Genomic DNA, 138,865 nt, shown 5'->3' on the forward strand with positions numbered 1-138,865 from the left:
ACTAGGCTCACTAAGTGCACCAACAACTTAGCATAAACAAGATGAGACTAACCAGGATATGAGCAAGCACAAGTAAGTCACACAAACTTACTCAATGCATATCACGAGATATGGAAATGAATAATACACACAACCACCAGTAAGCAATACAAGCTTATACAAATTGTAGCACAATATATGGAATTGAATGATACAAGCAAACTCAAGTAAGTTACACAAATTTACTTGAGCAATATCACAATATATGGAAGTGTATGACACAAGTTAGTAATTCACACTAATCACAAAGTATATCAATAGTAGCAAGTATGAATTTCGGAATATGAAGTGTAGGCCTAAATAATCTCTACAAGGAAATGGCCAACACAATATAATGAACCACCACAATATAACGAGGACAACAAGATATAGTGAACGCACGGTCAAATGACCAAAGTAAACCACAAGTAAGGAGTTAGGGTTAGGGATAACCAAAGTCACGGAGACGAGGATGTATCCCGATGTTTACTTCCTTGGAGGGAAGCTAGTCACCGTTAGAGAGGTGGATGTTAGCACGAAGGCACACCAACGCCACGAAGGCTCACCCTATTCTCCTTGAGATATCACCACGAAGGTGATTCCCAACCACTAGTGGTAGACCTTGAGGCGGCCTCCAAACCTTCACAAACTTTCCAGGGAACAAATCACAAGTTTATTCCTCACCGGAGCACTCCTACCGCCTAGGAGTCTCCAACCTCCAAGAGTAACAAGATAAAGGGGGAAATGCTCAAGACTTGCTCAAATCACAAATTGCTTTGGTCAAAAGAGAGAGGAGGAGTTGGTGTATGCTTGGATGAAATCTCTCTCAAGAACTCTCACAAATCTCTTCGAGGTCTAGCACGAGAAGGCTCAAATCCTTCTCTCTCAAATCCCACCAAAAGCAACTAATGATATGGAGGAATGGGAGAGGAGAGGAACAATGGAGGAGGTCAACAAATGAACCCTAGATCCATGGGATAGTTTTCCCCCAAATGGATTGGAGTTTTGAGGCTTGGTGGAGGAGGATAGAGTTCAAAAGAATAGGGAAATCTCAGATCCAAAAAGCTCTCGCTCGATGGGGAAGAAGGGTGCCTTATATAGTGCCCCACCAAATCTGCCCGTTACGCATAGAAAAACGCAGCCCGGAACTTCTGGGCAGGCCCGAAACTTCCGGGCCAGCTATTGGACACATATGTGCAAACTTTCTGATTAGCCCGGAACTTGGCCCGGAATCTGCCCGGAACTTCTGGCCCCCGGAACTTCCGGGCTCCCTTTGGACCAGATATGTGCAAACTCTCTGGTTAACCCGAAACTTTCCCCGGAACTTCCTACCCCCGGAACTTCCGGGCTGCCCGGAACTTCCGTCCCCGCAGAAAACAGCCAGCATACCGAAAGTAAAATATGCATACCTTTTTCATACAAACTCTGATTTCGATGATCTTGGGCTCATTTTGAAGCTATGGAAAAACCCCAGGTCCTCACATAGAGAACCAAACAAGATCAACCAAAATGGAGGATGCCAAATATGCAAAGGTTTTATCCTAGATTTGGGAAACCTATTTGGCTTTGATTTTCTTTGGTATATAGGATAGGAGTGGCATTGTGTAGAGAAGATGTTGACTTGAGCAAATCCATCACGAACCCCTTTGATCCCCTATTAATAGTGCGGGATCCCTATAACTCAAGAATCACAAAATAGCTATACTACATAGCTATCAAGAATCCATTCTCGAGTGTATGTGTTTCTTCGGTGGTCATCATTCCACAACACTAACATCAAAGGAACTAATACTTTTGACTCGAGCCTTTCACTTGAGCTTGATGTTGATGTTTCTTCTTGGCTCAAGCTGAAGGCAAGACATTGGTGAAGTCTTCAAGTAGCTCCCCCATACAGAATGTGGGAAGCTTTGCTTTGCATTTATCTTCACGTGTCCATCACATGATCATCTGCAAGCTTCAAGCATGTAAGTCTCCAGACTGCCTATCTTGAACTTTGCCCTTGTAAATCATGATCATCATCACTTGATGTCACCCTCTCATGGGCACTTGAAATCTTTATCTTTATGTAAGTCCATGAGAATCACCTAGCCCACACATACATAGAAAACACATAGAATGGGTTAGTACACAAAGCGCAATTGACAAATTCTAACCGTACCACAAGACCTCATGTGGCACATGATTGGCGCTTGTGTGTTGACAATCTTCGATCTTCATCTTGGTCAACATTTATCTTCGCTCCATTATTAATCTTGATGCACAACTATATGTATATGTCATTCATTTTGAATCCATTCAATCTCCTTCTTGCATCACCCATGGAATAAACCTTCCTATATAACTTGATGCCATAGTTTCTTCATAGGAATTGTCATTCATTATCAAGTCTCAATGCATATATTTATGTTGATGGATTACATCCATCAATTCATTCAATATTCTTCGTGCATTGCAAATGGAACTTTCCTTCAAATGTATATCTCAATGCAAACATTAGTCCATTAGGATTGTCGTTTAATTACCAAAACCATGCATGGGGACTATATGTACTTTCAATCTCCCCCATTTTTGTAATTGATGACAATCTCAACAAGAGGGTTTGTATAATGAATTTTAGATGTTAATAGACCACAATATATAGAGCAAGCTCCCCCACAAAATATGCATGTGTGAATGAACTTCGAATTTGATATGCATATATTGGTTGATATAAACTTGGTGAAGCCTTTCTCTATATACTCATTCATGCAAAAAGCACATATAACTAGGGTAGATATGCATGAATATATGAACACAATCACTACAAAATTACTTATCTTAAACCCTATAAACTTCTCCCCCATTGGCAACAAATGCCAAAATGGACGAAAAAATCTAGAAGATCAATATAGTATGAGTTCCTCCTTAGTGTGTGCATATCACAAAAATGTGAGCGAAATCAAATGCACATATTCAATGATGAAAAATTTGAGGAGCTCACACCATATTTAGGATCTAGAATGCAACAAGATACTATGATATGAAATTAAGATTAGACATGGGAGGAAAACATTCAAAAGATCCAAAGAACATAATTTGGACAAGATATAATAGGAATATCCAATGTGATCATCATGTCAAGTATGGGTCTAAAATACATCCAGAACACATGAGTGCGAAGGGATATATGCAATGCATACAAGCACTCACTTTCAAGCTCTTACCTAAACCACCAAAGAGTCAAAATGAACCAAACCAAGTGGCCGACAAGGAATAGAAGATACCAATAAGAACTTTCTTGTGTATGAAAGGTTCTAAGTGGCCAATAGTCAGCATGATATGCATCCACAAAGAAACTCGCATACACAAAAATGTTGTAATTGATAAGAACATGATATCCACAAGTGAATCCACCATTATACAACTTGAGCCTAGCCATAATAGCAAGGCACATGGCACAGAGCACATGGCACAAATTTATCTTATTTGCATAGCACAAAGTGAAGCAAGCAATCAAAAGATCCAACGAGCCAAAAGGATAAAAGACTAGTATGATTTGGGCAAAGGAGTGTTCTAAGGAAAATAGAGAAGCTCCCCATGATTTGTGCACTATTTAGAATTTTTCTTTGTATTTGGATACAAGTGCACAAATTAGGATCATCATTCCCCCAAAATCAATCGGAACACAAAACAATTGCAAGCAAGCATAGATAAGAAAAGAAGCCTCGCATTTGCAACAAACATATGGTTGAGCAACATGTAAATGAGGCCACCTAATAATAGGCACAACCAAAACGATGTGTGTGAGTCACGTCAATGCACTTGAGAAGACTAATATAAGGATGAGAATTAAGCATCAACATAGTCTTGAGTAAATGAGATACAAGGTGCAAGACATGTCCTTCCCATACACACGAAGTTAAGCAGGACACACACATCAAGCAAATGAGTTCACAAGCTCACTAATATGCAAATTTAAAAAACAAAGCTTGTGACAACCCATGATGAAGATAGGAAGTAATAGGCTTGTCAAGACAAGCACGAGGACAATGGTCTTCACCAAACATGAGTGCACTAAGATGCAAAGAGGGAAGACACACACTCATACAACAGATGCTTCCATGGAGCCACCAAAGATATAAAAAGAGAATGAAACGGTGGACATGAAAGAATAGGGATATCAACTAGAGATGTAACTTCTCTCATGTGTATAAGATTATAGGTAGAGGATTTCCACAAAGAAGGATGTACACATGAAATAGTTACTAAAGGAAAGAATAAGATATCCAAATGGGAGTCATAAAATATACCAATGAGATCTTTGCTTGAAGGCATAGCACATGGCTTAATATAACCTTATTGTATATTAATGAACTCCAAACACACAACCATCAAAGACATCACAACAAGCAACAAGAGATCATTGTTGGATGCTTTGAGAAAGGAAACAAGTATCATAGGAACGAGTCAAGAATTTCATGCCATGATGCAACCTACACAAGGTTGACCCCCATTTCTATATATATGCATGAAGTAAATACTTGTTACCGAGATAGCATTGGTATGAAGTCATAGATCAATAAAATGTCTAAGCTTGGCTCTAATTTCCTCGTAGTGCCACCACCTTCATGAATAAGCCAAGCACCCAATGCTTCTCAAATGTACCTAAAGCATTTTAAGTACAATATGGTCCCCAAACTTATTGGGTCCAAAGTAGTTAGCATAACTACAACACATGGGGTAAAACCACTTAAGTATGTGCATATCGATATGAATTTGAATTTCATGCACATCTTAGCTATTAAGAATTTGATGGAATTACTATATATATATATATATATTGGATCAAATAAAGCAAACAAGGCATGCAAATTTACACATAGTAAATACGCATGCACAAGCCTACCAAAATCCAGGGAGATACAATTGGACAAATGAACACATAACCGTTAATACTTCGAATAACATCCTCGTCATTCATGTTGTCCAAAATGAATCAAAGTGACAAATCAACATATGATAGCACACAAAGCTCAACATATGAACCAAGGAAAACCAACGAGCATATAAGATATGCATTGCATACATACTCATAGCAATATCTCACTCAAGTAGATATAGCACGCTATAAACAATGAGATGACAAACTCCCATAACTCCATACAAATCATTTAGATGAACTCGAACAAAATTGTATTTCGAGTTATCATTCAGTGTAGAAATCAAATAAGTACATGATCATCTATACTAACACAAGCATAACATGAGAGTTTTAGAAATAAACACAATGCTTGGATAGCAACTTATTAACATTCCAATTAGAAAGATCATCATGCAAAGCAACAACTGGAATAGCTTTAATCAAACGATTTTCCAAATATGATTTTTAAGATAACCATGGGCAAAACCGCACAAGAATGCCATATGTAAACAAGGCATTGCATGCCACGGAGATATAAGATAATCTCAAATATAAATTCTAAGTGGCTTCCCTCAATTGTTCATATTAACAAGGATTGTGATATGCACAAAGCATGTCACTCCCCCATAATGTGATGATCCATGTATTATACATAAGAGGCATATGAAATCCAGCTAAAGATAATCAATGGATGAGAATTTGAGTTTCGAATGAACTTGACATACCACATAGTGACTAGATAATTAATCTTGCACTATAAATACTAGGTGGTATCCCATATACATACACATTTTAGGTTTGTGATGTGCGTAGAGCATAACACTCCCCCATAATGTGATAATCCATTAATATCTAAAAAAGCCAAGGAAGATTCAACTAATGAAGCAATAAAGGCTCGAGACTACACACACAAATATATGACATGCATTGCAACCTACACATGCTAGAAAACACAAATCAAGCATATTAGGAGACACAACATATACAAACACATGCTAGGTACAAAACCTAAACATGCATGGGGCTAGTAACTTTCAATGTAGATAATACAATTATACAAATACAAGTTACCGCCACGAGGAGCATTGAATGACAAATATGATGATAATTCACTTGACTTGGTTTGAACCATAATGAATGGTGAGAATAATTTTTCTTCATGAACAAGCCATGTCTCCAATGCCCTCCACAAACCTATTGATCAAGTTTGAGCTCGATGGTCCCCAACCACGTTGGGTCTTAAGAAGTTAGTAACAATAGGCTTGGCAACCCAAATGGTCTTATCCACTTTCAAACCACTTTGGGCACCAACATACTTGGAAAACATATTACCATCAACATCCTTCCTAAGTGAATAATGATCATTGATAATTGGAGGCTTAGACACATTACCGTTGGGACATGATGAAGATACGTGTCCCTTATCACTACAAATATAGCAACATGTGCTCCCCTTTCTCTTCTTCTTTACTTTCTCAACTTGGAGAACATTATCTTGGTTAAGCATGGGGAGAGGCCTTTCATTATCTTGAGAGAACTTGAGGCCACTTCCCTTGATGCTTCACACTTGAAGCCTTCTTCTTCAATGGACAAGATCTCACATGGTGTCCAACATTCTTGCACTTGAAGCAAATAATGTTGTCCGGATTCTTGACTTGATCTTGTCCCTTCTTCTTGTTCTTGGACTTCATCTTGTTGGAGATGAAATCAAGTCCTATTTTGTCTTGAGGGTCCTTTTGCACACTCAAGATATTATCACAACATTTTTCCAAGTCTTTCTTCAAACTAGTGACTTGGGCCTTGAGCTCTTTATTTTCCTTTACAAGGTTAGTATTAACAAAAGAACTAGAGGAAATAGAAGCTTCATTGTTAGAGCAACAAGGCATGGTGAGCAATTCATCACAAGATGTATCAATATCATGTAGAGAGGAATTGCAAGGAGTAGCACATGGCAATAAGGTATTTCGAGTAGAAGGTGTGATAATATCCACATGAGACTCACACGATTTTACCTTGGTGACCATAGCCTCATGAGCTAACTTTAGCCCATCATGAGAGATTAGAAGATCCTCGTGAGTGCCCAAGAGCTTTTCATGACTTTCTTCCAATTTCCCATAATTGCTAGTTAGCAAATCAAGTTGAGTCCTAAGCTCAACATTTTATTTTAATATCGATGCTTCACACAAGATAGAGTTAGTAGCACAAGCATCATTATCAATATGAGATGAGCATGTAGAAACTAGAGACTCCGCATGAGTAGCTTGAAGTTCCCCATGAGACTTAGAAAGTTTGGTGAGCTCTCCTTTGACATTCTTGTAGCCAAGGTCAAGGTGCTCAAAATACTCTTTAAGTTTACAATGAGTAACTTCAATCTCTTCTTTTAAAGACATTGATGAGCCTTAGCAAGTTCATGTTCAAGTTGTTCACTTTTTGCTTGCTCGTTAAGAAATAAGTCATTACGTTTTTGAAAGCAAGCAAGAACATCTTGGAACCTTTTATAAGTGTTATTTTTAGCTATATGAAGAGTTTTCCCAATCTCATAGAGGATTTGAGTAAAGTCATCATCATCCTCATTACAACTATCATCATTATCACTAAGAGAAGATGATACCTCGTCATTACCTCTTGCCATTAGGCACATGTGAACAAAGGGGGTTGATGATGATTCTTTTGGAGAAGAGGGTTCTTCATCAATCAAGCATGCCTCATCTTTCTTGATTTCCTCTACATGGTTAGTCACAGGACAACTAGAGGAAACCAAAGCATTTCTATCATGGCAACATGGGAGATCAAGCATATCATCACACGATATTTCTTCACTCACCATGTCATTACCTTGTGGCATGACACATTGTGACGCCCCCGATTTAATCGTACACTAATCATGCATGCAAATGTGTACGATCAAGATCAGGGACTCACGGGAAGATATCACAACACAACTCTAAAACATAAATAAGTCATACAAGCATCATAATACAAGCCAGGGGCCTCGAGGGCTCGAATACAAGTGCTCGATCATAGACGAGTCAGCGGAAGCAACAATATCTGAGTACAGACATAAGTTAACAAGATTTCCTTAAGAAGGCTAGCACAAACTGGGATACAGATCGAAAGAGGCGCAGGCCTCCTGCCTGGGATCCTCCTAAACTACTCCAGGTCGTCGTCAGCGGGCAGCACGTAGTAGTAGGCACCTCCGGTGTAGTAGGGGTCGTCGTCGACGGTGGCGTCTGGCTCCTGGACTCCAGCATCTGGTTGCGACAACCAGAAGGAAAGGAAAGGGGAAAAGGGGGGAGAAAGCAACCGTGAGTACTCATCCGAAGTACTCGCAAGCAAGGAACTACACTACATATGCATGGGTATAAGTGTAAGGAGGCCATATCAGTGGACTGAACTGCAGAATGCCAGAATAAGAGGGGGGATAGCTAGTCTTATCGAAGACTACGCTTCTGCTCACCTTCGTCTTGCAACGGGCAGAAGAGGGTAGGTCGAAGTCCTCCAAGTAGCATCGCATAGCATATCCTACCCGGCGATCCTCCCCTCGTATCCCTGAGGGAGAGCGACTACCGGTTGTATCTGGCACTTGGAAGGGTGTGTTTTATTAAGTATCCGGTTCTAGTTGTCATAAGGTCAAGGTACAACTCCAAGTCGTCCTGTTACCGAAGATCACGGCTATTCGAATAGATTAACTTCCCTGCAGGGGTGCACCAACTTACCCAACACGCTTGATCCCATTTGGCCGGACACACCTTCCTGGGTCATGCCCGGCCGCGGAAGATCAACACGTCGCAGCCCCACCTAGGCAAAACAGAGAGGCCAGCACGCCGGTCTAAACCTAAGCGCACAGGGGTCTGGGCCCATCGCCCATAGCACACCTGAACGTTGCGAGGGCGGCCGGAAGCAGAACTAGCCCCCTTAATACAAGAGCAGGCTTACGTTCCAATCCGGCGCGCGCCGCTCCGTCGCTGACGTCTGAAGTGCTTCGGCTGATACCAGGACGTCGGGATACCCATAACTACTCCCGCGTAGATGGTTAGTGCGTATAGGCTCGTAGCCAACTCAGATCAAATACCAAGATCTCGTTAAGTGTGTTAAGTATCCGCGAACGCCGAACAGGGCCAGGCCCACCTCTCTCCTAGGCGGTCTCAACCTGCCCTGCCGCTCCACCTCAAAGATCCACTCGCGGGTGCTCCACCAGCCGACCCGACTTTAGTCTCCACATGTATCATGTACATAGTATATAGTATATACCCGTGATCACCTCCCGAGTGACCACGGCCCAATAGTATAGCAAGGCAGACTGACAAGAATGTAGGGCCAATGATGATAAACTAGCATCCTATACTAAGCATTAAGGATTGCAGGTAAGGTATCAACAGATGTAGCAACAATGTCAGGCTATGCAACAGAATAGGATTAATCGAAATAGTAACATGCTCCACTACTTTAATGCAAGCAGTAGAGGGTAGAATAGGCGATATCTGGTGATCAAAGGGGGGGCTTGCCTGGTTGCTCTGGCAAGAGAGAGGGGTCGTCAACTCCGTAGTCGAACTGGGCAGCAGCAGCGTCGGTCTCGTAGTCTACCGGAGAGAAGAGGGGGAAGAAACAATGAATACAATGCAAACAAATGCATATCGATGCATGACATGACAAGTAACGATGCTAGGTGTGCCCAATCGCGGTAGTAGGTGATACCGACGAAGGGGGGAAACATCCGGGAAAGTATTCCCGGTGTTTCGCGTTTTCGGACAGATGAACCGGAGGGGGAAAGTTGCATGTTTGGTATGTTAGAGGTGTGTGGTGGACGAACGGGCTGCGTATCCGGGTTCGTCTCGTCGTTCTGAGCAACTTTCATGTAGAAAGTATTTTCATCCGAGTTACGGATTAAAAGATAAGATTTTCTAAAGATTTAAATCATTTTCTGATTTTATTTATTCATTTAAATCCAACCTTATCCAAAACAGTGTTTGCTGACGTCGTCATGACGTCAGCATGACATCAGCAGTCAACAGGGGCGTTGACTGGTCAAACTGACGTGTGGGTCCAGCGGGGCCCACCTGTCATACCCTGTTTAGGCTAATCAGGTTTTAGCTAAACTAATCACAGTTTAATTAGACTAATTAGTTAATTTGATTAATCTAATTATGATTAATTAACTTAATTAATTCCTTAATTAATTAATTAATTAATTAATTAATTAATTATTTTATTATTATTATTAATTTTAATTCCTTTTTTTAATAAAACGTTCTGGGGGATGGGGCCCCCTTGTCATAGGCCCCGGGGGGCCTTAGCGGGTTAGCGGGCAGGAGGGCGACGGGCGCCGGGGCGAGCGCTCACCCGCACGGAGTGTGGCGAGGCGAGGCCAGTGGCCAAGGCGACCGCGGTGGCCGGCCGGCGTGGGAAGACGAAGTGCGGGGCCGGCGACGAGCGAGCTCGCGGGCGGCAGAGGAGGCGCCGCCGGAGTGGGGCCGCGCGGACGGGCTGGCGTGAGGGGCGAGGCCACGGCAGCTGCAGCAATGGGAGGCGCGGGCGCGCGGGCCGGCGAGGCCGCATCGCTGGTGAGGTGAGGGAAGCGGCGTGCGGAGGCACGGTGAGGAGGGGGGTGACGGGCTTGTCCGGAGCAGGTCCGGGCTCGGCAGCGTCGAGGCACAGGCGGGCGACGGCGATGCGAATCAGAGGAGAAGGGAGGGGACGAACGGCGAAGCTCACAGGGGGGGTTCGTAGGGTCTCGGGAGCGAGCTCGGGGGAGGTTGGGGAGGCCGTCGGGGACGAGCGGGCGACGGGGAGCAGGCCGGCGGGGTAGGAGCTCCGGGCGGCGGCGTCGTTCCACGACGAGGAGGACGGGGGCAGGCCGGGGCGCGGCGCCGTTATCCTCCCGATCCAATCGGGAGGGAGGGGGGAGAGTGGATGCGAGTGGGGGGGTGGCTAGGGTTTCGGGGTCTCACCCGGGGGAATAAGGAGAGAGGGGGTGGGTTTGCCAGGCGGCCCGGTGGCCTGCTGGGCCGAAGCCCAGTGGGGGGGGGGAGGGGGTGTTCTCTTTTTTTTCCTTTTGATTTTCTGTTTTTCTTTCCTTTTGTATTTTCTTTTATTATTTCTTTTCTATTTAAATCATTTAATCCATTTAGCCATTTTATAAAAATATGTCTATTGCACTATAATTACCTTTGTAATATTCGTCAACCACCGAACAATTTTATTTTAAATTTTGAAAACTTTTATTGTTTTCATCAATTTGAATTTTGAATTTGAACGGTTTCGAATTATTGCGAGGATAGCAACAATAATCGGGATGACGTGCCATGATTAGCGTGGGATTACTGTAGCAAGATTATTCGGGCGTTACAAATCTCCTCCACTACAAGAAATCTCGTCCCGAGATTTTAGGAGGTAGAAGGAAACAGTGCGGGGTATTCATCACGCAGGCGATCCTCGCGTTCCCAGGTGGCTTCGTCTTCAGAGTGATTCGACCACTGGACCTTGAGGAACTTGATCGCCTTCTGGCGTGTGCGGCGTTCAGCTTGGTCGAGAATGCGGACCGGATGCTCTTTATAGGAGAGGTCCGGTTGCAATTCGAGCACTTCATGATCCACAGCTCGAATTGGGTCCTTGAAGCAACGGCGGAGTTGTGACACATGGAACACATCGTGAACCTGAGAAAGGTTCGGCGGAAGCTCCAATTGATATGCCACTTTTCCACGCCTCTCGAGAATAGTGAATGGGCCAATATAGCGAGGAGCTAGCTTGCCCTTGATCCCGAAGCGGTGAGCACCCTTCATTGGTGTAACTCGAAGATAGGCCTTTTCGCCAGGTTGATAGACCATGTCTTTATGATGACGGTCATAATTACTCTTTTGGCGTGACTGAGCAGTCTTGAGATTCTCGCGAATAATGCGGACTTGCTCTTCGGCATGTTGGATAATATCCGGACCAAAGAGTGGACGTTCCACCATTTTTGACCAGTTCAGAGGGGTTCGGCACTTTCGTCCATATAACACTTCGAAGGGGGCCATCTTCAGACTAGCTTGATAGCTATTATTATAAGAGAACTCAGCATACGGGAGAGATTCCTCCCATTTCTTGCCGAAGGAAATAACACAAGCTCGAAGCATGTCTTCGAGAACTTGGTTGACACGTTCAACTTGCCCTTGTGACTGCGGATGAAACGCAGTGCTGAAGGACAGATGAGTGCCCATAGCTTCTTGGAAACTTGCCCAGAATCTTGAAGTGAATAAACTGCCACGGTCTGAACTGATAACCAGTGGAATGCCGTGAAGCGAAACAATTCTGGACATGTAGAGAGTTGCAAGCTGACTAGCAGTGATCGTTTCTTTGACCGCCAGAAAATGTGCAACCTTAGAAAGTCGGTCAATGACGACAAGAATAGCATCATTACCCTTTTGCGATTTGGGAAATCCAGTAACGAAGTCCATCTCGACATGGTCCCATTTCCATTCAGGAACAGAGATAGGTTGCAGAGTCCCAGCAGGCCTTTGATGTTCTGCTTTGATACGACGGCAAACGTCACACTCAGCAACATAGCGAGCAATGTCTTGCTTCATATTAGACCACCAGAATCTCTGACGAATGTCTTGATACATCTTCGTACTACCAGGATGGATACATAGAGGCGTATCATGAGCTTCTTTCATAACTTTCTGAGTCATATTCAGGTTTTCCTTCTTACACGGCACCACTAGGCGGCCTTTGAAGTACAAGGCGCCATCATCAGCAATAGTGAAGGATGAGGGACTTCCTTCTTTGAGGTCTTGCTTAATCTTGTAGACTTCAGAGTCAAATCCCTGCATTGTCTTTATGGTGCCCACGAGATCGGGTTCAACAGCCAGGGTATAGAGGGAACCCTGGGAAACAACACGGAGATTCATCTTGCGGAACTCCGGAGGAGGGGGAGCGAGTGTACCCGGAGGAACAATATGGAGGTTTAGCTTTCTGAATTCTTCAACAAGTGAGGGCTGAACTTTGTGAACCTGGAGGTGGTTGCAGTAAGACTTGCGGCTCAAGGCATCAGCCATTACATTAGCCTTGCCTGGTGTATAGGAAATACCCAAATCAAAGTCTGCAACAGTCTCCATCCATCTCTGCTGACGGAGGTTCAGGTCTGGCTGAGTAAACAGATACTTCAGACTTTGGTGGTCAGTGAAGATCTCGCAACGATTACCGAGTAGGTAATGTCGCCATTGTTTTAGCGCATGAATGACAGCAGCAAGTTCGAGGTCGTGAACTGGGTAGTTCTCTTCGTGAGGGCGCAATTGACGAGAGGCATAAGCAACCACTTTGCGCTCTTGCATTAGGACACAGCCTAATCCTTGATGGGAAGCGTCGCAGTAAATGATGAAGTCCTTCTTAGTATCAGGAGGAGCTAGTACTGGGGCAGAAGTCAACTTGTCCTTGAGTGCCTGGAAACTTTCCTGACATTTATCTGTCCATTGGAACTTGACGCCCTTATGCAATAGGTTAGTCAGAGGCCTGGCAATCTTGGAGAAGTTCTCGACGAATCGACAGCAGTAGCTGGCGAGACCGAGAAAACTTCTGACTTGCTTAACGTTCTTCGGAGGAGTCCAATCGAGAATAGCCTGAACTCGTTCAGGGTTGACGGCAATACCATCCTTAGAGATGACATGCCCGAGATAGGTTACTTCGAGAAGCCAGAATTCACACTTGGAGAACTTGGCATATAGTTGATGCTCTCGTAGCTTTTCCAGCACGAGGCGAAGATGTTCAGCATGTTCTCTTCGTTCTTGGAAAATATCAGGATATCATCCAGATAAACCACGACGAACTTGTCGAGGTAATCCATGAATATATAGTTCATCAGGCGAGAGAAGGTGGCTGGAGCATTGGTTAAGCCGAAAGACATGACGGTGTACTCGTATGAACCATAACGAGTCACAAAGGCGGTCTTGGGGATATCTTCCTCACGAACACGGATCTGGTGGTAACCCAACCTCAAGTCGAGTTTAGAGAACACTGATGAACCAGCCAATTGATCATATAGATCATTGATCTGAGGAAGAGGATACTTATTCTGAATGGTAGCTTGGTTTATAGGACGGTAGTCTTGGACCAATCGGTTTGTCCCATCTTTCTTCTTGACAAAGAGAGAAGGTGCTCCCCAAGGAGAGCAACTTGGGTGAATGAAACCACTTCGAAGAGATTTATCGATTTCCTCCTTAAGCTCAAGGAGTTCATGCGGCGGCATCTTGTAGGGTCGCTTGGCTATAGGAGTGGTGCCTGGTTTCAAGTCGATGACGAATTCGACAACTCTAGCAGGGGGAATCCCTGGGAGTTCTTCAGGAAAGACATCTAAGAATTCACGCACGACGGGAATGTTTTCAATGCCCTCGAGTGGTGCGGCGTTCAATGCATTCAATGCATAGAGCCTTACCTCGGCATTCTTAACCAGATGGGCATTGTAGCTTATTATCTCATCAGAAGGGTGTAGCAGATGGACGGTCTTGGTGGCGCAAACGATAGAAGCAGTATGCGCCTTTAACCAATTCATTCCCAGAATGAGGTCAATGCTACAAGACTTTAGTACGATGGGTGAGACAAGGAATTCCAGTCCTTCGATTTCAACGGGGACATCGTTGCAAATCATGGAGGTTCGACATTGGCCCGCAGGGGTGTGTACTAATAGTGAAGCATTCATGTCTTCACTTTTAATGCCATGCATGAATGCGAAATCTTCAGACATGAATGAATGCGATGCACCAGTATCAAATAAAACGGATGCTGGTACTGAATTTACGAGGAGTGTACCCATCACAGTAGCAGGCTGGTCTTGAGCTTCATTCAGATCAACGTGGTTGGCATGAACACGGCCATAAGACTTGGCATTGTTATTGCGGGTCTGGTAGTTTCCACGGCCAGCGGCTGGAAGGGCCAGTTGATTCTGATTCTGAATGCAATCCCTAGCACGGTGACCTGGTTGACCACACTTGTAGCACATGCCATTATTGGGAGTGGGAACAGGAGCTTGGGGTGGCGGAGCTGGAAGCCTTGGCAGCCTAGTTGGAGCAGTAGGCAGATGAGGTGCAGCGTAAGACTGCCTTGGGGCTGGTGCATTTGGACGGTACATGCTGTTCGGGATCCATATCTTACGCTTCTGCGAGGGCGGGCCCGAAGATGAGCCCGTGTCACGGTTGCGCCTTTGAGAGCTCTGGTGTTCTTGCAGACCCGTCTCGACATTGATGGCCTTGTTCACCAAGGTGGCGAAATCGGCAAAGTCATGCACTAGAAGTGCGAGCTTGATGTCAGCTTGAAGGCCTTCACGGAACTTCTCCTGTCTGCGAGCATCAGTTGCAATGTCTTCTTCAGCATAGCGGGATAAGTGCAGAAACTCCCGCTGATAAGCTTCAACAGTCTTGTTGCCTTGGGTGAGGTTGCGAAACTCACGCTTTTTCCGGTCCATGACTCCCTGAGGAATGAAGCGGGCACGGAAGGCAGCCTGAAAGTCTGGCCAGGAGATGATTGTCCCAACTGGCAGAGTACGCCTGTGGCTGTCCCACCATTGCGCTGCGGGTCCCTTTAGAAAGAATGAAGCAAAAGTGACATAGCTGGCAGGGGCTACACCAGCAGACTCCATCTCATAGGTGATGTCACGGAGCCAGTCATCAGCATCCAGCGGCTGGGTTGAGCTGCGGTACACACTTGGGTTGAGGCGTATGAAATCCTGCAGAGTTGTTGTGTTTGGATGCTGGTTCATATTGGGGCGAGGAAACTGAGCCATCACGTTTTCCATGAACTGGCGATTCATCTCAAGCTGTTGGATCATACCAGCCATGTACTCAGGCGGTGGTGGGAAGTTGCCACCACGACCACGACCAGCTGGTCTAACCATCCTGCTAATATATAACAGGGGTAGTTCAGTATTGAGAAATTTGCATAGACAAGAGTCATTCATGATGAAACATGCATAATGAAAGGAGCACGACAGATACCACATAGATAGTCGGCATAACTTACAAAAGGGGTCGGACATAGAGTTCAGTACACAGAGTTCAGTACATAGATTAAGTCATCATAGGCGGCACGCAGGCTCGCGAGTGCATCTAAGACTAATGAGCAAGACTACATCAGTCCCAGGAGGTACTGTGAAGGTAGCTGTAACCTGACAGCTGGTAGTGAGGCAACGGATAGTCCTCCACGTCAGTGGCCTGGGGGCCGCGGATACTCTGGTGTGGAACCCGACGCTCAGGTGGCAGAAGAGGACCAAGTGCGGGAGAGTAGCCTCCCACCTCTGGCCATCCGACACCGTGGGGCATCACGGTCCTGGCTGGGTAGATCGCAGAACGCGGCAGCTATCCAGACCGGACAAAGGGGTGCAACAGCGTCAGAGCCCTGTAAAGGTGCTGACGAGTGGTGTACAACTCGTGGTGAAGAGCTCTGTTAGCTCGGTCCAGCCTATCAGCATGCAGAACCAGGCGCTGATGGTGGAAGGGCTCTCGGGTGACGGTGGAGTAGGCGGCAGTGTAGTATCCCTCCGCACCAACGTCAGATGTGATAGGAATGTGTCTGAAAGGGAAAGTGTCCAACGCCTGATACTCTCCACGAAGACGTGTCAGAGCAGCATGAGCAGCATCGTGGACTGCCATCTCGATGGTCACTCCAACACCATGAGCGGTGTGCAGCACGGTAGTGGACTCATACTCCCGAGAGTAGAGGTGGACGATGGCATGGTACTGCTCCTGGTTAAAGTCCTGGTACTCCTCGTAGACGGTGTACTCAGGGTGCCAGCGATAACCCAGATAGGTCATCATATCAGCTAGCACAGCAGGTGATCCTAAGGCACCAATGGCCGCAGTGTGGCGCACGACCTGCCTCGTGGGTTCCATCTGAAAACAAAAATGTTTCAATGGAGTCAAATGACAACATGGGCACTATTCAAAATGCTATCCTGCAGAATAACTATGGCTTATCCAACTTTGGGGTGAACGTGGTAACGGGATCCTAATATCAGAGTTAGTAAATTCGTTTAACCCGAGTAGAAAAGAGTTCAGAGTCCCAGAGTAAAGGTCGAGGAGTAAAAGATCCTAGTACCACCCGATGGCGACGTGGGCCCGTAAGGCTCACAGCCAAGTTAGTAAAAGTTTTTGTAATGTCTAGACTCGACTTCGGCCAAGGAGTGTGGAAGGGGGATTCCTACAGGCAGTCGGCTCTGATACCAACTTGTGACGCCCCCGATTTAATCGTACACTAATCATGCACGCAAATGTGTACGATCAAGATCAGGGACTCACGGGAAGATATCACAACACAACTCTAAAACATAAATAAGTCATACAAGCATCATAATACAAGCCAGGGGCCTCGAGGGCTCGAATACAAGTGCTCGATCATAGACGAGTCAGCGGAAGCAACAATATCTGAGTACAGACATAAGTTAACAAGATTGCCTTAAGAAGGCTAGCACAAACTGGGATACAGATCGAAAGAGGCGCAGGCCTCCTGCCTGGGATCCTCCTAAACTACTCCAGGTCGTCGTCAGCGGGCAGCACGTAGTAGTAGGCACCTCCGGTGTAGTAGGGGTCGTCGTCGACGGTGGCGTCTGGCTCCTGGACTCCAGCATCTGGTTGCGACAACCACAAGGAAAGGAAAGGGGAAAAGGGGGGAGAAAGCAACCGTGAGTACTCATCCGAAGTACTCGCAAGCAAGGAACTACACTACATATGCATGGGTATAAGTGTAAGGAGGCCATATCAGTGGACTGAACTGCAGAATGCCAGAATAAGAGGGGGGGGATAGCTAGTCTTATCGAAGACTACGCTTCTGCTCACCTTCGTCTTGCAACGGGCAGAAGAGGGTAGGTCGAAGTCCTCCAAGTAGCATCGCATAGCATATCCTACCCGGCGATCCTCCCCTCGTATCCCTGAGGGAGAGCGACTACCGGTTGTATCTGGCACTTGGAAGGGTGTGTTTTATTAAGTATCCGGTTCTAGTTGTCATAAGGTCAAGGTACAACTCCAAGTCGTCCTGTTACCGAAGATCACGGCTATTCGAATAGATTAACTTCCCTGCAGGGGTGCACCAACTTACCCAACACGCTTGATCCCATTTGGCCGGACACACTTTCCTGGGTCATGCCCGGCCGCGGAAGATCAACACGTCGCAGCCCCACCTAGGCAAAACAGAGAGGCCAGCACGCCGGTCTAAACCTAAGCGCACAGGGGTCTGGGCCCATCGCCCATAGCACACCTGCACGTTGCGAGGGCGGCCGGAAGCAGAACTATCCCCCTTAATACAAGAGCAGGCTTACGTTCCAATCCGGCGCGCGCCGCTCCGTCGCTGACGTCTGAAGTGCTTCGGCTGATACCACGACGTTGGGATACCCATAACTACTCCCGCGTAGATGGTTAGTGCGTATAGGCTCGTAGCCAACTCAGATCAAATACCAAGATCTCGTTAAGCGTGTTAAGTATCCGCGAATGCCGAACAAGGTCAGGCCCACCTCTCTCCTAGGCGGTCTCAACCTGCCCTGCCGCTCCACCTCAAAGATCCACTCGCGGGTGCTCCACCAGCCGACCCGACTTTAGTCTCCACATGTATCATGTACATAGTATATAGTATATACCCGTGATCACCTCCCGAGTGACCACGGCCCAATAGTATAGCAAGGCAGACTGACAAGAATGTAGGGCCAATGATGATAAACTAGCATCCTATACTAAGCATTAAGGATTGCAGGTAAGGTATCAACAGATGTAGCAACAATGTCAGGCTATGCAACAGAATAGGATTAATCGAAACAGTAACATGCTGCACTACTTTAATGCAAGCAGTAGAGGGTAGAATAGGCGATATCTGGTGATCAAAGGGGGGGCTTGCCTGGTTGCTCTGGCAAGAGAGAGGGGTCGTCAACTCCGTAGTCGAACTGGGCAGCAGCAGCGTCGGTCTCGTAGTCTACCGGAGAGAAGAGGGGGAAGAAACAATGAATACAATGCAAACAAATGCATATCGATGCATGACATGACAAGTAACGATGCTAGGTGTGCCCAATCGCGGTAGTAGGTGATACCGACGAAGGGGGGAAACATCCGGGAAAGTATTCCCGGTGTTTCGCGTTTTCGGACAGATGAACCGGAGGGGGAAAGTTGCATGTTTGGTATGTTAGAGGTGTGTGGTGGACGAACGGGCTGCGTATCCGGGTCCGTCTCGTCGTTCTGAGCAACTTTCATGTAGAAAGTATTTTCATCCGAGTTACGGATTAAAAGATAAGATTTTCTAAAGATTTAAATCATTTTCTGATTTTATTTATTCATTTAAATCCAACCTTATCCAAAACAGTGTTTGCTGACGTCATCATGACGTCAGCATGACGTCAGCAGTCAACAGGGGCGTTGACTGGTCAAACTGACGTGTGGGTCCAGCGGGGCCCACCTGTCATACCCTGTTTAGGCTAATCAGGTTTTAGCTAAACTAATCACAGTTTAATTAGACTAATTAGTTAATTTGATTAATCTAATTATGATTAATTAACTTAATTAATTCCTTAATTAATTAATTAATTAATTAATTATTTTTTTATTATTATTAATTTTAAGTCCTTTTTTTTAATAAAACGTTCTGGGGGATGGGGCCCCCTTGTCATAGGCCCCGGGGGGCCTTAGCGGGTTAGCGGGCAGGAGGGCGACGGGCGCCGGGGCGAGCGCTCACCCGCACGGAGTGTGGCGAGGCGAGGCCAGTGGCCAAGGCGACCGCGGTGGCCGGCCGGCGTGGGGAGACGAAGTGCGGGGCCGGCGACGAGCGAGCTCGCGGGCGGCAGAGGAGGCGCCACCGGAGTGGGGCCGCGCGGACGGGCTGGCGTGAGGGGCGAGGCCACGGCAGCTGCAGCAATGGGAGGCGCGGGCGCGCGGGCCGGCGAGGCCGCATCGCTGGTGAGGTGAGGGAAGCGGCGTGCGGAGGCACGATGAGGAAGGGGGGTGACGGGCTTGTCCGGAGCAGGTCCGGGCTCGGCAGCGTCGAGGCACAGGTGGGCGACGGTGATGCGAATCAGAGGAGAAGGGAGGGGACGAACGGCGAAGCTCACAGGAGGGTTCGTAGGGTCTCGGGAGCGAGCTCGGGGGAGGTTGGGGAGGCCGTCGGGGACGAGCGGGCGACGGGGAGCAGGCCGGCGGGGTAGGAGCTCCGGGCGGCGGCGTCGTTCCACGGCGAGGAGGACGGGGGCAGGCCGGGGCACGGCGCCGTTATCCTCCCGATCCAATCGGGAGGGAGGGGGGAGAGTGGATGCGAGTGGGGGGGTGGCTAGGGTTTCAGGGTTTCACCCGGGGGAATAAGGAGAGAGGGGGTGGGTTTGCCAGGCGGCCCGGTGGCCTGCTGGGCCGAAGCCCAGTGGGGGGGGAGGGGGTGTTCTCTTTTTTTTTTCTTTTTGATTTTATGTTTTTCTTTCCTTTTGTATTTTCTTTTATTATTTCTTTTCTGTTTAAATCATTTAATCCATTTAGCCATTTTATAAAAATATGTCTGTTGCACTGTAATTACCTTTGTAATATTCGTCAACCACCGAACAATTTTATTTTAAATTTTGAAAACTTTTATTGTTTTCATCAATTTGAATTTTGAATTTGAACGGTTTCGAATTATTGCGAGGATAGCAACAGTAATCGGGATGACGTGCCATGATTAGCGTGGGATTACTGTAGCAAGATTATCCGGGCGTTACACACATGTTGGTGAAGTGGAAGATATTGAAGTGTCCAAGTAATTGGAGGTGGAAGCAATCGAGAGTTTTTCATGATTTAAAAATGTGGAGAACTCCTCCATTAACTCCCCGAAAAGAATATTGTCTTCATCAAGATTGGACCCACCATATATATCTTTAAGTTTGGTCCAAGCCTCATGAGCCGACTTGCAAGTTGAGATTTCCTTAAACACTTCGAAGGATATAGCTTGGTCAATGGCACTCAAAACTTGACTATCAAGATGCATATCCTCAAGTGATGGAGATTGTCCATACTTTAGATTTGAATCCCCTATAACAACAATCCGCAAAGCATTTGGACCCATGGCCTGAAAGTGACAAAGCATGTGTAATCTCCACATAATGTAATTTCTGCCATTAAAACAAAATGTGCCATCGTGCACTAGTTCACTAGTCGACATCGTTACTCTCTAAGTGGTGAAGCCTAATAAGGAGAGACCGGGCTTTGATACCAATTGAAAGTACCACGATGTCACCTAGAGGGGGGTGAATAGGCGTTTTTAAATCTTCTATGGATTTGGCTATATCCTAATGCGGAAATAAACTAAGCGGATACTTTTCAAGCACAAATCCTAAATATACTAGGCTCACTAAGTGCACCAACAACTTAGCATAAACAAGATGAGACTAACGAGCATATGAGTAAGCACAAGTAAGTCACACAAACTTACTCAATGTATATCACGAGATATGGAAATGACTAATACACACAACCACCAGTAAGCAATACAAGCTTACACAAATTGTATCACAATATATGGAATTGAATGATACAAGCAAACTCAAGTAAGTTACACAAATTTACTTGAGCAATATCACAATATATGGAAGTGTATGACACAAGTTAGTAATTCACACTAATCACAAAGTATATCAATGGTAGCAAGTATGAATTTCGGAATATGAAGTGTAGGCCTAAATAATCTCTACAAGGAAATGGCCAACACAATATAATGAACCACCACAATATAATGAGGACAACAAGATATAGTGAATGCACGGTCAAATGACCAAAGTAAACCACAAGTAAGGAGTTAGGGTTGGGGATAACCAAAGTCACGGAGACGAGGATGTATCCCGATGTTCACTTCCTTGGAGGGAAGCTAGTCACCGTTAGAGAGGTGGATGTTACCACGAAGGCACACCAACGCCACGAAGGCTCACCCTATTCTCCTTGAGATATCACCACGAGGGTGATTCCCAACCACTAGTGGTAGACCTTGAGGCGGCCTCCAAACCTTCACAAACTTTCCGGGGGACAAATCACAAGTTGATTCCTCACCGGAGCACTCCTACCGCCTAGGAGTCTCCAACCTCCAAGAGTAACAAGATAAAGGGGGAAATGCTCAAGACTTGCTCAAATCACAAATTGCTTTGTTCAAAAGAGAGAGGAGGAGTTGGTGTATGCTTGGATGAAATATCTCTCAAGAACTCTCACAAATCTCTTCGGGGTCTAGCACGAGAAGGCTCAAATCCTTCTCTCTCAAATCCCACCAAAAGCAACTAATGATATGGAGGAATGGGAGAGGAGAGGAACAATGGAGGAGGTCAACAAATGAACCCTAGATCCATGGGATAGTTTTCCCCCAAATGGGTTGGAGTTTTGAGGCTTGGTGGAGGAGGATAGAGCTCAAAAGAATAGGGAAATCTCAGATCCAAAAAGCTCTCACTCGATGGGGAAGAAGGGTGCCTAATATAGTGCCCCACCAAATCTTCCCGTTACGCACAGAAAAACGCAGCCCGGAACTTCTGGGCAGGCCCGGAACTTCCGGGCCAGCTATTGGACACATATGTGCAAACTTTTTGATTAGCCCGAAACTTGGCCCGGAATCTGCCCGGAACTTCTGGCCCCCGGAACTTCCGGGTTCCCTTTGGACCAGATATGTGCAAACTCTCTGGTTAACCCGGAACTTTCCCCGGAACTTCCTGCCCCCAGAACTTCCGGGCTGCCCGGAACTTCCGTCCCCGCAGAAAACAGCCAGCATACCGAAAGTAAAACATGCATAACTTTTTCATACGAACTCTGATTTCGATGATCTTGGGCTCGTTTTGAAGCTATGGAAAAACCCCAGGTCCTCACATAGAGAACCATCCAAGATCAACCAAAATGGAGGATGCCAAATATGCAAAGGTGTTATCCTAGATTTGGGAAACCTATTTGGCTTTGATTTTCTTTGGTATATAGGATAGGAGTGGAATTGTGTAGAGAAGATGTTCACTTGAGCAAATCAATCACGAACCCCTTTGATCCCCTATTAATAGTGCGGGATCCCTATAACTCAAGAATCATAAAAGAGCTATACAACATAGCTATCGAGAATCCATTTTAGAGTGTATGTGTTTCTTCAGTGGTCATCATTCCGCAACACTAACATCAAAGGAACTAATACCTTTGACTCGAGCCTTTCACTTTCACTTGATGTTGATGTTTCTTCTTGGCTCAAGCTAAAGGCAAGACATTGGTGAAGTCTTCAAGTAGCTCCCCCATACACAATGTGGGAAGCTTTGCTTTGCATTCTTCTTCACGTGTCCATCACATGATCATCTGCAAGCTTCAAGCATGTAATTCTCCAGACTGCCTATCTTGAACTTTGCCCTTGTAAATCATGATCATTATCACTTGATGTCATCCTCTCATGGGCATTTGAAATCTTTCTCTTTATGTAAGTCCATGAGAATCGCCTAGCCCACACAACCATAGAAAACACATAGAATGGGTTAGTACACAAAGCGCAATTGAAAAATTCTAACCGTACCACAAGACCTCATGTGGCACATGATTGGCGCTTATGTGTTGACAATCTTCGATCATTATCTTGGTCAACATTTATCTTTGCTCCATGATTAATCTTTATGCACAACTATATGTATATGGCATTCATTCCGAATCCATTCAATCTCCTTCTTGCATCACCCATGGAACAAACCTTCCTATATAACTTGATGCCATAGTTTCTTCATAGGAATTGTCATTCATTATCAAGTCTCAATGCATATGTTTATGTTGATGGATTACATCCATCAATTCGTTCAATATTCTTCATGCATTGCAAATGGAACTTTCCTTCAAGTGTATATCTCAATGCAAACATTAGTCCATTAGGATTGTCGTTTAATTACCAAAACTATGCATGGGGACTATATGTACTTTCAGTGGTCCTGTAGAGAAATCAACAATATACAAATCTCCTCTCCTAAAGCCTTCGAAGACTTTGGAATTGTCAGCTTCCATGATCACAACACAACGATACTTGCCAAAGACAACAACCATATCATGATCACAAAGCATTGAGACAGACATGAGGTTGAACCCTAAGGACTCGACAAGCATGACTTTATCCATGCGTCAATTCTTTGAGATTGCAACCTTACCTAGACCCAATACCTTGCTTTTGTCTTTGTCAGCGTAGGTGATATGCTTCAGATGTGATGGAGATAAAGCAGTGTCCATCAATAAGCTCCTGTCACCAGTCATGTGATTTATACATCCACTATCGAGGACCCACTCAGTGGCTTTGGGTTGATCATCCTGCAGATGAATTAGTGCAGCTTACGAACTCATATACTTCATCAGTGAAGAATATGGTATTAAACTCATCAGATCAATTTCACCAAGCAATAAAACAGATAAACCAGTATGAGGACGTGAGAAATAAAAATTCATTTCTTCATGATTAGCGTGCGTCCTTTCAAGCACATTCAGGTCTCCAGCAAATTCTTCAGACGATATAAGTTCGTCTGGAGACCTGATCCTGTATAAGAGTGTTGGAAATATGCCCTAGAGGCAATAATAAAATTGTTATTATTATATTTCCTTGTTCATGATAATTGTCTATTGTTCATGCTATAATTGTGTTATCCGGAAATCATCATACATGTGTGAATACATAGACCACAACATGTCCCTAGTGAGCCTCTAGTTGACTAGCTCATTGATCAATAGATGGTTACGGTTTCCTGACCATGGACATTGGATGTCATTGATAACAGGATCACATCATTAGGAGAATGATGTGATGGACAAGACCCAATCCTAAGCATAGCGCAAGATCATGTAGTTCGTTTGCTAAAGCTTTTCTAATGTCAAGCATCTTTTCCTTAGACCATGAGATTGTGCAACTCCCGGATACTGTAGGAATACTTTGGGTGTGCCAAACGTCACAACGTAACTGGGTGACTATAAAGGTGCACTACGGGTATCTCCGAAAGTGTCTGTTGGGTTGGCACGAATCGAGACTGGGATTTGTCACTCCGTATGACGGAGAGGTATCTCTGGGCCCACTCAGTAAGACATCATTGTAATGAGCTCAATGTGACTAAGGGTTGGTCACGGGATGATGTGTTATGGAACGAGTAAAGTGACTTGCCGGTAACGAGATTGAACGAGGTATTGGGATACCGACGATCGAATCTCGGGCAAGTAACATACCGATTGACAAAGCGAATTGTATACGGGATTGCTTGAATCCTCGACATCGTGGTTCATCCGGATCATCGTGGAACATGTGGGAGCCAACATGGGTGTCCAAATCCTGCTGTTGGTTATTGGCCGGAGAGTTGTCTCGGGCATGTCTGCATGGTTCCCGAACCCATAGGGTCTACACACTTAAGGTTCGATGACGCTAGGGTTATTAGGAAGACTAGTATGTGACTACTGAATGTTGTTCGGAGTCCTTGATGAGATCCCGGACGTCACGAGGAGTTCCGGAATGGTCCGGAGGTGAAGATTTATATATAGGAAGTTGTCATACGGTCACCGGAAAGGTTCGGGGGCATATCTGTATTGTACCGGGGCCACCGGAGGGGTTCCGGGGGTCCACCGGGAGGAGCCACCTCTCTCGGAGGGCCTCATGGGCCGTAGAGGAAAGGGAACCAGCCCCAAGTGGGCTGGGCACACCCCCCCTTGGGCCCATGCGTCTAGGGTTGGGGGGAAACCCTAGAGGGGGCGCCCCCCTTGCTTGGGGGGCAAGCCACCCCCTTGGCCGCCCCCCCCCCCTTTAGATCTCATCTAGAGGGGGCAGGCCCCCTTCCTCCTTCCCCTATAAATAGAGGGGCAAGGGGAGGGCTGCACACCACATCAAAGGCGCAGCCCCTCCCCTGCCCGTCACCTCTCCTCCTCCGTTAAGAGCTTGGCGAAGCCCTGCCGGAGTACTGCCGCTCCACCACCACCACGCCGTCGTGTTGCTGTTGGAGCTCTCTTCCTCAACCTCTTCGTCCTCCTTGCTGGATCAAGGCGCAGGAGACGTCTCCGATTCGTACGTGTGTTGAACGCGGAGGTGCCATCCGTTTGGCGCTAAGATCATCGGTGATTTGGATCACGTCGAGTATGACTCCATCAACCCCGTTCTCTTGAACGCTTCCGCTCGCGATCTACAAGGGTATGTAGATGCACTCCTCTCCCTCTCGTTGCTAGATGACTCCATAGATTGATCTTGGTGATGCATAGAAATTTTTAAATTTCTACTACGATCTCCAACGGTGGTATCAGAGCTAGGTCTATGCGTAGTTTCTATGCACGAGTAGAACACAAGTTGTTATGGGCGTCGATTTTGTCAATTTACTTGCCGTTGCTAGTCTTATCTTGATTCGGCGGCATCATGGAATGAAGCGGCTCGGACCGACCTTACACGTATGCTTACATGAGACTGGTTCCACCAACTGACATGCACTAGTTGCATAAGGTGGCTAGCGGGTGTCTGTCTCTCCCACTTTAGTCAGATTGGATTCGATGAAAAGGGTCCTTATGAAGGGTAAATAGAAATTGACATATCACGTTGTGGTTTTGGCGTAGGTAAGAAACGTTCCTGCTAGAAACCTATAGCAGCCACGTAAAACTTGCAACAACAATTAGAGGACGTCTAACTTGTTTTTGCAGCATATGCCATGTGATGTGATATGGCCAAAAGGATGTGGTGAATGATATATGTGATGTATGAGATTGATCATGTTCTCGTAATAGAAATCACGACTTGCATGTCGATGAGTATGACAACCGGCAGGAGCCATAGGAGTTGTCTTAATTTATTTATGACATGCATGTCAACATAAACGTCATGTAATTACTTTACTTTATCGCTAACCGTTAGCCGTAGTAGTAGAAGTAATAGTTGGCGAGACAACTTCATGAAGACACGATGATGGAGATCATGATGATGGAGGTCATGGTGTCATGCCGGTGACGATGATGATCATGGCGCCCCGAAGATGGAGATCAAAAGGAGCAAAATGATATTGGCCATATCATGTCACTATTTGATTGCATTTGATGTTTATCATGTTTTACATCTTATTTGCTTAGAACGACGGTAGCATAAATAAGATGATCCCTCGCAATAATTTCAAGAAAGTGTTCCCCCTAACCGTGCACCGTTGCTAAGGTCCATTGTTTCGAAGCACCACGTGATGATCGGGTGTGATAGGTTCTAACGTTCGCATACAACGGGTGTAAGCCAGATTTACACACGCAAAACACTTAGGTTGACTTGACGAGCCTAGCATGTACAGACATGGCCTCGGAACACGGAAGACCGAAAGGTCGAACATGAGTCGTATAGAAGATACGATCAACATGAAAATGTTCACCGATGATGACTAGTCCGTCTCACGTGATGATCGGACACGACCTGGTTGACTCGGATCATGTATCACTTAGATGACTAGAGGGATGTCTATCTGAGTGGGAGTTCATTAAATAATTTGATGAGATGAACTTAATTATCATGAACATAGTCTAAAAATCTTTGAAATATGTCTTGTAGATCAAATGGCCCACACTAATGTTGCCCTCAACTTCAACACGTTCCTAGAGAAAACCAAGATGAAAGACGATAGCGGCAACTACACGGACTGGGTCCGTAACCTGAGGATTATCCTCATAGCTGCCAGGAAAGCATATGTCCTTGATGCACCGCTAGGTGAAGCACCTGCTTTCCCCGCAGAACAAGACGTTATGAATGCTTGGCAGACGCGTAGTGATGATTACTCCCTGGTTCAGTGCGGCATGCTTTACAGCTTAGAACCGGGGCTCCAAAAGCGTTTTGAGCAACACGGAGCATATGAGATGTTCCATGAGCTGAAAATGCTTTTCCAAGCCCATGCCCGGGTCGAGAGATATGACGTCTCCGACAAATTCTACAGTTGTAAGATGGAGGATAATAGTTCCGTCAGCGAGCACATACTCAAAATGTCTGGGTTGCACAACCGCTTGTCTCAGCTGGGAGTTAATCTCCCGGATGATGCGGCCGTTGACTGAATCCTTCAGTCGCTCCCACCTAGCTACAAGAGCTTTGTGATGAACTTCAATATGCAGGGGACGGAAAAGACCATTCCCGAGGTATATTCAATGCTGAAATCAGCGGAGGTGGAAATCAAAAAGGAACATCAAGTGCTGATGGTGAATAAAACCACTAAGTTCAAGAAAGGCAAGGGCAAAAAGAACTTCAAGAAGGACGACAAGGGAGTTCCACGCCCGGTAAGCAAGCTGCCGGGAAGAAGCCAAAGAATGGACCCAAGCCTGAGACTGAGTGCTTTTATTGCAAGGGAAACGGTCAATGGAAGCGGAACTGCCCCAAGTACTTAGCGGATAAGAAGGCCGGCAATGCCAAAGGTATGTGATATACATGGTATTGATGTGTACCTAACCAGCGCTCGTAGTAGCTCCTGGGTATTTGATACCGGTGCAGTTGCTCATATTGGTAACTCAAAACAGGAACTGCGGAATAAACGGAGACTGGCGAAGGACGAGGTGATGATGCGCATCGGGAATGGTTCCAAGGTCGATGTGATCGCCGTCGACACGCTACCTCTACATTTACCTACGGGATTAGTTTTAAACCTCAATAATTGTTATTTAGTGCTAGCTTTGAGCATGAACATTGTATCTAGATCTCGTTTAATGCGAGATGGATACTCATTTAAATCTGAGAGACATGTTTATGGTCATGCCCCGCTGGTCAATGGTTTATTCTTATTTAATCTCGAACGTGATGTTACACATATTCATAGTGTGAATGCCAAAAGGTGTAAGGTGGATAATGATAGTCCCACATACTTGTGGCACTGCCGCCTTGGTCACATTAGTGTTAAACGCATGAAGAAACTCCATGCAGATGGACTTTTGGAGTCTCTTGATTATGAATCATTTGACAGGTGCGAACCATGCCTCATGGGCAAAATGACCAAGACTCCGTTCTCCGGAACAATGGAGTGAGCAAGCAACTTATTGGAAATCATACATACTGATGTGTGCGGTCCAATGAGTGTTGAGGCTCGCGGTGGCTATCGTTATGTTCTCACCCTCACTGATGACTTGACTAGATATGGGTATGTCTACTTAATGAAACACAAGTCTGAGACCTTTGAAAAGTTCAAGGAATTTCAGAGTGAGGTTGAGAATCAACGTGACAGGAAAATCAAGTTCTTATGATCAGATCGTGGGGGAGAATATTTGAGTCACGAATTTGGCACGCACTTAAGGAAATGTGGAATAGTTTAACAACTCACGCCGCCTGGAACACCACAGCGTAATGGTGTGTCCGAACATCGTAATCACACCCTATTGGATATGGTGCAATGTATGATGTCTCTTACCGATCTACCGCTATCATTTTGGGGTTATGCTATAGAGACTGCCGCATTCACTTTAAATAGGGCTCCATCAAAATCCGTTGAGACGACACCGTATGAATTGTGGTTTGGTAAGAAACCTAAGCTGTCATTTCTGAAAGTTTGGGGATGCGATGCTTATGTCAAGAAACTTCAACTTGAAAAGCTCGAACCCAAATCGGAAAAATGTGTCTTCATAGGATACCCTAAAGAAAATATTGGGTATACCTTCTACCTCAGATCCGTAGGCAAGATCTTTGTTGCCAAGAATGGATCCTTTCTAGAGAAAGAGTTTCTCTCGAAAGAAGTAAGTGGGAGGAAAGTAGAACTTGATGAAGTATTGCCTCTTGAACCGGAGAGTGGCGCAGCTCAAGAAAATGTTTCTGAGGTGCCTGCACCAACTAGAGAGGAAGTTAATGATGATGATCATGAAACTTCAGATCAAGTTGCTACTGAACTTTGTAGGTCCACAAGGACACGTTCCGCACCAGAGTGGTACGGCAACCCTGTCCTGGAAATCATGTTGTTAGACAATGGTGAACCTTCGAACTATGAAGAAGCAATGGCGGGCCCAGATTCCGACAAATGGCTAGAAGCCATGAAATCCGAGATAGGATCCATGTATGAAAACGAAGTATGGACTTTGACTGACTTGCCCGTTGATCGGCGAGCCATAGAAAATAAATGGATCTTTAAGAAGAAGACAGACGCGGATGGTAATGTGACCATCTATAAGGCTCGGCTTGTCGCTAGGGGTTATCGACAAGTTCAAGGGGTTGACTACGATGAGACTTTCTCACCCGTAGCGAAGCTGAAGTCCGTCCGAATCATGTTAGCAATTGCCGCATTCTATGATTATGAGATATGGCAAATGGACGTCAAAACGGAATTCCTTAATGGTTTCCTTAAGGAAGAATTGTATATGATGCAGCCGGAAGGTTTTGTCGATCCTAAGAATGCTGACAAGGTGTGCAAGCTCCAACGCTCAATCTATGGGCTGGTGCAAGCATCTCGGAGTTGGAACATTCGATTTGATGAGATGATCAAAGCGTTTGGGTTTACGCAGACTTATGGAGAAGCCTGTTTTTACAAGAAAGTGAGTGGGAGCTCTGTAGCATTTCTCATACTATATGTGGATGACATACTATTGATGGGAAATGATATAGAATTCTTGGAAAGCATAAAGGCCTACTTGAACAAGTGTTTTTCACTGAAGGAACTTGGAGAAGCTGCTTATATATTAGGCATCAAGATCTATAGAGATAGATCGAGACGCCACATTGGTCTTTCACAAAGTGCGTACCTTGACAAGATATTGAAGAAGTTCAATATGGATCAGTCCAAGAAGGGGTTCTTGCCTGTATTGCAAGGTATGAGATTGAGCACGGCTCAATGCCCGACCACGGCAGAAGATAGAGAAAAGATGAGTGTCGTCCCCTATGCCTCGACCATAGGGTCTATCATGTATGCCATGCTGTGTACCAGACCTGATGTAAACCTTGCCATAAGTTTGGTAGGAAGGTACCAAAGTAATCCCAGCATGGAACACTGGACAACGGTCAAGAATATCCTGAAGTACCTGAAGAGGATTAAGGATATGTTTCTCGTTTATGAAGATGACGAAGAGCTCGTCGTAAAGGGTTACATCGATGCTAGCTTCGACACAGATCTAGATGACTCTAAGTCACAAACCGGATACGTGTATATTTTGAATGGTGGGGCAGTCAGCTGGTGCAGTTGCAAGCAAAGCGTCGTGGCAGGATCTACATGTGAAGTGAAGTACATGGCAGCCTCAGAGGTAGCACAAGAAGCAATCTGGATAAAGGAGTTCATTACTGACCTGGGAGTTATTCCCAATGCGTCGGGCCCGATGACTCTCTTTTGTGACAACACTGGAGCAATTGCCCTTGCCAAGGAGCCCAGATTTCACAGGAAGACCAGGCATATCAAGTGTCGCTTCAACTACATTCGTGAAAATGTTCAAAATGGACACATAGATATTTGTAAAAAGTGCATACGGACCTGAATGTCGTAGATCCGTTGACTAAACCTCTTCCTCGAGCAAAACATGATCAACACCAGAACTCTATGGGTGTTCGATTCATCACAATGTAACTAGATTATTGACTCTAGTGCAAGTGGGAGACCGTTGTAAATATCCCCTAGAGGCAATAATAAAATGGTTATTATTATATTTCCTTGTTCATGATAATTGTCTATTGTTCATGCTACAATTGTGTTATCCAGAAATCGTAATACATGTGTGAATACATAGACCACAACATGTCCCTAGTGAGCCTCTAGTTGACTAGCTCGTTGATCAATAGATGGTTACGGTTTCCTGACCATGGACATTGGATGTCATTGATAACGAGATCACATCATTAGGAGAATGATGTGATGGACAAGACCCAATCCTAAGCATAGCGCAAGATCGTGTAGTTTGTCTGCTAAAGCTTTTCTAATGTCAAGTATCTTTTCCTTGGACCATGAGATTCTGCAACTCCCGGATACTGTAGGAATACTTTGGGTGTGACAAATGTCACAATGTAACTGGGTGACTATAAATATGCACTACGGGTATCTTCGAAAGTGTCTGTTGGGTTGGCACGAATCGAGACTGGGATTTGTCAGTCCGTATGACGGAGAGGTATCTCTGGGCCTGCTCGGTAAGACATCATCGTAATGAGCTCAATGTGACTAAGGGTTGGTAACGGGATGATGTGTTACGGAATGAGTAAAGTGACTTGCCGGTAACGAGATTGAACGAGGTATTGGGATACCGACGATCGAATCTCGGGCAAGTAATGTACCGATTGACAAAGGGAATTGTATACGGGGTTGCTTGAATCCTCGACATCGTGGTTCATTCAATGAGATAATCGTGGAACATGTGGGAGCCAACATGGGTATCCAGATTCCGCTGTTGGTTATTGGCCGGAGAGTTGTCTCGGTCATGTCTGCATGGTTCCCGAACCCGTAGGGTCTACACACTTAAGGTTCGATGACGCTAGGGTTATTAGGAAGACTTGTATGTGATTACCGAATGTTGTTCAGAGTCCCAGATGAGATCCCGGACGTCATGAGGAGTTCTGAAATTGTCCGGAGGTGAAGATTTATATATAGGAAGTTGTCATACGGTCACCGGAAAGGTTCGGGGGCATATCTGTATTATACCGGGGCCACCGGAGGGGTTCCGGGGGGCCACCGGGAGGGGCCACCTCTCCCGGAGGGCCTCATGGGCCGTAGAGGAAAGGGAACCAGCCCCAAATGGCTGGGCGCACCCCCCCTTGGGCCCATGCGCCTAGGGTTGGCGGGGAAACCCTAGAGGGGACGCCCCCCTTGCTTGGGGGGCAAGCCACCCCCTTGGCCCCCCCTCTAGATCTCATCTAGAGGGGGCCTGACGGTGTCCTGGACTAGGGGGTACTCATCACATCGTCTCCCGATCAGTTGGATTGGTCCGAGGACCCCCATGGCCGCATACTCATGGGCCAGTTCGGACAGCTGCCGCATACAAGGAAGATTCCACAAGACTTGGCGATCAAGACAAGGACTCCACCCCACCGACGTATTCGGCTAGGACTCTTGTTATCCTAGGCCTCTGGTGTATTATATAAATCGAGGCTAGGCTAGTCGGTAGAGGATATATACAACAATCATATCATAGTCTAGCTTTTAGGGTTTAGCCTCCTTGATCTCGTGGTAGATCTACTCTTGTACTACCCATATCATCAATATTAATCAAGCAGGACGTAGGGTTTTACCTCCATCAAGAGGGTCCGATCCTGGGTAAAACATCGTGTCCCCTGCCTCATGTTACCATCCATCTTAGACGCACAGTTCGGGCCCCCCTACCCGAGATCCGCCGGTTTTGACACCGACATTGGTGCTTTCATTGAGAGTTCCGCTGTGTGATCGACAAAAGGATCGATGGCTCGCCTGCAGATCAACTGCGACTTCGGCATCTTCGTCACCAGCTCGACTGGTCACCTTGGTTCGACCAAGAATTGCGCCCCGTGTTCGGATCACCATGTTCATACGAGGGCCTTCATCAAAAATCAACTTCGATCTCTATCAAGATCATGGAGGAATCATCTATGGAGCTCGGGGGCTCAACGTCAACATTGCCCTCAAGCGACCGTGCTGTTTTTTTGGACAGCGAACTCGTATCTGCCGCCACCACCTCCTCGAGTATCGCTTTGATGATCGCTTTGGTGGAATTGTGCGGAATTGAGTCTATAACAACCCTGGAAAATTTTGTCGAGTTCCGATGGACGAATCTCTGGCAATCCACGATATACCGGAGCCCTGTCAAATCTAGACGGGAATTTGGATGAGTTTAGGGCGTGGTATCCAGCTTCTAGCTCAGACGTCCTTTGGAAGATCCAACCGTTGATCGGCTGCGGAATTCCTATATCTACCACCTCTCAAAATTTCAGCTCGATCCGACCGTCCAAACTCTGGGAACCTTCCGATTAGTGCATCACTTTTCGGATCTGTTTTCTACGCGAAAACGAATCCGACCCGAGTTCATCTTTTTTATGAATGGGATTTCAGACATCCCTTTTGAAGGAAGTTTTGTATGGGGTATTGTGTTTTGTTCCCGAACACATTCCACTAACTTTAAGATCTTTTGAACATGATCTTCAACATCATGCTGGTGTCAAACCAGTCTGGCAATATTACTCCATGGCTGCCGACCTGCGCTAGACACGTCGTCACTTTAGCCGAGCTCAACTTCTTCGGATCATCATCTCGGCAAGCCGAACAAGAGTCCGGCATCGCGAAGGATAAATCATCATCAACATCGCCGCCCCACGGATTACACGGAGCGGGCATACCGGCATCGCCGCACGGTTGCTTCATCAAGCCGGCATCGACCACGTCACGACCTGCATCGACAGGGCCGCACTATTGCTTCTTCAAGCTGGTGTCCATCACGCCGACCTACTTCGACTCATTGGCTGACGTCGAGGCTTCGACATCTCGGCTGGACCGGGGGCTTCGCCATCTCTTCATCAACCTACTCCAGACACTTCGGCGTCACTAGCCGACCAGCTCCGTCACGTTAGCTGGGCCGAGGGCTTTGCCTCGGCGAGTCAACCTTTACCAGCATTGCCATGCCGTCGTTTTATCGCCCATCAGGCAATGGGTGTGCGGAGCGAGTCCCAATTTTGGGAATCACCTTCCTTCGGATTGCTACAACAAATAAACCAGGTGCTATTAATCCCAGTATTTTTTGCTTGTTTGGGTTCATTTTTCCCAAGGAATTATTACTCTGGTTTGTCCATGATATGTACACAGGTCTATCAAATGGTGACCGCATTAACGACGGTCGCGTGGTGGTTCAATCAGTTTCCGTACATAGTCCGGCGAACGCCGCATCCGGAGCTCGGACCGACCTGTGAATTCAGGCTTTGCCACGCCTTTACTACATCACGCCGACGCCCTGCATCGACATTGACTTCGGCGCCAGGCCATATTTCTTCTATTCCTCACTTTGCATAAATTATTTATTATGCAACATTTTTTTAATTATCATTATTACTATTATCTCCGGTTTGCACTATTTTTTGTGCACAGGAAAATGATCCGGGGACTTCGGCGTCACTCTGCCGGTCTGCATTGACCGTGCTATGTCACCACTTCGGCGTGTCGAGCTCTCCGCTCCGCCACCTCGGGACCAGCTTGGGGGATGGAACCTTGCCCCGCATCAAGCTCGGACCGCGTCATCAATACCGAACACATTAACCAGCTAAGTCGCTTTCATGCTCAAAGCTTTAATTTCTAACTTGTGTTCGGTTCGACCAAGCATTATACTTTTTTGGAAAAAAGTTGCTTGTAAAAAATTTCCTTGTCCAAACTTTGTTTGTGACGCATAAATTCAAATACCCAATTCATTTGGGGGCTTCCTTCATGAAGCTTTTCCACTTGCATATGATTATACTTGTACGGCTTCGTTCCTTGTTCGTGTATTACGCCACAATATGCACCATATTGACTTAAGCGATTTGCAAGCTGGGTTGCCTCGCTCCTGTGTTTACCCCTACGTTCCCGATTGTTCGGCTAGGGAGTAAAGGGAGCACCTCTGCGATTGTCACGATCGGGTCGCCCGAGCCGGACCTCAGACTGGGTGAAGCCGAAAGCTAGCGCTCTTATAGTTTTCAATGATGGTCGGCACACAACGGAACTCATGAGTACAAAAAATCTATTGCACAAGTCTCATAATAACAATGAGCACCGAAGAAAGGTATCGGTGGGGGTACTATTTTCTTCGAAGATGCTTCTTACACTTCACGGTAATATAGCATAAGTTCCCTGAGCGCGCTTTGTCTGTTACAGCCTTATGGCCTGATTGCCTGGTTATTGGAAACACCGTCGATATTCTCGACCGATGGAGTACATAACACTTTTCGGTCCTTGACCGAAGAGGGAGAAGCTGACGGTCGGTTAAGACGCGTTTAAAGTTCGGTTGAACATAGATATGATATAAGTACTTCGGTACATGCAATCATTCTTCTACCCAAGTCACTTGGGGGCTCTTAAGTTTATTTGAGCCGTTTTATAATAAGTGTTCTTCTTCTTAGTCGTTGCAAAGTTTTATTATTATTATTTATCACTCCTTTTTTCGACACGAGTGTGCGGTCACTAGCCGGGGAGCCTAATTTCTCTCTCAAAGCCGCTAGAGTTTAGTTTGCTAAACTGGCCTGATGAGAAGTACTCCGCCCTCGGGATAGGAGGTTGAAGCCGTAGGCTGACCCGCTCGAAGTCTTGAGATAGGATGTATCATGTTAAAGCACGACAGAAGCACTTCTTTTTCTAAGACCAACTTTCGGATTGGCACCGAACACTTGATATTGTTCGGACGTCATGTTTTTACTGACGTTTCTTGGTTTTCCAAGCTTTTTGGCACTTTTAAACTATTTGTGCTTTTCCAGCATTAGTCTCGCAGTGCAACGCCGGACACCTTTAGGGATTCGGCAAAAACATTCTCAGATATTGCTATATATGCATCGGTTTCGAATTGTGTCTTCGGTCAATAGTTGGGTTGCCCGGCTCCTGCACTTGCTTCCTACGTTCCGTTTTGTTCGGCTAGGCGTGCAAAGGGAGAACCACTGCGATTGTGCTTCCAGCTCACATGGTTAAGCACCTCAGTGGAGAAAGCCGAAAACTGACTTTCACAATAAGCGTAAACTGGTCAGCGATCCGATGACTATGTTAAATGATGGGCCGTTCATAACATTGGCCGAAGTGTTTACGGCTTGACCCCGACTGTCGCCGAACACTACCGGGGGCTATTAACTGGCCTCCCAAACTAAATCCTCAATATTTTGCTCTTACATTAGAGCTGAGGTTTAATGATCATGCTTAGCATGACAACCCAAAGAAAGGAACCGATAGCGGGACTATTTTCTTTGGAAGACATTTCTTCTGTTAAACAGTAATATAACTCTCTGCGTACCTTTGTTTATAAAACCGTATGGCCAGATTGCCTTGTTTGTTGTAAATCTTTGCCCTCATAAAGGCTTTATAAAGTAGGACAAACACTCCTCGGCTACTGGCCGAGGAGGTGGAAGCCGATGGTCGGTCAACAAAGTTTTGTACAATGCGGATCCGAGCATTAATGACGTAAAGTACTTGGATACATAGAGTCATTACACATAATTTGTGATTTTACTATGGATATTGATCCTTAATTCGGCCACCCGTGCCCGCATTAAGGCTCGGGGGCTACTGGGCTTCGGGCTTATTATTCACAAATATTAAAGGGGCACATTGATCCCCTGATCTGGTGTTACCACCCGACCAGTGTCTCGGGGGCTACTGCATTGCTTGTCCAATGCAGAAAATTTTATGTGCAATATAGTTTCCACGGAGATTTTGATCCTCAGGTTGGTCGGCCGCACCCAACCTGAGTCTCGAGGACTGAGCACGCCGCTTTTAGTGTCCCGAAGTATTCTGCCAAGCTTGGACTTGATCCTCAGGCCGATTTTGCAAATCAACCTGAGTCTTAGTGGCTACTGGGATCAGCGGTCTTATGTCATCCTTCAGGTGCATCTCGGGTTTTAGACCGGTACACACCTTGAGGGCTACTGGCTATATATCTCGGCAGAGAATAAATTGCACCAATAAAAATATTCACAAAAATCGGCCCACATTCGGGGTGGTGCACCACCTCGGAAGCAGCCCGGCATAAAGCTCGGGCGCTAGTGGCTGGCTCCATAGAGGGCATTTCCAGCATTAAGCTCGGCTAAACTCCTTCAAACTTCTTTGAACCAAGGTGATTTACGACACCTCGGATACAGTCTGGCGTTGGAGCTTGGATATACAGTACGGCGTTGGAGCTCGAATACATAGTCCGGCGTTGGAGCTCGGGTACATTCCAGCGTTAGAGCTGGGAAGCGGTCCAGTGTTGGTGCTTGGTCGCAAAAGATACCTCGAATACAGTCCGGCGTTGGAGCTCGGACGCAAGAGGACGCTGCCTCCCGGGAACAACTTCAAACCCGAGGTGTGGCATAAAAATAACAAGGCATTGGTAAAGGCCGGAAACTTAAAGGGGCTCCTCGGATACCCGATGTCTAAACTCGTCGAATGCATTTCGGCGATCCTCAAGATCAAAGATGAGAAGATTTGTTGAACCAGTTTTCAAGACCGTCAACCGAAGATGAAGAACAGTTCGGAAGAATCGAGAAGCGTCCCTAACTTGAAGACCGGTTCAGGGGGCTACTGACGGTGTCCTGGACTAGGGGGTACTCATCACATCATCTCCCGATCAGTTGGATTGGGCCGAGGACCCCCATGGCCGCATACTCATGGGCCAGTTCGGACAGTTGTCGCATACAAGGAAGATTCCACAAGACTTGGCGATCAAGACAAGGACTCCACCCCACCGGCGTATTCGGCTAGGACTCTTGTTATCCTAGGCCTCTGGTGCATTATATAAACCGAGGCCAGGCTAGTCGATAGAGGATATATACAACAATCATACCATGGGCTAGCTTTTAGGGTTTAGCCTCCTTGATCTTGTGGTAGATCTACTCTTGTACTACCCATATCATCAATATTAATCAAGCAGGACATAGGGTTTTACCTCCATCAAGAGGTCCCGAACCTGGGTAAAACATCGTGTCCCCTGCCTCCTGTTACCATCCACCTTAGACGCACAGTTCGGGACCCCCTACCCGAGATCCGCCGGTTTTGACACCGACAGGGCCGGCCTCCCTTCCTCCTTCCCCTATAAATAGAGGGGCAAGGGGATGGCGGCACACCACATCAAAGGCGCAGCCCCTCCCCTCCCCAACACCTCTCCTCCTCCGTTAAGAGCTTGGCGAAGCCCTGCTGGAGTACTGCCGCTCCACCACCACCACGCCGTCGTGCTGCTGTTGGAGCTCTATTCCTCAACCTCTCCCTCCTCCTTGCTGGATCAAGGCGCGGGAGACGTCTCCGCTCCGTACGTGTGTTGAACGCGGAGGTGCCGTCCATTCGGTGCTAGGATCATCGGTGATTTGGATCACGTCGAGTACGACTCCATCAACCCGGTTCTCTTGAACGCTTCCGCTCGTGATCTACAAGGGTATGTAGATGCACTCCTCTCCCTCTCATTGCTAGTTGACTCCGTAGATTGATCTTGGTGATGCGTAGAAAATTTTAAATTTCTGCTACGATCCCCAACAAATAGATTAGTTCTTTTTCTTCACCACCCACATGTGAAGGGGTGGCAAAGAGTTCATCATTCTGCGAGCTCCATAAGAGAAAGGTGGCATAGATGCCAATCCACTTCGTTTCACATACGAGGGGTTAGGGTAAGCATAAGAGTAAGCAGAGAAATTCTTCGAGGACTTATGAACATAATGATTTGAAGAATACTGCATATATCCATAATCCTTAGATCTTCCCTGTGAAACACACGGGTTAGCACGATGATGTTCATATGAGGACTTTGATCCATGTGAGGAGTTTGGTCCGTATGAGGACTTGGATCCATATGAAGAATTTGGTCCATATGAAGAATTTGATCTGGGGTTCCTATTCTTCACAGGTGGTGTCATGATGACATTCACCTGAATATTTTTAAGGCACCTTTTGGGAACCCAGATTTTCTTCATAGGAGGACCGTTCCTGTAGTTAGTGCCAACATATCTAGCAAATACTTCACCATTCTGATTTTTGAACAGTTTATAGTTGGAGTCAATTGACTCATTAGAATAATATGAAGATTCACATGTAAAGCCAGATAAAGTAGATGGATCCACTGAAGGTCCCTTTGCAGCAACCCATGAGGTTTTGGGATACTGCTCAGGTTTCCAGTAGGTCCCATCAGCATTGATTTTCCTCTCAAAGGCAATACCCTCTTTCCTAGGGTTCCTGTTGAGGATCTGCTTTTTAAGCACGTCACGAAGAGCCTGATGCCCTTTGAGGCTTTTGTACATGCCTGTCATATACAATTCCTTCAGCCCTACATCATCAGTGATACTAGCAATGTCCTCAGATGAGGAATTAGTGATAGCAGAGGCAGTTGAAGACTTTGCAGCAATGGAAGTATTTGAGCATTCAGGTGAAGAATTAGTTGTTTCACGTTCAATGCACTTCTAACATGGAGGAACAAATTCATCCTGAGTAGCGCTGATCTGTTGAGCAAGTAATGAATCACGCTCCTTCTGAAGATCTTCATAACTCACTCTTAACTGCTCAAGATCTTACTTTCTTTGAAGAAATTCATAAGAAAGCTTCTCATGATCAGATAGGAGAGTGTTATGATGACCTTGAAAATTGTCAAACTTGGACTGAAGTCTCTGAAGATTTCCAGTCAAATTTTTAGTGCGATCCATTTCCTCGCCCAACATATCATCGCTTTTATCTAGCATGTTTTGAACCTTTTCAAGAGCCTTTTATAGTTTCACAGCAATCTTAGCAAGTTTAGAATAGCTTGGTTTGAGGTTTTCATCAGATTCATCCTCACTAGATTCAGAGGAGGGATATTTGAGCACCTTTGAGCCTTTTGCCATGAAGCAATAGGTGGGAGCGTAGTCCTCATCGCCGTCATCAGTAGTGTTGGGGAGGTCCTTTTCTTCAGAGTTGAAGATGGACTTGCTGACGAACACAATAGCGAGGGCTAGGCTCGCCACACCAGAGTCTGACTCCTCAGATTCCTCCTCTTCCTCATTTTCCTCAGATTCAGCCTCAGAGTCCATTTCCTTGCCAACGAACGCCCGAGCCTTCTTGGAGCTGCTCTTCTTGTGAGATGAGGACCTTGAAGGTTTTGATGACGAGGACTTTGAAGATTTCTTCTTCTTCTTTGAATCATCAGAATTGTAATCCTTGTACTTCTTCTTCTTTGATCCCTTTTCCCACTGAGGACAATCTTGAATGTAGTGTCCAGGCTTCTTGCATTTGTGGCAGAGTCTCTTCTTGTAATCATGGGATGAGGAATCTGTTCTCAAGTCACCACCTCTTGAGGATTTACCAAAGCGACCACGTCTTGAGAACTTTTGGAACTTCCTCACGAGCATAGCTAGCTCCTGGCTCAATTCTTCGGGGTCACCAAGGCTGCTATCAGAATCTTCACCTTCAGATTTAGACACTGCCTTGGCCTTCATAGCCCTTGATCTACCATAGCTTGGTCCATAGAGATCTCTCTTCTTAGCAAGCTGGAACTCATGAGTGTTTAGTCTCTCGAGGATATCGGCGGGATCAAGTGACTTATAGTCTCCACGTTCTTGTATCATCAATGCCAAGGTATCAAATGAGGAATCAAGTGATCTCACCAATTTCTTCACCACCTCATGGTCGGTGATATCAGTGGCACCAAGTGCTTGAAGCTCATTTGAGATGTCAGTGAGGCGATCGAAGGTTTGCTGAACATTTTCATTGTCGATTATTTTGAAGTGGTTGAAGAGATTTCGAAGAACGTCAACTCGAGAGTCACGCTGTGTTGAGACTCCCTCATTGACCTTGGACAGCTTGTCCTAGATAAGCTTAGCTGTCTCCAAAGCACTCACTCTGCCATACTGCCCTTCGCTCAGATGGCCACATATGATATTCTTCGCTTGAGAGTCGAGTTGCTTGAATCTCTTCACATCAGCAGCGTTGATGGTGGGAGTGACAGAGGGAACACCATTCTCCACAACGTACCAGATATCGTTATCAATTGCCTCAAGATGCATGCGCATCTTATTCTTCCAGTAGGGGTAGTCCATCCCATCGAAGGTAGGACACCAGCAGAAACCTTGATCATACTTGCGGTCGACATAACTAAAACTCCAGGCGGTTAAACCAAAATCACACAGTACAAGGGACTACCTTGCTCTGATACCAATTGAAAGTGCGTTATAATGACTAGAGGGGGTGAATAGGCGGTTTTTATGAATTCTTCACTGAGGAATTTCAGGGTGAGGAAAGTCCTGAGTGAAGAACTACTTGCAGCGGAATAAGTACTCAGAAGTAAACATAACAGAGCATGAGCATGGTCTTCATGAAGAAATGAAAACAAGCACAGAGTACAGAAAGCATAAACACAAGATAACACAGGATAAGACAAATAGACTGAAGAAATTGAACTGAGGAAATAGAGAAAGTCTTTAGTTAAAGTCTTCAAACAGATATGAACAAGCACAAAACGCAGAAATGAGGAAATGGAAGGGTTGAGGAAATGGAACCAGGTAGCTTGGTGAAGACAATGATTTGGTAGACCAGTTCCAACTGCTGTGACAGTTGTACGTCTGGTTAGGGCGGCTAGGTATTTAAACCTAAGGACACACAGTCCCGGACACCCAGTCCTGAACACGTAGCTCAGGACACCCAGTCCTCGCCGTATTCCCCTTGAGCTAAGGTCACACAGACCTCGCCCAATCACTCGTGGTAAGTCTTCAGGTGACTTCCAAACCTTGACAGACTCGGTCACTCGGCGATCCACAATTTCCTCTTGGATGCTCTAGACCATGACGCCTAACCGTCTGGAAGATGCACAATCTTCAAAGGTAACAAGCGTCGGATCCAGGCAGGATCAATCTCTTCAGTGATGCTCAATCACTTGGGGTTTGTAGGTGTTTGGATTTGGGTTTTCCTCACTTGATGATTTTCACTCAAAGTCCTCGGAGGATGGGATGCTCTCAAATGACAAGTGTCAGTTTCTCTTGGGGCAGCCAACCAACTAGTGGTTGTAGGGGGCGGCTATTTATAGCCTAGGGAGCAGCCCGACATGATAAGACATAAATGCCCTTCAATGATATGACTGTTAGGTGGGTAGATATTTTGGGACAGCTGGCGCATAGCACAACAACGGTCGGAATTTTGAGTAGCAAATTCCTCAGGGCTATCATGTTCCTCACTGTGTAGGCAATCCGCACTGGCGAATTCCTAACTCCTCAGTCAGAACAAATTCCTCAGAGACCAAAAGAACTTCGTCTCTGTCACTGAAGAAATTGACTAAACTGTATGAGATTTCCAATGGCTTCACTCGAAGGGATTGATAGGTATAGGATTTTGAGTTGAGCATCACTTGGAAATTTTTCCTTAGTATTTCCTCGACCCCCTTTAACAGTACGGTGTTTCCTATGACTCAAGAAGGAGAAAAATAAACTACGAAAACAAAAGTCTTCATGCTTCATGTTCCTTGAATGAATACCAAGTCTTCAGGATTACACCAATTTCTTCACTTTCAAAGTCTTCAGAAAGTCTTCAGAAATCCACAGTCTTCAGTCGAAGAACTTCATTTTTAGGGGTCGACTTTCTCTGTAAATATCAAACTCCTCATATATTTATAGACTTGTGTACACTCACAAACGCATCAGTCCCTTAACCTATAAGTCTTCAATACACCAAAATCACCAAGGGGCACTAGATGCACTTACATGCTTCAAAGTAGCACCATGTTCTTCATATAGAGAGACTCTTGAGTTATCACTTTCATATACTAGTCGGAATTTTTCATTATAGAACTTGGCTTGTATATTCCAATGATGGGCTTCCTCAAAATTCCCTAGGTCTTCATGAGAAAGCAAGTTGGATGCACACCCACTTAGTTTCTTTTGTTGAGCTTTCATATACTTATAGCTCTAGTGCATCCGTTGCATGGCAATCCCTACTCACTCACATCGATATTTATTGATGGGCATCTCCATAGCCCGTTGATACGCCTAGTTGATGTGAGACTATCTTCTCCTTTTTTGTCTTCTCCACAACCACCATTCTATTCCACATATAGTGCTATATCCATGGCTCACGCTCATATATTACGTGAAGATTAAAAAAGTTTGAGAACATCAAAAGTATGAAGCAATCGCTTGGCTTGTCATCGGGGTTGTGCATGATTTAAATATTTTGTGTGGTGAAGATAGAGCATAGCCAGACTATACGATTTTGTAGGGATAACTTTCTTTGGCCATGTTATTTTGAGAAGACATGATTGCTTAGTTAGTATGCTTGAAGTATTATTATTTTTATGTCAATATTAAAATTTTATCTTGAATCTTTCGGATCTGAACATTCATGCCACAATAAAGAAAAAATTACATTGAGAAATATGTTAGAAAACATTCCACATCAAAAATTCTTCTTTTATCATTTACCTACTCAAGGACGAGCAGGAATTAAGCTTGGGGATGCTTGATACGTCTCCAATGTATCTATAATTTTTGATTGCTCCATGCTATTATATTATCTATTTTGGATGTTAATGGGCTTTATTTTACACTTTTATATCATTTTTGGGACTAACCTACTAACTGGAGGCCCAGCCCAAATTGCTGTTTTTTTTGCCTATTTTAGGGTTTCGTAGAAAAGAATATCAAACAGAGTCCAAACGGAATGAAACCTTTGGGAACGTGATTTTCTCAACGAACATGATCCAGGAGACTTGGAGTGGGCGTCAAGAAACAATCAAGAAAGCCACGAGGCAGGGGGAGCGCGCCTACCCCCCTGGGCGCACCCTCCACCCTCGTGGGGCCCTCGTTGCGCCACCGACCTACTTCTTCCTCCTATATATATCCACGTACCCCAAACATCCAGGAGCACCACGAAACCTAATTCCACCCCTGCAACCTTCTATATCCGAGAGATCCCATCTCGGGGCCTTTTCCGGAGCTCCGCCGGAGGGGGCATTGATCACGGAGGGCCTCTATATCAACTCCATGGCCTCTCCGGTGATGTGTGAGTAGTTTACTTCAGACCTTCGGGTCCATAGTTATTAGCTAGATGGCCTCTTCTCTCTCTTTGGATCTCAACACAAAGTTTTCCTCGATCTTCTTGGAGATCTATTCAATGTAATCTTCTTTTGCGATGTGTTTGTCGAGATCTGATGAATTGCGGGTTTATGATCAAGTTTATCTATGAACAATATTTGGTTCTTCTCTGAATTATTTTATGTATGATTGGTTTATCTTTGCAAGTCTCTTCGAATTATCAGTTTGGTTTGGCCTACTAGATTAATCTTTCTTGCAACGGGAGAAGTGCTTAGCTTTGGGTTCAATCTTGCGGTGCTCGATCCTAGTGACAGAAAGGGAAACAACACATATTGTATTGTTGCCATCGAGGATAAAAAGATGGGGTTTATATCATATTGCATGAGTTTATCCCTCTACATCATGTCATCTTACTTAAAGCATTACTCTGTTCTTATGAACTTAATACTCTAGATGCATGCTGGGTAGCGGTCGATGTGTGGAGTAATAGTAGTAGATGCATAATCGTTTTGGCCTACTTGTCGCGGACGTGATGCCTATATACATGATCATACCTAGATATTCTCATAACTATGCTCAATTCTATCAATTGCTTGACAGTAATTCGTTTACCCACTGTAATACTTATGCTCTTGAGAGAAGCCACTAGTGAAACCTATGGCCCTCGGGTCTATCTTCCATCATATTAATCTTCCAACACTTAGTTATTTCTATTGCCGTTTATTTTAGTTTGCATCTTTATTTCTCTTTATCATAAAAATACCAAAAATATTATCTTATCATATCTATCAGAGCTCACTCTCGTAAGTGACCGTGAAGGGATTGACAACCCCTTTATCGCGTTGGTTGCGAGGTTCTTATTTGTTTGTGTAGGTGCGTGGGACTCAAGCGTGATCTCCTACTGGATTGATACCTTGGTTCTCAAAAACTGAGGGAAATACTTATGCTACTTTACTGCATCACCCTTTCCTTTTCAAGGGAAAACCAACGCAGTGCTCAAGAGGTAGCAATCTGGTGGTGGGGGTTGGCCGGCGGCGCATGGCGGCGATGGTGCGTGCCCGGCGGCTCCGATGCTATGAGCTCGTCGGGCGACGCGGGTAGGGCAACGGCCAGGCGTGGCCGTTGCTCCGGCCATGGGCGGCGACGTGTGGAGGTCCGGCGGTGGTAGACTTCCGGTGTCGTGGCGGCTTCATGGTGGCTTGGCGGATCTGCTTGCGGCAGCGGCCGGCGTCTTTGGCGTCGGCTTGTCTGCGATCGGACCGTTTTGGCCTTCACTCCATCTCCTCGGTGCTCGGTCGCTACTCCCTTCGAAGGGCTGGCCCTTTCCCAGCTGCGGTCCATCGCTCGTCTCGTGCCCGGTGCAGAAGGACCAAGCTCGTCTCGCGCACGGTGCAGCAGGACTGACCTCGTCCCCGCCCCACGGTGCTGCAAGACCGATCTCGTCTCGCACTCTGGGCTACAGGTTGGGTCGATGGATGCCAATGTTGGCCGACCTATTGGGTCCCGACGCTGGGGGTGGGCCAGGGGTGCAAAGGCAGATCCTTTTCTGCTCGTCTCTTTGGTTGGGGTAGCGGCGGGTCTCGGGTGCAGTGGTGTCAAGGTCTTGGATGTCGGGACGGCGGTGTTGGGGATCGTAGCAGAATTTAAAATTTTCTAAGCATCACCAAGATCAATTTATGGAGTCATCTAGCAACAAGAGGGAGAGGAGTGCATCTACATACCCTTGTAGATCGCGAGCGGAAGCGTTCAAGAGAACGGGGTTGATGGAGTCGTACTCGACGTGATCCAAATCACCAATGATCCTAGCGCTGAATGGACGGCACCTCCGCGTTCAACATACGTACGGAGCAGAGACGTCTCCTGCGCCTTGATCCAGCAAGGAGGAGGGAGAGGTTGAGGAAGAGAGCTCCAACAGCAGCACGACAGCGTGGTGGTGGTGGAGCGGCAGTACTCTGGCAGGGCTTCGCCAAGCTCTTAACGAAGGAGGAGAGGTGGTGGGGAGGGGAGGGGCTGCGCCTATGATGTGTTGTGCAGCCCTCCCCTTGCCCCTCTATTTATAGGGGAAGGAGGAAGGGAGCCGGCCCCCTCTAGATGAGATCTAGAGGGGGGCGGTGGCCAAGGGGGTGGCTTGCCCCCTTTAGGGTTTTCCCCCAACCCTAGGCGCATGGGCCCAAGGGGGGGTGCGCCCAGCCCACTTGCGGCTGGTTCCCTTTCCTCTACGGCCCATGAGGCCCTCCGAGAGAGGTGGCCCCTCCAGGTGGACCCCCGGAACCCCTCTGGTGGCCCCGATACAATATTGATATGCCCCCGAACCTTTCCGGTGATCGTATGGCAACTTCCTATATATAAATCTTCACCTCCGGACCATTCCAGAACTCCTCGTGATGTCCGGGATCTCATCTGGGACTCCGAAAAACATTCGGTAATCACATACAAGTCTTCCTAATAACCCTAGTGTCATCGAACCTTAAGTGTGTAGACCCTACGGGTTCGGGAACCATGCAGACATGACCGAGACAACTCTCCGGCCAATAACCAACAGCGGGATATGGATACCCACGTTGGCTCCCACATGTTCCACGATGATCTCATCGGATGAACCACGATGTCGAGGATTCAAGCAATCCCGTATACAATTCCCTTTGTCAATCGGTACGTTACTTGCCCGAGATTCGATCGTCGGTATCCCAATACCTCGTTCAATCTCGTTACCGGAAAGTCACTTTACTCGTTCCATAACACATCATCTCGTGACCAACCCTTAGTCACATTGAGCTCATTACGATGATGTCTTACCGAGTGGGCCCAGAGATACCTCTCCGTCATACGGAGTGACAAATCCCAGTCTCGATTTGTGCCAACCCAACAGACACTTTCGGAGATACCCGTAGTGCACCTTTATAGTCACCCAGTTACGTTGTGACGTTTGGCACACCCAAAGTATTCCTATAGTATCCGGGAGTTGCACAATCTCATGGTCTAAGGAAAAGATACTTGACATTAGAAAAGCTTTAGCAGACGAACTACACGATCTTGCGCTATGCTTAGGATTGGGTCTTGTCCATCACATCATTCTCCTAATGATGTGATCCCGTTATCAATGACATCCAATGTCCATGGTCAGGAAACCGTAACCATCTATTGATCAATGAGCTAGTCAACTAGAGGCTCACTAGGGACATGTTGTGGTCTATGTATTCACACATGTATTACGATTTCCGGATAACACAATTATAGCATGAACAATAGACAATTATCATGAACAAGGAAATATAATAATAACCATTTTATTATTGCCTCTAGGGCATATTTCCAACAGTCTCCCACTTGCACTAGAGTTAATAATCTAGTTACATTGTGATGAATCGAACACCCATAAAGTTCTGGTGTTGATCATGTTTCGCTCGAGGAAGAGGTTTAGTCAACGGATCTGCGACATTCAAGTCCATACGCACTTTACAAATATCTATGTCTCCATTTTGAACATTTTCACAAATGGAGTTGAAGCGACGCTTGATATGCCTGGTCTTCCTGTGAAACCTGGGCTCCTTGGCAAGGGCAATAGCTCCAGTGTTGTCACAGAAGAGAGTCATCGGGCCCGACGCATTGGGAATAACTCCTAGGTCAGTAATGAACTCCTTTATCCAGATTGCTTCTTGTGCTGCCTCCGAGGCTGCCATGTACTCCGCTTCACATGTAGATCCCGCCACGACGCTTTGCTTGCAACTGCACCAGCTGACTGCCCCACCATTCAAAATATACACGTATCCGGTTTGTGACTTAGAGTCATCCAGATCTGTGTCAAAGCTAGCATCGACGTAACCCTTTACGACGAGCTCTTCGTCATCTCCATAAACGAGAAACATATCCTTAGTCCTCTTGAGGTACTTCAGGATATTCTTGACCGCTGTCCAGTGTTCCATGCTGGGATTACTTTGGTACCTTCCTACCAAACTTACGGCAAGGTTTACATCAGGTCTGGTACACAGCATGGCATACATGATAGACCCTATGGCCGAGGCATAGGGGACGACACTCATCTTTTCTCTATCTTCTGCCGTGGTCGGGCATTGAGCCGTGCTCAATCTCATACCTTGCAATACAGGCAAGAACCCCTTCTTGGACTGATCCATATTGAACTTCTTCAATATCTTGTCAAGGTACGTACTTTGTGAAAGACCAATGTGGCGTCTCGATCTATCTCTATAGATCTTGATGCCTAATATATAAGCAGCTTCTCCAAGGTCCTTCATTGAAAAACACTTGTTCAAGTAGGCCTTTATGCTTTCCAAGAATTCTATATCATTTCCCATCAATAGTATGTCATCCACATATAATATGAGAAATGCTACAGAGCTCCCACTCACTTTCTTGTAAACACATGCTTCTCCATAAGTCTGCGTAAACCCAAACGCTTTGATCATCTCATCAAATCGAATGTTCCAACTCCGAGATGCTTGCACCAGCCCATAGATTGAGCGTTGGAGCTTGCACACCTTGTCAGCATTCTTAGGATCGACAAAACCTTCCGGCTGCATCATATACAATTCTTCCTTAAGGAAACCATTAAGGAATGCCGTGACGTCCATTTGCCATATCTCATAATCATAGAATGCGGCAATTGCTAACATGATTCGGACGGACTTCAGCTTCGCTACGGGTGAGAAAGTCTCATCGTAGTCAACCCCTTGAACTTGTCGATAACCCTTAGCGACAAGCTGAGCCTTATAGATGGTCACATTACCATCCGCGTCTGTCTTCTTCTTAAAGATCCATTTATTTTCTATGGCTCGCCGATCAACTAGCAAGTCAGTCAAAGTCCATACTTCGTTTTCATACATGGATCCTATCTCGGATTTCATGGCTTCCAGCCATTTGTCGGAATCTGGGCCCGCCATTGCTTCTTCATAGTTCAAAGGTTCACCATTGTCTAACAATATGATTTCCAGGACAGGGTTGCCGTACCACTCTGGTGCGGAACGTGTCCTTGTGGACCTACGAAGTTCAGTAGCAACTTGATCTGAAGTTTCATGATCATCATCATTAACTTCCTCTCTAGTTGGTGCAGGCACCTCAGGAACATTTTCTTGAGCTGCGCCACTCTTCGGTTCAAGAGGCAATACTTCATCAAGTTCTACTTTCCTCCCACTTACTTCTTTCGAGAGAAAGTCTTTCTTTAGAAAGGATCCATTCTTGGCAACAAAGATCTTGCCTTCGGATCTGAGGTAGAAGGTATACCCAATAGTTTCTTTAGGGTATCCTATGAAGACGCATTTTTCCGATTTGGGTTCGAGCTTTTCAGGTTGAAGTTTCTTGACATAAGCATCGCATCCCCAAACTTTCAGAAATGACAACTTAGGTTTCTTACCAAACCACAATTCATACGGTGTCGTCTCAACGGATTTCGATGGAGCCCTATTTAAAGTGAATGCAACAGTCTCTATAGCATAACCCCAAAATGATAGCGGTAGATCGGTAAGAGACATCATAGATCGCACCATATCCAATAGGGTGCGATTACGACGTTCGGACACACCATTACGCTGTGGTGTTCCAGGCGGCGTGAGTTGTCAAACTATTCCACATTTCCTGAAGTGCATGCCAAATTCGTGACTCAAATATTCTCCCTCACGATCTGATCGTAAGAACTTGATTTTCCTATCACGTTGATTCTCAACCTCACTCTGAAATTCCTTGAACTTTTCAAAGGTCTCAGACTTGTGTTTCATTAAGTAGACATACCCATATCTACTCAAGTCATCAGTGAGGGTGAAAACATAACGATAGCCACCGCGAGCCTCTACACTCATTGGACCACACACATCAGTATGTATGATTTCCAATAAGTTGGTTGCTCGCTCCATTGTTCCGGAGAACGGAGTCTTTGTCATTTTGCCCATGAGGCATGGTTCGCACGTGTCAAATGATTCATAATCAAGAGACTCCAAAAGTCCATCTGCATGGAGTTTCTTCATGCATTTGACACCAATGTGAACAAGGCGGCAGTGCCACAAGTATGTGGGACTATCATTATCAACCTTACACCTTTTGGCATTCACACTATGAATATGTGTAACATCACATTCGATATTAAATAAGAATAAACCATTGACCAGCGGGGCATGACCATAAAACATGTCTCTCATATAAATAGAACAACCATTATTTTCAGATTTAAATGAGTAGTCATCTCGCATTAAACGAGATCCAGATACAATGTTCATGCTCAAAGCTGGTACTAAATAACAATTATTGAGGTTTAAAACTAATCCCGTAGGTAAATGTAGAGGTAGCGTGCTGACGGCGATCACATCGACCTTGGAACCATTCCCGATGCGCATCGTCACCTCGTCCTTCGCCAGTCTCCGTTTATTCCGCAGTTCCTGTTTTGAGTTACAAATATAAGCAACTGCACCGGTATCAAATACCCAGGAGCTACTACGAGCGCTGGTTAGGTACACATCAATACCATGTATATCACATATACCTTTGGCATTGTCGGCCTTCTTATCCGCTAAGTACTTGGGGCAGTTTCGCTTCCATTAACCGTTTCCCTTGCAATAAAAGCACTCAGTCTCAGGCTTGGGTCCATTCTTTGGCTTCTTCCCGGCAGCTTGCTTACCGGGCGTGGAACTCCCTTGTCGTCCTTCTTGAAGTTCTTTTTGCCCTTGCCTTTCTTGAACTTAGTGGTTTTATTCACCATCAGCACTTGATGTTCCTTTTTGATTTCCACCTCCACTGATTTCAGCATTGAATATACCTCGGGAATGGTCTTTTCCATCCCCTAGATATTGAAGTTCATCACAAAGCTCTTGTAGCTAGGTGGGAGCGACTGAAGGATTCTATCAACGACCACATCATCCGGGAGATTAACTCCCAGCTGAGACAAGCGGTTGTGCAACCCAGACATTTTGAGTATGTGCTCGCTGACGGAACTATTATCCTCCATCTTACAACTGTAGAATTTGTCGGAGACGTCATATCTCTCGACCCGGGCATGAGCTTGGAAAAGCATTTTCAGCTCATGGAACATCTCATATGCTCCGTGTTGCTCAAAACGCTTTTGGAGCCCCGGTTCTAAGCTGTAAAGCATGCCGCACTGAACCAGGGAGTAATCATCACTACGCGTCTGCCAAGCGTTCATAACGTCTTGTTCTGTAGGGAAAGCAGGTGCTTCACCTAGCGGTGCATCAAAAACATATGCTTTCCTGGCGGCTATGAGGATAATCCTCAGGTTACGGACCCAGTCCGTGTAGTTGCTGCCATCGTCTTTCAGCTTGGTTTTCTTTAGGAACGCGTTGAAGTTGAGGGCAAGATTAGCGTGGGCCATTTGATCTACAAGACATATTGCAAAGATTTTTAGACTATGTTCATGATAATTAAGTTCATCTAATCAAATTATTTAATGAACTCCCACTCAGATAGACATCCCTCTAGTCATCTGAGTGATACATGATCCGAGTCAACTAGGTCGTGTCCGATCATCACCTGAGACGGACTAGTCATCTTCGATGAACATTTTCATGTTGATCGTATCTTCTATACGACTCATGTTCGACCTTTCTGTCTTCCGTGTTCCGAGGCCATGTCTGTACATGCTAAGCTCGTCAAGTCAACCTAAGTGTATTGCGTGTGTAAATCTGGCTTACACCCGTTGTATGCGAACGTTAGAACCTATCACACCCGATCATCACGTGATGCTTCGGAACAATGGACCTTAGCAACGGTGCACAGTTAGAGGGAACTCTTTCTTGAAATTATTGTGAGGGATCATCTTATTTATGCTACCGTCATTCTAAGCAAATAAGATGTAAAACATGATAAACATCACATGTAATCAAATAGTGACATGATATGGCCAATATAATTTTGCTCCTTTTGATCTACATCTTCGGGGCACCATGATCATCATTGTCACCGGCATGACACCATGACCTCCATCATCATGATCTCCATCATCGTGTCTTCATGAAGTTGTCTCACCAACTATTGCTTCTACTACTATGGCTAACGGTTAGCGATAAAGTAAAGTAATTACATGGCGTTTAGGTTGACACGCAGGTCATAAATAAATTAAGACAACTCCTATGGCTCCTGCCGGTTGTCATACTCATCGACATGCAAGTCATGATTCCTATTACAAGAACATGATCTATCTCATACATCACATATATCATTCATCACATCCTTTTGATCATATCACATCACACGGCATATGCTGCAAAAACAAGTTAGACGTCCTCTAATTGTTGTTGCAAGTTTTACGTGGCTGCTATAGGTTTGTAGCAAGAACGTTTCTTACCCACGCCAAAACCACAACGTGATATGCCAATTTTTATTTACCCTTCATAAGGACCCTTTTCATCGAATCCGACCCGACTAAAGTGGGAGAGACAGACACCCGCTAGCCACCTTATGCAACTAGTGCATGTCAGTCGGTGGAACCAGTCTCACGTAAGCGTACGTGTAAGGTCGGTCCGGGCCGCTTCATCCCACGATGCCGCCGAATCAAGATAAGACTAGTAATGGCAAGTAAATTGACAAAATCGACGCCCACAACAACTTATGTTCTACTCGTGCATAGAAACTACGCATAGACCTAGCTCATGATGCCACTGTTGGGGATCGTAGCAGAATTTTAAATTTTCTACGCATCACCAAGATCAATCTATGGAGTCATCTAGCAACGAGAGGGAGAGGAGTGCATCTACATACCCTTGTAGATCGTGAGCGGAAGCGTTCAAGAGAATGGGGTTGATGGAGTCGTACTCGACGTGATCCAAATCACCGATGATCCTTGCGCCGAACGGACGGCACCTCCACGTTCAACACACGTACGGAGCGGAGACGTCTCCTGCGCCTTGATCCATCAACGAGGAGGGAGAGGTTGAGGAAGAGAGCTCCAATAGCAGCACGATGGCGTGGTGGTGGTGGAGCGGCAGTATTCCGGCAGGGCTTCGCCAAGCTCTTAACGGAGGAGGAGAGGTGTTAGGAAGGGGAGGGGCTGCGCCTATGATGTGTTGTGCAGCCCTCCCCTTGCCCCTCTATTTATAGGGGAAGGAGGAAGGGGGCCGGCCCCCTCTAGATGAGATCTAGAGGGGGGCGGCGGCCAAGGGGGTGGCTGGCCCCGGTACAATACCGATATGCCCCTGAACCTTTTCGGTGACCGTATGACAACTTCCTATATATAAATCTTCACCTCCGGACCATTCCGGAACTCCTCGTGACGTCCGGGATCTCATCCGGGACCCCGAACAACATTCGGTAATCACATACAAGTCTTCCTAATAACCCTAGCGTCATCGAACCTTAAGTGTGTAGACCCTACGGGTTCGGGAACCATACAGACATGACCGAGACAACTCTCCGGCCAATAACCAACAGCGGGATCTGAATACCCATGTTGGCTCCCACATGTTCCACGATGATCTCATCGGATGAACCACGATATCGAGGATTCAAGCAATCCCGTATACAATTCCCTGTGTCAATCGGTACGTTACTTGCCCGAAATTCGATCGTCGGTATCCCAATACCTCGTTCAATCTCGTTACCGGCAAGTCACTTTACTCATTCCGTAACACATCATCCCATGACCAACCCTTAGTCACATTGAGCTCTTTACGATGATGTCTTACCGAGTGGGCCCAGAGATACCTCTCCGTCATACGGAGTGACAAATCCCAGTCTCAATTCGTGCCAACCCAACAGACACTTTCGGAGATACCCGTAGTGCACCTTTATAGTCACCCAGTTAAATTGTGACGTTTGGCACACCCAAAGTATTCCTACAGTATCCGAGAGTTGCACAATCTCATGGTTTAAGGAAAAGATACTTGACATTAGAAAAGTTTTAGCAGACGAACTACACGATCTTGCGCTATGCTTAGGATTGTGTCTTGTCCGTCACATCATTCTCCTAATGATGTGATCCCGTTATCAATGACATCCAATGTTCATGGTCAGGAAACCGTAACCATCTATTGATTAACGAGCTAGTCAACTAGAGGCTCACTAGGACATGTTGTGGTCTATGTATTCACACATGTATTACGATTTTCAGATAACACAATTATAACATGAACAATAGACAATTATCATGAACAAGGAAATATAATAATAATCATTTTATTATTGTCTCTATGGCATATTTCTAACAGGCGGTCCTGGTGGCGATGCACGGTGCTCTTGGGCAGAGCCCGTGTCTTGGCGCTGCTCGGTGACCATGGCCGTGTTGGCGGCGTGGTTGCCGGGGTGTAGTGTTCAATGGCGGTGAGTGTTGGCCGGGGTAAAAACCTGCTCTATCTTCGAACGGACCGGCAACGGCGAAGCTCGTTCCCTTTTTGAAGGCGTCGTCGCGGCTCTCACCGCCCATCGTGCGGCTTCGAAGAAAACTCTGATCCTCAGATCTGGCGGTGGCAGCGTTCCGGTGTCGTATCCTTCCTATAAAACGTAACTTTAAACATACGCAGATGTCTTCCCTGCCTATTTAAGTCTCCTGCAGGCGAGCGCCGTTGCCTCTCCCTCCTAGCGCCACCCATCCCGTTCCCACACCCCGCCGGCGGCAACGAATTCCAGCGAAAAGCGAGGCGAGGCCGGACCGATGGCGGCGGCGCGGTGGCAGCAGCAGGGGGAGGCGCAGAAGCTGCGGTGCACCAAGGAGCCGTACGTGGATGACGACGGCACTCACAGGATGTACGTATGCGCTCAAACCAAAAGCATCGATGCTTCCGCTGCTTGATTGCTCGCTTCAATTTCGCTCCCGCCGCCCAAGTCTATTTCACTGACGGATTTTTTTGTCTTCGCTTCTGCCGCTGTTTGCTCGGATGATTTGCGTCTCTTCAGAAAGAGCATGCGGTTCAGCACCTTGTCCGGCGGCGAGGTCCGCAAGTCCGCGGAGGCGCAGGTCTATAACGGCTGGATCTACGACGAGAACCGCAAGCCCGCTCCCGGCGGTTTGCTCGACACGCGGATGGTATGCTGCTGCTCTTTCCGCTACTTGAGGCTGTCTGTGTGCGTGTGTGTGTGTATTTATGTTGCTTCGCACGATGAAGGGCATGCCACCTTTTGTGTCCGTGTACAATGTAGTAGATGCTTTACTAATTGATCAATCCGTGGCATATATGGTATAGCTGTAATCCGAGGACCAGCTCTTGTTGGGACATTTCACGCAATATTTTGCAATAAAAGGTCGTCATTTTTCGAAATAAATTAAACGAAATGCTCGCGAGATTCACCCTGAGAAATTTCAGGGAGCTGCAAACAGAGTATATATATGGGGAGTGCCACTGTGAGGGGTTTATGAACAATTCAGTATTATATATACTGCTTCCTGTAAAAGGAATGCCACTGTCTTGTGTGTGTGTGTGTGTGTGTGTGTGTGTGTGTGTGTGTGTGTCTGTGTGTGTGTGTGTGTGTGTGTGTGTGTGTGTGTGTGTGTGTGTGTGTGTGTGTGCAATGCATTGTCTTACTGAACAATACTTGTGTGGCATATAGTTGTAATTAGAGGGCTGGGCTCTTGTTATGACATTTCAACAAATTTTTGCCAGCCGATGAATAAAAGTCTTCCTTGTGAAATAAATGAGCCAATGGAAGATTTCTGTGATATATCGTGACAAATTTCAGGGAGCTGCAAACAAGTTTGGGGAGTGCACAACTTGCCACGGTTCATACACCGAGTGCCCGGGCCATTTCGGTTACATCAAGCTCGCGCTTCCGGTTTTCAATGTCGGATTCTTCAACAGTACCGTCAATGTGTTGAAGTGCATCTGCAAGGCAATGTTTTTTTCCTTATATGTCTGATCATGTTTTAGTTTTTCCTTTCCTTAACCACTCCTCACGATGCGATGCCTTTGCAGCGCTGCAGCAGGGTTCTTCTTTCGGAGAAAGACCGCCAAGAGTTTTTGAAGAGGATGAGGAATCTGAGAGCAGAAGTACTGCACAAAAGCGTCATCCTGAGTAAAGTTAGGGACAAATGCAGGCCATGCCGTTGCCACTGGTGTGGATACATGAATGGCAAGCTTACTTCTAATGCTTCTTTTATCTTTCTTATGTTGCTCATCACTTGAAAAATACTAGTACATAGTAATAAACACCTGACCTGGCAGCTTTTAGAACTTAACCTTCTATTTTGGGTTGCATGTACAGGTGTAACTAAGAAGGGGCCAAAGGACAGAGGAGGCTTGGCAATTGTTCATGACTGTAGCAAAACTTTGGACAGAACTACAGAAGAACTTCGGTCTGCTTTATCACACAAGAAAGAAAAACTATCCTTTCCTTCTGTTCACCTGTTAGACCCTCAAACCGTCCTCGCTCTTTTCACAAGAATGACTGATGAGGTAGATGTCGTTTGTCATGTTACAGGAGTACTTGTTACTTTCGGTAGAGTACCACAATTTATCAAACATAGGTTCTCTTGCTTGATTGGTTTTGTCATACTTCAGGACTGTGAACTGCTGAACCTTGGTGACAGACCCGAGAAACTTATCATTACAGAGATTGCAGTGCCACCTGTGCCCATCCGTCCTTCTGTTTTTGTTGGTGGTAATAAAATGAGGTTTGTTCTCTGTAATGGTGTTTCAGCATAGCCACGTGCCATTGAAATGCCACTAATGTCTTTGCTTCTTGCAGCAATGAACATAGTATTACTTGCATATTGAAGAATATTGTTACTGCAAATCACATAATTAAAGAGGCCCTTAAAAAAGGCGAATCACCCGTGAATTGCTTTGTAAGATAACTCAGAGCACTTCATTTGTTTTTCCAACATTCTCTTATATTTAGTACCATTTCTCTTTCACCTCTGTGGAGGGCGACTTTTGTGTTCTCTGATTTCTTTTTCATTACATTTTAGAAATTAGTCTGCCTCTATATGTTCATGTAATTCCCAAGGCCAGAACTGATTGTTTCGTTGGATAAGATGATGAGTTCTGCTCCAGACGCAGTATAAATTTTTGTTGGCTTTATGGAAGTGCTGTTCAGGATATAATGATTTAAGGTCTGAGTTGAAAATAGATAAACTGTGCCAACAAAATTGAATATTTTGAACTAATAACTTCAACTGTGACTTATGACTTCCTATTGTTCTTCCTGTATTGGCTGGTGGCTGGTGCATCATCAACTTCACCATTCAAAGGGTTCTGTAATTCTGATATTTTAATTGATAATTTATTCTACACATTCTTAATTAGATTATACAAACTTAGAAATAAATTTGATGTTGTATTTATGCTGCACAATTTGCATTGTGATCATTTTCACTCTGGTAGTACTTCTATTCGACTTGTTTGGGACTAAAGGCTTTGTTGTTGTTGTAGTACTTATATTCGACTAATCAAAGTGCCATTTCTGTTGAGATACTCTAACACAATTTTCTTCTTTGTTTCTTTGAAGAATTCCTGGCAAGACCTTCAACTCCAAGTTATTGAATATATCAACAGTGATGCCCCCTCTCTTTCTGATTCACAACATCGTGGCCTTATGCAAAGACTCAAAGGGAAGACAGGTCGATTTCGTGGGAACTTGTCTGGGAAACGTACTGAGTACACTGGGAGGACTGTCATATCTCCTGACCCAAATTTGAGAATAACAGAGGTACTTGTCCATAGGTTACCGATGCTATTTATTTTCACCCTCCAATTGATTTTTCATGTCATTATTAATTCGAACTTCAGGTGGCTATTCCTGTTTTGATGGCTCGAGTCTTGACTTATCCTGAACGAGTTTCATATCATAACATAGAGAAGCTGCGCCAATGTATACAAAATGGACCAAATAAACATCCAGGGGCAAATTTTATAATACAATCTGATGGAACAAAGCTGTAAGTTGTATTTGTTTTTTGAAATTCTGCTTCTTTTCAAGCAGCTCTCATATATTGCCCTGGACTACATTTAGGCACTTAAAGTATGCTGATAGAAGGATCGCCGCACGGGATTTGAAGTATGGCTGTATAGTCGAAAGGCATTTAGAAGATGGGGACATTGTCCTCTTCAACAGACAACCAAGCTTGCATAGAATGTCAATTATGTCACACAGGGTACAAATTGCTCCATACCACACCATTACTTGTTGTACTAAATAATTTGTCTAACGTTTCATTACATTTGTATTTAAATACAGGCAAGGATAATGCCCTGGAGAACATTAAGATTTAATGAGTCTGTTTGTAACCCTTATAATGCTGATTTTGATGGAGATGAGATGAATTTGCATGTCCCACAGACAGAGGAAGCTCGTACTGAAGCATTGATGCTTATGGGGGTAGCACTTGCTAACTCTTCTTTGCTACAGTTTAACGTTTTTGTTATGCTTTTTGATGCACAAAACTGATTTGGTAACAAATATTTATTTTTTGCAGGTTCAGAATAATCTATGTACCCCTAAGAATGGAGAAATACTGGTTGCTTCCACACAAGACTTTTTGACCTCGTCTTTTCTAGTCACAAGGAAAGATACCTTCTATGACAGGTCTTATTTTACTCTCTTGTGTTCATATCTTGGTGATGCAATGGAATATATTGATCTCCCAACACCAGCCTTAATTAAGGTAATATTTTTCAACTAGTTTTCTGTGGCTACATGTTATCCTCGATTTAATGTTCATTGCAAATATAAATTTGGTTCTGTAAAAAATTGTGTTGTTTGTGCTTCTACTGGTGTAGTTAAGAGGAGATGCATGGTAAATGAGCTAGTAGAATATTGTTGAAAACTAATATAGGAAATGAGACATCCTTGCTCGTGTGCTCTCTACGTATAATAACTAGTTTGGTCTATTAGACGAGTTATTACTAATACCTTTTTCTATGCATAACAAAAGACAACAAAATAAAGCATCATTTTTATTTTCCTCTGTGAAATCCTTTTTTTTCCGTATGCATGTTTGTCCATGTTAGCCTTCTTACTAAAGTTTTGACCCATGTATGAATATTGACCATGTTCTTTTTTTGCAGCCTATTGAGCTTTGGACGGGCAAGCAGTTATTCAGTGTGTTAGTACGTCCTAACGCGTGTACAAAGGTGTTTCTGAATCTTACCGTTGAAGAGAAAATTTACATGAAACTTAAAGAACGTGACAAAAAGGCGATTACAGTTTTGGAAGAGACAATGTGTCCGAATGATGGTTTTGTCTACTTCCGAAACAGTGAGCTTTTATGTGGGCAAGTTGGCAAGAAAACTTTGGGTGAGAAAACTAGTGATGGCTTTGCTAAAAATGCCTTTAATAAGATTATTTTGATTTCTGATTTCATGATTCATCTCAAGAACCATTGCTTGGGGTTAGAAGGCTGAACTGCTATTGTAGTTTTGTATGCATCTTCCTAATAAACTGTTCTGTTTGTACAGCAGTATTTTTCTTTTTCATTATAATGCTTCGTATTGTTTTACATTCCTGAGTAATGAAAATTGTTTATTTGATGTTGGAATGGTACTATTTCATCTTGACTCATAAAATGAGCTATGCACGTCCCACCTGAGCAGCTAAAGAAGCGAACCTGTGATTAGTCCACCTTACCGTGCTCCACTTCTGTAGAAAGTTTAACTTAACTCTGCAATGATAATCTTTTGCCTATTACAAATTAAATTGGGAAATTCTATGCAAAGTTTAGGATGTAATTTGAGAAAGCTTAGGATGGGTCCTTGAACGTTCCAAGTTATCTGCTGTCTGAAACAAAGTATTGCATGATTGTATCTGAGCACCGATTTTATTATGGGTATCCTGTATCCAGGTCATTCTAGATTCTAGAACAATGTGTACTGCGTTCTTTGAATGTTTCCTTCTTCTTTAGGATTTTGTTACTCAGCCATAACTCTGACATGTTTTAGTCTCATGAAGCACTCCATAAACCACATATAATAAATGATGTGCCTTTTGTCATCCATGTTTGTAAAAATCACTGTTCGCCTGTGCTAATTTTTGAATTTTCATATTTCTTGACATATTTCGAAGCAAACAAAGTTTTATTGGATTTTTATCTGCAGGCAATGGGAATAACGAGGGCATGTTCTCTGTTCTTATAAGAGATTATAATTCTCATGCTGCAGCGAGTTGTATGAATCGTTTGGCAAAGTTTAGGTGAGGCTTGTTTTATGATTTGTACAATTCACGTTATCTTTCTTGGTTATTAGTAATTTGGTGCCGTATCGGTAATTTGCTCCTGTGTGCTTGCTCAATTGGAGAATGAGAATGGAAGGACATCTTCTTTATTCCCTTTTAGCATGTAAGCTTGTCTTCTTTTTTTGAAAAGGAGGTTGAAACCCCTGGCCTCTGCATCCAAGGATGCATGCAGCTTGTCAAACAACTTATCAACCTGTCACGTTGGCCTCTCTCTCATGCGCCGCACCAGGAGTCTAGGAGTCCACCAGGAGATAGGCTAGGTAGTTAGTTGATATCTATCTATTGTAACCTACTCTATCCCTTCCTCTCCAAGTCTCCTGTAAGATCTCATGTATGCGCTACAGGGTTGTTGCGCCCCTGCCTATAACACGTACCACGCTCCCTCGCACCGAGGACAAGGCGTTTCCGCATATCGCACATGGTAATCAGAGCAATCCTCTCCAAAGCCATCTAGCGATCCAATCTCCAGCCATGTCTTCCTCCGGCGCTTCCCAGACCAACCTCAGCGGCCAAGTCACGGAGAAGCTGACCCGCACCAACTATGTCCTCTGGCGCGCAGGTGACGCCGCAGCTCAGGGGCGCGGGAGTCTTTGGCTACGCCGAAGGCACAACACCGGAGCCGGCCAAGTTCCTCACCACCAAAGATAAGGATGGGAAGGAAACCTCTGAGCCCAACCCTCTCCACCATCTCTGGGTCCGGGAGGACCAGCAGGTGCTGGGCTATCTCCTCAGCACCCTCACCAAAGAGGTCCTGCTGCAGGTGACCACGATCACCACGGCGAGCACGCTCTGGACGACGCTCGCAGATATGTTCTCCTCGCAGTCTTTGAGCCGTGTCAATAACATACGCACGGCCCTGCTCAGCGCGCAGAAGGGCACCCAATCGGTCGCCACCTTCTTCGCCCACATGCGTGGCCTCGCCGATGAGCTGGCGGCCGCCGGCAAGCCTCTGCAGGACGACGAACTCATCAGCTACATCCTTCACGGCCTCGACATGGAGTACCAGCCCTTGGTTCTGCCCTCGACGTCCGCACCACCCCGGTATCTCTCGATGAACTCTTCTCTATGTTGAGTAACTTCGATCAACGGGTGGCCATATACCAAGGGTCGGGCGGCTTCAAATCTTCTGCCAACGCCGCGACCCGTGGCCATGGCGGCTCCTCCTCTTGCTACCGTGGTCCCCCTCGCTCCAAGGGCAGGCCGGGCGGTGGCGGTGGCAGCAACACCAGCGGCTCCAACTCCCGTGGTGGGTGCCCCTCCTCCAACAACACTAGGGGTCGCCGCGGCGGGAATAGCAGGTCTCGCCCGGATGCCGTGCGTTGCCAGATCTGTGGTAAACTCGGGCACTCGGCTAAAGACTGCTGGTACCGTTTTGAAGAAGATGAGGCTTCGTCCGAAGATGAGAAAAAGGTCGTTGTCGTTGCTGATGGTGCCTACGGCGTCGACACAAACTGGTACCTCGACAGCGGCGCCACCAACCATCTCACGGGTGAACTTGAGAAAGTAACCCTCCGTGAGAAGTACCCCGGCAAGGACCAAATTCACACCGCGAGTGGGGCAGGTATGAGGATCCGTCATATTGGTCATTCAGTTATACATACCCCTCATCGTAAAATCCACCTTAGGAAAATTCTGCATGTCCCTAGTGCCAACAAAAATCTCCTTTCTGTTCATCGAATAGCACTTGACAATCATGTCTTCATTGAGTTTCATCCTTTTTTTCTTCTTGATTAAGGATCAGGCCACGAGGAAAATCCTATATCGAGGTAGATGTGTTCGCGGGCTCTACCCATTGCTTTCGGAGTTCAGAAGATTCAATAAACAAGCCCATGGTGCTGTCAAGCTTTCCTCCACATGATGGCATGATCGTCTAGGACATGCTTCTTTTTCCTTAGTAGAACGTTTGCTTAGAAAGAATAAGCTCCCGTTTGTTGGTGAGCGTCATGTTGAAACCATTTGTGATTCCTGCCAAAGAGCAAAAAGTCATCAATTACCGTATCCTATTTCTACTAGTGTTTCTACTCAGCCCTTACAATTAATTTTCTCGGATGTTTGGGGTCCTGCCCCTTGTTTGGTTGGTAGACACACATATTACGTCAGCTTTATTGATGACTATAGCAAATTCTCGTGGATCTATCTTCTCAAGAAACGATCCGAGGTTTTCCAAGTGTTTCAAAACTTTCAAGCACTCGTTGAAAGAAAGTTCAACAGCAAGATCATTGCTGTACAGTCAGACTGGGGGGGGGGATACGAAAAACTAAATTCCTTCTTCCAAACACTGGGTATTTCTCACCATGTGTCTTGTCCACATGCTCACCAGCAAAACGGCTCGGCTGAGCGCAAGCATCGCCACATTGTTGAAGTGGGTCTAGCTCTCCTAGCCAGTGCCTCTATGCCTCTTAAATTTTGGGATGAAGCTTTTCTCACTGCTGTACACATCATAAACATGCTTCCTAGTCGAGTCATTCACAATGAAACTCCCATAGAAAGACTCCTTCACACCAAACCTGATTACAAGTCTCTTCGAGTTTTTGGTTGCACCTGTTGGCCTAATCTTCGACCTTACAACAATCGCAAACTCATGTTCCGCTCGAAACAGTGTGTCTTTCTTGGGTATAGTGCTCAACACAAGGGCGTAAAATGTCTTGATGTGTCTACTGGACGGGTCTATATTTCTCCCGATGTTGTCTTTGATGAGACAAAGTTCCCCTTTGCCGACCTTCACCCCAATGCCGATGCACTTCTTCGCAAAGAGATTCTCCTTTTACCGTCATATCTAGTCGGGTCCGATCAAGGGGGCAATAACTGTGATGATTCAATGTTGACTGACCCTCCTAATACCTTGTGTGAGCCTTGTGATGATGCAAGAGACTATACAGAAAAAACAGAAGTCAAAACGATGTGGAAATACCCAATACAGAGCCATATTTCATGTGCTCCAACCAGGGGAACAAATCCCCCTCGGGATCTGTGTCGCCAGATATGTCAGCCGGATCGTCTCCGGGATCCGGGTGGCCAGATGAAAGGATCGATATGGTTGACTAGAGGGGGGGTGAATAGGCAACTACCAATTTTTACTTTTATTTACCAAATTAAACTTTGCATCAAAATAGGTTGTCTAGATGTGCAACTAGGTGAGCAACCTATATGATGCAATAACAACAAGCATACAAGCAAGCACGGGAAGAAACACTAAAGAGCTTGCACAAGTAAAGGTAAGCGATAACCAAGAGTGGATCCGGTGAAGACGAGGATGTGTTATCGAAGTTCCTTCCTTTTGAGGGGAAGTACGTCTCCGTTGGAGCGGCGTGGAGGCACAATGCTCCCCAAGAAGCCACTAGGGCCACCGTATTCTCCTCACGCCCTCACACAATGCGAGATGTCGTGATTCCACTATTGGTGCCCTTGAAGGCGGCGACCGAACCTTTACAAACAAGGTTGGGGCAATCTCCACAACTTAATCGGAGGCTCCCAACAAGACCACGAAGCTTCACCACAATGGACTATGGCTCCGTGGTGTCCTCAACCGTCTAGGATGCTCAAACACCCAAGAGTAACAAGATCCGCTAGGGATGAGTGGGGGAATCGAAAATCCCTTGGTGGAAGTGTAGATCGGGGCCTTCTCAACCACTCCCGAGCAAATCAACAAGTTTGATTGGCTAGAGAGATAGATCGGGCGAAAATGGAGCTTGGAGCATTTAATGGAGCTTGAGCAATAAATGTAGCTTGGGGGAGGAAGAGATAAGTGAGAGAGAAGAAGGGGACTCCCTTTTATAGTGGGGGCAACAATCCTGTTGCCCCCCACCAACCAGCCCCGCACAGGGCGGTACTACCGCTGAGAGGGGGCGGTACTACCGCCAGGACAGCGGTACTGCCGCGCTGAGGAGACTAGTAGGGAAAAGACCCAAACGCGGTACTACCGCGATGGTAGGGGCGGTACTACCGCTCCTGGAATGGTACTACCGCCTCTACAACCGCAACTAGTGCCGTAAAACCCGACACGAGAAAAAGACCTCTCGAATCGAGGCGGTAGGAGCCAGACTGACCAGCGGTACTACGACAGTGGGGTCACGGGCGGTACTACCGCTGTGGAGCGGTACTGCCGCTTGTGACCCTTCGGCCGTACTACCGCAGGCATTGCGGTACTACCACTTGGGCGCGCGCGAGAGAGAGAGAATCTCTCAAAGATGCTGAGGACAAGGCGGAGGTGCCAGGCCCCCAGCGGTACTACTGCTGTGGAGCCACGGACGGTACTACCGCTGTGGAGATACTGCCGCTTGGCTCCTCAGCGGTACTACCGTTGGGTGTGCGGTACTGCCGCTTGGCTCCTCAGCGATACTACCGTTGGGTGTGCGGTACTACCACTTGGACCCAGACAAGACAAGGAAGAGAGGAGATATCTTTTCAATGGAATGGAGATGCATGGAGGGTGAGAAGCTGATGTGTACGTGATGATTCCACCCAAGCAAAACCCCAGCGGACCCCCTCTTGATAGTACGGTGCCCTCTACGCAACTAGTCCACCGAGAAAGAAACGAAAGAGCTACACCGTCTTGAAATACACTCCGAGGGGAAGAAAGCATCTCGTGCCAGGGGAGAATCTGTGAATTATACAAAGCACAAGATTAGTCCGCAAACATGTTGTCATCAATCACCAAAATTACCTTGAGAGAGATATGCCGTAACAATCTCCCCTTTTTTGGTGGATTGATAACAACTAGGGATTTGCGCAAGGAAAAAAAATAAAACGAAGAAAACTAAGAACTACAAAATATAGACGGGCTCCCCCAGAATGTGTGCACCAAGAAATGGCACGACACACACATTCGGATCAACACTCCCCCTATATTTTATAGTCCAACAATACTAAGCACAAGATATATGAAAGAAGTGAATAAACAGGACAAGCATGCATCTCATAATAAACTACAGTACTCTGAAAATACATAAGTAATAAGGTAGCGATAGGGAGCATATGTCTCACACCATATGTCTAGAACTTAGGTCTCACACCAAACCAAACCAAAAAAAAGACACCGAGAGAACACACAAGAAACCACAAGACGACTCAAAGCACGACATAAGAAACAAATCCCTACTCTCTCTCCCCCTTTGGCAGCGAGACACCAAAAAGGGCAAAGAGTGACACTACGACTCCAGGTGATGGGAAGAGGAAGATCTCGAACATCACATCTCTGCATCTTCATCGTGGGTCGAAAACTGCTCGGCATCGGAGTCGGTCCAATGGCAATTCTGATGAATCCAGTCCTCCTCTTCAGTGATCTGACCCTCAGACCCACTGACAACTGTTGCTCCCATCTGACGCATGAGCTCCTTGTGGCGCGTCCTGGCATGCTTCTCCGCCACATGAGTCATGTACTGACCATGAGACTCCATGCAGAAAAGCTTCTTCATCTTGCGCTTAAGCTTCTGTGCCCACGACGGTTCTGTACTAGAGGGGCCAATGTCCTCCTCATGATCATCAGTAGCAGCCCCACCCTCGGTCCCCATGGCAGCAGCAGCAGCAGACGGACCCCCTGTGGCAGCAGTAGCAGATGGACCCCCTGTGTGAGGTGTTGTCCAATTGTTCTTCTTCCTCAGACGCTTGATCTCATGAGAAACCAAGTCACCAGTTTCTAGCAACACTCTGGGGTAAGTCTATGCCCAGGCCCTCTCAATGAGCCTCATGATGAATGGACCATATATAGGGCACTTGCGCTCAGACACGGCAGAGAGAAGTTCAGACCATATGACATGAGAAATATCCAGGCTCTCTCCAGTGCTTGCTTCCTTCTCATGCTGACAGAAAAGGAGCATGTCCACAAGGTAAGAGTGGACCATATCCAGATTCCCGATCCGAGGGAAGAGAGTCTCACGGAAGATGCGATGAAGAATGTCCAGATACGGAGACAGCTCATAGGTCTTCTTCTCAGTGACTGGGTGAACTTTCACAATGCAGTAGGGCCAAAGGGCTTGCTTGTGGGTGGACGTAGCGTTGCGGTGAGGGCGGAAACCGACAGGAGTCTCAAGCCCGTTATCCACCACATCAAGTAACCCCATGAAAGCCTGCCATTTGACGAAAAGCAGCTTGCCATTGGTCATCCATGTCAGAGTCCTGTTGTAACACCCTTGATGTGACTATATCTCCCACGTGTCGAGGCACGACTTAGAGGCATAATCGCATTGAAGGCATATGTCGCAAGTTAGGCAATCTTCACAACATCCCATGTAATATAAATCATAAAGGGGAGAAACATAGTTGGCTTACACTCGCCACGTCAATCAAGTACATAAATAACATTACATCAACCAAACACTCATGGCCTGACTACGACGCCAAAATAAAAGATAACCCAACAAGCGACACAGTCCCAATCACCCCCAACTGGGCGCCACTACTGATCATCAGGAAAGGAAACATAGTAACGTTGAGAGTCCTCGTCGAACTCCCACTTGAGCTCAAGCGCGTCTCCTGGAGCGGAATCATCAGGCCCTGCATCTGGTGTAATAGTAATCTGTGAGCCACAGGGACTCAACAATCTCGCACCCTTGCGATCAAGACTATTTAAGCTTATGGGTACGGCAAGGTAAATCTATGTGGAGCTGCAACAAGCGACTAGCAAAATATGGTGGCTATCCGGTTCGCAAAAGAGAGCGAGAAGAGGAGGCAAAGTACGAGCGAGAAACTAGAGAACAAGCTGCGCAAACATTACTCCAACACCGTGTCCACTTCCCGGACGCCGCCGAGAAGAGGCCATCACGGTAACACACTCAGTTGATTCATTTTAATTAAGTTAAGGTTCAAGTTATCTACAACCGGTCATTAACAAATTCTCATCTGCCCATAACGTTCCGATCAGACTCGGTATCTCGGTTATTCAAGACACTTCGACAGGTTAAAACAAGACCAACAACACCGCCCGAATGTGCCGACAAATCCCGATAGGAGCTGCACATATCTCTTTCTTAGGGCACACTCAGATCAGCGCTCCGTACAACTAAAACCAAACCTCGAGTTTCCCCGAGGGGGCGCTGCACAGGACTTTAGGTTGGACCAACACTCAGAGGAGCACTGGCCCGGGGGGGGGGGGGGGTTTAAAATAAGATGACCCTCGGGCTCCGGAAACCCAAGGGAAAAAGAGGCTAGGTGGCAAATGGTAAAACCAAGGTTGGGCATTGCTGGAAAATCTTTAATCAAGGCGAACTATCAAGGGGTTCCCATTATAACCCAACCGCGTAAGGAACGCAAAATCCGGGAACATAACACCGATATGACGGAAACTAGGGCGGCAAGAGTGGAACAAAACACCAGGCATAAGGCCGAGCCTTCCACCCTTTACCAAGTATATAGATGCATTAAGATAACAAGATTATATAATGATATCCCAACAAGTAAATAAATGTTCCAACAAGGAACGGCCTCCAATCTTCACCTGCAACTAGCAACGCTATAAGAGGGGCTGAGCAAAGCGGTAACATAGCCAATCAACGGTTTGCTAGGACAAGGTGGGTTAGAGGTTTGACATGGCAATTTGGGAGGCTTGAAAGCAAATGGTAGGCATCGTAGCATTGGCATAGCAAAAGAGCGAGCAAACTAGCATAGCAAAGATAGTAGTGATTTCGAGGGTATGATCGTCTTGCCTGCACAATTGTCAGAGTTGACTGGATCCTCGAAAGCAAACTCAACGGGATCCTCGTTAGCGAACTCGTCTTCCGGCTCTACCCAAACAAGACAAACAAGCAACAAGGACACAATCAACCACGTGCAAGGACCAAACAAGATGATGCAAAGATGTGAACATAGCAAAAACATAATCAGTTTTCAGACTTAGTGAAAACTGGAGCATGCTGAAAACAGATATCAAGTAGGCATGTTTACGAGCTCCATGCACTCACTACGGTGCAAGTCATGACAAGCTAAGCATACATCCATCAAGAAGGCATAAAATGCAAGTTAGACATGGCAAGAACAATAGCATAGCATGCACGGATCAACCAGAACATCATCGGCAAAATTGCAAACAAGTTGACAATCTGCCCAGATTCACAAAGTAGCAAAAGTAGAACTCGATTGACTCAAGCTAAGGTGCTCCATAATTGCCAAAAAAGACATGGATTGATAGAGCACTACAAGATTAACAAAACATCTTTACTGATCATCCTCAAAAGAGGCATGGATCACTAGGAAACAACATGAACATATGGCAACATGAGATAAACAGCTCAAGGACTTAGTGGAATTGCCAAGTCCCTGAAAACAGAATTAACAAGTGCACCACTTTGCAAGTTTGTGCTAGTCACCACACACATCACAAAAATACATGGGTTGCACCTCTGGAAAGATGACAAAACCCTTAACAAAACTTATGTAGAACATCAGGTCATATCATGCACACAATAATCATGGCAAAAATGACAAAAAGCTAAATGGAGTAGCAGATCTGACAATTATCTCAAGTAGCCCACTTCTAACAGCATTTCGGGCATCAAGATGAACTCAAATGAAAATGATGCAATGGAATGAAATGATGTACTCTCTGAGATGAACATTTTGATATGCTATATGCATGAATTGGAGCTACGGATGCAAAGTTACGAGGCCATGAACAGGAGCACTTGGATCTGAGAATTTCGGGACTTAGAAGAAATTAGACCTCGCGGGAAACGGGACGAGGAGGACCCGGGACGAGGAGATCCGGGGAACAGCGCGGGCGTTTGGATCGGGGACCGGTGGATCTGGTCCAACTACCAGATCCGACCGGCGAGGGAGGAGAACTCCGGCGAGGCGGCGGCTCCGGCGACGATGGGCTCCGGCGAGAGGAGCGGGGCACGCCGGCGAGGAGAGGTACTCAGGTCGGCCTAGCAACGGCGGATGGCGGCGGCGAGCTCGCGCGCGGCGAGGCGCGAAGGCAGCGGGCGGTGGTGGCGGCGCACGGCGGCTCGGGCCGGCTTGCTCCGGCGGCGGCGGCTCGGAGGAGGAGGAGGCGCGCTCGGGCGGCGGGGAGCGGTGCGGGCGGCGGCGCGCTGGGCCGCGGGGGCCGGCCTCAGGCCCCGGCGGGCCTGGCGGCGTGCGGGACGGTGATGATGGGCGCGGGACAGGTGGCGCTCGGCGATTGGTCGGCGGCGGTGGATCGGACGTGTCCGTCCTAGACGGACGTGTCCGGCCGGCGCGGAGAGGAAAAAATTAGGGTTTCGGGGAAGAGGGAGATCCGGATTCGGAGGGGTTCTTTAAATAGGCATAGAGGGAGCTAGGAGAGTCCAAATGAGGTGCAGTTTGCGACCACGCGATCGTGATCGAACGATCTAGATGATGGAGAAGGCTTAGGTGGGTTTTGGGCCAAATTGGAGGGGTGTTGGGCTGCAACACACACGAGGCCTTCTCGGTCCCTCGGTTAAACGTTGGAGTATCAAACGAAGTCCAAATGATACGAAACTTGACAGGCGGTCTACCGGTAGTAAACCAAGGCCGCATGACAAGTCTCGGTCCAATCCGGAAATGTTTAATCCCCACACACGGAAGAAAGCTAGAAATGACCACCGGAGGAGAACGAAGCACCGGAATGCAAAACGGACAACGGGAAAAATGCTCGAATGCATGAGACGAACACGTATGCAAATGCAATGCACATGATGACATGAGATGAGATGCATGACAACGATAACAACACACAGAGACAAAAATCCGAACCCGAGAAAATAAAATAACTTAACGCCGGAAACGGCAAGAGTTGGAGTACAAATTGGAAAAGTTACATCCGGGGTGTTACAACACTCCACCACTACGAGAGGATCTCGTCCCGAGATCTAGAATGGCACCGGAGGGACAAACGGAAGAGAAAGAGAAGAGGTAAAACTAAGTTGCTTCTTTAACAAACGAGTGAAACCACGAGCCTTGAAAAGGTTCAGCCACTTCGAGAAAAGAATACAACGGAGATAAGTGAAGTTGAAAGCACTCCGTTAGCAAAGAGGAACAAGGAAGAACAACTTCGGTCAGCACTCCGGTTGAAAAGTGATACAAGACTTGATAAGATGAAAAGAACTTGAGCAGAGGACACAATGCTCCGGTTAAATGGATAGACATGAAAAGAACATGATCTTTGACAAAACGAGATGATGGGTTGAAAAGAGCAACATGACAATGCCTCCGGAACAAAAGAATAGAAGATAGATAATTGAAATAGGAGAATGGAGAAGAAAATGCCAACATCTACCACAAAAGAGTTTGAAAAGGCATCTTTAGGAGAAGGGTCGAATGGAGTTGTTGGAACACCAACAACGAAAAGAATAAGCTTGATATGGTCTTATGGAATGCATCTCAGATTATGAGGTGACAACCTGTCACTCACGGGAAAAAGAATTGGATTGGTATGAGCAAGGAGACAAGAAACTTATTTCACCGGAAGGATGAAAGAAGAACTTGGATCATTTATAAGCACCATAGATAGCAACGATCCTTAGGGAAGGCTTTAGGTGAAATATAACCCAAGGTAACTCCAATGAAGAGATTGATGGATTTAAAATACCTCATTCTTAATAACATGTGAATCATGAAACATGAACTTAAATTATCAAGAATGACATAATACCACCTCCAATGATACGGAAGAAAGATTGAACTCCGGATTGCAAGATGAGAATGCTTGAGCTCCTTAGAAAAAAATCTCGATGAACACTTCGAGAAGGAGTATAAACCTTGATGAACCATCATGTAGAACCTTGATGAAGTACTCCGGTAAACAAAAGGATGACGAAAGAAAGGGATGTGAAACCTTGTAATGATTTAGATGGATCTTTGTGATAATTAGAGCTTGGAACTCCGGGAAAGGAAGATGAGCATTTGAAACCAAGAATAAGTATGATGAGCCACTCCGGAAAACAGGAATTGGATAAACTCGATGAAACAACAATAAGAATTACATTATGCGTATCCTTCACCAATTTAAAATTGATGACAAGCAATGGAATTGGCATACTACTTATTCTCGTAGAAAGGATTAAGATAGATATAGCGGCCATTTTGAAAGGTCTTCCATGAACCACCGGTCGGGTTGAAACAACGAATAAATTGATATGATGAGCGAAGGAAGACAAAATCTTGGAAGAGCCACCGTAAGAATTGAAAATGAACGAATAAAAGATAACGAATCACCGGGAAGAATTTGCAGATGAACGAAGATGCTCGAGAGAATCTAGATACATGAGAACGAAGGGATCACGAACTGATTAGAGATCACTTGAACGAAGCACCGGTAAGAGAAGGTATTGAAATGAGGAAAAGGATATTATCAACAAAGCTTGACTTGAATCCACCGGAGAAGAAAAGGAACGAATAATGATAACTTGAAGGTCCGTTAGTATCTTCTTGAGAATCACCGGATAAGAACATTGAAAGGAAAGAAAGAAGAGACTTCACATCAATAAAATGATACTTGATTGAGATATATGAGTCCTCGGAGAAAAGCAAGGGAGGGAGGGCGGGAAAAAAACAAAGGCAACTTAGAGATGGATGAAACAAACACCGTTCAGAAGAAAACTGATACTTGATCTTGCGGATGTTGAAATGATCGGGTTCGCTTGAGGAGAGAAAACACCGGTTAAAAGGATTGACATGACAAACTCGATTATTATGAAGGATTAGTATTCACATAGGAACATGAGAACACCGTTTAGAAAATGTATGGAATCAACATTTGACTTAGAAGCAACTCGAATACCACAACAAAAGATTGGCTTGCAGAATAAGCCGAAACAAACATATGATAGAGATTTCGTCCGAAGTTTTCGTGGTGGGGCCTACACGGGCTCGATCATACAGCACCATCATGTACAAGGTAGTGCACATGACATACGAAGCGTCCCCGAGTCGGCAAAGCCAAGGACTCTTTAAGACACAACGAGACCACTGTAAAACCGACCGTGAATAGGCGGACCACTAGACGTCGAACCCCAATTTCAAATCATACATCTGTCGGAAAGGTATCCTAAGATCTACTCGAATTCCCACTTATAAACTCCCGAAATTTTCTGGTTATGCAATCAGGTGTTGGGAATATAGGGGAAGCATAATATCTCACCCAAACTAGCAAATCCTATATCCAGCTGTATCCATCCTTCAACACATAACCAAGAAACCTTCGGAAATCGTCTACCTCAACCTTCAAAAAGCATCTGTTATACAAGTTATGGCGATACTCCCGAACTCCCGCCCCAGTACTGGGTGGCGTCGAGGTTGTCTCACCAACGAACTGCATAAAAGATATTTTCGATGTCGGCGTACTAAACTCAGGTATTCCAGAACTGCAACGATAAAATTATGACGACAACACCTCAGAGCTCAACTCCCCGGGACACTTCCACAAAACCCCTGACAGGAGGCACCAAGACAATGTTCTCGTCACAAAACCATCGGAACGATTTCAAGATACCTGCGTGATCCTAAATTTTTTTTAGTGAAATTTGAGAAGAGAAGAGTCAAAATTCTACGTCAGGATGCCTTACCAGAGCGATGAGGAGACTGGGGAGTAAAAGAATTCCTAAACTCTCCGATATATAATTCCTAAATGACTCAAAACATTTTTCTAGACTCAACAACGGTTGCTAAAAACGATCAAGCAGTGGGGTCTCCTAAGGTCGGGGAAGGCTCTGATTACCAACTTGTAACACCCTCGATGTGATTATATCTCCCACGTGTCGAGGCACGACTTAGAGGCATAATCGCATTGAAGGCATATGTCGCAAGTTAGGCAATCTTCACAACATCCCATGTAATATAAATCATAAAGGGGAGAAACATAGTTGGCTTACACTCGCCACGTCAATCAAGTACATAAATAACATTACATCAACCAAACACTCATGGCCCGACTACGGCGCCAAAATAAAAGATAACCCAACAAGCGACACGGTCCCAATCACCCCCAACTGGGCATCACTACTGATCATCAGGAAAGGAAACATAGTAACATTGAGAGTCCTCGTCGAACTCCCACTTGAGCTCAAGCGCGTCTCCTGGAGCGGAATCATTAGGCCCTGCATCTGGTGTAATAGTAATCTGTGAGCCACAGGGACTCAGCAATCTCACACCCTCGCGATCAAGACTATTTAAGCTTATGGGTATGGCAAGGTAAATATATGTGGAGCTGCAGCAAGCGACTAGCAAAATATGGTGGCTATCCGGTTCGCAAAAGAGAGTGAGAAGAGGAGGCAAAGCGCGAGCGAGAAACTAGAGAACAAGCTGCGCAAACATTACTCCAACACCGTGTCCACTTCCCGGACTCCGCCGAGAAGAGGCCATCACGGTAACACACTCAGTTGATTCATTTTAGTTAAGTTAAGGTTCAAGTTATCTACAACCGAACATTAACAAATTCCCATCTGCCCATAACCTCGGGCACGGCTTTCGAAAGTTCAAATCCCTGCAGGGGAGTCCCAACTTAGCCCATGACAAGCTCTCACGGTCAACGAAGGAATAGACCTCCTCCCAAGACGTTCCGATCAGACTTGGTATCTCGGTTATTCAAGACACTTCGACAGGTTAAAACAAGACCAGCAACACCGCCCGAATGTGCCGACAAATCCCGATAGGAGCTGCACATATCTCTTTCTCAGGGCACACTCAGATGAGCGCTCCGTACAACTAAAACCAAACCTCGAGTTTCCCCGAGGGGGCGCTGCACAGGACTCTAGGTTGGACCAACACTCAGAGGAGCACTGGCCCGGGGGGGGGGGTTAAAATAAGATGACCCTCGGGCTCCGGAAACCCAAGGGAAAAAGAGGCTAGGTGGCAAATGGTAAAACCAAGGTTGGGCATTGCTGGAAAATCTTTAATCAAGGCGAACTATCAAGGGGTTCCCATTATAACCCAACCGCGTAAGGAACGCAAAATCCGGGAACATAACACCGATATGACGGAAACTAGGGCGGCAAGAGTGGAACAAAACACCAGGCATAAGGCCGAGCCTTCCACCCTTTACCAAGTATATAGATGCATTAAGATAACAAGATTATATAATGATATCCCAACAAGTAAATAAATGTTCCAACAAGGAACGACCTCCAATCTTCACCTGCAACTAGCAACGCTATAAGAGGGGCTGAGCAAAGCGGTAACATAGCCAATCAACGGTTTGCTAGGACAAGGTGGGTTAGAGGTTTGACATGGCAATTTGGGAGGCTTGAAAGCAAATGGTAGGCATCGTAGCATTGGTATAGCAAAAGAGCGAGCAAACTAGCATAGCAAAGATAGTAGTGATTTCGAGGGTATGATCATCTTGCCTGCACAGTTGTCAGAGTTGACTGGATCCTCGAAAGCAAACTCAACGGGATTCTCGTTAGCGAACTCGTCTCTCGGCTCTACCCAAACAAGACAAACAAGCAACAAGGACACAATCAACCACGTGCAAGGACCAAACAAGATGATGCAAAGATGATATGCTATGCGGGATGCGGTGCAGGATGCAAAATGCAAGATGTGACAGAGAATGCATGAACCTGGCCTTAACTTGGAAATCCAAGGGTGCCACTGGAAAGATGAGATGAAATCGCTTGAAAACGATATAAAGAACGCCGGAATCAGAGTTACGGTTTGAAAATGGCAAGCGATTCAAAAATGACACCGGTCTGCGATTTACAGCAAGTAGCCATCTAAATGCAATGAGATGAACATGCTACAGCACCCAAACATGGCAACAAAATACATGGCAGGGATGCATTCAAGATGCTTAACAAAAGTCTAGCAATGAGCTACGGTCAATTCATCCATTAACAGGTTCAAACAAGCATGGCAAAAATGCATATGACAAACAGATCTCAGACTTAGTGAAATTAACACTTGTCTGGAATTTCAGATCAGGTAGCACTCTTTGGAGCAACAAAACTATATGCTACAGGACCTGAACATGGCAAAGTAAAGCATGGCATGTAGCTACTCAAAGAGCTTAACAAAAGTCCCTTAGTGACCTTGAACCAAAAGGGATAAGAAAATACAATTGCAAGCATGTGAACATAGCAAAAACATAATCAGTTTTCAGACTTAGTGAAAACTGGAGCATGCTGAAAACAGATATCAAGTAGGCATGTTTACAAGCTCGATGCACTCACTACGGTGCAAGTCATGACAAGCTAAGCATACATCCATCAAGAAGGCACAAAATTCAAGCTAGACATGGCAAGAACAATAGCATAGCATGCACGGATCAACCACAACATCATCGGCAAAATTGCAAACAAGTTGACAATCTGCCTAGATTCACAAAGTAGCAAAAGTAGAACTCGATTGACTCAAGCTAGGGTGCTCCATAATTGCCAACAAAGACATGGATGAATAGAGCACTACAAGATTAACAAAACATCTTTACAGATCATCCTCAAAAGAGGCACGGATCACTAGGAAACAACATGAACATATGGCAACATGAGATAAACAGCTCAAGGACTTAGTGGAATTGCTAAGTCCCTGAAAACAGAATTAACAAGTGCACCACTTTGCAAGTTTGTGCTAGTCACCACACACATCACAAAAATACATGGGTTGCACCTCTGGAAAGATGACAAAACCCTTAACAAAACATATGTAGAACATCAGGGCATATCATGCACACAATAATCATGGCAAAAATGACAAAAAGCTAAATGGAGTAGCAGATCTGACAATTATCTCAAGTAGCCCTCTTCTAACAGCATTTCGGGCATCAAGATGAACTCAAATGAAAATGATGCAATGGAATGAAATGATGTACTCTCTGAGATGAACATTTTGATATGCTATATGCATGAATCGGAGCTACGGATGCAAAGTTACGAGGCCATGAACAGAAGCACTTGAATCTGAGAATTTCGGGACTTAGAAGAAATTAGACCTCGCGGGAAATGGGACGAGGAGGACCCGGGACGAGGAGATCCGGGGAACGGCGCGGGCGTTTGGATCGGGGACCGGTGGATCTGGTCCAACCACCAGATCCGGCCGGCGAGGGAGGAGAACTCCGGCGAGGCGACGGCTCCGGCGACAATGGGCTCCGGCGAGAGGAGCGGGGCACACTGGCGAGGAGAGGTACTCGGGCCGGCCTAGCAACGGCGGATGGCGGCGGCGAGCTCGCGAGCGGCGAGGCGCGAAGGCAGCGGGCGGTGGTGGCGGCGCACGGCGGCTCGGGCCGGCTTGCTCCGGCAGCGGCGGCTCGGAGGAGGAGGCGGCGCGCTCGGGCGGCGGGGAGCGGTGCGGGCGGCGGCGCGCTGGGCCGCGGGGCCGGCCTCGGGCCCCGGCGGGCCTGGCGTCGCGTGGGACGGCGATGATGGGCGCGGGACAGGTGGCGCTTGGCGATTGGTCGGCGGCGGCGGATCGGACGTGTCCGGCCGGCGCGGAGAGGAAAAAAAATAGGGTTTCGGAGAAGAGGGAGATCCGGATTCGGAGGGGTTCTTTAAATAGGCATAGAGGGAGATAGGAGAGTCCAAATGAGGTTTGGTTTGCGGCCACGCGATCGTGATCGAACGATCTAGATGATGGAGAAGGCTTAGGTGGGTTTTGGGCCAAATTGGAGGGGTGTTGGGCTGCAACACACACGAGGCCTTCTCGGTCCCTCGGTTAACCGTTGGAATATCAAACGAAGTCCAAATGAGACGAAACTTGACAGACGGTCTACCGGTAGTAAACCAAGGCCGCATGACAAGTCTCGGTCCAATCCGGAAATGTTTAATCCCCACACACGGAAGAAAGCTAGAAATGACCGCCGGAGGAGAACGAAGCGACGGAATGCAAAACGGACAACGAGGAAAATGCTCGAATGCATGAGACAAACACGTATGCAAATGTAATGCACATGATGACATAAGATGAGATGCATGACAATGATAACAACACACGGAGACAAAAACCCAAACCCGAAAAAATAAAATAACTTAACGCCGGAAACGGCAAGAGTTGGAGTACAAATTGGAAAAGTTACATCCGGGGTGTTACACCTGTCGACATCCGTCCCAAGATGGACGGTGGCATAGAATTGAGCCACCAAATCCGCATCGAAGTCCTTGTTGAATTGCATGATCCTGAGAATGTTCAACTGAGTGCACATCTGAAGGGCTTCGCCAAAGTACTCTGGTTCCTTCTCCATAGTATAAGTGTCAGCGGAGCGAACATCAACAAAAAGATTCTTATTGGCCTTGATCACATCAAAGTAGATGGCAAACTGAAAACGCCAGAACGGGCGGTTGACCAAAGTGGGTTCTTGGTCCACCGCATAGGGGTTGCGGTGACGCTTCTCCCAAAACTCCTTGTTGGTCATCTCAGTCACAGTCTTCCCCTTTGGCTTGTTGGCGGACCGCTTGGATTGCTGAGGAGGTGGAGGAACACTTGAAGATGCACTTGCTGGAGGCGGTTGGGTGCTCGAGGAACCACTGGCTGGCTCTGAGGTGCGGTAGCGTTTTCATGTAGCACGCCCGGGGTTGATACGGCGACCTTGCTGTTCGGAATGGTCATCACCTGGAGCCAAACACAAGAACACGCAAAACAACCAGAAAGAACGAGCATAAGCCAACAAGCTCAACAAAAAAGATCAAGGTAAGGCAGGAAAATGATGGAATTTGGCATGCAACGGTAGTACCGTGACATGCCTGCGGTAGTACCGCCTCAAGCGGTAGTACCGCCCCAAAGGGAGCAGTAGTACCGCTCTAGGTCAAGCGGTAGTACCGCTCCAAAGAGAGCGGTAGTACTGCTCGAGGCGGAGAAACAGCAGTTTCCTACAGCACGAGGCGGTGAAACAGCGGTTTTCTACTACCGTGGTCAGATCCGGCACTACCGGCCTACCAAATTCAAAAATAATCCTACCAAACTCTAATCGAGATAGTCTAGTTGCCTTCTCCAACCAACTCAAGCCTAGATTTAGCCCAAAATCTAGAGATGCAACCACCATTGCCCCTAAGAAACAAGATCTGAAAACGAGACAAAAAGAAAGAAGGAACGGGGGCAATACCGGCATCCATGGCAAGAGAACGGGGTGGGGATCGACTCCACCAAAGGAAATGGAGAGAAACGCCCCCGAGACGGAGATCCGCCGGAGCCCTCCCGCGACGAGTGGAGGCTGGAGAGAGGAAGAGAAAAGAGGGGCGAAGTGAATGGGTATGGGGGAGAAGAAACCTCCCCCTGCCCCGACTTAACCCCCTGGTCCCGTCCCTCAGCGGTAGCACCATGCTGGGGGGCGGTAGTACCGCTCATGAGTGGTAGTACCGCGCACCACCAGCGGTAGTACCGCCCAGCACGCCATGGCAACCAAACCAACAAGGCTTTTGCTCGTAGAAACGACAAAAACGGCAAGAGAAAAGAAGAGCCAGCAAAAAGACCAAGACACACCTCTTCAAACGAGGGCGGTGGCCGAGGCCACCTATGTTTGAGTCAAAAGGTATGGCGCCATGAAGATTTTAACCTTGGGCCCATGAACAAAACTCGTCTTTGAAGCACAAGTACCATCAACAATGGCTAAAGTGAAAGACTTGATCGATTTATGCACAATGGGGGAGGGAGAGTTCATTGAGAGAACAACACTCCCCCTATTTCCATGCCTACACCTAAACTAGACAACAAATTGAGCGTGGTAGGGTGTGCAAGGGTTCAAGCCACATTGCTCAAATCAATGATATTTAGCTCATGCCTTAACTCGCGAAATCTTGCTTCATCCAAGGGCTTCGTGAAAATATCTGCAAGGTTGTCATGAGTGTTGACATAGTTGAGCTCGATCTCTCCTCGCCTAATGTGATCCCGGATGAAGTGATACCGAATCTCAATATGCTTCGTCTTGAAGTGTTGCACCGGGTTGAGAGAAATCTTGATGGCACTTTCATTGTCACACCAAAGAGGCCCTTTGTCACAACTGACACCGTAATCCTTTAAAGTTTGCCTCATCCATAGGAGCTGTGCACAACAACTACCAGCGGCAACATACTCCGCCTTAGTAGACGAGAGAGACACACAACTTTGCTTTTTGGAAGACCAACTTACCAAAGAGCAACCAAGGAATTGGCACCCTCCGGAAGTGGACCTCCTATCCACTTTGTCTCCCGCCCAATCGGAATCCGAGTACCCTACAAGCTTGAAGTTTGATCCTCTTGGGTACCATAAGCCAAAGTTTGGGGTATGAGCCAAATATCGAAAGATTCGTTTAACCGCCACATAGTGACTTTCCTTAGTTGCGGCTTGAAACCGTGCACAAATTCCCATACTCAACATGATGTCCGGTCTAGATGCACAAAGGTAAAGCAAGGATCCAATCATGGAACGATATACCTTTTGATCCACCACTTTACCATTGGGATCTAAGTCAAGTTGGCACTTGGTGGGCATTGGAGTGGAGGCCGGCTTGACGTCACTTAGCTTGAATCTCTTGAGCATGTCTTGAGTGTATTTGGATTGATTGATGAAGGTTCCTTCTCTTCTTTGCTTCACTTCGAACCCTAGAAAGAACTTCAACTCTCCCATGGAGGACATCTCGAACTTTGAGGTCATGAGAGCGGCAAATTCCTCATTGAAAGCTTTGTTAGGAGAACCAAAGATAATATCATCAACATATAATTGGCACACAAACAACTCCCCTTTGACTTTCTTAGTAAAAAGAGTGGGGTCGATTAGCCCAACTTCAAAACCATGGTCTTGTAACAACTCGGTAAGGTGGTCATACCACGCACGTGGGGCTTGTTTAAGGCCATAGAGCGCCTTATCGAGTTGATACACATGATCGGGAAAGTAGGGATCCTCGAACCCGGGGGGTTGCTTGACGTAAACCAATTCATTAATAGGACCATTAAGAAAAGCACTCTTCACATCCATTTGTTGTAACTTAAATTTATGATGAGAAGCATATGCAATCAACATGCGAATGGATTCAAGACGAGCAACGGGAGCAAATGTTTCACCGTAGTCGATACCCTCGACCTGGGAGTAGCCTTGTGCTACCAAACGAGCCTTGTTGCGAATGATAATCCCATGGGCATCTTGCTTGTTCTTAAATATCCACTTGGTTCCTATGACATTGTGATTCCCGGTTGGTCTTGGCATCAATCTCCACACTTTGTTGCGCTCGAAGTTGTTGAGTTCTTCATGCATGTCATTGAGCCAATCCGGATCTTCTAGCGCTTCATAGACCTTGTGGGGTTCCACACAAGACAAACGCGTGATGCTCACAATAATTAGCTAATTGTCTATGAGTGCTTACCCCCTTTCTTAAGCTTCCAGGCACATTTGTCATGAGATGATCCTTGGTGGAGAGCTTGGAAGCAACCTTGGCGGCACGACGCTCTAATTCCTCCTAGGGGGTGAGACGAGGAGTGGTCACTTGATCATCTTGAGCGTCGTCATGGGCTTGTTCTTGTTCTTGAACTTGCTCGGAGGAGAGAACTTGACCTTGGACATCACTTGATGTGTCAACATCGTTTTGAGCGTGATCTTGCCCTTGGTCATGTTTTTGAGGATGAGAGCCTTCATGTTGTTCTTCGGAAGCGTGTGGGCCTTGGGTTGGTGATGGCTCCACTTGAGTGGAGCTTTGTCCTTCTCCTTCGGCCACAAGGGGTTTCTCAATGGGTAGGATAAAGCCAACACCCATTCTTCTTCTGGCTTGGGGAGGAATTTCATCACCTACATCACAAGTGCCACTTTGCTCAACTTGGGAGCCGTTATTCTCATCAAACTCCACGTTACACGTCTCCTCAATAAGTCCCGTGGATTTATTGAGGACACGGTAAGCATGAGAGTTTGTAGCATAACCAACATATATGCCCTCATAAGCTCTAGCCTCAAATTTAGACAACCGAACACCTTTCTTGAGAATGAAACACTTACACCCGAATACCCGGAAGTACTTGAGGTTGGGCTTATTACCAGTGAGTATCTCGTATAGAGTCTTGTTCAAGCCCTTGCGGAGGTAGAGCCGATTGGATGCATGACACGTGGTGTTGATGGCTTCGGCCCAAAAGTTGTACGAAGACTTGAACTCCGCCATCATGGTCCTTGCCGCATCCATCAACGTCCGGTTCTTCCTCTCCGCAACACCATTTTGTTGAGGGGTGTATGGTGCAGAATATTGATGCTTGATTCCCTCATCACTAAGAAATTCATCCAAGGTGTAGTTCTTGAATTTGGTGCCGTTGTCACTTCTTATTGTCAAGATCTTTGCATTGTGTTGACGTTGTGCTTCATTTGCAAAGTCAATGACGGTTTGTTGGGTCTCGCTCTTCCTCTTGAAGAAATACACCCACATGTACCTTGAGTAGTCATCCACAATAACCAAGCAATACTTCCTACCTCCAAGACTATCGAAGGATGGGGGCCCAAAGAGATCCATGTGAAGGAGCTCCAAGGGCCTTTTTGAATAAATGATAGTCGTGGGAGGGTGAGCCTTCTCATGTAGCTTTCCTTCGATACAGGCACTGCAAGCATGATCTTTAGCAAAACTAACATTCGTTAGTCCACGAACATGGTCCCCCTTGAGGAGAGTTTGCAAAGATCTCATATTGACATGGGCTAAATGGCGATGCCAAAGCCATCCCACATCAACTTTAGCCATTAGGCATGTCGCGGTCTTAGTGGGTCGCTCCGAAAAGTTAATCACATATAGACCGTTCTCGCATGCCCAACAAAAGCTACTTTAAGAGTCTTGCTCCACAAGAGGGCCACGGTATCGATATCAAAGAAAGTGGCAAAGCCCATGATTGCAAGTTGACGAATAGAAAGTAAATTGTATGCAAGGGACTCAACAAGCATGACCTTCTCGATCGTGAGATCATGAGAAATGACCACCTTGCCAAGTCCCAATACCTTAGAAGATGAGGCGTCATCCCACTCGACATTGGTGGGCATAGATGGAACTTTGTGCACGTCCACCACCAAGTCCTTGCTTCCGGTCATATGATTTGTAGCTCTGCTATCGAGCAACCATGATCCACCACCGGAAGCAAACACCTACAAGAGATCAATGCTTGGTTTTAGGTACCCATTTTGTAATGGGTTCTTTGATGTTAGTAACAAGGGTCTTGGGAACCCAAATAGACCATTCAATGTACTCATGAAGAGAACCAACAAATTTGGCATAAACATGCCCATCACTAGCACGGCATAACACATAAGAAGGGTTAAAATCGCCGGCTTTGTTGAGAGGGGTGACATTGCCCTTCTTGACATTGTTCTTCTTCTTCTCCTCGGGGGCACTCTCTCCCTCCCTCACAAAGGTTTGCATGAGGGGAGGAGGTCGTTTGGTCTTGTCATTCTTCTTCTTGTTCTTGGAGTCGGGCACGTACCCAACCCCTTCCTTGGCCACACCTCCCTTTTGGTTGATCAAGAGATCATTAAGGTTCTTTTTGCCTTGTATGCAAGTCGCAAGACCTCTCTCAAGTTGCTCCTTCAACTTAGCATTTTCCTCAACAAGATGTATATGCTCACAACACGGGTTAGTAGCATTTGCATTATCAATTAAAACCATATGAGGAAAAGTTGCTTTCTCCTTAGTTAGCTTCACTTGGAGTTGATCATGAGACTCCTTGAGACTAGCGTGAATACCCTTCAAGGCCTTGTGGGCCTTGTCAAGTATATCAAACTCCTCTTTGAGTCTAGCAAGATCAACCCCGAGTTTGGCCTTCTCGGAATTTAGCACACGAGAAACAATGAGGACATGATCATAATCTTTCTTTAACTTAGCATGATCAACGTTGTGTGACTCCTCAAGAGCCAAACGAAGACCACGCTCTTTCTCAAGAGCATTGGAAAGATCCGAAATCTCATTGGCATAGTCACGACTATGCCCTTCCATCTTAGAGATGGTGTCTTCGTGAGCCTCGATCATGTCATTGGCTTCACCAAGTTGTTCCAAGAGAGAAACAAAGTGCTTCTTGGATTTTCCCTTGAGTTTGCCCATAAAGGCCTCAAACTCGTTAGCCTCCGCATTAGCTCCCTCAAGTTCATTAATGCTATCTGTCGGGGAAGGATGATTAATGAAGGTAGTTTTGATGTTGGGGGTTACCTTGTTGGTGGCTATAGCCATGAGGCACTTGGCGATGATGCTCTCATTGGGTGAGTCGAAGAGAGACACCCGTGACGTTGTTGCAATGGCAACGGAGGTCATGGAAACCGACTCATCATCTTCATCATCGTCATCATATTCATTGTACTCTTCTTGCACAACCAAGGCCTTGGGAGGAGTCTTCTTGATGAAGTTGTTCTTGTTGGGGAACGACTTGGCCTTGTCCTTTCGGATGAGCTTGCCACCATTGTCTTCCCTCTTCTCATACGGGCATTCCGCAATGAAATGACTCACATTACCGCAATTGTAGCAAGTCCTTACACGTTGCTTGCCCCTTGTGCCACTCGAGTTGTTTTTGCTAAAGTTTGGCCTCGAGTTTTTCTTGCTCCAAAATTGCCTTGAAGCAAGTGCCATGTGTTCATGATATGCATACTTCGTATCTTCGGGGTTGCTCTCCTCTTCTTCCTCTTCTTCTTCTTCCACGGTGAGCTTGGCCTTCAATGCAAGGTTAGGCTTCTTTGCCTGTTGAGAACGGAGCACCGCATTGTTGGCGGTCTTGTCCAAAATGTTCATGGCCACAAACTCATCCAACACTTCGCTTGAGGTCAAAGTGTGGAAGTCCGGTCTTTGACGGATGACGGAGGACATGGCCTTGTGATAGGGCATCATTGCCTTGAGGAATTTACGCTTAATCCAATTGTCATCCGTGTCCTTGCTCCCGTGATCTCGTAGTGAGACCGCGAGTTTGGTTACTCTCCGATAAAGCTCATGAGGTTCTTCATCTTCTTTCATTGCAAACTCATCGGCCTCATCTTGTACCACTTCATAATTGGAGCGTTGAATGCTTGCGCTTCCCCAGTAGAGAGAGACAACACAATGCCATGCATCTTTAGCCAAGGCGAAGGGACGAAGATGAGGTAGGTCTTCGGGTGGAATTGCATCTTGAATGATGAAGAGAGCATTCTCATTGAATTGATTATCCGCGGCTTCCCGAGGAGTGAAGTTGCTTGGATCATGTGGATAGAACCCTTCTTCAATGATTCTCCAAAGGTTAGTGTTCACATGATTTAAATGACGTTTAAAGCGGTAAACCCAAGAATCAAAATTCTCATTTTTCACAATCTTAGGGGGAGGACCGGCATGATTCAAATGAGTAGAAGGAACCGGTCCACCATAAACAAGTGGTGGTTCCACATGGGCAAAGATGCCGGTGCCATTCTTACCACTAGCTTCCCCCTTGTGGGGGATAGCATCCGTCACCTTGTTGGCGGGGTTACCCACTTTCAACGGTGCGGTGGATAGTTTAAGCCCCTCAAGAAATTTAGTAAACATGCTTTCAACTTCGGTCGTCATGGAGGTTTTCAATGTCTCCAAGGCCACATTGAACTCCTCACGAGAGACCGACGTTCCCCCATCTCCCGTAGACGAGATCGGATTCACACCGGAGTGTTCCTCCACACCGTCTACGGTATCAACCATACTCTTTGGACGGTAAACTCCTTAATAAAGAGACGAGGCTCTGATACCAATTGAAAGGATCGATATGGTTGACTAGAGGGGGGTGAATATGCAACTACCAATTTTTACTTTTCTTTACCAAATTAAACTTTGCATCAAAGTAGGTTGTCTAGATGTGCAACTAGGTGAGTAACCTATATGATGCAATAACAACAAGCATACAAGCAAGCACGGGAAGAAACACTAAAGAGTTTGCACAAGTAAAGGTAAGAGATAACCAAGAGTGGATCCGGTGAAGACGAGGATGTGTTACTGAAGTTCCTTCCTTTTGAGGGGAAGTACGTCTCCGTTGGAGCGATGTGGAGGCACAATGCTCCCCAAGAAGCCACTAGGGCCACCGTATTCTCCTCACGCCCTCACACAATGCGAGATGCCGTGATTCCACTATTGGTGCCCTTGAATTGTAACGCCCTCGATGCGGCTATATCTCCCACGTGTCGAAGCACGACTTAGAGGCATAACCGCATTGAAAGCAATGTCGCAAGTGAGGTAATCTTCACACAACCCATGTAATACATAAGGGAAAGAGATAAATAGTTGGCTTACAATCGCCACTTCACACAATTACATGAATAAAGCATTACAACATCCAAATACAATCAAGATCCGACTACGGAACCAAAATAAAAGAAGAACCCCAAATGCGACAAAGGTCCCCGATCGACCCCAACTGGGATCCACTACTGATCAACTAGAACGAAACAACACAAAGGACAAGATCTTCAACGAGCTCCTCCTGAGCTTGGTTGCATCATCTGCACGGACTCATCGGCACCTGCAAACTGGTTTTGGAAGTATCTGTGAGCCACAGGGACTCAGCAATCTCGCACCCTCGCGATCAAGACTATTTAAGCTTATGGGAAAGGTAAAGGTATGAGGTGGAGCTGCAGCAAGCGACTAGCATATATGGTGGCTAACATACGCAAATGAGAGCGAGAAGAGAAGGCAAAGCACGGTCGATAAAAGTATGATCAAGAAGTGATTCTAGAACAACCTACGTCAAGCATAACTCCAACAACCGTGTTCACTTCCCGGACTCCGCCGGAAAGAGACCATCACGGTTACACACGCGGTTGACTCATTTTAATTAGGTTAAGGTTCAAATTATCTACAACCGGACATTAACAAATTCCCATCTGCCCATAACCGCGGGCACGGCTTTCAAAAGTTCAAATCCCTGCAGGGGTGTCCCAACTTAGCCCATCACAAGCTCTCACGGTCAACGAAGGAATAGACCTCCTCCCGAGACATTCCGATCAGGCTCGGTATCCCGGTACAACAAGACATTTCGACAGGGTAAAACTAAACCAGCAACACCGCCCGAATGTGCCGACAAATCCCGATAGGAGCTGCACATATCTCTTTCTCGGGGCACACTCAGATGAGCGCTCCATACAACTAAAACCAAACCTCGAGTTTCCCCGAGGGGGCGCTGCACAGGACTCTAGTTCGGACCAACACTCAGAGGAGCACTGGCCCGGGGGGGTAAAATAATGATGACCCTCAGGAGCGCGACTCCCAAGGGAAAAGAAAAGGCTAGGTGGCAAATGGTAAAACCAATGTTGGGCATTGCTGGAAGAGCTTTACTTAAGGCGAACTGTCAAGGGGTTCCCATTATACCCAACCGCGTAAGGAACGCAAAATCCGGGAACATAACACCGATATGACGGAAACTAGGGCGGCAAGAGTGGAACAAACACCAGGCATAAGGCCGAGCCTTCCACCCTTTACCAAGTATATAGATGCATTAATTAAATAAGATATATTGTGATATCCCAACAAGTAAACATGTTCCAACAAGGAACAACATCTCCATGTTCCAACAAGGAACAAACTTCAATCTTCACCTGCAACTAACAACGCTATAAGAGGGGCTGAGCAAAGCGGTAACATAGCCAAACAATGGTTTGCTAGGACAAGGTGGGTTAGAGGCTTGGTTCAACAATATAGGAGGCATGATAAGCAAGTGGTAGGTATCGCAGCATAGGCATAGCAAAAAAGCGAGCAACTAGCAAGCAAAGATAGAAGTGATTTCGAGGGTATGATCATCTTGCCTGAAATCCCGCAAGGAAGAAGAACGAGTCCATGAAGAAGACAAACGGACGTAAACGAACGGGTCCTCACAAACGCGACGTTAACGGAACCAACCCGAAGAAGTAACATCGGAAAGAAGCAAGCAACATAGTAAAACAACCACCACATAAATATGGCATGATGCACAATCAAGCATGATGCATGTCCGGTTTAATGAAGCATGGCATGGCAAAATGCACAAGCAATACTACAAATTAAGTGAAGCTCAATATGCAACTCCGTTGCATATTGACGAAACACCACGTGACTTATTTAGTTCTCTCTCGTTTATGTACCCAACAAGATTAAATGTTGTTAGCATGGCAAGAGGTGAAGCAAATGAAAACTACCTATCTAGTCAAGGTTAAATGAGGCCGGAAGCAACGAACAACAACTCCGGAAACTCCTCATGAGCATATTATAGATTTGGTACTGTTCTGCCCTAAACACAATTTTAGAGTTGTTTAACATGCAATAAGGTCATCATGTTAAACTAGGCATTTTTCTACCCCATTTACATATAAAGTTTATTAAATTCCGAGTTACGGTTATTTAGTTATGAATTAAACCATTTTAGCATGGCATAGGGGCAAATTTAAACAAACAGCATTTTAAACATGGATGAAAATGACATATTATTAAACTAGACAAAATTCTGAGCAAGTTTCATATATAAATCATTTTAAACCGATGCACGAATTGTGAGTTATTATATGCATGAACATGAGGGTCTTTTCTGTAAAACTGCAGTCTCAGGAATAAAAAGCTAAAATCGCAACAGGGAAATAAAAACACGTTGGGCCGAATCCAGTCGCGGGCCTAACAGGAACAGGCGCTGGGAGGGGGATTTCTCACCATGGGCTATGGCCCAGGTCGGTGGAAGAGGCCAATGCAGGACGCAGCAGGCTGAGGCCCACCCGGATGTATGCAGGCCGAGCGATCTGGCACGGGAGGCCGAACGAGGCCGGGTCAACGAAGCCGGCCGGACACGTCGTCTACCTCCTTCGAAAGGAACAGAGGCGAGGCAGAGGGCCATGGCGCGACGACTTCTGGCGAGGGGACGGCAAGGAGGTGCTGGGACGGCGGGATCTGGCGGGTCTGAGTGCGGGGATGGAGCTCCAGCGGCGCGAGGATGTTCTTCGGCTCGGTGGAGCTGGCCTTGTAGAAGAAACACGGCGGCGCGTGGTGCTCGTCGCAGAAGAGGGCGACTGCAACGAGGCAGAGGAACGGACGAAGCTCCTGCAGGGCAGGCGTCCATGGCATCCCTGATGGAGGTGGCCACCGGCGGCAGCGCTCCGGCAACGAAGCTTCTCCTTGACGCCGGCGGGGTTGCAGGTGAACTCCTGTACCTGGTACAGGGAGAGAACGAGGGGTGAGGTAGAGAGGAGAGAAGCCAGGGAAGGAAACGGAGAGTGGGAGAGCAGGGAGAGGGGCGACCTGGTCCTGGACATGGTCGCCGGCAGCCGAGTCGACGGAGGGCGCGGCCTGCGGTGGCCTGCGAGGTCGAGGCCTCGATCCAACCTGGATTGAGCGCTGTCTGGTGGTTGGAAGGATGGATGGATCGGGAAGGCAGGGGAGGCCCTGATTGGAGCGACGGGGAAAACGAGGTGGACGAGGGGATCAGGGAGGATCCCGATGTGGGAGTTGGCAAGTGGCGGCGCGAGGAGGAAGGATGGGACAACTTTCCTTGATTTTAGGGTTGGACTGATACATATATAGCAGGTGGATATTAGGTTAGGGGCTATCTCGACCCTACGATCGCAAACGGACGATCGCGGATAAAATATCTAGGGAGTCCAAATAAGAAAACGGAGACGTTTTGTAGATGTTTGGGGATGTTCTGGATCCAACGGTGACGACTGCCCGGGTCGGGTCCGGAACAACTTTTTGGACGCGCGCGTGAGGGGGTTTGATGCACTGAGCAGAGAGGGTTTCGGACTGTGCGGTCGCATCGGACAACTCCGGAAGCGAAGAGGGGAAGGAGGATGGATTAGGGGGGCTGTGGCGAGACTGCGAGGGGGAGAAGAGAGAGAGAGGGCCCGACATCTGTTTCCGGAGACCGAAAACGTCCGACGTTAGACCGACTATAATGTCGCTATAGTTAATCGTTGGGGCGTCAAATGAACTCCGATTGTGATGAAACTTGGTAGGCGGTCTACCTACACTATAACAAGACCGCACGCCAACTCTCATCCCATTCCGAGAACATTTTCCGACCACTTATAAAATAATATTTCGGACATGCCGCGGGCGCGTGCAAGTGTGTCTGGGCTCAGAACGGACAACGGAAGGAACGAGGAGACCGGGACGGATGCAAGTTTTGAAAAACATGATGATGCAATGCACATGATGACATGGCAAGATGCAACACGCAAGCAAATGACATGGCAACGACAGCGAATAACTGAAAGACACCTGGCACATCGGTCTCGGGGCGTTACAACACTCCACCACTACGAGAGGATCTCGTCCCGAGATCTAGAATGGCACCGGAGGGAAAACGGAAGAGAAAGAGAAGAGGTAAAACTAAGTTGCTTCTTTGACAAACGAGTGAGACCAAAGAACCTTGAAAAGGTTAAGCCATTTCAAGAAAAAGAATAACGAAGATGACAAATTTTAAAACACTCCGTTAGAAAAGAGGGACAAAGAATATTGCGAAAAACCTTGAGGTTGAAGGGCAAGATGTCTATTGAAACCACTCCGGTTAAAACAAGATAGAAAAGGATTGAGAATGATATATAATTTGAGCAGCACTCCGTCTGAGGAGGGAGGCAAAACTTGGCAGAATGGGAAAAATTCGAAAAGCAGGCACGACACTCCGGTTAAAAGGATAAGGGCAAAAAGAACACAATCCTGACAAAACAAGAAGATGGGTTGCAGAGAGCAACATCACAATGCCTCCGGAACGAAAGAGTAGAGTAAAGATAATTGAGACAAACGAATGTAGAAGACAATGCCAACTTCTGTTACAAAAGAGCCTGAAAAGGCATCTTTAGGAGAAGGGTTGAACGGAGTTGTTGGAAAACCAACAACGAAAATGATAAGGTTGATATGGTCTTATGGAATACAACTCAAATTATGAGGTGACAACCTGCCACTCACGGAAAAAGGAATTGGATTGATATGAACGAGGAGACGAGAAACTTATTTCACCGGGAGGATAAATGAATAACTTGGGTCATTTCTAAACACCATAGATAGCAACAATCCTTAGGGAAGGCTTTAGGTGAAATATAACCCAAGATAACTCCAATGACGAGATTGATGGATTTGAAATATCTCATTCATGACAACATGTGAATCAAGAAACATGAATTCAAATTATCAAGAATGACATAATACCATCTCCAATGATACGGTTGAAAGAATAGAACTCCGGATTACAAGAAGAAGAATGCTTGAGCTCCTCTGAAAAGAATCTTGACGAACCCTTCGAGAAGGAGTTAAATCCTTGAAGAACCATCATGTAGAACCCCCATGAAGAACTCCGGTAACAAAAGTATGATCCAACGAAAAGAAAGAGAAGTTGAAAGCACAAGGTGAAACCTTGTAAAGATTTAGATAGATCTCCGTGATAACATAATTGCGAGAGCTTGGAACTCCGGGAAAGAAAGATGAGCTATTGAAACCCATAATATGTATGATGAACCACTCCAGAAAAAGGAATTAACCATATAGGAGAATCAAGAATAAGAATTACATTATGCTTATCCTTCACCAATTAAATTGATGACAATCAACGGATTTGGCACACTACTTATTCTCGTAGAAAAGATTAAGAGAGATATCGATAACTTGATAAGGACTTGATGGAACCGCCGGTGGGATTTGGAACAACGAATGAATTGATATGATAAACAAGGAAGAGAAATCTTGAATGAACCACCGTTAGAATTAAAATGAACAAAGGAAAGATAGAGGAACACCGGGAAGAATTATGAAATGAACGAGGATACTTGAGAGGATTTAGATACATGAGAACGAAGAGATCACGAGCCGATTAAAGATCACTTGAACGAAGCACCGGTAAAATTTGGAGAATGATAGCTGAAAGCTGAGAATGAATAAATCTTAGATGATGGGCTCTGGATGAACAAACTGAAAAGGCTCCTGAATTGCTCCGGATAGGTGAAAAGAATTATCACAACCGAAAATAATTATGAGAGAATGGTATAAAGCTAGCACCATGAATCCTGAAGAGGAAAGAACAAGATTGAGAGAAATTCTTCTTCGGTCTTCAAATCCGAGAATGACGACGAGGAACACCACCAAGAATTATTGAGTACTCCGGAATAAAGAAGAATATAAAAGTTGAATCAACAATGAAATGAATTTGAAAGATCTTGGAGAAAGGCATTTAACTGATGATAAATCATACTTACGTCAAACTTCGAAAGGAAATTTTGAGGATAGCTCCGGGAAAATAGGAAGAGTCAGGTAAGATCCTGGGAAAAGACCTGTGGGTTAGGGCCCACTCAAATAAAACACCGTTGAATGATTTGAAAGAGAGGTTGCACCGGTTGAGTTAAATAGCTTGAATGAGATAAACATCCTCAAAAGATCTTGAACAAAAGCAGAGTAGAAACATGAATCTTCGAGATATCTTGAGCACTCCGGAACAAAAGAATAGCAAGGAGTGGATGATTAAGAGGTGCACCGGCATGAGAAGGTATTTAAAACGAGGAAAAAGGGTATGATCAACGCCAAAAGCTTGAATTTGTTCCACCGGAGAGGAAAACGAGTGAAGAGTGACGAACTTGAAGCTCCATTAGAATCTTCATGAGAATCATCGGATAAGGATATTGACGGAAAAGGAATGAAAAGGCCTCGCATCAATAAGATGGATACTTGATTAAGAAATCTGAATCCTTGAAGAAAAGGGATTGGGTGGGTGGGAAAAAACAAAGGCAGCTTGGGACGGATGAAACAAACAACATTGAGAAGAACTGATAATTGATCTTGTGAATGTTGAAGTGATCGGATCCACTTGAAGAGAGACACCCCGGTAGAACAAGATTGGCATAACAATCTCGATTATCGTATCGAGAAGGATTAGTATTCACATCGGAGTATGAGAACACCATTTGGGGAAGGTATGGAATCAACACTTGACATTGAAGCAACTCGAATACCACAACTCAAAACAAAACAAAGGATTGGCTTGCAAAATAAGCCGGAACAAACATATGATAGAGGTTTCGTCCGAAGTTTTCGTGGTGGGGCCTACACAGGCTCGATCGTACAGCACCATCATGTACAAGGCAGTGCACATGACATACGAAGCGTCCCCGAGTCGGCATAGCCAAGGACTCTTTAAGACACAACGAGACCACTGTAAAACCGACCGTGGATAGGCGGACCACTAGACGTCGAACCCCAATTTCATATCATACATCTGTCGGAAAGATATCCTAAGAGCTACTTGAATTCCCACTTATGAAACTCCCGAACCTTTCCGGTTATGCAATCAGGTGTTGGGGATACAGGGGAAGCATAATATCTCACCCAAACTAACAAATCCTACATCCAGTTGTATCCATCCTTCAACACATAACCAAGAAACCTTCGGAAATCATCTACCTCAACCTTCGAAAAGCATCCGTTATACAAGTTATGGCAATACTCCCGAACTCCCGCCCCAGTACTGGGTGGCGTCGAGGTTATCTCACCAACGAAATACATAAAAGAGATTTTCGATGTTGGCGTACTAAACTCAAGTATTCCAGAACTGCAACGATAAAATTATGACGACAACACCTCAGAGCTCAACTCCCCGGGACACTTCCACAAAAACCCCTGACAGGAGGCACCAAGACAATGTTCTCATCATAAAACCATCGGAACGATTCCAAGATACCCGCGTGATCCTAAATTTTTTTTTAGTGAAATTTGAGAAGAGAAGAGTCAAAACTCTACGTCAGGATGCCTTACCAGAGCGATGAGGAGACTGGGAAGTAAAAAGAACCCCTAAACTCTCCGGTATATAATTCCTAAATGACTCAAAACATTTTTCTAGACACAACCCGGCCGCTAATAACGATCAAGCAATGGGGCTCCTAAGGTCGGGCAAGGCTCTGATTACCAACTTGTAACGCCCTCGATGCGTCTATATCTCCCACGTGTCGAAGCACGACTTGGAGGCATAACCGCATTGAAAGCAATGTCGCAAGTGAGGTAATCTTCACACAACCCATGTAATACATAAGGGAAAGAGATACATGGTTGGCTTACAATCGCCACTTCACACAATTACATGAATAAAGCATTACAACATCCAAATACAATCAAGGTCCGACTACGGAACCAAAATAAAAGAAGAACCCCAAATGCGACAAAGGTCCCCGATCGACCCCAACTGGGATCCACTACTGATCAACTAGAACGAAACAACACAAAGGACAAGATCTTCAACGAGCTCCTCCTGAGCTTGGTTGCGTCATCTCCACGGACTCATCGGCACCTGCAAACTGGTTTTGGAAGTATTTGTGAGCCACAGGGACTCAGCAATCTCGCACCCTCGCGATCAAGACTATTTAAGCTTATGGGAAAGGTAAAGGTATGAGGTGGAGCTGCAGCAAGCGACTAGCATATATGGTGGCTAACATACGCAAATGAGAGCGAGAAGAGAAGGCAAAGCACGGTCTATAAAAGTATGATCAAGAAGTGATCCTAGAACAACCTACGTCAAGCATAACTCCAACAACCGTGTTCACTTCCCGGACTCCGCCGGAAAGAGACCATCACGGTTACACACGCGGTTGACTCATTTTAATTAGGTTAAGGTTCAAGTTATCTACAACCGGACATTAACAAATTCCCATCTGCCCATAACCGCGGGCACGGCTTTCGAAAGTTCAAATCCCTGCAGGGTGTCCCAACTTAGCCCATCACAAGCTCTCACGGTCAACGAAGGAATAGACCTCCTCCCGAGACATTCCGATCAGGCTCGGTATCCCGGTACAACAAGACATTTCGACAGGGTAAAAATAAACCAGCAACACCGCCCGAATGTGCCGACAAATCCCGATAGAAGCTGCACATATCTCTTTCTCAGGGCACACTCAGATGAGCGCTCCATACAACTAAAACCAAACCTCGAGTTTCCCCGAGGGGGTGCTTCATAGGACTCTAGTTCGGACCAACACTCAAAGGAGCACTGGCCCGGGGGGGGGGGGTAAAATAATGATGACCCTCAAGAGCGCGACTCCCAAGGGAAAAGAAAAGGCTAGGTGGCAAAATGGTAAAACCAATGTTGGGCATTGCTGGAAGAGCTTTACTTAAGGCGAACTGTCAAGGGGTTCCCATTATTACCCAACCGCGTAAGGAACGCAAAATCCGGGAACATAACACCGATATGACGGAAACTAGGGCGGCAAGAGTGGAACAACACACCAGGCATAAGGCCGAGCCTTCCACCCTTTACCAAGTATATAGATGCATTAATTAAATAAGATATATTGTGATATCCCAACAAGTAAACATGTTCCAACAAGGAACAACATCTCCATGTTCCAACAAGGAACAAACTTCAATCTTCACCTGCAACTAACAATGCTATAAGAGGGGCTGAGCAAAGCAGTAACACAGCCAAACAATGGTTTGCTAGGACAAGGTGGGTTAGAGGCTTGGTTCAACAATATAGGAGGCATGATAAGCAAGTGGTAGGTATCGCATCATAGGCATAGCAAAAGAGCGAGCAACTAGCAAGCAAATATAGAAGTGATTTCGAGGGTATGATCATCTTGCCTGAAATCCTGCAAGGAAGAAGAACGAGTCCATGAAGAAGACAAACGGACATGGACGAACGGGTCCTCATAAACGCGACGTTAACGGAACCAACCCGAAGAAGTAACACCGGAAAGAAGCAAACAACATAGTAAAACAACCACCACATAAACATGGCACGATGCACAATCAAGCATGATGCATGTCCGGTTTAATGAAGCATGGCATGGCAAAATGCACAAGCAATACTACAAATTAACTCTGTTGCATATTGACGAAACACCACGTGACTTATTTAGTTCTCTCTCGTTTATGTACCCAACAAGATTAAATGTTGTTAGCATGGCAAGAGGTGAAGCAAATGAAAACTACCTATCTAGTCAAGGTTAAATGAGGCCGGAAGCAACGAACAACAATTCTGGAAACTCCTCATGAGCATATTATAGATTTGGTACTGTTCTGCCCTAAACACAATTTTAGAGTTGTTTAACATGCAAATAAAGGTCACCATGTTAAACTAGGCATTTTTCTACCCCATTTACATATAAAGTTTATTAAATTCCGAGTTACGGTTATTTAGTTATGAATTAAACCATTTTAGCATGGCATAGGGGCAAATTTAAACAAACAGCGTTTTAAACATGGATGAAAATGACATATTATTAAACTAGAAAAAATTCTGAGCAAGTTTCATATATAAATCATTTTAAACCGATGCACGAATTGTGAGTTATTATATGCATGAACATGAGGGTCTTTTCTGTAAAACTGCAGTCTCAGGAATAAAAAGCTAAAATCGCAACAGGGAAATAAAAACACGCTGGGCCGAATCCAGTCGCGGGCCTAACAGGAGCATTCGCTGGGAGGGGGATTTCTCACCATGGGCTATGGCCCAGGTCGGTGGAAGAGGCCAATGCAGGACGCAGCAGGCTGAGGCCCACCCGGATGTATGCAGGCCGAGCGATCTGGCACGGGAGGCCGGGTCAACGAAGCCGGCCGGACGCGTCGTCTACCTCCTTCGAAAGGAACAGAGGCGAGGCAGAGGGCCATGGCGCGGCGACTTCAGGCGAGGGGACGGCAAGGAGGTGCTGGGACGGCGGGATCTGGCGGGTCTGGGTGCGGGGATGGAGCTCCAGCGGCGCGAGGATGTTCTTCGGCTCGGTGGAGCTGGCCTTGCAGAAGAAACACGACGGCGCGTGGTGCTCGTCGCAGAAGAGGGCGACTGCAACGAGGCAGAGGAACGGACGAAGCTCCTGTAGGGCGGGCGTCCATGGCATCCCTGATGGAGGTGGCCACCGGTGGCAGCGCTCCGGCAACGAAGCTTCTCCTTGACGCCGGCGGGGTTGCAGGTGAACTCCTGTACCTGGTACAGGGAGAGAACGAGGGGTGAGGTAGAGAGGAGAGATGCCAGGGAAGGAAACGGAGAGTGGGAGAGCAGGGAGAGGGGCGACCTGGTCCTGGACATGGTCGCCGGCAGCCGAGTCGACGGAGGGCGCGGCCTGCGGCGGCCTGCGAGGTCGAGGCCTCGATCCAACCTGGATCGAGCGCTGTCTGGTGGTTGGAAGGATGGATGGATCGGGAAGGCAGGGGAGGCCCTGATTGGAGCGACGGGGAAAACGAGGTGGACGAGGGGATCAGGGAGGATCCCGATGTGGGAGTTGGCAAGTGGCGGCGCGAGGAGGAAGGATGGGACAGCTTTCCTTGATTTTAGGGTTGGACTGATACATATATAGCAGGTGGATATTAGGTTAGGGGCTATCTCGACCCTACGATCGCAAACGGACGATCGCGGATAAAATATCTAGGGAGTCCAAATAAGAAAACGGAGACGTTTTGTAGATGTTTGGGGATGTTCTGGATCCAACGGTGACGACTGCCCGGGTCGTGTCCGGGACAACTTTTCGGATGCGCACGCGAGGGGGTTTGATGCACTGAGCAGAGAGGGTTTCGGACCGTGCGGTCGCATCGGACAACTCCGGAAGCGAAGAGGGGAAGGAGGATGGATTAGGGGGGGGGGGCTGTGGCGAGACTGCGAGGGGGAGAAGAGAGAGAGAGGGCCCGGCATCTGTTTCCGGAGACCGAAAACGTCCGACGTTAGACCGACTATAATGTCGCTATAGTTAATCGTTGGGGCGTCAAACGAACTCCGATTGTGATGAAACTTGGTAGGCGGTCTACCTACACTATAACAAGACCGCACGCCAACTCTCATCCCATTCCGAGAACATTTTCCGGCCACTTATAAAATAATATTTTGGACATGCCGCGGGCGCGTGCAAGTGTGTCTGGGCTCAGAACGGACAACAGAAGGAACGAGGAGACCGGGACGGATGCAAGTTTTGAAAAACATGATGATGCAAATGCACATGATGACATGGCAAGATGCAACACGCAAGCAAATGACATGGCAACGACAACGAATAACTGAAAGACACCTGGCACATCGGTCTCGGGGCGTTACAAAGGCGGCGACCGAACCTTTACAAACAAGGTTGGGGCAATCTCCACAACTTAATCGGAGGCTCCCAACAAGACCACGAAGCTTCACCACAATGGACTATGGCTCCATGGTGACCTCAACCGTCTAGGGTGCTCAAACACCCAAGAGTAACAAGATCCGCTAGGGATGAGTGGGGGAATCGAAAATCCCTTGGTGGAAGTGTAGATCGGGGCCTTCTCAACCACTCCCGAGCAAATCAACAAGTTTGATTGGCTAGAGAGATAGATCGGGCGAAAATGGAGCTTGGAGCATTTAATGAAGCTTGAGCAATAAATGTAGCTTGGGGGAGGAAGAGGTAAGTGAGAGAGAAGAAGGGGACTCCCTTTTATAGTGGGGGCAACAATCCCGTTGCCCCCCACCAACCAGCCCCACATAGGACGGTACTACCGCTGAGAGGGGACGGTACTACCGCCAGGACAACGGTACTGTCGCGCCATCCAGCGGTACTACCACGCTGAGGAGACTAGTAGGGAAAAGACCCAAACGCGGTACTACCGCGGTGGTAGGGGCGGTACTGCCGCGGTGATAGGGGCGGTACTACCGCTCCTGGAACGGTACTACCACCTCTACAACCGCAACTAGTGCCGCAAAACCCGACACGAGAAAAAGACCTCTCGAATCGAGGCGGTAGGAGCCAGACTGACCAGTGGTACTATGGCGGCGGGGTCACGGGCGGTACTATCGCTGTGGAGCGGTACTGCCGCTTGTGACCCTTCGGCCGTACTACCGCTAGGGCGCGCGCGAGAGAGAGAATCTCTCAAAGATGCTGAGGACAAGGCGGAGGTGCCAGGCCCCCAGCGATACTACTACTGTGGAGCCACGGACGGTACTACCACTGTGGAGCGGTACTACCGCTTGGCTCCTCAGCGGTACTACCGCTGGGTGTGCGGTACTACCGCTTGGACCCAGACAAGACAAGGAAGAGACGAGAGATCTCTTCAATGGAATGGAGATGCACAGAGGGTGAGAAGCTGATGTGTACGTGATGATTTCACCCAAGTAAAACCCCAGCGGACCCTCTTGATAGTACGGTGCCCTCTACGCAACTAGTCCACCGAGAAAGAAACGAAAGAGCTACACCGTCTTGAAATACACTCCGAGGGGAATAAAACGTCTCGTGCCAGGGGAGAATCTGTGAATTATACAAAGCACAAGATTAGTCCGCAAACATGTTGTCATCAATCACCAAAACTACCTTGAGAGAGATATGCCGTAACACCAGAGTCGCCAGACTGGCCAGGTGGATCTGCACCAGAATCCGCGCCAACGGCCTCGCCATGTGCGGTCGGACGGGATCCAGCGCGCGACTCCTCCAAGCCAACCACGCGGCGTCCCGCGGCTGGGGAGGCGGCCTTCCCCGCCCCGCGCCAACCAGACGCTGACACGTGGCGTCCTGCGGCTGGGTCCCGGTTCCCGACCCAGTCGATCTGCTACAAAAGGCGCGACTTGCGCCGTCCGACAGGCGCTGCCCTGACAGGCGCGAGACCCTGCGTCGATGGCCCGCTCCTGCCATCATGCGCCCATGATGAGCTCTGCGGGGCGGGATCTTCTATGACTGCTGCAACGTCTGCGTCTTCACCACCCGCCGCAGAAGATCCAGCACGCACAGGTCCCGCTGCTGCTGCTGTCTCAGGATCTGCTGCGGGATCGTCTGTGCCACCAACTGCTGCTACATCATCTCCTCGCCGTACACATTTGCAAAAAGGAGTAATACAGCCTATTGATTATAAACATGTGACAAAATATGGCATGGTGTGTTCTACAGGTGAGCCAGGTGAGCCGCACACGTTTGAAGCAGCACTAAAAGATGAAAAGTAGAAGAAGGCTATGAATGAAGAATTTGTAGCATTGCAGAAAAATAAAACGTGGCATTTGGTTCCTCCAAGACAAGGTAAAAATCTTATTGACTGCAAATGGGTATTCAGAATTAAGAGAAAATCTGATGGAACAATTGATCGTTACAAAGCTAGACTCGTTGCAAAGGGTTTTAAACAACGATATGACATAGACTATGAGGACACGTTTAGTCCTGTTGTAAAAGCTGCCACTATTCGTCTTGTTTTGTCCATTTCTGTTTCCAGGGGCTGGAGTCTGAGACAGCTAGACGTGCAGAGCGCGTTCCTCCATGGTGTTCTGGAAGAGGAAGTGTACATGAAGCAACCTCCTGGGTTTGTGAACAAAAATAAACCTTCTTATGTGTGCAAACTTGACAAGTCACTGTATGGGTTGAAACAAGCTCCAAGGGCATGGTACTCACGCCTCAGTCACAAAATGCAAACACTTGGCTTTGCTCCTTCTAAGTCTGACACCTCACTGTTTATTTACAACAAGTACAATACATACATATTTGTACTCATATACGTTGATGATATTATTGTCACGAGTTTATCAGATGAGGCCATTACAGGACTGTTAAAGGATCTCAGCACTGAGTTTGCTCTTAAGGATCTTGGAGACTTGCACTATTTTCTAGGGATTGAGGTAAAGAGACATGAGGATGGACTTCATCTCTCTCAGGAAAAGTATGCAACAGATTTGGTAAAGAAAGCTGGTCTGCAAGGTTGTAAACCCTCACCCACTCCTTTGTCAAGTTTAGAAAAATTGTCACTTACAGAAGGGCAGCCCCTAAGTCCAGATGATAGTACAAGGTACAGAAGCCTAGTAGGTGCACTTCAATATTTAACACTTACTAGGCCTGATATTTCTTTTGCTGTCAACAAAGTTTGCCAATTCCTCCATGCACCCACCACAGTTCATTTGACTGCTGCAAAACGGATTGTTAGATATGTCAAGAACACTCTTAATGTTGGTCTCAATTTCAGTAAGTCACCATCTACACTTGTCAGTGCCTTTTTAGACTCTGATTGGGCAGGTTGCCTGGATGATAGGCGGTCTACTGGTGGTTTTGCAGTATTTTTTGGTCCCAACTTAATATCGTAGTGTGCAAGAAAGCAAGCTACTGTCTCTAGATCTAGTACAGAGGCAGAATATAAGGCACTGGCAAATGCAACAGCAGAGATTATCTGGCTACAATCCATTTTGAGGGAACTTGGTGTTAGAGGCACTCAACCTCCATGTTTATAGTGTGACAATCTAGGTGCTACCTATCTCTCTGCTAATCCAGTTTTTCATGCCAGGATAAAGCACATTGAGATAGACTTTCACTTTGTGAGAGAAAGGGTTGCCAAGAAGCAACTTGAGATTCGTTTTGTGCACTCCAGAGATCAAATTGCAAATGGGTTCACAAAACCTTTGCCTACTAGAAGCTTTGAAGATTTCAAACATAATCTCAACTTGATGAAGTTGTGATTAAGGGAGGGTGTCAAACAACTTATCAACCTGTCACGTTGGCCTCTCTCTCATGCGCCGCACCAGGAGTCTAGGAGTCCACCAGGAGATAGGCTAGGTAGTTAGTTGATATCTATCTATTGTAACCTACTCTATCCATTCAATAGAACCTGACAGAACAAATACATGCCATTTTTCTGGCGACCTTTGTTGCTACACCCCTACAAGCTTGATGATGTGCCTTGACCTGGCACCAACATACACCATCCAACCCGATGGCCTCGCCAAGCCGCCCCACAGAGAGCTGAGAGCACCAACCAGTCTACCAGACCCTTAGCATGCACCACATGCACACTCTCTAGAATCCGCCACCACCATCTTCCGCCGTCCCATCTTCAGGAGGGGATCAATGCATTGACCTTGCGAGGCCCAATTGCCGTCGACGCCAGACAGCGTCACCACCCTGCGTGCATACATCCACATGCATCCATCGCCGAGACTCAACTGTGCCACACCGCCAAGACCCACCATGGTCGATGCAGTACATGCAACGCCACTCCACCTTTTGGCCCCTCCAGCCAGCACCTCCTCCAAAACGATGCCCCCAGGAAGGAAAACGACATCAAAGGCGATGATATCATCCGATCCGCAAGACCCGGATCTAGGCTTTCCCCTGAAGCAGCCCGAGCGAGCTGACACAGACTGCAACGATGACGCCTCGACAAGAAAACGACGTCAAAGACGGCGCCATCGTCCGCCATGGCCGAAGTTGGGATGATTTTCACCGGCATCCGTGCTACCCGACTCCGCAGCTGACTGCATCCGCGTGGAGCCACGCCGTGAAGATGCACGCAGCCGCCGAAACGTCGGTAGAGGACCTCCAGCCGCACCTCACCGACCCTCCACACGCCGCTGGCTGGCCAAGGGCCACACCACGACGGATCTGAACGGGGATCAGATCCATGACCACCAACCATCGCTTGAGAGCACGCCGGAGACCGATCCCCATTGACCCTCCGGCCATGGAGGCGACCGCTGCCGCCGCCCGACCAGGGGACTCCATCCTGGCTGCCGCGCTCGATGGTCCAGCGACGACCACCCGCCTCCCCGGAGAGGATCTCCCATAGGTGGCCCATGAGACCGCTGGGGATCAAATCCCCGCCGCCCCCATCATGGGCGCTGCGCGGCCTTGTCCGGCAGTGGCCTCCGGGAGTGGCGAGGAGAGAGAGATCGGGAGGAGGGTGGCGGTGGCCGGCTAGGGTCACGGAAAGAGGAGGATCACGGGAGGAAGATGAGATTGGGACTAGGGCGGTGGCGTCTGTCTAGGTTTAAGTTGTCTATCCATTTTATATCTCATTTAGGTTTCAGAGATCATGCTTGGTGAAAACTTTGCCCAATTTCTTCATATATCTGTCTGTCTCATTGGATTTTTTCAGGTTCTGAATTATAGTTGCTCACTCGCATCATGTTGCCAAATTGTTGTGTGAAATTAGTATGTAAATTAGTATGTGAAATTTTTTCCGCTAAAAGAAGTGCATGAAATATTGTTCTGATCCATGTTGCATACTTTTCACCTGCAGTGCAAGATTTATAGGGAATCATGGTTTCTCAATTGGTGTGGATGATGTCCAACCAGGAGAAAGTTTAAATCAGAAAAAGAAAATAACAATAGATATAGAGTATGAAAAATGCCATGAGCTTATTGCCCTATATTCCAAAGGTGACCTCATACCGCAACCTGGTTGCAACAGAGCTCAAACACTGGAGTCTCAGATATCTTGTGTTCTAAATAATTTAAGAGAAACGGCCGGAGATGTAAGTTAACCAATTAGCTTGTGAATTATCTCTAATCTGAATCTGATCCTTCTTGTTGTATTGCATATAGTATACAAGTTCAAAATATAGTGTCAGTGAAGGATGACCGCCTTTCAGTATTATATTTGTTAAAGAAATTTTGGAAATTATCACAACTTTGCACATGCCAGACCTCCTGAAATTCAAACCTTCCTTTTTTTATGTGAAAACCTCTTCTCTGTTTCTCTGTTTTTATTAGCTAGGCAGTTTTGTTTTTCCTTGCTTGCTTTTTAGCTTCTATGTTAGGTTGCAGTCACTTGGTGGCTTTGTGTACTTGTCGCCTTATTTAGCGGTTTCTCTAATACAAGGTAACACACTTTAGGTGCGTTTTAGAGGTAAATCATCACAACTATGCAGTGTTACTGAGTTAAATTCTCTTGTATGGATGTTCTCATCACTAGCCTAATTTTAAGTGAGGCTTTAGTGAAAAAATTGATGGATGCATTAATTCAGTCCAGTGACTAACCCAGTATGTCCATTTTGACTTCACCATACTTGTGTATTGAGTGACTTGAGTTGGAACTTATTTTTCAGGATTGTATGAGTACGCTTCACTGGAGGAACAGCCCATTGATTATGTCTCAGTGTGGATCTAAAGGTTCTCCAATCAATATTAGTCAGATGGTTGTATGTGTTGGACAACAATCAGTTGGAGGACGCCGTGCCCCAAACGGTTTTATAGATCGAACACTTCCCCACTTTCCTATTAATTCAAAGACCCCTGCGGTAAGAACAGGTCTTAAAAATATGATTTGCTCAGGCAACCATTTCTTGTGTTGGCTATCCCTAATTCTGTTCCAATAAAAGAAGTTCTGCAAATGTTATGAACATACTGAAACCACACACTGCCATCTTATGTTCTTATGTAACTTCCTAACTGAGCACTCCTTAATTGATATCAGCTCCTTTTCATATGCCATATACTACGACACCTAAAACTTTGCTGAATGGTGAGGCAAAAGTTTGCTTGTTGAGGATGGTCCGTCAATTCTATTGCGTGATATCTTGTAGAAAGGGGACTTTCAGGTCAAGATTAGCTCAGTACCATCACTAAGATGCATAAATTTAAATATCCCATTGACTTTGAGGATGACTTGTACGGCGTGTACATTGGATGATATTTTCGAACATTGTGTTCTCTCGATGATATTGATAAATGTTGCCATTTGTTTTGCAGTAGCGGTAGTATTTTCCATACGCTATTACATGATAGGAAATTTTTAGTCTGAATTATTCTACATGTATATTTATCTCTGTTGCAGCAACTTTTTACCTTCTACTCGTGGCAACTGCCATTTTATTTGTATTCAGTGCATGAAATTAGCATATTTTTACAGTGCAAATGTATGTTCTCTTCGGGTAAGTTATTATTATGTCATTCATTGGCAGGCGAAAGGTTTTGTTGCTAATTCCTTCTATACGGGTTTGACTGCTACTGAGTTTTTCTTCCATACGATGGGTGGACGGGAAGGTCTTGTTGACACAGCGGTATGTCTAAACCTAGACCATCTTTTGGTTCCATACTTGCATGTCTCCAAATTTGTACTCTATCTCAGCTTCTTTTGTTATGGTTGCTTAAATTTGTAATCATAGGTAAAAACAGCAGAAACTGGATATATGTCCCGCAGACTAATGAAGGGTCTTGAAGATCTCTCAGTTTTCTATGATCAGACTGTCCGTAACGCTAGCGGCGGTATTGTTCAGTTTGTCTATGGAGATGATGGTATGGATCCTGTAAAGATGGAAGGAAAAGGTGGTCGTCCCTTAAATTTGGACCAATTGTTTATGAAAGTCATGGTTAGTTTTAACATGCATGAATACTTTCTTAGGTTGACGAAGATAAGGGTTCCTTGTGCTCTGAGCATTGATCGGTGACGATTTAACTTTGTAGGCCACATGTCCGCAAAGGGGACATGACACGTTATCTCCAGAGTTAATCTTGCAAATTTTTAATGATAAGCTCTCCGGACAAGATGCCTCATCTGGTGGTTGTAGCGATAAGTTCAAGGAGATGTTAACAAAATTCTTTGAGGACCGCATCAAAATGCTTAGAAGCACAAGGAGAGCGCTTCAACTAGATGAAGATCGTGTGGGAAAGAGGGACTCTAGCATTGAAGAACGCGTTGCTGCTGATATTTCTGGCATATCCGCGAAACAACTGCAGGTGTGTATAAAATCTTGCATGTACTAAATCATCATTATTTTACCAAACTACTGTAATCTTAAGCACGTCGCCTATGATTGTGTATCTGCAAGATGAAACTAGATTTTGTGCAGTAAAATGTTCCATCAAGTAGATCGTTTTGGTAACGTTATATTGTTGTGGTTATTAAGTGACTGCATTTCTAAAAACATCAAAGCCCTTCGAAAGTCGGCCTGTTGGTAGAAACAGTGGCATTTTATTAAGGTCATGGTCTATAGTTATCTGCACATCTGCAACCTTTAGGACTATCTCATTCTAGTCCACCAAATGCTGACCAATGAGAGCCCTATAAAAGTCGGCCTGTGGGTAGAAACAGTGGCATTCTTGTGACGAACAATTTTAAATAACCAGGGTACAAGGATTTTTTTTATCAGTTTGTTTGTGCATTTTGTTCTTCTGTAGTTCTGCTATATGATTATTATATCCTTTTTCCTGGCACAGGTTTTCTTGGACACTTGCTTATCTCGTTATCACTCAAAAATAATCGAAGCAGGAGCATCAATTGGGGCAATTGGGGCACAGAGTATTGGAGAGCCTGGGACCCAAATGACACTGAAAACCTTCCATTTTGCAGGAGTAGCTAGCATGAGTATCCTTCCTTTACTTTGTATTTAAATAAAATGGTATAGTCATTGTGGCATGTTAATGATGCGGAAGTTTATTTTCTGAAACTTATCATTAGGGGGCTACTATGATTTATTATCTAATGAGTATGATAAAAAATTTCAACAATACATACAAAGAAGTTTTATGGTTACTGTTGATATGGTAGGGCTCTATGGCATACAAAATGCAGAAATATAAATATAGGACGTTGAATCTACTACAGTTCAATATCCTTCAAAGATTTGTTTCCTTAAGAACAACAAAGATGTTACTCTTGGAGTTCCCCGCATTAAGGAAATCATCAGTGCTGTTAAAAAGATAAGCACACCAATTATCACCACAGAACTTTTGTCTGAGCAGGATGAGTTGTTTGCAGCCAAAGTGAAACGTTCAATTGAGAAAGTAGTGCTGGGTGAGGTAAGTTATTCAGATAATTATATTCTTTTGAATTTGTATATGCACTTAAAGGAAGTTTGTGTGCTTGCATTTTGCTCTGGGTATTGTTAAACATGTCACATAAATTTAGTGCATTCATAGTTACAAAGAATTGTCATTTGACATTCTCCCAGGCATTAAATATACATGCACTTCATCAATCTTTGGGCTTTGCTATGGATGCAAAATCTTCGATTTGTTGTTTGGCTGTCTAGCAAATATATTATAAAAATATTCATGTATGTGTTTTATGAGCTATGTATAGATAATGTTTACAATTTGTTAGTTTAATATAACAAGTCTTGCATTATTATGTGTGAATTTGCATATGTTGGTTTGAGCCGAGATTGTTGAATGTTTTAGTTTGTCTAGTCATGTGCTTTTGCATGAACTCAAAATGAAGAAAAAGATCTGTGCATGCTATATGCCCTGTGCATTTTTTTCTTCGAAAAGGAGGTTGAAACCCCGGCATAACAGATAACTTTTGTAAGGAAGCACTCAATTTGACGACAAACCTTGTTATGTTCAACAGGTGGCAGCAGCCATAAAGATTGTCTTAAAATCAAACCAGCCATATTTGGTTGTTGAACTCGATATGCAGCGCACAGAAGGGTACATGGGAATCTCTTCTGACACTGTGCAGTTTTCAATACTAAATGATCCAAAAATAAAGTTAAAGTCTGAGGTAAACAAAGCTCTGTGGTTGCGTAATGTGCCCAATATTTTCTCTGCAATTGTATTTATGATATATCATATTTACAGCATGTTCGTGTCATCGATGAAGCCAAGTTGAGAATATATCCAACTGGAAAAGATAAGTCCAAACTTCAGCTTGAGCTGCACAATCTCAAATCGATGCTTCCAAAACTGATTGTAAAGGTAAACGAAGTATGACGTAAATTTTCTTCCATTATGATGATGTAGCTGACCTTCCTATTGATCAATGCAGGGCATTTCAAGTGTTGAAAGAGCTGTTGTCAACCCTGTTTTAAGACGCGATGGAACTTTCGACAGATACAACCTGTTGGTTGAAGGGTAAGGATTCTTATTTATTGCTTCTGTAAGTTGTTTATAAGAATCACTGTGACTTCTTCAATGCTAGTCTGAGATGATAATATGCCAATCAAACAATTTTTTATTGCAGAACAAACCTCATGAAAGTTTTGGGTACTCCTGGAGTTGATGCTAAGAGAACAAAAAGTAACCACATTTTGGAAGTGAACAAAACACTTGGAATTGAAGCTGCAAGGAGATCTATCATTGATGAAATTCGGTATACCTTTGAAAATAACAACATGATGATTGATCTGAGACATATGATGCTTCTGGCAGACCTGATGACATACAAGGTTTGTAGAATCATCTTACACTGATCACCATTTTAATCATCCATCCATCTGCCTCAAGGATGATTAATAACTGTGCATATGCTGCCGGTTTCGCAGGGCGAAATTTTGGGCATCACGGCTGGCGGCATCGCGAAGATGAAAAGCAGCGTGCTGATGCTGTCTTCATTCGAGAGAGCTTCGGAGCATCTCTTCAACGCTTCGTACGCTGGTCGCGAGGATCAGATAGAGGGAGTTAGTGAATGCATCATCATGGGCATACCCATGCAACTCGGCACTGGTATCCTCAAAGTCAGGCAAAGGTACGTGTAATGTATTGCCCTCAACTCTCTGTTGCAAAAGAACACCTGTCTAAATTTAATTACTATTTTATTGTTCTTAACCTGTTTTGGACGGCACTGTATTTTCATTGTTATGTGGTGCAATCCTTAACCAAACAGACAAGATTAAATGGGTGGCATTTATTTTCCTTGCAGGCTCCAGGATTTGCCTGAATTCAAGTACCAGCCCGATCCAATTCTACTGTGAGATCGAAGAAGCTTGGATTTGGAGATGCATGACATAGGACTGTACTTTCTTTACAACTCGTTTGACACTCCTCATTTCATGTGGTAGAAACGAAATGATATCTATGTTAGGATTTCATTCGGTTGAAATGAAAATCCAATTGCAAAAAACTTGTTTGGCTGCTACAAGGATTTGTAAATTGCAATGACTCCCATATCATGATGTTTGGCTGTCATTTTGGCAAGAATTGTTGATAAACCCACACATAGTTTGGCTTCAAAAATGAGATGTATCAAGTTGCGGCACACAATATTTCATATAAGAAGCAGCTCCATAAAGCACAAATCCACATACTGAAATTCAATTACAACTGCAATATCCATCTCCATAAAGCACACAGTCTTGTAAAAGAAAAACAAAGGTTCAAGACTTCAAAGTTAGTACTAAGAAAGGTTTGGAAGACAAAATACTACAACTTGTCATCACAAGTGTATTTTTTCGATAAAGGGTGGATTTTATTGGCTCAAAAAGGACCATCAAGAGGAACAAACCCTAAGAGCACACACCCCGGCCCCTGCATAGCTAGAATGCACATAGCCAACACCAATGCACACACACAAAAAATACGTCTGGCAAGGAAAAAGAAAAAAAAATCCAAAGTGATAAGATCCGTGATACGCAAACTACAACAATCACCATAACCACACCAACGATCTCATGGCATCACACAGACGACGAAGTTCTTCAACAACAACGTCTTCAGAAGGGAGCGACACTCAAACGTCACCGTCACCGGATCCAACCACCAAGGCTAGAATCTAGGTTTTCACCTTGAAGAATCAATCCGGGCATATCCAAGCAACGCCTTCAGCAAGGTAACAATGTAAAAACATCACCATTGCCAGGTATAACCAACTCGAGCCAGACCTAGGCTTTCACCTTGGAGCTCGCGACCTAATGCTTGAGTAGCACCACCATCAAAGTCATCAAGTGTTGCCACCGCCACTTCTGTGCGATCTTAGAAGCTACATGTGATGCGACTGGCGCCGCTGCATAACCATCCCTATGTGTCAAAGTCGTCGTCCATAATTTGTATCTCACCGCCGAAGTCAACCAGCGAATATTGAGCCAAAGACTCCCAAAGATCTTTCAATGACCACCGCCGTCGTGGAGCCGTAGGAGGTCGCTGCAACATAGTTTGCAGCCATCACCATTCGGCCGACCAGATCTGAATCACCACCACCAAGTCGTGGACCGTAGAGAGCCCGATGCATGCCCCATGCCAGCCATGAGCGCCAACAGCCAAACTGGCCGCCGTTCTGCAGCTCTGCACCATTGGGTGGCAGTGACGCTCCGCCGGTGCTAGGTGTCATTGCCACCAGGGGAGGCTGTGCATAGGGATTTTTCCGGTGATTGGTGCGGTCGCCGATCCATTTTTCCAGACATGGCCAAAACAACTAGCCGCAATCCAGGCCTTCGTCGGGCCTTCGGTCCACAGAGGAGCCGATCGGGCCAATCAGCCAGGCCTTCGCGACGCGGTATCTCGGCGGAGGACTCGCCAGACTAGCATATTGATGGAGTTCTAAGGCTGATCATAGTGGGGAGTACCTTATACTGGTGTCGTGCATATGACACTAGTCTAAGTTACTACCTTCGTAGTGCAAAGTAACATAGTAGTAGTGTCATAGGTGACTTCATTTTTTATCTTGTAGACTCACCCTTTCTCAGGAAGCACTATGTTACAGTAACATATTATGTTACTCTAAGCACTTCTCTCCTCGTTAACTACATGCCACATAAGCAAAATTTTCTTGAAATGCGCTATGTTACTACCTAAGTTACTCCCACTATGACTAGCCTAATGCATTGTCCCAATGGATATTGATTGAGTTCCAACTGCTCACACCGAAGTTGCAATCAAAGAATAGATGTTTGTTTGTTTCTAGTCGCTTTGCAAATTTTACTGACCCATGAAATGGGTGAAATTCGGCCTCTTGGGATTTTCTCAGAAAATCTCGGACAAAAAGCACAATCAAGAATTAGATATTTTTTAAAACAAAAAATGAGAAAAATTTGAACAAAACATCCAAAATTTGAACTCAAGCAACAATGAAATATAGCACAATGAAATTGAAAGGAAAACGATCCATTGGTTGCTTATACACACAGAAATAACTCCAATTAAGCAGACTACACGAAGAGACACAATTTTGGCAATAGAGCAATCTAGAAATGCACGGAATCAGGAATCCGAAGTCGCTTAAACTCCAATCAGTAACTCGGTTTAGTACATGATGACTTTGATTTGTTGGTACTTCTCAAGTACTGGCCTCGAGCTACAGGGTGAAAATCCAATATCTGACTCTATTTGATTATATCTGGCAATGACGATGTTTTTTGTGTCATTATTTTGTTGAATGCATTGCTCAGATTTGCTCGAACTTATTTTTCACGGTGAAAACCCATGATCTCGCATTCGGTGGTTGGATTAGGCGACGGTGGTGCTTGAGCGTCGTTCCCTTCCCGAACGCATTGCTGTTGAAGAATTGTAATTGTGATTTTAAGATATGGTTGGCACGGATATGGTCGCTATTGTAGCTTGTTGATCATTGTTTTGATCGATTCTTTTCTTTTTAATTCACCATGGCATAACTTCGATCATGTATGACTATGCTAGTTGCCGGTGTAGTTTTGTGTGTGTGGGTGCTTTGGTATTGACTGTGTATTTGCATTCACTTAATGCTACATTTTGAATTAATAAAAATCTACCATTCATAGAGAAAATACATTACAAATTCCAAATAGTTCAATTAGCAGAATTCTCACGCCAGTACTCATCTCCGAATCATCAATCGCCCCGCTAGGCAGGTAAGGTCTCGTTTCGGCCGCCCGAACAAGCATGGCCCAACTAGCGGAGAGGACACACAAGGGCCATTGAGCCTTTTTGCCTCGCAGGCTGCGTCCCCAGGCCTTTGACCCCGTGGTCGTCCTGGCACCCCTCGCCGTGGTGGCGCGAGCACATCTAGCACGTGGAAGACACCTCCACTCAAGGAGGAAACATAGGTGAAACTGAAAATAAGGTATGGGAGCTTTGTATGGGCCTTTAACACCATCTGATGGGAAGTGTAGACTAGGCCGAAGGCTAGAACGAACCAAAAATTCAAATAGGACTGACCAAAATCCAAAACCTTGGACCCAACACGTCGGCGAGCCCGACTTTGTCTCGCTTATGGCGATACACAAGCTTGTCTCGCCTTAGGAGTCACTACTAATGGGCCGGTCGAAGTAGCTTCCGACAGCCTAGTTTATTTTTCTTCTCTGTTTTTTCATTTGTTTTTTATGTGTTTTTTGTTTTTTTTAATATTTTTAAGAACATTAAGATTACATATATTTCAAAACTTAGATTTACTTAAAATAAATTAAAAACCATGAATTTGAAAAGTGCTAATGCAATGTATTTTTTAGCATAACTAAAAAAATATGATATCATTTGAAAAAACATTGTGACATTTAAAAAATGTTCATACATTTCATAAAAATGTAATTTAAAACTTAAAGAATCTTATAGTTTGTACAAATTGTTAGTGTAATTAATAAATTATTTTCTACCATTAAAAACTTCAAACATTTTAAAAATATGTTCATGAAATTAACAAAGATGTTTATACAATGTACAAAAATGTTCACATAGTTTAAGGAAAATGTTTGTACCATTCAGAAAAATATTTCGTACCATTCAGAAAAATGTTTATACAATGTACAAAAACTCACGCAAATTGCTACAATACTGGGCCGGCTCATTACCACACAGACCGAGTTAAGTCTCGCATTGGGCGAGAAACAGCCCTGTCGTCCGTCGGCGAGATCGGGAGCTTTCCTCTGGTTTTCCAGCTTCCTAGTTCACCTGGCCACCTGGGCTCCTACCTCGCGTCGGATTCCGGATTCGGGACTTCAACGCGGTGGGATTTCCACTTCCGACGACCTGGATGATTTAATCACGCTGCTAATCAGGCCAAGAAGCGACCTACACCGTCCGATCCAGATTTCAAATATCTAATCTGTCAATCCGTCTTCCCCGCCAACTGATTAGTACATTGGCACTGCTTGGTTCCCACGCTTCCGGCAATCCGGCTCCGACGCCAACACGGCGACCTCCCACCGCCACGCGCTTGACATAACCCTAGCCCCGCCCCTCTTTCCGGCGTTTCCTTCTCGCCCCTCGCCTCCTCCCCTTCCTCCACAGCCCCATCGCCATGTCGACGTCTATGTGGAAGAAGCGCCCGTCTTCCGGCATGCTTGAGGTCCGCCGCGAGCTCGAGCGACGACGGAAGCTCGCCGTGGCCGCGAAAGGGAGAGTTAAAATGAAGCCCCCTGCCGTGCAGCCGCCGCCTCGTAGATCGGTGGTGCTGATCCCGTCCGTGTCGCCAGGCGCCGCCACCATGGAGCTCGCCAGCCCGACAACGGACGAAGTTGCAAAGAAGTGCTCCACCCGGCCGCTGCCGCCGCACCGGCCTGCGCTGTCCCCGCTCGCAACACCCAAGCCGGCCTCCAAGAAGATCGACTACATGGACATCGGAGAGGCTGAGGAGAGGCGCACTGCCCCGCCGCGCCGAGACCCGCTGATCCCGACCGCGTCCGCCGTGAAGGTTGCAACCGGAGGAATTCCCAGGAAGCCCTCTGCCCCTCCTCCGTCACCATGCCAGTCCGCGCCGATCCCGCGCGCGCCGGCTGCCGCCATGAAGCCACCCAGTTCGAGTTCGAGCACATCGGAAGCAGAGTACACCAAGAAGACGTCATCCGCACCGATCCCGCCGCGCCGTTCGTCCATCTCGGTGAAGAAGGGCACGCCAGTGAAGGTGCGCACCCTGCTGGCGAACCTGCCGACGGGGGAGCGCCTCGTCTTCTCGCTCAACGCCGTCGCCGTCTCCGACGCAGAGGATGGCTACATCGATGTGCTGTACAACGGCAACTACCCTCCCGACGATCCATCTCGAGCCGTGCGCGTCGCCGTGGGCGACGTCAAGATCATGCCGCTCACCCAGTGAGGACAAGACGGCCGCGAAGTCTTCCGCTACTGAAGAAGTTCTAGGAGCGGATGCCAGTACCCAGTAGTTTCCTTGTATACACGAAGGAATTAGGGACCTGAAGATGTCTTCTTGCAAGTTTTTTGGTCATGGAAGGCACTGTCAGTGTCAAGATGTAGCTAGCCAGTCAAGACGTACCACCGTCTGAATGTAAATCTCGGGAGTCCTAGATCATGCACTCCTATGATGTACTGTAATGAATTTCTCATGAATGGAATACAAATCATTTGCTTCAAATTGTTTCGGTAGGCCCAAGACAAACTAACCGGCAAAAGCATGTGTGTAGCACAATGCTTGATTAAACACTTTGGATTCATGAGCGTGATGGTTCATGCTCATCATAACCCAACGGGACGACGGGTTCTACACTCTCACAACCGTAGTGAAGTTGCTGTATGTGCAAACTCTTCAGTTAGCCTGAAATTGTTCAGTTGCAGCTACCTTATGTCTGCTGCTATTTTATCATATTCATTCATGCCTTCTTGTAATCAAATCTGGTATACTAGCATGTAGTAGTACATTTTATTTTTATTTTCGGATGAAAGATATCATGATTAAAGTTAAAACGGATAGATCATGTGCCAGACTCAAAATATGCTGAAAAGGATCCTTGACAGAAAACAGAAAAACGCACTGGGTTCCAATGATAACAATGGTGTCATCGTCGCGTGAAGAGAAAACAGGATGGACCTACTAGCAACATCGACTCTCATGCAATCCATAAAGAGATGATGGTCTTACTCTGCCATCAAATGCAGGATTCTTCAGAACCAAAGCGCTTGGCTAACTGAACATTCGAAGTTCGAACTATTTGGATAACGTACACTCCATACAACACAGGTTGCATCAAAATTTACTATCAATGCCAATATTTGGAGGCATGTACAAGTGTGTGCTAGAAGTGCAAACAAGAATTCAAGAACTGTACTATTGGAAAGCCATCTTATATTCACAAAAAAAAGGGAAAGCCAACTTAAATGTATCATTATGTTACTAGTCCATTAATCAAATAATTTTGGAAAGCCATCTTAATGTTAAATGTAGCCTATAGCACTCTTTGATCTGTATTCGTGTTGAGTACTCACCCCAATCATCATATCTCACTTGTGAAAGGGCATTTCTCAACTTTATGTTTTGGATGATGATGACAACCCTTGATGGTCTAAACGTGTGCTTTATGTTTCAGGTTCTCGATGCTTAGGCTTACATCGGATTGCTATTACCTCTCGAAGGAAAAGATCGAAGACGTGTCCTCTACGGTTTTATTTTCTTTGGTCGTAGAGTACCCGTACTATCAAGAGGGAATCCTCATTAGGAAGCTCTGGGGGAATCAGTTCACGTACACTTTTCTCACCCTCTCTTTGCCTTCCTCAGGTGTGTGTGAGAGAGAGAGTTTTCCTTGCCTCTTCCCCTCTTTTCTTTTCTGCTCACTGTTTCTGCCCAGCGGTTGTACCGCTCTCTAGAGCGGTTGTACCGCTGGGTCTTGTCGCTCACCAGCTGTGCTCGAGCGGTTGTACCGCCACCATGTTCTGCAACAGCTGGGGCGGTGGTTCCGTCCATGCACCGCTCCAGTACCGCTCTCGCTTCTGGTTTGATGCGGTTCTTGGGCGGTAGTGGCCCGGTTGGTCCGGTCGTTCCACGATGACCGGTACCACCCGTGGTCCGAGCGGTTCTTCCGCTGAGGACTTAGCCACCCAAGAGCTCAAGGCCATACGGTTGTTCCGGCCAGGCACCGCCCAAGTACCGGTCAAGCTCTTGTTTTGATGCGGTGTTTGTGCGGTGGCCAGGTGGTTAGTCCGGTTATTTTTCTTAGCCGGTACTACCGCCCCCCTGGTCCGGTTGTACCGCTTGGTAGGGTTCTGCTGATACACCGTGAGTCCCGGTTGTACCGGGACGAGGACCGGTTGTACCGCTGCAGTGCTAAAATCACAGTAACGGTTGGAAATTGAGGGTGACTATATAAGGGAGCTTCTCCCACCTACCACACACACCTTTGACCTCTCTCACTCCACCATTGATGCCCTTCAAGCTCTCTTGCCCGATCTCTCTCTCTCTAGCCACTCAAACTTGTTGATTTGCTAGGGATTGAAGGAGGAGACCTAGATCTACACTTCCACCAAAGGATATTTGGTTCCCCCATACTTTCTTGTGTGGATTTTGTTACTCTTGGGTGTTTGAGCACCCTAGACGGTTGAGGTCACCTCGGAGCCATATTCCATTGTGGTGAAGCTTCGTGGTTTTGTTGGGAGCCTCCAATTAAGTTGTGGAGAGAGCCCCAACCTTGTTTGTAAAGGTTCGGTAGCCGCCTTCAAGGGCACCAATAGTGGAATCACGGCATCTCGCATTGTGTGAGGGCGTGAGGAGAATACGGTGGCCCTAGTGGCTTCTTGGGGAGCATTGTGCCTCCACACCGCTCCAACGGAGACGTACTTCCTCTCAAAGGGAAGGAACTTCGGCAACACATCCTCGTCTCCACCGTCTCCACTCTTGGTTATCTCGTGCCTTTATTTAAGCAAGCTTACTTGTTTTATATCTCTTGCTTGCTTGTGTACCTATCCTCGTTGCATCATATAGGTTGTTCACCTAGTTGCATTTCTAGACAACCTATTTTGATGCAAACTTTAACTTGTTAAAGAAAAGCTAAAAAATTGTTAGTTGCCTATTCACCCCCCCTCTAGTCAAGCATATCGATCCTTTCAATTGGTATCAGAGCCTCGTCTCTTTATTAAGGACTTTACCGTCCAAAGAGTATGGTTGATACCGTAGACGGTGTGGAGGAACACTCCGGTGTGAATCCGATCTCGTCTACGGGAGATGGGGGAACTTCGGTCTCTCGTGAGGAGTTCAATGTGGCCTTGGAGACATTGAAAACCTCCATGACGACTGAAGTCGAAAGCATGTTTACTAAATTTCTTGAGGGGCTTAAACTATCCACCGCACCGTTGAAAGTGGGTGATCCCGCTAACAAGGTGACGGATGCTATCCCCGACAAGGGGGAAGCTAGTAGTGAAAAGGCTCCTTCTTCTAGTGGCAAGAATGGCACCGGCATCTTTGCCCATGTGGAACCACCACTTGTTTATGGTGGACCGGTTCCTTCCACTCATTTGAATCATGCCGGTCCTCCCCCTAAGATTGTGAAAAATGAGGATTTTGATTCTTGGGTTTACCGCTTTAAACGTCATTTAAATCATGTGAACACTAACCTTTGGAGAATCATTGAAGAAGGTTTATATCCACATGATCCAAGCAACTTCACTCCTCGAGAAGCCGCGGACAATCAATTCAATGAGAATGCTCTCTTCATCATTCAAGATGCTATTCCACCCGAAGACCTACCTCATCTTCGTCCTTTCGCCTTGGCCAAAGATGCATGGCATTGTGTCGTGTCTCTCTACCGGGGAAGCGCAAGCATTCAACGCTCCAACTATGAAGTGGTACAAGATGAGGCCGATGAGTTTGCAATGAAGGAAGATGAAGAACCTCGTGAGCTCTATCGGAGAGTAACCAAACTCGCGGTCTCACTACGAGATCACGGGAGCAAGGACACGGATGACAATTGGATCAAGCGCAAATTCCTCAAGGCAATGATGCCCTATCACAAGGCCATGTCCTCCGTCATTCGTCAAAGACCGGACTTCCACACTTTGACCTCAAGCGAAGTGTTGGATGAGTTTGTGGCCATGAACATTTTGGACAAGACCGCCGACAATGCGGTGCTCCGTTCTCAACGGGCAAAGAAGCCTAACCTTGCATTGAAGGCCAAGCTCATAGTGGAAGACGAAGAAGAGGAAGAAGAGGAGAGCAACCCCGAAGATACGAAGTATGCATATCATGAACACATGGCACTTGCTTCAAGGCAATTTTGGAGCAAGAAAAACTCAAGGCCAAACTTTAGCAAAAACAACTCGAGTGGTACAAGGGGCAAGCAACGTGTAAGGACTTGCTACAATTGCGGCAACGTGAGTCATTTCGTTGCGGAATGCCCGTATGAGAAGAGGGAAGACAATGGTGGCAAACTCATCCGAAAGGACAAGGCCAAGTCGTTCCCCAACAAGAACAACTTCACCAAGAAGACTCATCCCAAGGCCTTGGTTGTGCAAGAAGAGTACAATGAGGACGATGACGATGATGAAGATGATGAGTCGGTTGCCATGGCCTCCGTTGCCATTGCAACAACGTCACGGGTGTCTCTCTTCGACTCACCCAACGAGAGCATCACCGCCAAGTGCCTCATGGCTAAAGCCACCAACAAGGTAACCTCCAACATCAAAACTACCATCATTAATCATCCTTCCCAAATGGATAGCATTAATGAATTTGAGAGAGATAATGTGGAGGCTAACGAGTTTGAGGCCTTTATGGGCAAACTCAAGGGAAAATCCAAGAAGCACTTTATTGCTCTCTTGGAACAACTTGGTGAGGCCAATGACATGATCGAGGCTCACGAAGACACCATCTCTAAGATGGAAGGACATAGTCGTGACTATGCCGATGAGATTTCGGATCTCTCCAATGCTCTTGAGGAAGAGCGTGGTCTTCGTTTGGCTCTTGAGGAGTCACACAACGTAGATCATGCTAAGTTAGAGAAAGATTATGATCATGCCCTCGTTGTTTCTCGTGTGCTAAATTCCGAGAAGGCCAAACTCGGGGTTGATCTTGCTAGACTCAAAGAGGAGTTTGATATACTTGACAAGGCCCACAAGGCCTTGAAGGGTATTCACGCTAGTCTCAAGGAGTCTCATGATCAACTCCAAGTGAAGCTAACTAAGGAGAAAGCAACTTTTCCTCATATGGTTTTAATTGATAATGCAAATGCTACTAACCCGTGTTGTGAGCATATACATCTTGTTGAGGAAAATGCTAAGTTGAAGGAGCAACTTGAGAGAGGTCTTGCGACTTGCATACAAGGCAAGAAGAACCTCAACGATCTCTTGACCAACCAAAAGGGAGGTGTGGCCAAGGAAGGGGTTGGGTACGTCCCCGACTCCAAGAACAAGAAGAAGAATGACAAGACCAAACGGCCTCCTCCTCTCATGCAAACCTTTGTGAGGGAGGGAGAGAGTGCCCCCGAGGAGAAGAAGAAGAATAATGTCAAGAAGGGCAATGTCACCCCTCCCAACAAAGCCGGCGATTTTAATCCTTCTTATGTGTTATGCCGTGCTAGTGATGGGCATGTTTATGCCAAATTTGTTGGTTCTCTTCATGAATACATTGAATGGTCTATTTGGGTTCCTAAGACCCTTGTTACTAACATCAAAGGACCCATTACAAAATGGGTACCTAAAACCAAGCATTGATCTCTTGTAGGTGTTTGCTTCCGGTGGTGGATCATGGTTGCTTGATAGCGGAGCTACAAATCATATGACCGGAAGCAAGGACTTGGTGGTGGACGTGCACAAGGTTCCATCTATGCCCACCAATGTCGAGTGGGGTGACGCCTCATCTTCTAAGGTATTGGGACTTGGCAAGGTGGTCATCTCTCATGATCTCACGATCGAGAAGGTCATGCTTGTTGAGTCCCTTGCATACAATTTACTTTCCGTTCGTCAACTTGCAATCATGGGCTTTGCCACTTTCTTTGATATCGATACCGTGGCCCTCTTGTGGAGCAAGACTCTTAAAGTAGCCTTTGTTGGGCATGTCGAGAACGGTCTATATGTGATTAACTTTTCGGAGCGACCCACTAAGACCGCGACATGCCTAATGGCTAAAGTTGATGTGGGATGGCTTTGGCATCGCCATTTAGCCCATGTCAATATGAGATCTTTGCAAAGTCTCCTCAAGGGGGACCATGTCCGTGGACTAACGAATGTTAGTTTTGCTAAAGATCGTGCTTGCAGTGCCTGTATCGAAGGAAAGCTACATGAGAAGGCTCACCCTCCCACGACTATCATTTATTCAAAGAGGCCTTTGGAGCTCCTTCACATGGATCTCTTTGGGCCTCCATCCTTCGATAGTCTTGGAGGTAGGAAGTGTTGGGGAACGTTGCAGAAAATTAAATTTTTTCCTACGGTTTCACCAAGATCCATCTATGAGTTCATCTAAGCAACGAGTCAAGGGAGAGAGTTTGCATCTACATACCACTTGTAGATCGCGTGCGGAAGCTTGCAAGGTGATGATGTAGTCGTACTCGACGTGATTCGAATCACCGATGACCAAGTGCTGAACGGACAGCACCTCCGCGTTCAACACACGTACGGGACGGGAGACGTCTCCTCCTTCTTGATCCAGCAAGGGGGAAGGAGAGGTTGAGGAAGACAGCTCCACCGGCAGCACGACAGCGTGGTGATGGTGGAGAGGCAGTACTCCGACAGGGCTTCGCCAAGCACACAATGGAGGAGGAGAGGTGTTGGGGAGGGGAGGGCTGCGCCTTGGAGGATGGTGCGGCTGCCCTCCCCTCACCCCTCTATTTATAGGGGGAAGGGATAAGGGGGCCGGCCCCCTAGAACCCATCTAGGGGGGGTGCGGCGGCCAAGGGGAAGAGGGGGAAGAGGGTGGCTTGCCCCCCAAGTCAAGGGGGGCGCCCCCTCTAGGGTTCCCCCTCAACCCTAGGCGCATGGGCCCAAGGGAGGGGGGTGCGGCCAGCCCACCAGGGGCTGGCTCCCTGCCCCACGCAGCCCATGTGGCCCCCCGGGAGGGGTGGCCCCTCCCGGTGGACCCCCGGAACCCTTCCGGTGGCCCCGGTACAATACCGGTATGACCCCGAAACTTCCCGGTGTCCGTTTGACAACTTCCCATATATAAATCTTTACCTCCGGACCCTTCCGGATCTCCTCGTGACGTCCAGGATCCCATCCGGGACTCCGAACAACATTCGGTAGTCACATACTAGTCTTCCTAATAACCCTAGCGTCACCGAACCTTAAGTGTGTAGACCCTACGGGTTCGGGAGACATGCAGACATGACCGAGACGCTCTCAGGCCAATAACCAACAGCGGGATCTGGATACCCATGATGGCTCCCACATGCTCCTCGATGTTGTCATCGGATGAACCACTATGTCGAGGATTCGATCAAACCCTGTATACAATTCCCTTTGTCAATCGGTACGTTACTTGCCCGAGACTCGATCGTCGGTATCCCAATACCTTGTTCAGTCTCGTTACCGGCAAGTCACTTTACTCGTACCGCAATGCATGATCCCGTGTCCAACACCTTGGTCACATTGAGCTCATAATGATGATGCATTACCGAGTGGGCCCAGTGATACCTCTCCGTCATACGGAGTGACAAATCCCAGTCTCGATCCGTGTCAACCCAACAGCTACTTTCGGAGATACCTGTAATGCACCTTTATAGTCACCCAGTTACGTTGTGACGTTTGATACACCCAAGGCATTCTTACGGTATCCGGGAGTTACACGATCTCATGGTCTAAGGAAGAGATACTTGACATTGGCAAAGCTCTAGCAAAACGAACTACACGATCTTTTATGCTATGCTTAGGATTGGGTCTTGTCCATCACATCATTCTCCTAATGATGTGATCCCGTTATCAACGACATCCAATGTCCATAGTCAGGAAACCATGACTATCTGTTGATCACAATGAGCTGGTCAACTAGAGGCTCACCAGGGACATATTGTGGTCTAAGTATTCACACGTGTATTACGATTTCCGGATAATACAGTTATAGCATGAATAAAAGACATTTATCATGAACATTGAAATATAATAATACTTTTATTATTGCCTCTAGGGCATATTTCCAACAGTCTCCCACTTGCACTAGAGTCACCAATCTAGTTACATTGTGATGAATCGAACACCCATAGAGTTCTGGTGTTGATCATGTTTTGCACGCGAGAGAGGTTTAGTCAGCGGATCTGCGACATTCAGATCCGTGTGCACTTTGCAAATCTCTATGTCTCCATCTTGAACATTTTCACGGATGGAGTTGAAACGACGCTTGATGTGCCTGGTCTTCTTGTGAAATCTGGGCTCCTTGGCAAGGGCAATAGCTCCAGTGTTGTCACAGAAGAGTTTGATCGGCCCCGACGCATTGGGTATGACTCCTAGGTCGGTGATGAACTCCTTCACCCAAATCGCTTCATGCGCTGCCTCCGAGGCTGCCATGTACTCCGCTTCACATGTAGATCCCGCCACGACGCTCTGCTTGCAGCTGCACCAGCTTACTGCTCCACCATTCAACATATACACGTATCCGGTTTGTGACTTAGAGTCATCCAGATCTGAGTCGAAGCTAGCGTCGACGTAACCCTTTACGACGAGCTCTTCGTCTCCTCCATAAACGAGAAACATGTCCTTCGTCCTTTTCAGGTACTTCAGGATATTCTTGACCGCTGTCCAGTGTTCCTTGCCGGGATTACTTTGGTATCTTGCTACCAAACTTACGGCAAGGTTTACATCGGGTCTGGTACACAGCATGGCATACATAATAGATCCTATGGCTGAAGCATAGGGGATGACACTCATCTCTTCTTTATCTTTTGCCGTGGTCGGTGACTGAGCCGAGCTCAGTCTCACACCTTGTAACATAGGCAAGAACCCCTTCTTGGACTGATCCATTTTGAATTTCTTCAAAACCTTGTCAAGGTATGTGCTTTGTGAAAGACCTATGAGGCGTCTCGATCTATCTCTATAGATCTTGATGCCTAATATATAAGCAGCTTCTCCAAGGTCCTTCATTGAAAAACACTTATTCAAGTAGGCCTTAATGCTGTCCAGAAATTCTATATTATTTCCCATCAAGAGTATGTCATCTACATATAATATGAGAAATGCTACAGAGCTCCCACTCACTTTCTTGTAAACGCAGGCTTCTCCATAAGTCTGCATAAACCCAAACGCTTTGATCATCTCATCAAAGCGAATGTTCCAACTCCGAGATGCTTGCACCAGTCCATAAATGGATCGCTGGAGCTTGCACACTTTGTTAGCGTTCTTAGGATCGACAAAACCTTCCGGCTGCATCATATACAGCTCTTCCTTAAGATGCCCGTTAAGGAATGCCGTTTTGACGTCCATCTGCCATATCTCATAATCATAGTATGCGGCAATTGCTAACATGATTCGGACGGACTTTAGCTTCGCTACGGGAGAGAATGTCTCGTCGTAGTCAATCCCTTGAACTTGTCGATAACCCTTAGCGACAAGTCGAGCTTTATAGATGGTGACATTACCATCCGCGTCCGTCTTCTTCTTAAAGATCCATTTGTTTTCTATCGCTCGCCGATCATCGGGCAAGTCTGTCAAAGTCCATACTTTGTTTTCGTACATGGATTCTATCTCGGATTTCATGGCTTCAAGCCATTTGTTGGAATCTGGGCCCGCCATCGCTTCTTCATAGTTCGAAGGTTCACCGTTGTCTAACAACATGATTTCCAGGACAGGGTTGCCGTACCACTCTGGTGCGGAACGTGTCCTTGTAGACCTACGAAGTTCAGCAGTAACTTGATCCGAAGTACCTTGATCATCATCATTGTTTTCCTCTTCAGTTGGAGTGGGCATCACAGGAACGGTTTCCTGCGCTGCGCCACTTTCCCGCTCAAGAGGCAGTACTTCATCGAGTTCTACTTTCCTCCCACTTACTTCTTTCGAGAGAAACTCTTTTTCCAGAAAGCATCCGTTCTTGGCAACAAAGATCTTGCCTTCGGATCTTAAGTAGAAGGTATACCCGACAGTTTCCTTAGGGTATCCTATGAAGACGCATTTTTCCGACTTGGGTTCGAGCTTTTCAGGTTGAAGTTTCTTGACATAAGCATCGCATCCCCAAACTTTTAGAAACGACAGCTTAGGTTTCTTTCCAAACCATAATTCATACGGTGTCGTCTCAACGGATTTAGACGGTGCCCTATTTAAAGTGAATGTAGCTGTCTCTAGAGCGTATCCCCAAAATGATAGCGGTAAATCGGTAAGAGACATCATAGACCGCACCATATCCAATAGAGTGCGATTACGACGTTCGGACACACCGTTTCGTTGAGGTGTTCCAGGCGGCGTGAGTTGTGAAACGATTCCACATTTCCTTAAGTGTGTGCCAAATTCGTGACTTAAATATTCTCCTCCACGATCTGATCGTAGGAACTTTATCTTTCGGTCACGTTGATTCTCCACCTCATTCTGAAATTCCTTGAACTTTTCAAAGGTCTCAGACTTGTGTTTCATTAAGTAGACATACCCATATCTACTTAAGTCATCAGTGAGAGTGAGAACATAACGATATCCTCCGCGAGCCTCAACGCTCATTGGACCGCACACATCGGTATGTATGATTTCCAACAAGTTGGTTGCTCGCTCCATTGTTCCGGAGAACGGAGTCTTGGTCATCTTGCCCAAAAGGCATGGTTCGCATGTGTCAAATGATTCATAATCAAGAGACTCCAAAAGTCCATCGGCATGGAGCTTCTTCATGCGCTTGACACCAATGTGACCAAGGCGGCAGTGCCACAAGTATGTGGGACTATCGTTATCAACTTTAAATCTTTTGGTATCTACACTAAGAACATGTGTAATATTACGCTCGAGATTCATTAAGAATAAACCATTGACCATCGGAGCATGACCATAAAACATATCTCTCATATAAATCGAACAACCATTATTCTCAGACTTAAATGAGTAGCCATCTCGTATTAAACGAGATCCAGATACAATGTTCATGCTCAAACTTGGCACTAAATAACAATTATTAAGGTTCAAAACTAATCCCGTAGGTAAATGTAGAGGCAGCGTGCCGACGGCGATCACATCGACTCTGGAACCATTCCCGACGCGCATCGTCACCTCGTCCTTCGCCAGTCTCCGTTTATTCCGCAGCTCCTGCTGTGAGTTACAAATATGAGCAACGGCACCGGTATCAAATACCCAGGAGTTACTACGAGTACTGGTAAGGTACACATCAATCACATGTATATCAAATATACCTTTGGTGTTGCCGGCCTTCTTATCCGCTAAGTAATTGGGGCAGTTCCGCTTCTAGTGACCCTTCCCCTTGCAATAAAAGCACTCAGTCTCAGGCTTGGGTCCATTCTTTGACTTCTTCCCGGTAACTGGTTTACCAGGCGCGGCAACATCTTTGCCGTCCTTCTTGAAGTTCTTCTTACCCTTGCCCTTCTTGAACTTAGTGGTCTTATTGACCATCAACACTTGATGTTCTTTCTTGATTTCAGCCTCTGCTGACTTCAGCATCGAGAACACTTCAGGAATGGTCTTTTCCATCCCCTGCATGTTGTAGTTCATCACAAAGCTCTTGTAGCTTGGTGGGAGCGACTGGAGGATTCTGTCAATGACCGCCTCATCTGGGAGGTTAATGTTCAGCTGGGTCATATGGTTGTGCAACCCAGACATCTTTAGGATGTCTCACTGACAGAACTGTTTTCCTCCATCTTACAACTGTAGAACTTGTCGGAGACATCATATCTCTCGACCCGGGCATGAGCTTGAAAAACTAGTTTCAGCTCTTCGAACATCTCATATGCTCCGTGGTGCTCAAAACGTTTTTGGAGCCCCGGTTCTAAGCTGTAAAGCATGCCGCACTGAACGAGGGAGTAATCATCAGCGCGAGCTTGCCAAGCATTCATAATGTCTTGGTTCTCGGGGACGGGAGCATCACCTAGCGGTCCTTCTAGGACATATTGTTTCCTGGCAGCTATGAGGATGATCCTCAGGTTCCGGACCCAGTCCGTATAGTTGCTGCCATCATCTTTCAGCTTGGTTTTCTCTAGGAACGCGTTGAAGTTCATGTTGACATTAGCGTTGGCCATTGATCTACAAGACATATTTGCAAAGGTTTTAGACTAAGTTCATGATAATAAAGTTCTAATCAAATTATGAACTCCCACTTAGATTAGACATCCCTCTAGTCATCTAAGTGTTACACGATCCGAGTCGACTAGCCCGTGTCCGATCATCACGTGAGACGGACTAGTCATCGTCGGTGAACATTCTCATGTTGATCGTATCTTCTATACGATTCGTGTTCGACCTTTCGGTCTCCGTGTTCCGAGGCCATGTCTGCACATGCTAGGCTCGTCAAGTTAACCCTAAGTGTTTTCGCTGTGTAAAACTGTCTTACACCCGTTGTATGTGAACGTAAGAATCCATCACACCCGATCATCACGTGGTGCTTAGAAGCGACGAACTGTAGCAACGGTGCACAGTTAGGGGAGAACACTTCTTGAAATTTTGTAAGGGATCATCTTATTTACTACCGTCGTCCTAAGTAAACAAGATGCATAAACATAATAAACATCACATGCAATTATATGGTTGTGACATGATATGGCCAATATCATATAGCTCCATTGATCTTCATCTTCGGGGCTCCATGATCATCTTGTCACCGGCTTGACACCATGATCTCCATCATCATGATCTCCATCATCGTGTCTTCATGAAGTTGTCACGCCAACGACTACTTCTACTTCTATGACTAACGTTTAGCAATAAAGTAAAGTAGTTTACATGGCGTTGTTCAATGACACGCAGGTCATACAAAAAATAATGACAACTCCTATGGCTCCTGCCGGTTGTCATACTCATCGACATGCAAGTCGTGAATCCTATTACAAAGAACATGATCTCATACATCACAATTCATCATTCATCACAACTTCTGGCCATATCACATCACATGATCAATCGCTGCAAAAACAAGTTAGACGTCCTCTAATTGTTGTTGCATCTTTTACGTGGCTGCAATTGGGTTCTAGCAAGAACGTTTTCTTACCTACGATTCACCACAACGTGACTTTGTCAACTTCTATTTACCCTTCATAAGGGCCCTGTTCATCGATTCCGCTCCAACTAAAGTGGGAGAGACAGACACCCGCCAGCCACCTTATGCAACTAGTGCATGTCAGTCGGTGGAACCGGTCTCACGTAAGCGTACGTGTAAGGTTGGTCCGAGCCGCTTCATCCCACAATACCGTTGAGCAAGAAAAGACTAGTAGAGGCAAGTAAGATGACAAAATCCACGCCCACAACAAATTGTGTTCTACTCGTGCATTAGAGAACTACGCATAGACCTAGCTCATGATGCCACTGTTGGGGAACGTTGCAGAAAATTAAAATTTTTCCTACGGTTTCACCAAGATCCATCTATGAGTTCATCTAAGCAACGAGTCAAGGGAGAGAGTTTGCATCTACATACCACTTGTAGATCGCGTGCGGAAGCTTGCAAGGTGATGATGTAGTCGTACTCGACGTGATTCGAATCACCGATGACCAAGTGCTGAACGGACAGCACCTCCGCGTTCAACACACGTACGGGACGGGAGACGTCTCCTCCTTCTTGATCCAGCAAGGGGGAAGGAGAGGTTGAGGAAGACAGCTCCACCGGCAGCACGACGGCGTGGTGATGGTGGAGAGGCAGTACTCCGACAGGGCTTCGCCAAGCACACAATGGAGGAGGAGAGGTGTTGGGGAGGGGAGGGCTGCGCCTTGGAGGATGGTGCGGCTGCCCTCCCCTCACCCCTCTATTTATAGGGGGAAGGGATAAGGGGGCCGGCCCCCTAGAACCCATCTAGGGGGGTGCGGCGGCCAAGGGGAGAGGGGAAGAGGGTGGCTTGCCCCCCAAGTCAAGGGGGGCGCCCCCTCTAGGGTTCCCCCTCAACCCTAGGCGCATGGGCCCAAGGGAGGGGGGTGCGGCCAGCCCACCAGGGGCTGGCTCCCTGCCCCACGCAGCCCATGTGGCCCCCCGGGAGGGGTGGCCCCTCCCGGTGGACCCCCGGAACCCTTCCGGTGGCCCCGGTACAATACCGGTATGACCCCGAAACTTCCCGGTGTCCGTTTGACAACTTCCCATATATAAATCTTTACCTCCGGACCCTTCCGGATCTCCTCGTGACGTCCAGGATCCCATCCGGGACTCCGAACAACATTCGGTATTCACATACTAGTCTTCATAATAACCCTAGCGTCACTGAACCTTAAGTGTGTAGACCCTACGGGTTCGGGAGACATGCAGACATGACCGAGACGCTCTCAGGCCAATAACCAACAGCGGGATCTGGATACCCATGATGGCTCCCACATGCTCCTCGATGTTGTCATCGGATGAACCACTATGTCGAGGATTCGATCAAACCCTGTATACAATTCCCTTTGTCAATCGGTACGTTACTTGCCCGAGACTCGATCGTCGGTATCCCAATACCTTGTTCAGTCTCGTTACCGGCAAGTCACTTTACTCGTACCGCAATGCATGATCCTGTTTCCAACACCTTGGTCACATTGAGCTCATAATGATGATGCATTACTGAGTGGGCCCAGTGATACCTCTCCGTCATACGGAGTGACAAATCCCAGTCTCGATCCGTGTCAACCCAACAGCTACTTTCGGAGATACCTGTAATGCACCTTTATAGTCACCCAGTTACGTTGTGACGTTTGATACACCCAAGGCATTCTTACGGTATCCGGGAGTTACACGATCTCATGGTCTAAGGAAGAGATACTTGACATTGGCAAAGCTCTAGCAAAACGAACTACACGATCTTTTATGCTATGCTTAGGATTGGGTCTTGTCCATCACATCATTCTCCTAATGATGTGATCCCGTTATCAACGACATCCAATGTCCATAGTCAGGAAACCATGACTATCTGTTGATCACAATGAGCTGGTCAACTAGAGGCTCACCAGGGACATATTGTGGTCTAAGTATTCACACGTGTATTACGATTTCCGGATAATACAGTTATAGCATGAATAAAAGACATTTATCATGAACATTGAAATATAATAATACTTTTATTATTGCCTCTAGGGCATATTTCCAACAGGAAGTACTGCTTGGTGATTGTGGATGACTACTCAAGGTACATGTGGGTGTATTTCTTCAAGAGGAAGAGCGAGACCCAACAAACCGTCATTGACTTTTTAAATGAAGCACAACGTCAACACAATGCAAAGATCTTGACAATAAGAAGTGACAACGGCACCGAGTTCAAGAACTACACCTTGGATGAATTTCTTAGTGATGAGGGAATCAAGCATCAATATTCCGCACCATACACCCCTCAACAAAACGGTGTTGCGGAAAGGAAGAACCGGACGTTGATGGATGCGGCAAGGACCATGATGGCGGAGTTCAAGTCTCCGTACAACTTTTGGGCCGAAGCCATCAACACCGCGTGTCATGCATCCAATCGGCTCTACCTCCGCAAGGGCTTGAACAAGACTCCATATGAGATACTCACCGGTAACAAGCCCAACCTCAAGTACTTCTGGATGTTCGGGTGTAAGTGTTTCATTCTCAAGAAAGGTGTTCGGTTGTCTAAATTTGAGGCTAGAGCTCATGAGGGCATATTTGTTGGTTATGCTACAAACTCTCATGCTTACTGTGTCCTCAATAAATCCACGGGACTTATTGAGGAGACGTATAACATGGAGTTTGATGAGAATAACGGCTCCCAAGTGGAGCAAAGTGGCACTTGTGATGTAGGTGATGAAGTTGCCCCTCAAGCCATAAGAAGACTGGGTGTTGGTTTTATCCTACCCATTGAGGAACCCCTTGTGGCCGAAGGAGAAGGACAATGCTCCACTCAAGTGGAGCCATCACCAACCCAAGGCCCACACGCTTCCGAAGAACAAAGTGAAGGCTCTCAACCTCATGAACAAGACCAAGGGCAAGATCATACTCAAGACGGTGTTGACACACCAAGTGATGCCCAAGGTCAAGTTCTCTGCCCCGAGCAAGTTCAAGATCAAGAACAAGTTCATGATGGCGCTCAAGATGATCAAGTAACCGCTCCTCAACTCACCACCGAGGAGGAATTAGAGCGTCGTGCCGCCAAGATTGCATCCAAGCTCTCCACCAAGGATCATCTCATGACGAATGTGCTTGGAAGCTTAAGAAAGGGGGTAAGCACTCGTAGACAATTAGCAAATTATTGTGAGCATCACGCGTTTGTCTCTTGTGTGGAACCCCACAAGGTCTATGAGGCGCTAGAAGATCCGGATTGGCTCAATGCCATGCACGACGAACTCAACAACTTCGAGCGCAACAAAGTGTGAAGATTGGTGCCAAGGCCAACGGGGAACCACAATGTCATTGGAACCAAGTGGATATTCAAGAACAAGCAAGATGCCCATGGGATTATCATTCGCAACAAGGCTCGTTTGGTAGCACAAGGCTACTCCCAAGTCGAGGGTATCGACTACGGTGAAACCTTTGCTCCTGTTGCTCGTCTTGAATCCATTCGCTTGTTAATTGCATATGCTTCTCATCATAATTTTAAGTTACAACAAATGGATGTGAAGAGTGCTTTTCTTAATGGTCCCATTAATGAATTGGTTTACGTCAAGCAACCCCCCGGGTTCGAGGATCCCTACTTTCCCGATCATGTGTATCAACTCGATAAGGCGCTCTATGGCCTTAAACAAGCCCCACGTGCGTGGTATGACCACCTTACCGAGTTGTTACAAGACCGTGGTTTTGAAGTTGGGCTAATCGACCCCACTCTTTTTACTAAGAAGGTCAAAGGGGAGTTATTTGTGTGCCAATTATATGTTGATGATATTATCTTTGGTTCTCCTAACAAAGCTTTCAATGAGGAATTTGCCGCTCTCATGAACTCAAAGTTCGAGATGTCCTCCACGGGAGAGTTGAAGTTCTTTCTAGGGTTCGAAGTGAAGCAAAGAAGAGAAGGAACTTTCATCAATCAATCCAAATACACTCAAGACATGCTCAAGAGATTCAAGCTAAGTGACGTCAAGCCGGCTTCCACTCCAATGCCCACCAAGTGCCAACTTGACTTAGATCCCAATGGTAAAGTGGTGGATCAAAAGGTATATCGTTCCATGATTGGATCCTTGCTTTACCTTTGTGCATCTAGACCGGACATCATGTTGAGTGTGGGAATTTGTGCACGGTTTCAAGCCGCACCTAAGGAAAGTCACTATGTGGCGGTCAAACGAATCTTTCGATATTTGGCTCATAACCCAAACTTTGGCCTATGGTACCCAGAGGATCAAACTTCAAGCTTGTAGGGTACTCGGATTCCGATTGGGCGGGAGACAAAGTGGATAGGAAGTTCACTTCCGGAGGGTGCCAATTCCTTGGTTGCTCTTTGGTAAGTTGGTCTTCCAAAAAGCAAAGTTGTGTGTCTCTCTCGTCCACTGAGGCGGAGTATGTTGCCGCCGGTAGTTGTTGTGCTCAACTCCTATGGATGAGGCAAACTTTAAAGGATTACGGTGTCACTTGTGACAAAGTGCCTCTTTGGTGCGACAATGAAAGTGCCATCAAGATCTCTCTCAATCCGGTGCAACATTTCAAGACGAAGCATATTGAGATCCGGTATCACTTCATCCGGGATCACATTAGACGAGGAGAGATCGAGCTCAACTATGTCAACACTCATGACAACCTTGCAGATATTTTCACGAAGCCCTTGGATGAAGCAAGATTTCGCGAGTTAAGGCATGAGTTAAATATCATTGATTCGAGCAATGTGGCTTGAACCCTTGCACACCCTACCACGCTCAACTTGTTGTCTAGTTTAGGTGTAGTCATGGACATAGGGGGAGTGTTGTTCTCTCAATGAACTCTCCCTCCCCCCATTATGCATAAATTGATTGTGTCTTTCACATTAGCCATATTTGATGGTACTTGTGCTTCAAAGACGAGTTTTGGTCATGGACCCAAGGATAATTCTTCGCGGTGCCATACCAATTGACTCAAACATAGGTGGCCTCGGCCACCGTCCTCTCTTCGAGGAGTTGGAGTTAGCCTTGCTGCTCTCGTGTTGTTTTCTCTCTTTCTCTCTTTGCTCTTTGTGTTAGGTTCTCCTAGGGTGTTGTTTCTCTCCTGTTTTTGTGCCCCTTCTTCCTCCCTTCGGATTGCACTCATTTGATCTTGGCTTGGGCTTAGGTGGTCGGGCGGTACAACCGGCACCACGAGCGGTTCTACCGCTGGTACCGGGTTGTGCTATCCCAAGGGTTTCCGTTCGGTGCCTGGGTGGTTCCACCGCACAATCCCACGGTAACCCACGTCCGGTTCTACCGGTTGTTGCCGTGCGGTACTACCGCTGCCTTCCAGGCACCGGAAGTACCGCCTCCATCCACCGGTCTGTACCAGACGAGCGGTACAACCGCTCCCCTAAGCGGTTCTACCGGGGCATGCGTACGGGCCTATATATACTCGACGGGGCTGAAGGGCTGCCTTTTTCCCTTCGTCCTCGTTCCTCTTTTTCCTGCCCTAGCCGCCGACCATCTCTACCCCTGCCCCAGAGTGCGTCTCGCGCTTCGGATCCTTGGCTCTCCGTGGATTCTCTCCGTGGAGGCCTTCCGATCTCTTCCCATGGATGGTGGTAATGCCTCGTGTTCTTTGCCTCTAGATGTTTGTTTAGGGTTATTCCTTGCCTAGGGCTTTACCGATCTTTCCACGCTTAGTGTTCGTTCTATGGCTTAGAAGAGTTCTTTGTTAGCCTCCTGTCTTGTTTGCAGCACTTAGAATTCGGAATATTACTTGTGTGATTTGTATGACTCGGTTAGATCTATCTTCCCTGGTAGTGCCACTGTCAGCGGTTCTACCGCCCCTACGGGCGGTACAACCGCTAGAGCGGTACTACCGGCGGAAGATCCAGTACAACCGGAGTATATCAACCACTAAGCACTGTTCTATCTTCTCTGTTGTTGCAACTTGTTCCTTTTCTGCTAGTGGGTGCAATCCTCTCATCCTTGTTGGGTCTTTGTGTGTTCTTTTCGTGTGTGTGTTCAGGTGGCTCTAGTTCTCGCTCTGCTCCTCGCAAGACCAAGAAGAGGGCACGAAGGACCTTGCAACCGGTTGTGTCAGATGAAGAAGAAGTTGTGATTCCCACCAAGCCCACTCGCCGTGAAAAGTCTGCAGCTGCTAAGCAACGTGTTGTCATGCCGTTGCATCGTTGGAAAGCCTACCGCTCAAAGAATCCGTATGAGGTTCCCATTGCTCCCCGTTGGACCACTGTTCAGTTCCGGAATGAGATGCAAGTGCGGATTGTTCATGAACTCTTTGAGCACAATAAGAACAGATATGCCAAGCAGTGGACAATTGATTTTGATCATTGGAGAAACAACATGGAGTATTTTGGTGAGGCACTAGCTCTCTGCGAGGAGTTTGATCTTGTCAAGATCATGTCAGTCAACTGTGACTTTGATGTTCAACTTATCCATCAGTTCTATGCCACGGTTCATTTTGGAGAAGATGATGCGCGCACTCTCACCTTCATGTGTCGCAATGAATTGTTTCATGTTCCCTGGAGGGCTTTCTTCAATGCTATTGGGTACGAGGATACCGGTCTGCAAGGAAGGGGTGGCATTCGCCCTCATGATTTTCCTGAGTCCATGCCTAAGGAGAAGCTTGCCCCTCTGTACATTAGGGGCCGTGGGATTATTGGAGAATCCAAGGATTTGGAGAAGGTCTATGACATCATGCACCGAGTGTTCCGCAATGTGCTCTTGCCCAAGGTGGGCAATCAAGATGAGATTCATGGCTATCTAGTTGATTTGATGGTTGCTATGAAGACCATGGTGGGGACAGGGGCAACATTTGATGTGTCCAATTGGCTGTGGCATGAGATGTACAACATGGTCATCTACCGTAAAGTCTCAATCTACGCTCCGTTTGTCATGTGCTTTCTGAACTCTGTGTGGGTTGTTCGTCGTCCTGGAGAGCTCCTCACTTCTCCAGACAACCTCACTGTTCATGAGGTCAAGCTCCTTAAGAAGAAGAAGCATGCCGAGCCTCGCTTCCCTGAACATGCTCCTGAGGATGTCTATGCTACTTCTGACGATGAGGACTTTGAGCTGGAGCCAGGGGCCAAGCCTTCGTGAGTGGCCAAACTTACTGCCAAAGTGAAGAAGACCTTTTGTCTCCAGGCTGACATCCAGAAGAAGATGTATGAGGCACATGTCAATGAGAAGCTTGCACGGCGTCGCCAAATTGCAATGATGAAGCACCTCAACATGCAGGTTCAGAGTGGCTCTAAGAAGAGCATCACCCCAGAGGAGCGTTGGATCTCTACCCATAGCACCTGGACTGATGATGAAGCCCCTCCCCAGCCATCATCCTCGTTTGCAGCAGCGGACAATGCCATGGAAGAATCTGATCACGACGATGATGACGACTCTGATGATGAAGATCCAGATGCGACTGAGGAGTCAGAGGAGGACGCCTGAGCTTTGGGTCGCTAGCTTCGCTCTTTTCCTTTTTGGTGTCTTGATGCTAAAGGGGGAGAGGGTTCTATAGGTCTCAGGGATTTGCTTGGGTTGTTTTCTCTTGTTCTCGTGTTTTGTGTTTGTTTGTGGACTTGGTTCGTTCCGTGCTGTGTGTGAGACTTGCTACTCCGTTTACCTTTCTGTTCGTAGGTCTTTATCGTTATTATTGCCTCTAAGTATTATATTGTCTATCCTTTTGAGCTCAGAGTGATGAGTCTAAAAAATCTAGGGGGAGTCTAGTCCTGAAAGTGTGCTCTTGCTTTCTAACAGCTAGTACTTGTTGGGATCACATTCAGGGGGAGTTCCGTCTAGATTTCATTGACTTATCTCTTGCAAATCGTGTTGTTGTCATCATCCACCAAAAAGGGGGAGATTGAAAGGGCATTTCCCAACTTTATGTTTTGGATGATGATGACAACCCTTGGTGGTCTAAACGTGTGCTTTATGTTTCAGGTTCTTGATGCTTAGGCTTACATCGGATTGCTATTACCTCTCGAAGGAAAAGATCGAAGACGTGTCCTCTACAGTTTTATTTTCTTTGGTCATACAGTACCCGTACTATCAAGAGGGAATCCTCATTAGGAAGCTCTGGGGGAATCAGTTCACGTACACTTTTCTCACCCTCTCTTTGCCTTCCTCAGGTGTGTGTGAGAGAGAGAATTTTCCTTGCCTCTTCCCCTCTTTTCTTTTCTGCTCACTATTTCTGCCCAGCGGTTGTACCGCTCTCAGGAGCGGTTGTACCGCTGGGTCTTGTCGCTCACCAGCTATGCTCGAGCGGTTGTACCGCTGCCTCCGGGCGGTGGTACCGCCACCATGCTCTGCAACAGCTGGGGCGGTGGTTCCGTCCATGCACTGCTCCAGTACCGCTCTCGCTTCTGGTTTGATGCGGTTCTTGGGCGGTAGTGGCCCGATTGGTCCGGTCGTTCCACGATGACCGGTACCACCGGTGGTCCGAGCGGTTCTTCCGCTCAGGACTTAGCCACACAAGAGCTCAAGGCCATACGGTTGTTCCGGCCAGGCACCGGCCAAGTACCGGTCAAGCTCCTGTTTTGATGCGGTGTTTGTGCGGTGGCCAGGCGGTTAGTCCGGTTATTTTTCTTAGCCGGTACTACCGCCCCCTGGTCCGGTTGTACCGCTTGGTAGGGTTCTACTGATACACCGTGAGTCCCTGTTGTACCGGGACGAGGACCGGTTGTACCGCTGCAGTGCTAGAATCACAGTAACGGTTGGAAATTGAGGGTGACTATATAAGGGAGCTTCTCCCACCTACCACACCCACCTTTGACCTCTCTCACTCCACCATTGATGCCCTTCAAGCTCTCTTGCCCGATCTCTCTCTCTAGCCACTCAAACTTGTTGATTTGTTAGGGATTGAAGGAGGAGACCTAGATCTACACTTCCACCAAAGGATATTTGGTTCCCCCATACTTTCTTGTGTGGATTTTGTTACTCTTGGGTGTTTGAGCACCCTAGACGGTTGAGGTCACCTCGGAGCCATATTCCATTGTGGTGACGCTTCGTGGTTTCGTTGGGATCCTCCAATTAAGTTGTGGAGAGAGCCCCAACCTTGTTTGTAAAGGTTCGGTAGCCGCCTTCAAGGGCACCAATAGTGGAATCACGGCATCTCGCATTGTGTGAGGGCGTGAGGAGAATACGGTGTCCCTAGTGGCTTCTTGGGGAGCATTATGCCTCCACACCGCTCCAACGGAGACGTACTTCCTCTCAAAGGGAAGGAACTTCGGCAACACATCCTCGTCTCCACCGTCTCTACTCTTGGTTATCTCGTGCCTTTATTTAAGCTAGCTTACTTGTTTTATATCTCTTGCTTGCTTGTGTACCTATCCTCGTTGCATCATATAGGTTGTTCACCTAGTTGCATTTCTAGACAACCTATTTTGATGCAAACTTTAACTTGTTAAAGAAAAGCTAAAAAATTGCTAGTTGCCTATTCACCCCCCCCCCCTCTAGTCAACCATATCGATCCTTTCAACTTGGAAAATTTCAATATCAACTGTATGGATTACAAGCACCAATAATTTTACTGACTCGTGCAACAAAAATGGAACTAAAACTAGCATTCTTCGCCTCAAAGACAATTGCAACAATTAATATGGTAGAGGAAAGAAACAACTTACTACACACACTCTATCTTTTACAAGTGTGCAATAAGTGAAACAACCTATTGAAGTGTTCGACATTAAATCTCTTTGAAGAGTGATATGAGTCCCCACCTTAGAAGTGAGAATCCAAGGCCACATAATGCACTATTATCAGAGGCGCATAGGCTATTGAACCGCTATTTTGTCTTGGGATACTAAAGAAGAATGCCAAGAGCACAAAAGTATGAAGCACAAAAACAAAAACACAAAGTACTCCAGAAAAGAAAGATGGATCAAGAACCATTGATTTGCAAAGGCAAAACACCACTTCCTCTCTGGCATCGACTAAGACAAACATGTCAATGCCAAGATTGAACCGCCATACATATAGGTCTTGACCATCGGGATGGGGCAACAAAGTCACAAACATTGAAGTTTAAATGTATAATCTAGAATCAGATTGGCCGAGAAAATTGGCAAGAAAGATGACAAACGAGGCGATGGTGACAATGGTTCCTTTGTATTGGCAATTGGGAGCTAAGGGTGAATTGTGCTTGATCAGCAGGTAGTTTTGAGCGGATGGTGGTGTATGGGCAGATTTTCCTTTTTTATGCCCGCTTCATCGTTTTTTGTTCTCTTTCTTTTAATGTCCACTTCACTAATCTCATTAGTTACCTCACTTCATAGGTAGGAAATTCGTCCGGCCTAAGCTATCTCGGTCCATCAAAGCTCCGACTCTTGACTAGATTCATAAACAAGGCGACTAATTAGCCTACCCACTTTCCTACCGAGCGCTAAGCAGGGAGCGACCAACAACTTCTCACTCCCGATGCAACAAGGTGGGTTTCCCTATTTCTTCACATTGTGTGTGTGTGTGTTGGGGGGGGCATTGAATCATGCTATTTCTTTTTTTTAATGTTTTTTTCATTAGTCGAGTACATGTTGCATTATAAAGTGGCCATTACACCATGTGTGAACTACAGATTGCATCAAGAAAGCATAGGTTGCACTAAGCACATGTTGCGTCACGCATGAAGTATATGTTGAGTCGGCGAGTACATGTTGCACTGCGTAGAAAGCACTGATTCACCAGTGAGTACATGTTACACTACACGGAGGAGTACATGTTTGTCAGAAAGCACATATTGCACTCTGTGTGAACCATAAGTTGAAGGGTACACAATAGTGATTTTCTTTTGTATGGGGTAAATAGTGATTTCCCTTTTCTTTTATTTCTTCTTTTTTTAGTCTTTAGAGCATTTCATAATTAAGGCTTTAGCCCGGCCTCTCAAAGGCCCAAGTCTAACAGGCCGAACCAGCAACCGAGCTTGAAAAAGCCTAGAGCACAGTTGGCCCAGCGACAGAATCATATGGCCTTTCACTCTCCATCCCGCGTGATGCGCCAACTGTATAGCGGGACGGCGGTTGTCCGACGGCCACCGATCCCGGAGGGCTGCGCCTCGGCGGGATCCCCTAGACGGTTTCTTGCTGCTCAAATCCGGTGGTCTTATCTCCATGGAGAAGCTGACGTGGTGGTTTCTTTGGTTGAAGCTACCTCATGGGACCAAGGGCACCGCGCCTGCCGCCCGCGCTGTGTTCGACCTTATGGCGCTGAAGCACAGGCACCGCTGAGGCCACCTTCGATCGCCGTGACGGGGTTCGAGGCCGCACAGACGAGTTTCGTGTGTGGCTAGATGCTGAGTTCAGGGTCAACGAGTTGCTGTCACCTGCGATGGATGGATGAAAGAGGGAGATTGGCGGCTGCTCCTGCTCTGGAAACACACGGATGCTGACCGACGAACCAACGCATGGTGAAGTTGTACATTTCAGACGCGCAAAGCTGCAGACGGATCAACTTATCCGGCTTCTTCAGACTACCTCTATTAGTTTGCAAAAATTGCAGTTGGATCGAGTACCAACCTAGCCATCAGCCTTAGCGAACTTGGTTGCTTCCTCGACACTCGCAGCCCCTGACATGACATGGGTTGGTAATGGTTATAGGGATTCCACTGCACATTGTCATCTCGTCATTTCGTCAAAGCAGCTGTGCCTCTGCACCATGAAGGTGAAGGGTGATAATCTTCTCATAATAGCATGGAGTCAACGACCGATCATGCGAGCAAAAGCGCTTTTGCCGACAGATTATCTGAAAGGAGATGTGCTTTCCGATCTCCAAACTGAAAAAGGCGTCCAGTCCCAGCTGATTGGGTGCCTCATATGCAAAGATAAGTGCTGCTGTCGACGTTCTGCATGGGGGAAGGTGTGGCTGATTTGCTCGAGCACATGGTTAGCCATGCAAATTTACATCTTACGTGCCATTGCAGCTAGGTTAGTCGTTGTCCATTCAATCTATTAATCATTGCAATGCATTTTGTATGGATTGTTTGGGATTTTTGGCTTCACAACTAATAAAATTATGCAGCATACATAAAATGAAAGGAAGTGCCTGGACTGGGATTCAAGAGGAATCCTAAAAAACTTTGAAATTCAGTAATTACCGAGAAATAAACCACCACCAACTGCACACATAAGGAATAATGTATGGCACATTAATACACCATCATATTTCGTCATGTAGCCAAATTGTTGTGTTGTGTTGTATTTTGTTGCATGATGATGCCATAGTAATGAATTTCTTGGCGAAATAAAAATGATTCTAGTTAATAATTAGAGGAATCTTATGGCATGCCGCATGATGTGATGCTACATTGGCCTGTTTTCATATTATTCTAAATTCTTCAAATCCCCTGCTTGTTTTCTATGATAAAGGATGACCCTTGTTAATCCCACTCATTGCACGATGTTCCCTTCAGAATAGCAACATTATTTAATTACAATGAAAATGTTTTTTGTCAAATGATCTGAATATAATAATATACTCATGCCAAATACTATGGATGTTATGGTACAAGGGTAGGGTTTCTCTACACCATTGTTTCCAAGTAGCAAATGATTGTTCCACATGCGTGATCCAACAGCATGCAAAATGGATTTATGCATTTGTCCAAGAATGTTTGCTTAAGACGGCTTGTTCTATGATGTCTTATGTTAGAATATAGCTCTCCGTGATGCTTAATTAAACAGTTCGCTTTAGGATAAGCAAGTACAAGTACATTCCATCATACACCCAACTTTGTCACCTGATTCATGTCCTGTCCGATAACCCGAATCCCAACTCCCGTGGGTGTGAGCAAGTAAGAAACGTGCAAGCAAAAGGGAAAATGTTATGGAGGCACAAGTCAAAGCCAGCTCAATAAGGAGCCAGTACTAAATTGTTTGAATGCAGAACAAAGTCAATCTTGGACCAATGATGCAACCATTACACCAACAGCACATCATTGTCTTCATGCTACCGACCGATGAGTAGTTGGGAACATCAGTCATCTACAGATCTACTGACCCCTTTCAATTCTTCTCTGAACCTCTGTTCATGCATACAAAAGTCTTCACAGTTGTGGTTTAGTAGCTGAATGATCAATCAAAATGACTGGAAAATTGCTGAAGGCAGCTGGCTCACCAGAAGGAACAGCATGTTTGCAATGCAGGGGTTTCACAGGTGTGCTGATCACAGTTGAATTCTCGCAAGGATCCAGAAAAATTATTGTGTTTCAAGCGGCCTGAAGTCTGAAATGAGATGCAATTGCTCATTTGATGTGCTCCAGGATTCAGAGTCTAAACCAAAAAGGTGGGCGTGGTTGTGCATCATTAGGACTGTGATGCCGCTTTCGGATAACAGCACAACTGTATGTCTCTATCTGATTGGACTTGCTCTCCCCATGGAATCCCTGCTACGTGCAGTTGAACCGAAGCAAACAAAGTAGAGTGTGAGCTGGTGCGACCCATGCATGCTGCTGCATTGCTGCCTGTCATAGCATGGGGATGGACACAACTGCTGTGGTGGTTACTGTAAGTTTTTTTCTCTCTCTCTTACCTTTCTTGCTTCCCG

At 46.2% G+C, this 138,865-nt stretch overlaps 1 protein-coding gene across 1 annotated transcript; it reads left to right on the forward strand.

The window, feature by feature from the left end:
- Positions 1 to 54,935: 54,935 nt before the first annotated feature.
- LOC123040125 (DNA-directed RNA polymerase III subunit 1) lies at positions 54,936 to 107,836 on the forward strand. The gene is made up of 27 exons (XM_044463059.1): positions 54,936 to 55,114; positions 55,265 to 55,394; positions 56,045 to 56,194; positions 56,278 to 56,434; positions 56,567 to 56,757; positions 56,863 to 56,975; positions 57,050 to 57,149; positions 57,812 to 58,012; positions 58,093 to 58,241; positions 58,316 to 58,457; positions 58,541 to 58,681; positions 58,779 to 58,967; positions 59,371 to 59,599; positions 60,397 to 60,490; positions 102,204 to 102,438; positions 103,012 to 103,203; positions 103,867 to 103,965; positions 104,071 to 104,274; positions 104,369 to 104,641; positions 105,122 to 105,269; positions 105,552 to 105,703; positions 106,254 to 106,406; positions 106,484 to 106,600; positions 106,671 to 106,756; positions 106,866 to 107,070; positions 107,167 to 107,369; positions 107,544 to 107,836. Exons 1-27 carry the CDS (start codon positions 55,023 to 55,025, stop codon positions 107,593 to 107,595), a joined length of 4,197 nt encoding a protein of 1,398 aa, XP_044318994.1. The 5' UTR covers positions 54,936 to 55,022; the 3' UTR covers positions 107,596 to 107,836.
- Positions 107,837 to 138,865: the final 31,029 nt, after the last annotated feature.

Source organism: Triticum aestivum, chromosome 1A, assembly GCF_018294505.1.
Source record: "Triticum aestivum cultivar Chinese Spring chromosome 1A, IWGSC CS RefSeq v2.1, whole genome shotgun sequence".
NCBI lineage: Eukaryota > Viridiplantae > Streptophyta > Magnoliopsida > Poales > Poaceae > Triticum > Triticum aestivum.

Coding starts and splice junctions, on each gene's coding strand:
- LOC123040125 (XM_044463059.1), top strand. CDS start 55,023: ATGGCGGCGGCGCGGTGGCAGCAGCAGGGGGAGGCGCAGAAGCTGCGG. Junction 59,600..60,396: donor AGTTGGCAAGAAAACTTTGG/GTGAGAAAACTA, acceptor TTTTATCTGCAG/GCAATGGGAATAACGAGGGC. Junction 104,642..105,121: donor TATCCGCGAAACAACTGCAG/GTGTGTATAAAA, acceptor TTCCTGGCACAG/GTTTTCTTGGACACTTGCTT.